This window comes from Mustelus asterias, chromosome 19 (assembly GCF_964213995.1).
Source record: "Mustelus asterias chromosome 19, sMusAst1.hap1.1, whole genome shotgun sequence".
NCBI lineage: Eukaryota > Metazoa > Chordata > Chondrichthyes > Carcharhiniformes > Triakidae > Mustelus > Mustelus asterias.
The window spans coordinates 55,305,811-55,449,989 of NC_135819.1; the positions used below are offsets into that span (position 1 = coordinate 55,305,811).

The 144,179-nt window shown below is 43.7% G+C and overlaps 1 protein-coding gene across 1 annotated transcript; it reads right to left on the reverse strand.

Annotated features, from left to right (window-relative positions):
- Positions 1 to 12,885: 12,885 nt before the first annotated feature.
- LOC144507963 (mitogen-activated protein kinase 11-like) lies at positions 12,886 to 74,618 on the reverse strand. Its single transcript, XM_078235573.1, has 12 exons — positions 74,317 to 74,618; positions 50,626 to 50,755; positions 47,616 to 47,674; positions 43,714 to 43,825; positions 37,555 to 37,584; positions 36,861 to 36,908; positions 36,625 to 36,739; positions 29,180 to 29,251; positions 27,438 to 27,517; positions 20,253 to 20,331; positions 15,587 to 15,760; positions 12,886 to 13,487 (listed from the first exon to the last, which is right to left on the reverse strand). Exons 1-12 carry the CDS (start codon positions 74,478 to 74,480, stop codon positions 13,414 to 13,416), a joined length of 1,137 nt encoding a protein of 378 aa, XP_078091699.1. The 5' UTR covers positions 74,481 to 74,618; the 3' UTR covers positions 12,886 to 13,413.
- Positions 74,619 to 144,179: the final 69,561 nt, after the last annotated feature.

The window sequence follows — 144,179 nt, forward strand, 5'->3', positions numbered from 1 at the left end:
CTCTCGTTTCCCATTTCCCCTTGTGCCCTATCTTATCCATGAGACTCCACTACCTGTTCCCAGTAAAAGTGTAAAGTTGCCAATGACAATAGGCTGCTCTCCCCTTTGGAGGGGAGGGGGGAGGAGAGAGTTGACTGGTGGTGATTTAACCTGAGGATCACCACACCTCAGGTAAGGAGCAAGGTCAAGATGGCAGGCTTTAATGAATAATGTCAGCCGGTACAGGAATTGAACCTGTGGTGCTGGTGTTACTCTGCATCACAAACCAGCTGTCCAGCCAACTGAACTAAACTGCTGATGATAACCCAACTTCCCCTCTTGGCCTTTGTGTTAGTTGATATTGTAAATCGTCTTCTCTCTTCTCTCCTTTTTAAATTTGCCATCATCAGCCCTCCTCAAAAAGAAACATCCTTGACTCCTTGTCCTTGCAAACTCTCATCTCCTCTCCAACCTTCTTTTCCCCTCCAAAATCCTTGAATATGTTGTCATCTTCCAAATCCGTTCCCATCTCTTCCGGAGGTCTGCTTCCTGTTCTTGCCAAGATATGGAAACTGCTCATATCAAAGTCACAAACCAATGTAACTGTGTCGAAGGTAAATGTTCTCCCCTCATCCTTTTAGACGTGTCTGCAGCCTTTGGGACTGCCCTCATGTGGATCCATTCTTGTGTATCTAATTGTAGCCAGAGAATTACTTGCCATGGTTTCTCTTCCTGCTTCCACACCTTTGTCTCTGGTATTTCCCCCTGGAGGATCTATCCTTGGCCCTCTCCTATTTCTCATTTACATGCTGTCCCTTGGTGACGTTATTGAAGGCACAGTGTTTAGTTTCCATGTCAATGCGAATGACACTCAGCTTTACCTTGGCACCAGCTCCTGAAGCTCCTCCACTGTTGCTAAATTATCAGACTGTATTGGATGAGCAAAAATTCCCCCCCCCCCCCCCAACATTTAAATATTAGAAATACTGAAGCCATTGTTTTCCAACCTTTCTCCAAACTCCATTCTCTATCTAGTTCCTTCTACCAGACAACGGTCTGAGATTAAGACTTTGTTGCCACGTTTGATCCCAAGATGAGCTTTCAATCTTCTAATCACACCATCACTGATTTCTTCCAGGCTTCACTATTCCAATGCATTCCTGTCTGGCCTCCCACATCCCACCTGCTGTAAACTTGAGGTCATCCAAACTCTGCTCATTGTCTTATCCCTGTGCTTGCTGGCCTGCTATGGCTCCCAGTCAAGTCAGTTTTGTTTTTAAACTTCTGATCCTTGTTTTCAATCCCCTCCATGACTTTGTCCCTCCCGACCCCGTGATCTGCTCTCACCCCCCCAACCCTCTAAAGTACCCACACTCCTCTAATTCTGGCCTCTTCTGCATTCCCAATTATAATTGCAGTGCCATTAGTGGCCAGGCCTTTGCCTAAGCCCCAAGCTCTTGAATTCCCTTCCCATATCTCTACACTTCTACCTTGCTTTTCACCTTTAAGACACTTCTTTAAAATATACCTCCTTGACCAAGTTTTTGGTCATCTGACCTCATACCTCCTTGTATGGCTTTGTGTCATACTTCATTTTATAATACTCTTGTGTAGTGCCATGGGACATTACATCCATGTAACATAGAGCTGCCTATTACTACTAGGGTAGAGGTGGAGAGATTCTTTCCACTTAGAAAGGAAGCTAGAACTAGAGGGCACAGCCTCAAGATAAAGGGGGGTCAGTTTAGGACAGAGTTGAGGAGGAACAACTTCTCTCAGAGGGTGGTGAATCTCTGGAATTCACTGCCCACTGAAGTGGTGGAGGCTACCTCGTTGAATATGTTTAAATCACGGATAGATGGATTCCTGATCGGTAAGGGAATTAGGGGTTATAGGGATCAGGCGGGTAAATGGAACTGATCCACTTCAGATCAGCCATGATCTTATTGAATGGCGGGGCAGGCTCGAGGGGCTAGATGGCCTACTCCTGCTCCTAGTTCTTATGTACTACAAAAACAGAGCAAAAAAATCTCTCTTCGTCCTTTCTTTGGGACATTTCACAAGGTTATTATTGTTATTTTCAACTTTCCTAACCGGCATGCTTTTCAGCATATTTGCATTTGTTAGTCTAGTCCACTGGTTCTTTTTTTAAAGAAATTCTCCCTTGTTTCAGCAAATCTAATTTTCTTTTATGTTGAAGATTGTAATCAATGGTTTTTGTTCTCTCAGATGGTTAAGGGATATGGGACAAGTGCAGCCACGATTGTATTTAAAGGCAGTGCAAACTTGAAGAGCTGAATGGTCTATATGTTATGCTCCTTTTTTTACCCCCCCTCCCTCCCTCCCCCCCCCCCCCCCCGCATATGACTTTCCTCTAGCCAGTAAAATCCCTGGTGCTATCATCTTCTGTATGAGCCTTTTTATCAGGATAGATAAAAGGATGCTTTGTTGCAGAATTATCAACTGAAAATCCACATTTTAAAATGTGGCTACTTTCCCTAGGGCAGAATTAATAAAGGACATATTTAAACAAAAAGAAAGACTTGCCTTTATATGGCATCTTTCACAATCTCAGGACATTTCAATGTACTTCAAGGGGAGGCGATGGCCCAGTGCTATTATCGTTAGACTATTAGTCCAGAAACTCAGCTAATGTTCTGGGGACCCGGGTTCAAATCCCACCACGGCAGATGGTGGAATTTGAGTTCAATAAAAAATATCTGGAATTGAGAATCTACTGATGATCATGATTGTCGGAAAAATCCATCTGGTTCATAAATGCCCTTGAGGGGAGGAAATTTGCTGTCCTTTCCCGGTCTGGCCTACATGTGACTCCAGAGCCACAGCAATGTGGTTGACTCTCAACTGCCCTCAGGCAACTAGGGATGGGTAATAAATGCTGGCCAGCCAGTGTCCCATGAATGAATTAAAAAAAACTTTACAGTCAGTGAAGTGCTTTTGATGTGTCGTCATTGTTGCAATGTAGGAGCTGTGGCAACTAATTTATATAACTAGTTCCTACATAAAACATGATCATAACCAGTTAATGTTTTTGTGATGAGGATTTTGCGGAATAGTTTTGGCCAGCTAACCAGTGGTAATTCCTTGTTCTTCTTTGAAATAATGCCATGAGATCTTTTACATCCACCCAAGAACGTGCAGAGCAATGGTTTAAGGTCTCAACTGAAGATGGTTTCTCCAACAGCGTGGAACAAACTTGGGACTTAAGTATAAAGGTGTGCCGGCCTTAATTTTTTGTGTGCTCAAGTCCTGGGTTGGGACTTGAATCCACCACCCTTCTGACTCGAGACAAACGTCCTCCCAACTGAACACAAAATGAAACTTGAAAGGTTGAAGAAATGCAATTTATTTTTCTATGGGGAGGGGATGAATAATCAGTTTTGGATTTATGACACTTGGAGGCCTTTTAATTTTCCGTAGCTACTTGTTGCTTGCACAGAATAAAAATCCAATACATGGCTGTGTTTAATATTCAGTTTCTCCTTTTCGTTAAAGCACTTTATTTTTGCAGCTCAGAGTCCAGAGACACTGCCGAGTTGCTCAATCTCCCCAAGATGCTGTCTAGTTGTAACGGTGACCCAGGTTGGTGATGATCTTTGGCCCCATTTTAATTGGACCAATCAGGGTGACATTCAATGGCACCTGCTAACAGTCAGTACCACAGGGTGGGCCTTTAGAGGTATCTGCTAACGTGAATAAAAACCAAACGTGGTCCAATCCACAGTTAAAATAGGTAACAAAGTCCAAACAAATCCAGAGGGAATCTTACTGGTTGAATCATTGTGCTATTATCAGTGTATGAGACATTCTATTCCCTGCTGTGATGAAGTTCTCTATGGATGCTCGCCCCTGGGACTGGTAGTAATCATGTTTCCACCTGTTACAGGATTTTGAGCTAAGTGAAACGCACCTCTTGGCAAAGCAACATTCTCAAAAGATTCTACTTGGGAAGAAGAAATGTGCCAAAATGTAGTTGTGCAAAACAAGTGCTGTTAATTGAATTTTTTTTTTCATGGAATACAATTGAGTTGCTTTCATCCCAGCCTTGCAGGGCTAAAGGCATTGCCCAACCATAAACAGAGTTTCCTATACGGAGCGTTGAATAATTTTTCCACATACAAAGCAGTGGAATGGCCTCTCCCTAAGGTGTATGTGCTCACATTATGGAATCATAGGTTACAACACACAAGGAGGCCATTCAGCCCATTGTATTTATGCTGACTCGCAACTAGAGCGACTTGCCTGGTGTCCACACCTGCCCCTTCCCCATTGTCCTACATTTAGGTTCTCCTCAGAAAATTATCCAATAAGAAAGCCACAATTGATCCTGCCCCTCCACAGTCTCAGGGAGTGCATTCTAGATCCTACCCATTCACTGTGCAAGGACCTTTTCCTGATGCTGCCATTAGTTCTTTTGTCAATTAAATTGATATCCTCTAGTTCTCAACACTTGCATAGAAACATAGAAAATAGGAGTAGGCCTTTTAAAATACTCCACCATTCACTATGTTCATGGCTGATCATCCAACTCAATAGCCCAATCCTGCCTTTCCCCCATATCTTTTGAGCCCCATTTGCCCCAAGAGCTATATTTAACTGCGTCTTGAAAACATACAATGTTTTGGCCCTATCTGCTTTTTGTGGTAGTGAATTCCACAGGCTTAACATTCTCTGGGTGAAGAAATTTCTCCTCATTTCAGTCCTGAAAGGTCTACCCCATATCCTTAGACTGTGACCCCTAGTCTGGACACACCCACCAATGGGAACATCCTTCCTGTATCTACCCTGTCTAGTCCTGTTAGAATTTTATAGGTTTCTATTGGATCCCCCCGGTTGTTCTGAACTCGAGTGAATATAATCCTAACTGACTCATCCTCTCCACGTGCATCAGTTCCGCCATCCCAGGAATCAGTCTGGTAAACCTTCTCCGCACTCCCTCTATACATTATTCCTCAGATAAGGAGACCAAAACTTCACAGGTGTGGCCTCACCAAGGCCTTGTATAATTTCAGCAAGACATTCCTCTCCTGCACTCAAATCCTCTTGGTCAACATATCAATTGCCTTCTTTACTGCCTGCTCCACCTGCATGCTTACCTTCAACAACAGGTGTGCAAAGACACCCAGGTCTTGTTGCACATTCACCACTCTTAATTTATAGCCATTCGGATAATAATCTGCCTTCCTATTTTTGCTACCAAAATGGATAACCTCGCATTTATCCACATTATACTGCACCGGCCATGCGTTTGCCCATTCATTCCACTTGTGCAAATCACACTGAAGCATCTCTGCATCCTCCTCACAGTGCACCCTCTCACCCAGCTTTGTGTCATTCTGCCAATATGAACAGTTTTTCCCGATCTACTCTGCCAGAAGTATACAATGAATTTCTTCCCCCCCCCACCACCGTGATCAGCTGTTGATAGTTAGTTTTCATGTCATGATTGCCTCACCATTGTTAACAGTTCAGCATATTTATGTATCATGTAACACCTGCTAATCTCAAACAAAACTATCCTAAAATCCCCTCCTTGAATTTCATAATATGTTTTGTAAAAGTATATGCTCATGAGGTTTCCAGCCTGTAATCTCGTCTCCAGTTTCAGGTGGCAGTTGTAAGGTACTCTAACTTTGATCTTTGATAAGGAGTCGGACTAAGAAGCCGCACTTCCATTATTCTTCATAAAAGCATTGTGGATTATCTGGTTGCTGAGCTAGATCTATACATCTGAAATCCATCTTGTATATTGTCAAAATGATTAAAAACATCAGTATGTTTCCAGTCCAGCGAGGAAGGAGACATTGCTGGATCAGGTCCTAGGTAGGAAGTGGGTTATATGAATCAGGAGTCAGTAAGGAAACAGTTGGGGGCAGCGATCACAATATCATAAGGTTAGATATGGAAAAGGACAGGGTAAAAATAATTAATTGAGGGAGTGGGCCACCTTTTAATGGGGAGAGAACAGATTTGGTCCATTTAAGTTATTGAATAGTGAGAATGTGCAAGGGTATGGGGGAAAAGGTGGGAGAATGGCACTAAGCCATAATGCTCATTTGGAGAGTTGGTGCAGACACAGTTGGCCAAATGGACTCCTTCTGCGCTGTAACACTTGTGATTGTGTGAAATTGGAATCCGAGATTGGTAGGCAGAACTGCAATGGAACAATGGGCTGCCTTTTAAAGGAGAGAGAGCTCAGATGCAGTCAAAGTACATTCTCACCAGGGGGAGAGGTAGGATGAAAGACTCCAGAACTGCCTGGTTGACAAATGGGATAGAAAGGTGAAACTGGAAATGGATGCATATGACGGATGTCAGTTGGATAACATAAGTGAGAACCAGACTAATGATAAAAGCCTCAGAGGGGGAAGTGAAAAACAAACAAAAGAAGCAAAAAGTGAAAGTATGAGGAGACTGGCAGCTAACATAAAAGGGCATGCAATATCTCTTGAATGGTTCGATTAAGCAGACGCAGCATGGATTCATGAGGGGAAAGTCGTGCTTGACGAACTTGTTGGATTTTTATGAAGATGTGACTAGTGTGGTTGACGGAGGGGAACAGGTGGATGCGGTGTTTTTGGATTTCCAAAAGGTGTTTGATAAGGTGCCTCACAAAATGTTGCTGAAGAAGATTGGGTCACACGGAGTTGGGGGTAGGGTGTTAGCGTGGATTGGGGATTGGCTATCCGACAGGAAGCAGAGAGTCAGAATAAATAGGTGCTTTTCTGGTTGGCAGATGGTAACTAGTGGCGTGCCGCAGGGATTGGTACTGGGGCTTCAACTATTTACCATTTATATAGACGATCTGGAGGAGGGGACTGAGTGTAGGGTAACAAAGTTTGCAGACGACACAAAGATAAGTGGAAAAGTGAATCGTGTGGAGGGCGTAGAAGGTCTGCAGAGAGATTTGGACAGGCTGAGTGAGTGGGCGAGGATCTAGCAGATGGAGTATAACGTTGACAAATGCGAGGTTATTCACTTTGGAGGAAATAATAGCAATTTGGATTATTATCTAAATGGAAAAAAATTACAACATGCTGCTGTGCAAAGGGACCTGGGGGTCCTTGTGCATGAGATGCAAAAATCCAATCTGCAGGTGCAACAGGTGATCAAGAAGGCAAATGGGATGTTGGCCTATATCGCAATATCAATATAAAAGCAGAGATGTCTTGCTGCATCTGTACAGGGCATTGGAGAGGCCGCAGCTGGAATACTGTGTGCAGTATTGGTCCCCTTATTTGCGGAAGGATATATTGGCCTTGGAGGGAGTGCAGAGAAAGTTCACCAGGTTGATACCAGAGATGAGGGGTGTTGGTTATGAGGAGAGACTGAGCAGATTGGGTTTGTATTCGTTGGAATTTAGAAGGCTGAGGGGGGATCTTAGAGAGACCTATAAGATAATGAAGGGGCTGGATAGGGTAGAGGTGGAGAGATTCTTTCCACTTAGAAAGGAAGCTAGAACTAGAGGGCACAGAGTTGAGGAGGAACTTCTTCTCTCAGAGGATGGTGAATCTTTGGAATTCTCTGCCCACTGAAGTGGTGGAGGCTACCTCGTTGAATATGTTTAAATCACAGATAGATGGATTCCTGCTCGGTAAGGGAATTAGGGGTTATAGGGATCAGGCGGGTAAGTGGAACTGATCCACTTCAGATCAGCCATGATCTTATTGAATGGCGGGGCAGGCTCGAGGGGCTAGATGGCCTACTCCTGCTCCTATTTCTTATGTTCTTAAAAGGCTTGCAGTTTCATATAGAAAATGATAAAAGGAGTACGAGGACTGACTAAGGACGTAAAAAGGGACTTTGAGGCCAGGGCGGAGGCACTACATGAATAATTTGCAGCTGTCTTTATCAAAGCAGAAGATCCTGCCCCAGTCATGGTGAAATAGAAGGTAGTTGGGACACTGAATGAACTAAAATTGACAAGAGATACTGAATAGGCTCGCTGTAGAAAGTCACTAGGAAAGGATGAGATGCATCCAAGGACGTGGATGGAAGCAAGGGTGGAAATTGCAGAGGAACTTGCCATAATCTTCCAATCCTCTTTGAGTATGGGTGATGCCAGAGGCCTGGAGAATTGCAAACGTTACACCCTTGTTCAAAAAAGGGATAAGGATAAACCCAGCATCTACAGGCGAGTCAGCTTAACCTTGATAGTGGGAAAACCTCTGGAAGTGATAACTGGGGCAAAATTAATAGTCGCTTGCACAAATGTGGATTAGTTCAGGAAAGCCAACGTGGATTTAAAGGAAAATTAGTTAACTTGCTCAAGTTTTTTAATCAGGGAACAGCGAGGGTTGATTGATTGGTGTACATGGATTTCCAAACAGCATTTGATAAAGTGTCACATAACAGGCTTGTGAGCAAAGTTAGAGCCCGTGGAATAAAAAGGTAAAGCAGCAGCATGGATGTGAAATTGGAGATGAAATGGTGAGTAGTGTGAATGGTTGTTTATTTCTTTGACTGGAGGAAGTTATACAGTGGGGTTTATCAGGGGTCAGTTTAGGACAGTTTGCCTTTTCAGTAGCCTTGTGTCATTGGTCCTAGGTCTTCAGTGATTTAATATATAGTGACACCTGGTACCATTTGGTAGCCTTGAGTACAAGTGTTTTGTGTTGCCCCTTACCCACATGAATAATAGTTAAGTTTATCCATCTTAAATAACATCTATCAGATATGGGCCCATTTCTCTCTAGGTCCCACCTGTCATCTATTTTCCTGTCATCTAAGGTCCTTGCCCCATTTAAATCTTGTGGACAGTTGCTCCGATGCCTTCATCTAGGTCATTGAAGAAGAATGAAGAATAGCAGCCTTCACACCAACCTTTGCAAGAGTCAAACTATCCAGCCCCACAAAGAAGCAGTGCCATCAATAATAACCTTCTCTATGAGAATTCAATCCAATCCAATCTCTACCTGCTAATTCCACAGGAATTGACCTTATTTAAGACTTTTATAATGGGGCACTTGGTGCATCTTGATTTTCGAAAAGTCTTTGGCGAATTCTACCTGGTAGCTTAATGCTAGTAATATCCTCAAAAAATTCAGAGATTGATGGGAGATTCTTCAATTCCAGGATGTCGACATTTCCTAACATTTTTGTCTCAGTGATAGAAATAGAAATAGAAACCCTACAGTGCAGAAGGAGGCCATTCGGCCCATCGAGTCTGCACCGACCACAATTCCACCCAGGCCCTACCCACACATATTTACCCGCTAATCCACGCATCACAGGACTCTAAGGGGCAATTTTTAACCTGGCCAATCAACCTAACCCGCACATCTTTGGACTGTGGGAGGAAACCGGAGCACCCGGAGGAAACCCACGCAGACACGAGGAGAAAGTGCAAACTCCACACAGACAGTGACCCGAGCCGGGAATCGAACCCAGGACCCTGGAGCTGTGAAGCAGCAGTGCTAACCACTGTGCTACCGTGCCGCCCCCATTGGAGAAAGAATCTCCAATGATTCTTTCCACCAACTGCTCTCGAACTGAATTCAAGCTTATAACGTATGTAACCTCAAGTTGGACTTACAATAGGCACCAAATGGGCTTCTCTACAGCCAGAGCCCGGTGAGTTAAATATATGAACAAAGAGCTTGAAGAAAACTGTCCTTAGTTCTATGAATCACCTTATGAGACAGTCATCAGGACCAGCAGCCAATTTTGATGGCTGGAAAATCCCACCCTGAGATTTTTTTTGTTCTTGCTGACTTTGGCCTAAATTTTCCAGTCCTGCTCATCACGGGAATCATAGTGGGTAAGACAGAAAATTTAACACACCAAAGGTCCATTGACTTTGGGTGGGAATATCCTGTCCAGTGGCAGGCAGAACAGGAAAATCCGCCCTTTGTCTCATGCTCAGTGGTGCTCCATTAGTCCAGATAAAGTGTCCTAATTTAGTATCTATTATAATTTGTGCCCAAAGTGTCTCCTCATAATGGTCCCTTAACCTGCAGCTCTATAACAAGTGCCAAAGAGCAATGACCAATTTTGGATAAATCCACCTGAATCCAAAAAACTTAAACTCTATCTTTTGAAACCAAGAAAGCTATCTTTCTGCAACACTGAGGCAATTTTTAACAAATACAGCCACAGCTTCCTTTTTATCTATGTTTAGAATCCCTCTAACCTTTTAGTCGAATTTTTGATCAATTCTTTCTAACTATGTCTATAACTAAGAAACATTTATGATGCGATATTTAAGTTATTGAAGAAACAAATGTTGATTTTTCTCAAAGGCCTTGAGTGTTGGTTTTAATCTTTATGTATCAGCCTTTCAATTAATTTTCATATGTAGCTTAGTTGATGGCTGTTCATCTATTGGGTCTATTTTCTATTTCTGGATCCACTGACAATTCCTGGACTCTGCATACTTTTTGCTTTGTGTTTCTTTTTACCATGTAGATTCTATTGACATTGAGATAGAAATGTGAAAGATGTCTTGACAATTCGAACACAATTCATCATTTTCCGATACATATCATTTAAATGGTTTCCTTCTACAAAACTTTCTTTCCTGCTGTCCATTTTAGTATTAATTTTTTCCATTATAAAATCCAATGTTATATAATTCAATCTCCAAATCGGGTGAACAGTACAAAGGAGTCCGACCTCAGCATCTGATTCTCTGCCCTGGAACTGTTTACAATGTAAGAATGATAGTGTTTTAATTATGTCCATCCCTAAGGCTGCCAAATATACCATATAGAAATACAAATTGTCATGAGGCTATGCCCCTTTAATTTTGAAAATATTATTTTTAAAATCTCAACTGATTGGAGATTTTGCAATTTGAAAGGAGACAGAACAATCTACTTAAAAATGCAAAATCTTCCAAGGTGAAGATGAAAAAACAAGGCACCCTCAGAAGTCCAAAGGGGGAGACATTTCCTATAATTCAGCTACCCATCAAAACTCATCACTGTCTCAGGAAGTGAAACTGAAATGCAAAGTGCTGGATATTGAAATGCTGGTTGCCACAGACAGACCCATCCAAAACCCTTGGAATTACACAATGGATGAAGTATTTCCAGCAGCCACTGCAGAGAAATTGCAAAAAGGTTTTCAGCAGAAGAAAGTGGCTGAAAAATGGGCACTCTCTCTCTTTTGGAACAAGTGTATTATTAGGTTCAGAAGTCAATGTTACTAGAAATCTATCAGTGAATTGAGATCTTGTAATAATTGCAACATCTTCCACATCTGACTACATCCATAAAACAGGCTAGTACAAATCAGCTGCAATATTTAAACATCTACGCCTCAAGGACATTTAACAATATTTTTTAAAAAACTTTTATTTTGGACTCTTATCATCCCTTATTTGTGATACCTATGTGTGACATTGCACTTTTATTTTTTGTTCTCGGTTTAGTGGTTAATAAATTGACTTTTTATTTAACCTTTTTTGATTAGTTCCTGAATATTCACAGTTTAAATACTTAGGTATGTTTGGAGTCGGAAAAGGCATGTCCTCGCAAAGAAACCTCCATTGTGATCAACCAAGGAGCTTGAACATAGGAGACAGTTCACTCCTTCTCATCTGGTCATAACGTAAATAAAGCATAATTCAGAAAATCACTGAGAATGAAATAAAAGGAAACAGCAATTGAAATTTTAAAAAAAAATTCTTGGCAATTATCTCCTTTTTTGTTCTATGACAGGTTACTTTGAGTGTGGATTCTGGTGATCTAAAAGAAATGTTTATCTTACAGAGATGTGTTGTGGTTTTGGATTATTAAAGGCTATGGATTTATTTTTACACTTCTAATCTTCTCACCTTGACAGATGTGGGCTTTATATAAAGGTAAAGTCATCATACTCCCAGTTGACCATAGGCTGCTCTCCCCCTTTTTTTTGATGGGGGGGGAAGGGAGGAAGAGCTAACTAGTGGTGATTGAACCTGAGGATCACCACACTTCAGGTGAGGGGCAAGGTTGAGAAGGCGGGCCTTCATGAATAACCTCAGCCCGTATGGAAATTGAACCTGTGCTATTGGCATCACTCTGCATCAAAAACCAGCTATCCAACCAACTGAGCTATACTCTGCTTGCTAACTAACACAATTGGCGGGATTTTCCATCCACTCTCGCCCCAAGGCCAGAAAATCCTGCTCAAGGTCAACGGATCTTTGCATTGTCCATGTTTTGCCCGCTATGATTCCCGTGGCAGACGGGACAGGAAAATTCCGCCCAATGGGTTGGATTTTCCAACCCTGCCCACCGTTGGGATCTTCTGGTCCTGCCGAAGGTGACCCCTCTACGGCAGGTTCCCCGGTGGGTGAGCTATGCAAAACGCCACAGACAGCAGCGGGACAGGAATATCTTGCCAGCGAGCCGCCATCCCACCCAATGACTTTGAGTATGAACACGCCTAAAGGAAAAAGTCCCACCATGCTATATGTAACAAAATAAATCTATTTGTTCATAAAGAATGTTATTTTTTTAAACAGAGGAATCAACCTCTTTCTGCCAGTTGTTTTATGAGCAATGATATTATACAGTAAAGTGTTCTGAGCAACCATCTCTTTTAAGTTTAGAATCCAAATATAATAGGAATTTCCTGTTTTGCACAGGAGGAGTGCCTTGATAATGGAAGCATTTCAGGTCCTGACTGCTGAGATAACAAAGCTACGAACCTAACAAAAATCAAACATCACACAGTTCTGTAATTTTACAAATAAAGGTATTCAGTGGGATTAGAGTTGATGGCCCTGATGGGATTAGAATTGATAATCTAGACTGAAGAGCTGGTCCGTAAGCACAGGCCCGATTGTCATCTTCTCTGATGTAAATTACATCACGCCACAAATCTTCACAAAAATTAAAATGCCAACGGCAATCTGCTTTACTACTACTGACAAAAACAGAGAAGCAGCAAAGGCTTGTAGGAAACCTTGTTTATGCTTAAAATTAATATGTACAGAGATGAAGACAAATTTAGTTTTATTCAGATTTTGCTTCTGCCTCACGATTTCTTCATCATCCTAAATGTACTTTCTGTAAGCAGGGAGAATGGTCACAGATTGAGTGAATGGTACAGTTACTAATTGATACTTTAAAATAATTTGTGCTCTCTTTAGGACATGTTTTGTATGAGTCATTGGCCAACTTTAGCAATCATAACATCAGGTATTGATATAGACATAAAAAGCCATTGATGTATTTGGCATGATTGCCAGACAGTGTGAGTTTATTAATTGTTAACAGAAGACAGTCATGCAAAACAAAATGGGTCAACCAAATTAAAATAAAAAAACTGTTCTTTTTGGTTTATGTTGTCCATATCCAAAATATCGGTTCTGTTATCCGATGAGCTGTAGGGGTGGTGAAACTATATCCAAAACGTAGCCCTGTGGTACGTCATATACCAGCAGGCAGCTGAAATGCCTTTCATCTCTTACTCGGGCTGCTCCTAGGGTTCCATCTCCATGTTATCCATTGTACATTGTGGCAACTCAAAGCTGTTTACTTCCTCAAATGTAAGTTCTGTGAACATAAAAATGAATTTTATCTACTATTATTCACCATAATAAACTATAATAATACTGCAGCATGCTCCATGGCAGAACGTCCCAGTGCTTTGCATAATGAGTGACTTTTTTTGACGTACAGTGACTCCCGTTATGCAGGAATATTTTAAAAATGCACTTGGTGTTTTAACTCAAGGTTAGTACAAAGGAAGAGTACAAATAATTACTGGTTGTTAAACTGTTGCTTACATTTGTGCATTATGGCATGTTCCTAAAAGCATAGTAAAATGGTACTTTGGTGAATGTCCCAGAATCTTTACTATAATAATGGGGTCCTCCTATTAGAGATAGTGATATTACTGAAGACTTTATAGCGATTAAGATTTACAAAGAAATTTGAATCTGGCAGGATCCACTTTCAAACCCTAATGTTCCTGCAGTTTCCACACATTGCCATTTATTCCAGAGGCTGTTCTCAGTACAAATTGGATGACTAACTGACGCATCCGCTTTATGGGCTTTTCCTTTTCTCGCAGCATCTTACATTCAGGTGCAATTATTTTTTTTTAAGTACCTTAGTTGGCCAGATGTGAATTGTCTGGCTGGAGAATTTTGTATTCAAAATACTTTTTGTTGGTCGACCATAACACACACCCTGCCATTGTTTTCTGAATCCAATTGGTACAGCTAGTGCAGTGGATCAAGTGTTAGGATGGTGTATCTGTTTCCCATACCACCTTCCACAACTATTTCCTTCCTTCTTCTTTATATCTTTTTATGGATGCCAAACACTGGGAAGGTGATCGTGCAGTGGTAGTTTCACTGGACTTGTAATCCAGATACCCAGGATGGGATTTTCTGGCTGCGCTCGCCCCAAGACCTGAAAATCCTGCCCAAGGTCAACGGATCTTTGCATGGTCTGCCCGCCACCTGTTATGATTCCCGTGCCAGGCAGGTGGGAAAATTCCACCCCAAGTATCACTGGGACCTGGGTTCGAATCCCACCATGGCAGATGGTGGAATTTGAATTACATCTGGAATTAAAAGTCGAGATGACCATGAAACCCACCTGGTTCACTAATGTCCTGCCATCCTTACCTGGTCTAGCATACACGTGACTCCAGACCCACAGCAATGTGGTTGACTCTTCAAAAGAAAATGTCCTCTGTAATGGCCCAGCAAGCCTCTCAGTTGAAGGGCGATTTGGGATGGGCAACAAATGCTGGCCTACTCAGTGACACCCACATCCCACGAATGATGAGTGGAAGTGGTAATAAGCGGCGTAATGTACTGGAAAGCGTTGTAAATTCTTTTTCATGCTGATCATTTTCACCCAAGGTGACCTCCCAAACAGCCACAGGAGGAGTGGCAGCATTTCAATCACATCACTTGATTATCCTTGGAGATTGTGGCCTCTAAGAACAACATGATAAGACCCAGGCAATGCAGTGAGTTGTAATACCCTTGTACCGGAACAGAACATGGGATGGTTGAGGCCGCAGAAAATTAGAGATTATTTTGAACATTGAAAACCATGTTTTTTTTCTCTGAATATTTTTGCTTTAAAGTGCCAATATAAATGCTACTGAGGAATGATGACCACTGCCAACCCACTTAGAAACATAGAAGCTGGGGGAGGCCTTTCAGCCCTTCAAGCCTGCTCCGCCATTCATTTCGATCATGGCTGTTCATCAAATTCAATATCCTGATTCTCCTTCCCCCCCCTGCCACCATAGCCCTTGATCCCTTTAATAGAAACTAGGAGAAACTTCACTGCCCCAGCTCAGGCAAGATAATTGTTTAGTAACTTTTCTGCCCTCTTTTTAATCAAGGACATTATGGAAGATGCTTTAACATTGCCAAGTACCTACTGTGGGCAATGGCAGTATGTGTTAAATGGTAATTCAATCACAGACTATTATGAAGGAGTGTCTATATCTGTACATGTGTCAGATCTACTGGCCTGTATGGCTCAACATTACACTATCTGGTGCATGTTCCCACTTAAAATGGTGGAGATGTTTGCTTGTTCTTTCAATTTTTAACATTGTTAACACCTGGAATAGTTCAACCAAACTAGTATAAAAAATTTGAAATTTATCGAGATATACCAACCTTTCCATTCGTCTATAGTCCGTTCCTTGTTCTCTATTGACTCATCGTATGGCTCTGCTTCTGGTTCATCATCAGGGTCATGATACTGAGCAAAGTAAGGGTGAGTCAGAGCATCTGTTGCAGTTATCCGCTTATCAGTGTCAAGTATGAGCATCTTCTGAAGCAGATCTACAGCTATGAGTGGAAGGGACCAAGATAAACTATATAAAAGATTTACATACAAACACCTGGAATATGTTTAGCCCTCATAATGGTCACATTGCAATCTATGCAAGAGCTTCAAATAAATGAATCTTGCATCGACTATCTTGAAGAAGCATTTTGGGGGTGGGGATGAAATAGAGCAACTAAAAGCTGGGCGGAGTTTTACCTTTTTTGGGTCAGGCCCCTGAAGTCAGAGTCAAATGGGGTCATCACACCTCAGTCACCAGACTGATTTTCCCTGAATTGACCAATTAGCAGACAGGGGGGTGATCTCACCATCCCATGAAGGATGTTGGGCCGGCCCTCTTAAGCTGGAGGGTCACTAAGAAGCCTTCCACTATGGAAGGAGCCTGCAGTTCGAGAGAGCAATGAGGGTGGGTGGGGGTTCCTCCATTTTGTGGCATCCTTGGTGCACGTTTTAAAATTCCTAAATTTTAAAAGTGGCCTCACCAGCCCAAGCAACCAGTGTGGAAGAGGGAATCCCATCCGCAGGGTGGCTTGCGGGTGCAGCTGTGGCCAGGCAGGCTGAGGGGGCCTCAGGTCCTGCCTAGAGTGCTGGCCTCCCATCCAAAGCTGCTTCCTGGCAGATGGCCTGACTGTGCTTTTATGTCTTGGGGGAATCGCAGGACAAGCAGACCATTTCAATTGGTCTCTGATGACAGGCCTTAAGGAGCAGACGGTCTTTCGGCTGCTGAATCTGCCCCTGGAAAAATGACCCATGTGCAGGACGATGCCAACAAACTGGAACTCTGACCGTTGCCACAACGTTTCATGCTCACCCGTCTCCATATTCACCAGACATTGAGGTGAAAATCCTGCCCCTGGTCTTTGCCATTCAATCATATCAAGCTGAGATTCCCCACAACAAGAAAACAAATAATTTCTCCATCTTATCCCTTCAGTGTTAACCAGTTCAGAAAGCTAACTCTTCATAACTTGCTCAATCATTAATGTATAGTTAAGCACCAGGTCCACAGATCTAGAGGTTAAATAAGTCAATCTTCTCCTTGTTTTTGAAATGGAAAATACAAGCAAAATGACTATCATCACCGCGCCCCCCCCCCCCTCCCCTCCCAAATGGCAAAGAAAACCACCCAGCTTTTTTATGACAGAGCTTGGTACAATCTGGAAAGAAAGCTGGCCTCTTTCTTTGGAGAGAAACACACCGTTTTTCTCACTAGAACCAACGACTCTGTTGTATCTTGGCAAGATCTTGCCCAGAGAGTTTATATTTTGTTTTAAATTTACTTTCCTCCTGGCTTCCATAGAACATCTGCCAGCCAGGCTCTACAAGTCTCCTACCGCCCAATGTTGCCCTCCAGCACAAACCAGCCCTGGACAAATTATCTCCCCACTGGTCTCGCTGCACAAATGCAACACCTTTTGTTGTTCACCCTGCTACAGAAACATCACCAGCACCCTTAGCTCTGGTAGCAGTGCCACCCTTAGCTCTGGTAGCAGTGCCACCCTTAGCTCTGGTAGCAGTGCCACCCTTAGCTCTGGTAGCAGTGCCACTGCTTCAGGCAGTTTGGAGGTGGGGTTTCCCCATGCCAGCAGAGGGAGTAATGCCACCACAGTGAAGTAAATAATGGTTGTTAAAGAGGGGCAGACAATGGCCAATGTCTGTGTTGCCACTGGTAGTAGGCATCCTGGAATGTAAATGAAACAGACTGCACAGTGCCATAGACAAAGGGCCCGATTTTACCATTGCCTCCCCCCCGTTTTTGGGCACGAAAACGTGATAAAGTTGGGTGAGAGGCCATTATCGCGATCTGCATCCGCACAGATGGCCACTTTACCGAAACCCGGGAATGGCGGCGATTCGATTCGCGCCCAAAACGGGCATGCATTTAAATTGAATTAATGAATTGCCCGCCCAACTTTATCAGCATTTCCCCCTTTACCACCGCGTTTGCCAATCCGGAACCGCGCCGTAATGGACCTGCTAAATAAAAGTCTAAAACGGACACTCCAGCTTCTGAAGAGCGCGTTCAGTGTTTCCAACGGTTCTCTGACTCAGATCAGTGGTGGTGGGGGGGAGGAGGAAGGCGGGTCAGATCATTCTCTGGTTGAGGGGGGGGTGGGGGGTGGAGGAGGGGAGTGAGGCCAGATCGTTGTCTGGTTCGGGGGGCGGAGGAGGAGGAGGCGGGTCAGATGTATCTCTGGGGGGTGGGAGGGCCGACCGTTGTCTGGTGGTAGGGGGGAGGGCTGAGTGTTGTCTGGTGGGGAGGGAGGAGGAGGCGGGTCAGATGTTCCTCTGGAGGGGAGGGGGAGTGAGGCCAGACCATTCTCTGGCGGGGCGGGGGCAGGACGGAGGCGGGTAAGATGTATCTCGGGGGGGGGGGGGAGGCCTGATCACTCACTGGTCGGGGGGGCAGATGGATCTCTGGTGGGGGGGACAGATGGATCTCTGGTGGGGGGGGCAGGGGGGTCCGCTGCCATTCTGCGGGCAATCGGTGGGGAGGGGAGGGGACAGGGGTGGCGATCGGTCTGGGTAGTGGGGAGAGTGGACAAGGGGGACAGTGATGTGTGTGGGTAGTGGGGGGGGGTGGGTAAGGGGGACAGTGATGTGTGTGGGTAGTGGGGGGGGTGGATAAGGGGACAGTGATGTGTGTGGGTAGTGGGGGGGTGGATAAGGGGGACAGTGATGTGTGTGGGTAGTGGGGGGGTGGATAAGGGGACAGTGATGTGTGTGGGTAGTGGGGGGAGTGGTTAAGGGGGGCAGCGATTTGTGTGGGTAGTGAGGGGGTGAATAAGGGGGACAGTGATGTGTGTGGATAGTGGGGGGTGTGGTTAAGGGGGGCAGCAATTTGTGTGGGTAGTGGGGGGGTGGATAAGGGGGGCAGTGATGTGTGTGGGTATTGGGGGAGTGGATAAGGGGGACAGTGATGTGTGTGGGTAGTGGGGGGAGTGGTTAAGGGGGGGCAGTGATTTGTGTGGGTAGTGGGGGGGGTGGATAAGGTGGGCAGTGATGTGTGTGGGTACTGGGGGAGTGGATAAGGGGGACGATGATGTGTGTGGGTAGTGGGGGGGGGGTGGATAAGGGGGACAGTGATGTGTGTGGGTAGTGGGGGGGTGGATAAGGGGGATGGTAATGTGTGTGGGTAGTGGTGGGGTGGATAAGGGGGACAGTGATGTGTGTGGGTAGTGGGGGGGTGGATAAGGGGGACAGCGATGTGTGTGGGTAGTGGGGGGGTGGATAAGGGGGACAGTGATGTGTGTGGGTAGTGGGGGGGTGGATAAGGGGGACAGTGATGTGTGTGGGTAGTGGGGGGGTGGATAAAGGGGACAGTGATGTGTGTGGGTAGTGGGGGGGTGGATAAGGGGGACAGTGATGTGTGTGGGTAGTGGGGGGGTGGATAAGGGGGACAGTGATGTGTGTGGGTAGTGGGGGGGTGGATAAGGGGGACAGTGATGTTTGTGGGTAGTGGGGGGGTGGATAAGGGGGACAGTGATGTGTGTGGGTAGTGGGGGGGTGGATAAGGGGGACAGTGATGTGTGTGGGTAGTGGGGGGGTGGATAAGGGGGACAGTGATGTGTGTGGGTAGTTGGGGGGTGGTGGATAAGGAGGACAGTGATGTGTGTGGGTAGTGGGGGGGGGGGGGGGGGGGGGTGGGTGGATAAGGGGGACAGCGATGTGTGTGTGTGCACCATCGCTCCCCCTTGTCGCCCCTGGGCCGCTTTCTCTGCTTTCTGCGGCCCGGGAGCGATCTGACACAGGCGCGTTTTTTCAAATTTTTTTCAAACTGCGCATGCGCAGTTCAGAGCTCCGATCGTTTCGGCCGTGCTAAGCCCCACCCAGAGCACGAATGGGACTGGAGATGGCTGAGAGCGTATGGGGGCGTCTGAAAGCCGGTTTCTAAGTCGGATCTGCATTACGCCCAGATTCGGCACTTAGAATGAAATTGGTAAAATCAGGCCCAAAGAAAAACATTCCTACTTGGAATAGATTCTGCATAATATAAAATTTGCTCGTAATCCCAATTTGCCCAACAGTAAATTAAAGATGGTCATATGAATCTGAAAGCCATGTATGGCCATTCAACCACAGCTTTGTCAAAAGATTAGCATTTTTCTATATTTGTAGTGTATATAAATATTTACTCCTGGGTTGTTAAACTCAAAATAAAAATAGACCATATCCTAAACATATATTGAATTTCTTTGTACATGTTTAACTGTATATTCTGTTAAGTATTTTTGGAATTGAGTATTAAACGCGTTTCAATTGATAATGACAGCCTTCTTTTGATCCAGTTCATGAAGGTTAATTTTCAACAGTGAAAAGTGGGTGAAGTGCCAAGGCCAAAAGTGCGGGATAATCTACAATGACAGAGTACAAATTTATTCACACATTGATGGCGTTTTGTACTTGTTACAGGAAAGAGACTTTCAGCCCACAAACCACAACAGTTATCCCCAACCAGAACATTTGCAATGAGTTTAAATGCAAAGGCCTTACCTAGAGGATTGTCGCTGTTGAATAGCTCTTTCAAGTCTCTCTGAGGCAAGTACGGTAAAGATTCAATGTATTTTCTAGCCTGCAAAAGGTTAATTGTTTGACAGATTAAAATTTCCTGAAGTTAGTCTGCTATCCAATTTAAAATAATACTACTGAGAAATATCACAAACTTCCTCTCCTCTAAAAGACTGGTTTGAACATGACATTTCATTTGCAGTGCTGGGAATAGAAATATATCACCTTGACTGATTGGAGAATCTGCACGGTTAAAAATACAAAACAAATCTTCAAATTCTAAGAAATAATTTGAAAACAGTATTGGGAGGAGATTTTAACCCAACCCTACTGGTTGTAGCAGGTCAGCCGAGTGGTTAACATTCCCTCCAACATCCCAGTGTGCACCACTGTCCACAGCTGCTTCAATCATCAGTTCTTTTGGTTGCTCGATGTGCCCACTAAAGCAGGCAGATGCCTCATGAATAAACATCCATTAGTGTTCCATAATGTCCCTGACCTCTTTCTAACGTGAGAAATCAGATGTCCTGCCCAACATCAAACTGAGTAAAATCTTATGCATTGGTTTCAAAGGCTGACTGGAAGTGATAGTAGGTTGCTGGTACTTGGATCATGTGGATCTGTGCACTATAGTAGATTCCATACAATCGCTACAGTGCAGAAGAGGCTATTCGGCCCTTCGGGTCTCCACCGACCTCATTGACAGTATCGTACTCAGGCCCTCTCCCCTGCCCTATCTCTGTAGCCCCACGCATTTCCCATGGCTAATCTCTTTAACCTACACATCTTGGGACACTAAGGGGCAATTTAGCATGGCCAATCCACCTAGCCTGCACATTTTTGGACTGTGGGAGGAAACCGGAGCACCCGGAGGAAACCCACGTAGACACAGGGAGTGTTTATATTTTTATTCCCAAGAGATTTCTGAGCTTGGAGATTGTTCATTTTTGGTCTTTTCCTTGCTTACCCTGAATAAGCACTCACAGCTTATCATGTATGTCTTGTTTTTCAATGCATTTTCTAGCCTGCAAAAGGTTAATTGTTTGACAGATTAAAATTTCCTGAAGTTAGTCTGCTATCCAATTTAAAATAATACTACTGAGAAATATCACAAACTTCCTCTCCTATAAAAGACTGGTTTGCACATGACATTTCATTTCAACTTCCTTGTTTTGGAGGGAAGAGGAGAGTTGGAGGAACAATAGCCACCATCAGGAGGCACTTGGTTTTGACTCATCTCCCTGTTTGCAGCTCAAAAAGACATTACTGTCAGTAAAGTGTATGTAACCACCCTTGAAGATGCATAACTGCTTTAAGTAGGGCGAGGCTCAAAATCAGGAGCATTCATTGGTGGAGCATGGCCCAGAAAACACTGGGAACTATTACTTCAAAGGCCAAGTCCATCATTACTGATGGAAAGTCATGGTACAGTCAGCAGAGAGAGCCTGCAGCAGCAGGAAGAAGCGAACATTGGATTCCTTTGTTTCAAACACTGCTTTGTACAATATTTTGGCAAAACCGTATATGGTGTTGTGGAGATGTGTGGCCACACAATTTTCCCGGAACCACAGAAGCAGTGCAAGTGGTATTCTGTGGTCCTTCAACTGAAATTACACTGGATGATTTGCAAGATAGTGATTGATTTTAAAGTATTGCCATGTTTTGGTGACCTCTTCATGGTCTGGGAGGCAAGGCTGACTGTAAATGAACAATAAATCTATACTTGTTTATTGCATATTTCATAGAAACCCTACAGTACAGAGGGAGACCATTCGGCCCATTGAGTCTGTACCGACCACAATCCCACCCAGGCCCTAATCCAATAAACCCTCACATTTACCCTACTAATCCCCCTGACACTAGGGTCAATTTAGCATGGCCAATGCACCTAATTAGCACATCTTTGGACTGTGGGAATAAACCGGAGCACCCGGAAGAAACCCATGCAGACACGGGATGAATATGCAAACTCCACACAGACAGTGACCCGAGGCCAGAATTGAACCCAGGTCCCTGGGGCTGTGAGGCAGCACTGCTAACCACTGTGCCGCCCGTGCATATACTGTTTGTGGGCAGTGATGGGGGTGGGGGGTCTTCTATATAAACAGTCTGTAGTATATTGGGGATTTAGGTTCAAAGGTTTGCAAACAATATTCAAGCATGAAGGGTACACACTTCCAGATATTTTCAAGAGGCAAATTCACAGTGGTTAACAATTGAAGTTTTTCTTTCTCTTTCATGGGATGTGGGCGTCACTGGCAACACCAGCATTTGTTGCTCATCCCTAATTGCCTTGAAAAGAGTGGCTGGCTTAGTCATTTTGGACGGAAGTTAACAGCCAACTACATTGCTCTGGCTCTGGAGTCACATGTAGGCCAGACCAGGTATGAACAGCAGATTTTCTTCCCTAAAGGACATTAGTGAACCAGATAGGATTTTATAACAATTGATGATAGTTTCCTGCAACTAGCTTTCAATTCCAGATTTATTTATTGAATATAAATTCAACTAGTCATGTCCATGGGATTTATAGAGTCATAGAGGTTTACAGCATGGAAACAGGCCTTTCGGCCCAACTTGTCCATGCCGCCCTTTTTTTAAATAAAACCCCTAAGCTAATCCCAATTGCCCGCATTTGGCCCATATCCCTCTATACCCATCGTACCCATGTAACTATCTAAATGCTTTTTAAAAGACAAAATTGTACCCGCCTCTACTACTACCTCTGGCAGCTTGTTCCAGACACTCACCACCCTCTGTGTGAAAAAATTGCCCCTCTGGACACTTTTGTATATCTCCCATCTCACCTTAAACCTATGCCCTCTAGTTTTAGACTCCCCTATCTTTGGGAAAAAATATTGACTATCTAGCTGATCTGTGCCCCTCATTATTTTATAGACCTCTATAAGATCACCCCTTAGCCTCCTACGCTCCAGAGAAAAAAGTCCCAGTCTATCCAGCCTCTCCTTATAACTCAATCTATCAAGTCCCGGTAACATCCTAGTAAACCCTTTTTGAACCCTTATACCCCAGAGAATTAGCCTGGGCCTTCGGATTACTAGTCCACTGACATTCCAGCTATGCCACCATCTCCATTTTACAAGATTGATTCAGCTGGGAAACACTGAAGTGCCCTTGTAGCTATCAGGGACCGACCCAATGATGCACCCTCAGACGACAACCTGGGATGGGGTTTCTGTTTCCCAATGAAGTGGGATTCTGGAATTTTAGGTCCACGGCTTCTAAAAAATTAATTTGTTATTCGAAGATCTTGAAATTTAGATTAAAATTTGAGCTTGAGAAATCTTATATTGTCAAGGTGCCAACATTTGTTTTTCAGTAACCACTATGGCGGGGTGATGGCCCAGTGGTATTATCACGAGACTATTAATCCAGAAACTCAGTAATGTTCTGGGGACCCAGGTTCGAATCCCGCCATGACCGATGGTGGAATTTGAATTCAATTAAAAAATATCTGGAATTAAGAATCTACTGATGACATGAAACGATTGTCGGAAAAACCCATCCGGTTCACTAATGTTCTTTAAGGAAGGAAATCTGCTGTCCTTACCTGGTCTGGCCTACATGAGACTCCAGAGCCACAGCAATGCGGTTGACTCTCAACTGCCCTCCAAGGGCAACTAGGGAAAGGCAATAAATGCTGGCCAGCCAGCGATGCCCATGTCCCACAAATAACTAAAAAAAAAATCAACTTCAGAATTCATTACGTGAACTTGTTGAGAAGTGAAGAATTTGTTGACAAACTCCAGATCAATTTTCTTCTTGGATGTCTCTTTAGAATTTGATACCACACCATATTATTTCCATATAAATAATTAATGTGAAAACTAGTCCCCAAAGTTTGCAACAAAATCCAGGATAAAATTTTAATGGCGTTTAGAATAAACAATGACTACTAATGTTTGTGCAAGTCTTGGGGTCAACATGTTTAGAATAATTAATAAATAAAATTATACGGAAACATAAAAATTGAAGAAAAGCAAATCATAAATAAAATTACATTTATGTGTGCAAGTCTCTAATGAAGTCTGTTTACTGATCCTGTTGGCTCTTTGTGCTTATTTACTTACACTGACTCCTGGTTGAACAATGCCTCGATTTATAAAATTTTCATTCTTGCTTTCAAATTCCTTCATGGCTGGACGCTTCCTATCTCTGTAATTCTCTGAGTTATCTGCCTTCCTCTAATCCTGGCCTCTTGAGCATCTCTGAATTTAATTACTCCTCCATTGGTGGTCGTGCCTTCAGCTGCCTTGGCCTTAATGTCCAGAATTCCCTTCCTAAACCTCTCTTTCCTCCTTTAAGACACTCCTTAAAAATTGCATTTTTACTCAGCTTTTGATCAAAGCCTTGATATCCTCTATGTGTCATATTTTGACTTTGTGAACCACCTTGGGATGTTCTATTATGCTAAAGGTGCTGCACAAAGTGTTATTCATAGTGCAAAAGGAGGCCATTTGGCCCATCAAGCTGGCATCAACAACAAATCCACCAGGCCATATTCCGTAACCCCACGTATTTGCCCTGCTAATGCCCTTGAGACTAAGGGGCAATTTACCATTGCCAATCAACGTAACACGCACATCTTTGGAGTGTAGGAGCAAACTGGAGCACCGTGAAGAAACCCACACAGCCATGAGGGAGAAGGTACGAACTCCATACAGTGACCCGAGACCGGAATTGAACCTGGGTCCCTGGCGCTGTGAGGCAGCAGTGCTAACCACTGTGCCACCCGTGCAACCCTTATTGTGCAGTAAATAGTCTCACAACACCAGGTTAAAGCCCAACAGGTTTATTTGGTAGCATGAGCTTTCGGAGTGCCGATCCTTCATCAGCCTTATTGTGAGATGCATCTTTATTTCCCCATATTTCATTAAGCATCTCTCACGTTTTCCTGCAAAATAGCTCAATTCAATCTCCATTGAATCAATCTCCTTTTCACCAAGTTTCTCATTTGCTCGCTTCAATTTCAATTCTGTCCATTTTTGATTTTTGCTGCTTTGCTCTTTTTGTTCCTTTCTTCCTGCCTCACTCTTGGATTCTCTGTATGTCTTCACCATTACTCTTTCCATTTGTTCACTATTCCTTCTATGCTATTCCTTTGTTGCCCTCGCTCCATCTTTCCCCATCTGCTGTCCCTGTGATCTCTCATTTTTGCTGTAATACAACAAAAAGGTCAGTAGAACAGCCATTGCTTTCTTTCCTGGCTCCCTAACTCAAAATCTCACTGTCCTGGCTGGAGACAATACACATCTCTTTAACCTGTGCTTAACCTTCTCTCCACTCACATTGTCTGTACCTTTAAGACTTGATTACCTGTAAAGACTCGCATTCCAACCATTATTTTGTAAATTGAGTTTGTGTCTTTATATACCCTGTTTGTGAACAAAACTCCCACTTACCTGACGAAGGAGCAGCGCTCCGAAAGCTAGTGGCTTTTGCTACCAAATAAACCTGTTGGACTTTATTAACCTGGTGTTGTGAGACTTCTTACTGTGTTTACCCCAGTCCAACGCCGGCATCCCTAACCACAACCAGTGGCCTTGAGGTTTGCAAAGCAGGAACCAATATGATTGGGAAGCCACCTTTTTCAGTTGCTGATGCCACCAGTGTGACCTTTATTTTAATTAATATAAATTTTAAAACTTTAACTTTACAAATTTTGGACATGAAAGCGAATCTCAAATTAATGCCCAAGTATTATTTTGCACTGCTTACAGCGAGATGTTTTCAAGCCAATTCTTCAGTTCAGGTATTAACTTATTTCAAACTATTGTACAAGATGCAATGGTAATTTTTAGTTTCTATCAGCAGTTTATTTATGGGAGGCAGAGGTTGGGAAAATACAACTAATAATAAAAGGAGTATTGAATGTAATATTATTGCAGAATAAAGTAATAACATAGATCCACAATCATGTGATGTCTGGCTCATTCAATATCTAGCTCATTGTTGTGGAACCATTTTTTAAAAAATTACAAACCTCTGATATTTTACATTAAAGTAACCCTAAACCTAGGATTTTCCTCTGACTTGATAGACAGCGCAGTTCAGACCAGTACTGTATTCAATGCTGCTGTGTGATGAACCAGCAAGCATGAGATGAAACTTGGCCACACGACTTCTGTGGTGTCATGTTCACTGTTCCCCAGAAACAGAATGGACAGATTGCTCCTTAGCAATGTTAGGAATGGGTTAACAGACCTCCTAATTAAGACCCAATTTGATGTCAATTGTTCAATAGAAGTCATTGATCTATAAAGGGGCCACAGGTGGCACTAGCTTGTTGGTGGAGAATTGTGTGTGGCGTTAGATCAAAGAAATAAAGGTATTTCATGAAGAAGCAGAACTCCTGTCTCCTTAACTCTACAGCAGCTGAGAGGCTCAAACAAGAAATGAGTGTGAAAGCTCAGCAAGGAGTGTGGAAGCCTTTATAGCAAAATGCAGGCAACAATTTTCTGTCCATCTAAAAGAAAGGATGAAAACCCATGAACTGCATGAGCCAAAAGGCTGAGTGGCTGTGGGAAGCACTATTGGAGTAAGTGATAAGTGTTCACATGGTCCCTAGTTTAAGTATTTGTTACTTGGGTGATTGTGGGGAAAGTGAGGGGATGGTGTAGAATAAAGAAATTTGGGAATAGGGTGGGCATATGGGCTAGGATAACTGCTGAGTAGATGATAAACAACAGGGCTGATTGAAATTATAATAGCCATTTGACCCAAAGTAATCCTTTATAACATTGACTCCAGGTCTTTGATGGATTAGCAGATTTCAGCCATGCCTGTAGTACAGACAATACAATTGGTTGCAGCAAAGCCTGGTAAGAGAATGAATAACCATTTGAGTCCCTGTGGCTGATTTGCTCCTGACTATATTCCTGAAGGAAGGGCTTATGACCAATGGGGGTTGGTTATAATAGCTCATATACTTAAATAGTTCATTAACACATACTCAGGATCATATGTAAGCATGGACCACTTAGTTTTCATAATGCACCAAAATAGTAAGTAGGCATAAGAAAATGGAAGAAAATCTATTTAATAAAAGCAAAAGGCAGAATCTTATCAGAAACTTTACTTCCTACTCTGACACCTCCTAACTACATGCTTACTGAACATAGGTACTGTGGGAACCAAACATTCACTTACATGTTCTGAAGATATTTTCTTTAGTAATTCAGTACTGGGTGTTCCAACAACTTCCATTATTCGCTTCAGTTGATCAATATCTGTACCATTATAGGAAAATATAGAGGAGAAAAGAGAATCTACTTGTTGAAAAGTCATAATATTACTGAAACTTAATCAATTCTTGGTGAGTTTTGTACAAAAGATTGAAAAAACTTCTTGGCTACAGAAAGCAAGGATGGTCAAATTCACACTCTGTGTTAATTTAAAAAGAAGGAAGATTTTTGCATACATCAAGAATATGGATGCTGGGGAGTGCACCAGTTTGCATCTTTCACACCCAACTTTTGATTAGTGCCAACATAAGGAGGTGAAAAATTAAGTTTGTCCACTCTTGCTCTTGTGGTTTAACTTGAACTTATGTTTTTCAGCTCCATGACCCAGGCCTGGAGTTGCAGAGGGTCAGAGTGTAATGTTGAGAAAATGCCCCTTAAGCGAAACCTCCGTCTAGAAATGACTGTTCCTGCAATTAGCGGAACATCCGTAATGAGTTTGCCTGCCTCTCCTCTCTGTCTGCCATTTTAATGGAAGGTGCAACTCTACTCACGGAGACCACAGCACAGTGAGCTGGGAACAGAGTGGCAACTTCTAAAATGGGAATTTGTTGGGGCTGGGAATTGGATTCAAAGAGGTGCCAAATAAATAAACCAGGAACAGGAGCAAAAAAAAGAGGCAGAATTCAAGAATGGATAAATGTTAATATGGGGAAGAATAATTCTGTGTGCTGTCGAAGTTGGGAGTTTTCCTTTCAGGTCCATATTCTGGAAGGGTTCACCTGGAACAATAGCAAGCTGGTCAATGCACTCAAGGCAGAGTTGGGAAGCCTTACTGAGCGAATGCCTGCACATCAAAATATTAGGGAGAGGTTTTTAAAGAATGATTTTTTAGCACATAGGGAAATCATAGATTCCCTACAGTACAGTATAGGAGGCCATTTGGCTCATCGAGCCTGTACCGACCACAATCCCACCCAGGCTCTATTCCTGTAACCCTCATTTACCTTGCTAATCCCCCTGACATTAGGATTCATTTAGCATAGCCAATCAACCTAACCTGCACAACTTTGGACTGTGGGAGGAAACCGATGCACCCGGAGGAAACCCACACAGACACAGGGAGAACGTGCAAACTCAAGTCACCCAAGGCCAGAATTGAATTTGGGTCCCTGGTGCTGTGAGGCAGCAGTGTTAACCACTGTGCCATCGTGCCATTCAATCATGAACCATACCACACTGTTATAATTTTTTGCAATGACACAACATTCTCAGCACTACAATGTACGACAAAACGTTACTGCTGAAAGCCAGCCAACCAGTGACATTTCAGTAAGGGTGAGCCTGGGTAACTAGCATTAGCACGGTAATTTTCTCATGGTCCACGGAGCCTGATCCTGTCCTGATGCAACTTTCACACAGGTACTTCTGATTTTGCAAGGGAATCAGCACAGTCAGAAGGAGATGAGCCCTGCCTGATGTTGTACAGGAATACTGAGGTCATCTCAAGTGTCCCTGGATGACAGTAGCTGACACAACAGACTGATATCACTTCAGACTGATCTGCATGAATCAGGGGATAAATAGAACGTTGTTGCAATTCCGGGTTAATTTATATCTCATTCTTTCAGGAACCAAGTCATCTTACTTTATATTCACTTCATTTACTAGTCTAAAGACTATAGAGCATGCAAAACTTGTCAAGGATACAATCAGTTCCTGGAAAAAGGGCTTTTCCTTTCAACAACTCTGCCATAATGCATCCAATAGACCAAATATCCACTGGAGGAAAAAGAAGTCAAAAGAATTTAGAAGAACATACAACAAAAACTGAGCCCAAAACAATATTTAGGATATTGGTGTAAGTTTTATCACGACAGGCTCCGTTTCTTTTTCCAGGGCAAGCACTTTACTTGTTTGCAATTTCAGCTGTGTTCTTATACTTATTTCTATAGATTCGAGGATTAGGAAGCATAGTTTACACAATTAGAGCAAGATCTTTCGGAATGAAATTGGGAAACACTTTTACACATCAATGGTAGTACAGGTTTCTGGCTGTGATCTTACCGGCTCATCCCCCCAGTCGATCAGCTCATCCCACTGATAAGATAGGGCGAGAGGTGCAAAATCAGGATCGTGCCCAGTTTCTCACCTCTCACGCACGATCTTACCGACACTGATTTGCTGGTGAAATCGGCTTTGCGCCCAGAAAGGGCGCGAAGATGACTTTAAATATTGATGACATGCTTTAGTGAGTCCCAGACGCTATCGTTCAGGCTCACTTGTACTTATCCCATCACTGATCAAGGTCCGCACCAGTAAGAATCACATTTAGTTCCCACCAACGTGGGCCAGACATCATGGCCTTGCCAGTGGAACTAGAGGCCATTGAAGCCTCCTGGATGGTTGAGGGTAGGGCTGGGCAGTGCCCAAGCTGGCACTGCATGCTGGGCACACTGGCACTGCCTACCAGACACCCAGGCAATGCCAGGGGCAGTGCTAAGGGGGGGGCAGCGCCTTAGTGGGGAGGGAGGGGTGGGCGGGAAGGGGGGGTGGGGACTTTGCAGTGGCAACGAGTGGGCGGGGCGATCTCGGCAGAGGGAGTGATTGGTGATGGGTACCAATATCTGTGGCGGGGAAGGGGAGCGGGCTGGCAGGAAAGCACCTGCGCAATGGCGTCCCTAGAGCTCAGCAGCTGGCTTTACCAGCGAGCTTAGGCTCCACACAGTGGCCCCCCCCTCCCTACCCGCCCCCCCCACAAACACACACACCACACTGGAGAGAATTGCATCCTGGCACTTTTTTTTAACTAAGTGCTGTATAATTGCTGGGAGCTCACCCAAAACATCGGAGCAATTCCCTCCTGTTTTCATGCTCGTTCGGCACTTAGAATTTATTTCATAAGATTCTGCTCTCTAACTCTCGTTCATAAATGGAAATTTATGGGAGCTACATCAATTGCCAATTTTCAAATGAGATTGGTAGGTTGTTTGCCAACCAAAGGTGTTGAGATATATGGGGTAAAGGGAAATATGTGGAGTTAGATCGCAAATCGCCAGATCTCATTGAATGGAGCAACAGGGCTAAGTGGCGCCTGGTATTTGAAAAGTTCAGGAAGGGTGTGAAGAGGCCTAACTACCTGTTGCTGGCAGATGTGTAGCCATCACACCCAGAAGCTGCCTTCCTGGAAACAGGCTGGAGGCGGGAACATGCCAGCAGCCAGGCTTACCGGCTGGTCGTGAGAAATCCTCTGCCCCGAGATGAAAATTTAGCCCAATGTCTTCACATTTGTCTTTTTCACCCCATGGCTTGTGTTAGGGTGTACACCACACTCAGTATTCTGCATGTTGCCCACATTTCCCAATGCAATAATGGCCCATTTTTCTGAAATCTGTTTGTCAAAATACTGCGTATTTCAACAAAAAAAGGGAAGTCCCAATCCTAACTCCACACCCGAATACCAGAAACATATTCTGCACCTTGACAGAGGGCAGAATTCTCACTTGCCCCCTGCTGGCAGGAGCCAAGTTGGTGGGATGCCCAAAAATCAGTTTTATACCTGTGCGAATTTCCCGTGGGATCTTCCACTGGTGCCAGCCATGGCGGATTGGGAAACCTGCTGGAGACTGGTGTGAAACTCATCTGTATGCTGTTAGTGGGATGCAGCTGAAGGTCTAACCACCCGATTCTCCACGGGGCCAGCGGGAAAACATGTTGGTGTGAAACACGTTTGGAACAACGTGGTGTGCAGATGTCGGGGGGTGCGGGGGGTCACCTGAACAATGCCTGGGGCTGCTTCCAGAGTTCAGGATGGCAGCCAACATCGACACAGGAGCCCGGAACACCACAGCAGTGGGTCAGGGGAGCATCTAAAGTTTCACCTTCCAGATTCAGTGCCCAGGAGGGGATCCATCTTCCAGCCTCAAAGTCCCTGGAGATCTATCTACTTTCTCAAGAGGTACATCTTCCGGCCTCAGAGTGCTCCTGGAGGTCCACATTCATTTTCAGGGGGTCCATCTTCTTTCTTCAATAGTGGCTCAGTGATGTTGGGTGCCTTTTCAATATGGCGACCAGAGAGGATGATGGACTATGCGCCATCAGGCCTGCCCCACCTGGGAAAACAGCGCAAAATAACTGGCTGCATAATTCATGAGGATGGGGCTGGAAGGCTTGGCAAGAATTCTGCCCACAAACTCTGGCATGCTCAATTCGAATAAACCTTCAAATTCCAAAGTATTACAAGCCTTTTGTTTGAATGACTTCAGTTGACAGGCGTGACATGCGAGTCTGCCTGTTAGGCCTATAAATTAGCCAGGTTTGAGCACTCATCATAGTTTATTCAGGATGAATAGCAAAGCTGGAATTGAACAGAAACATGACATTGGAATGCTCGGGGGCCACTCGGGGATAAGTGTTGTAAAAACACCTGAGAGCAAAAAATTCCAAGAAAAAAGTCTGCCAAACTTCTGAAAAGAACAGCAGCCTGTATAGTGAGTAGAAATCTGCTCAAGACATAAAGGCCAAACACAATTAGAAACCTACATGTCACAGATTAAAAAATGAAGGCCACAAAATATGAAGATCGACGTCACCTTGGCCAAGAAAATCACGCCCAATATCTTTACTAAGAAGGCCTAGATTTTTGTTGGCCGCCTGAACAAGGAAGATTTCCCCACCAACATCCGAGTGGTTTGTCACTTCAAACCATGTACAAGATAATTGGCAGTGGGGTAAGTCTGCCGCCAGTGTGCAGTCAGGATAAATCTCCATGACAAATGGAAGGTTTGTCTCCACAAGATGCTGCAGGCTTCGAATTTGGATCACATTCACAATGTAGATGGGTCTGCCTCGTTTCGTAAGTGTAATCCAGACAGAAGGACTTCACCGACTGTGTACTGGTGCTAACCAACCTGTTTCAATTCTCACCAGTGCCAACATAACTGGAGCAGACAGCTGCAGCTTTCCGCAATGTTAAAGTCAAAAAACAAGCTAATCTTTAAAAAGATAAGACATCTACAATTTGTGCCCTCGACTCTCGTCATCTCTGTAATCTCCTCCAGCTCCACAACCTTCTAAGATACCTGCACCTCTCTAATTCTGACCTCTTGCACACCCCCAGTCTTAACTGCTCCACCATTGGTGATTTTTCCTTCAGTTGCCTTGGTCCCAAGCTCTGGAATATATCTTTCTGCCTCTTCATCTTGCTTTCCTCTTCTTCAAACTTGCCTCTTTGATCAAGCTTTTAGCCATCTGACCTAATGTCTCCCGTGCGCCTGGGTGTCATACTTTGTTTTACAATGCTCCTGCGAAACACCAAGGACAATTCAATATGTTAAAGGTGCTATATAAACATAAGTTGTTGTTGGTTATAGACCTGAGGCCCAGATGGCCAAAGTTTGCACGATGCTGATTTTGTTTTTAAAACAAATTGGATCCAAAACATTCCATTGAAAACTGCTCACAAGGTATTGTTATTCATTGATAACTGCTCTGTCCACCCTTGTTAATGGCACCCAAGTCATTAAGATCATTTATCTTCATCCAGAGACCATGGTCTTAATTCAATCAATGAATGAAAGAAATTTTTAAAACCTTAAGCACCACAGAAAGCCCTTCCATTATAATAAGTTAGCAGCCTTCGATGGCAAGGAAGGATTTACAGAAAGGTTAAGGATGATACACATTTCTAATAGGTTTTACCAATATAAACTTGTCATCCTGTGCAGCATATTCTGCAACTTCCTCAAAATGCCCTCTGAAAATGTTTCGAATCATATTCTTCTCAGCAACTGAAAGACTTAATGCCTAAAATGAAGCTTTAAACCAAATACTGAAACATACATCACGAGAATGTGTTTAAATCTATCTATTTGATTGTCCTTTTTAATTTCTTCATTTAAAGTTTTTGCTTGAAGACTCCAGTCTCTCTCAAAGGCTTGGACTTAATACTTTTGCTGGAGTTTTGACGCGAGCTGAATTTTGATTGGTTCGATACATTGCACATTCAGCCAGCTATTCCAAAGGAAGAAAACCTTTATCTTCCAGTAGTTTCTATCCAAAAAGTTTTGTTCCAAATTATAATGCAGATTCATAGTCATAGAATCCCGACAGTGAAGATGGAGGCCATTCGGCCCACTGAACCTGCACCGACTCTATGGCAGAGGATCTTACCCAGACCCTCTCTCCCACATTATCCCTGTAACCCTGTCCATTTACCATGGCTAATCCCCCTCACCTGCACATCTTTAGACACTAAGGGGCAACTTAGCATGGCCAATCCACCTAACCTGCACATCTTTAGAGTGTGGGAGGAAACCGGGGCACCCTGAGGAAACCCACACAGACACGAGGAGAACGTGCGAACTCCGTCACCCGAGACCGGAATTGAACCCAGGTCCCTGGCGCTGTGAGGCAGCAGTGCTAACCATTGTGCCACCGTGCTGCCCTCAGAAAGAGTTTGACTCTAAAAAGGAGGAGGTGGTTAAGAAGGCGTATGGTGTGCTGGCCTTTATCAATCGAGGGATTGAGTTTAGGAGTCCGGGGATAATGATGCAGCTATATAAGACCCTCGTCAGACCCCACTTGGAGTACTGTGCTCAGTTCTGGTCGCCTCACTATAGGAAGGATGTGGAAAAGATTGAAAGGTGCAGAGGAGATTTACAAGGATGTTGCCTGGATTGAGTGGCATGCCTTATGAGGATAGGCTGAGGCAGCTCGGTCTTTTCTCCTTGGAGAGACGAAGGATGAGAGGAGACCTAATAGAGGTGTATAAGATGTTGAGAGGCATAGATCGGGTGGACTCTCAGAGGCTTTTTCCCAGGGTGGAAATGGCTGCTACGAGAGGACACAGTTTTAAGGTGCTGGGGGGTAGGTACAGGGGAAATGTTAGGGGGAAGTTTTTCACACAGAGGGTGGTGGGCGAGTGGAATCGGCTGCCGTCAGTGGTGGTGGAGGCAAACTCAATAGGGTCTTTTAAGAGACTCCTGGATGAGTACATGGAGCGTAATAGGATGGAGGGTTATAGGTATGTCTAGAAGGTAGGGATGTGTTCGGCACAACTTGTGGGCCGAAGGGCCTGTTTGTGCTGTAGTTTTTCTATGTTTCAAAAACACATTTGAACTTGCTTGCACGCACACACGCGTGCACACACTGTATTTTCCATCTTAATTTATGTTTTGTTCAGTGCAATGTAAATGCAAAAGTCAGAAGCTTCAGTGTCACCGGCTCTCGTAATATATGTAACTGTTGGCAGCACAGGGACTCAGTGAGAACATGCTGGAAAGGGTCAAAAAATGCAAACAGGGAGGTACTTTATGCTGCAAATGACGTATACCCTACTTTCCTGACTTGCAAAATGATTTGCCCCAGTGATTAAAACATATCAAAAGGGAAAATTCATCCAAATCACTTTTTAAAATTTTCAGCTGGGTTTGTGACATTTATTCACGCCCAATCTTGTGAGCTCCTGGTGGAACACCCAATCTAGGATGGGAGCTTGCATTGAATAGAATTGATCCATGCTTGACAAGCGGCAGGGTGGCACAGCGGTTAGCACTGCTGCCTCACAGCCCCAGGGACCCGGATTTGATTCCCGGCTTGGGTGACTGTGTGGAGTCACCAAGTTCTCCTCGTGTGTGCGTGGGTTCCCCCGGGTGCTCCGATTTCCTCCCACAGTCTGAAAGATGTGGGGGTTAAGTGGATTGGCCATGCTAAATTGTCCCTTAATGTCAGAGGGACTGGCATGGGGTTGTGGGGATAGGGCCTGGGTGGGATTGTGGTCAGTGCAGACTCGATGGGCCGAATGGCCTCCTTCTGCACTGTAGGGATTCTATGAAATGTGTGGCTCCCAGGGCTGGGTGCGGCCCTCGAAGCCCTCCCCCATGGCTCCAAATGTCAGTCATACAGAAAAGTTAAATGGACGATTCTGCTTGGAGCTGCTCCTCCAATCACATGCTGTTTCTGTCCCGTTTGTTTTCAGCCTATCAGCAGCAAATGTGAGAGAGAAAAAAATCTGAGAGTTTGGGGCCCAGAGTGCCAAGGAGCGGGACGTCCGGAGTGAGCCACATGCGGCCCAGAGCGGGACATGAGGCTACCAGTGAACGTGAGAGTGGAGTATGAGGCAGCAGGGAAGAGGCACAGCAGCTCTAAGTGAGTGAGTGACTGGAGATAGCGAGGGGGGGGGGTGGGTGTTGGGGAGAGCACGAGGGGAGAGGGGGTTGGGGGAGAGCACGAGGGGGGGTGTTGGGGAGAGCGCGAGAGGGGAGGGGGTTGGGGAGAGCGTGAGGGGGGGAGGGGGTTGGGGAGAGCGCGAGGGGGGGAGGGGGTTGGGGAGAGCGCGAGGGGGGGAGGGGGTTGGGGAGAGCACGAGGGGGGGATTTGTTGGGGAGAGCGCGAGGGGGGGTTTGTTGGGGAGAGCGCGAGAGGGGGAGGGGGTTGGGGAGAGTGCGAGGGGGGAGGGGGTTGGGGAGAGCGCGAGGGGGGAGGGGGTTGGGGAGAGCGCGAGGGGGGAGGGGGGGAGGGGGATGGGGAGAGCGCGAGGGGGGGAGGGGGTTGGGGAGAGGGCGAGAGGGGGAGGGGGTTGGGGAGAGGGCGAGAGGGAGTTGGGGAGAGCGCGAGGGGGGAGGGGGTTGGGAAGAGCGCGAGGGGGGAGGGGGTTGGGGAGAGCGCGAGGGGGGGAGGGGGTTGGGGAAAGCGCGAGGGGGGAGGGAGTTGGGGAGAGCGCGGGGCGGGGGGGGGGGGTGGATTGAGAGCTGGACGCACACACCCAGATACTATTACACTTTTACCACTCTTTTTTTTATTACTCACTATCCTTCTGCTCAGTACGTTGTTTCTTTTCATACCTCAATTTTCTGTTTTGAAATTCATGTTTAACCTTGTGCCAAACTTGACCGTTCCCAAATTTGCTTATCGGCCCCTTGAGTGTGAAAAATATTGAAGGGTGTGTTCCTACACAGAGGTTGGGCAAGCCTGAATGAGTCCATGCCCAGTAACCCAGCTGGACTGGCCATTTGGAGAATATTAGAATACAAAGTTTGCAGAACACTGGTCCCTTGATATCACATCAAGATTGAAACATTTACTCTGCAGTCGACACCGTGGCAGCTGTTCTGAAAGTTGTACAGCGTTCCTGGAAGGGTAAGCGCCACTTTTACCTGTCTGATTATAATGCATCCAGTTTAACATGATTTCTGGAGCTCGATACCATCTGGTGGCTACGTAACCAGTCATTTCATCGTCAGTCTGCCGTGCCAACCCAAAATCTAGAATCTGTCAAGTTAGATCAACAACAATAAAAGTAACTAAATATTAAGAGCAAGAGGGAGAGTAAAGAAAAAAATGGTGTTCTAAAATATAAATTAAATACCAAGGGATTTTGAATTATACTTACTCGTAGTTCACAGTCCTCGTTCACTGCCAAATTGCTTGGTTTCAGGTCCTGCAGATGGAAAATAATATTATATCGCTAGCCCAAACTGATTTAGAAACATTGAATGCTTTGGGTTACATAAACAGGATATCACATCGGTTCGGCAATTCATTTTCTTTGTAATGGCAGTCATTCTGCACTTTCTTACGCTACTCCTGCCACAATCACTTGATGAAACTTACAGCATGACGTTAACATTGTTCTGTCATTCTGATCAACTCTCTGTGACACTGTTCAATTCTTTGGATTCCGTAAGCAGGAATATTATTAGATTTGGCCTTCGGAAAATTCACCTTCGCCTAGATGAGGGCCATTTTCACAATTTGGCAGCTGTTCACAGCCGGATCTGCCAGCTTTGCTTACAAGTAGCTGGAAAGGCCCACCTTTTGCTGAACCCATCTGGTCTAAGCCGTAACGAAACTGGCAGGGTGCCAGTCACCACTAACCAAGTGGAAACTCTGATGAAGTCAGACATTTAGTTCATTGTGCGATGAAACTACCCATCCTCCATTCACCCGAGGACTTCAACCCATTTGGTTTTTTGTTTATTCTTTACAGATTTGACTTGCCCCTGTCCGATTCCACTAAAGCAGTTCATGCAGAGGACAGGAGCATTTTACACAGGACGCAAGGCGTAATTAAAAACTCAACTTACTCTGTGAATGATACCAGCTGAATGGATATACTGTCAGGAGAAAGAAAAACGATATTGTAAATCAAAGGCTTCATCACCTTTGTACATTCTGAAATGGAACTTAATCTTGTTCATATCGACCATTTTGTTTTCAGGTATGTAGGGAGGAATTTTCCCATCACACCCGCCATGGGAATCGTAGCAGGCGGGACAGGAGCATGCAAAGGTCCCCTGACCTTGGGTGGGACTTTCCGGTCTTGGGGGAAGCACAGCCGGGAAATCCTGACCATAAACTGTCAAAGGCAATAAATAAGTCCATCTTTTGATCAAGTTTGGAAAATTGCTTTTTCCACAAATATTGGCAAAGAGGATGAAAAACAAGAAAGAGAGGGAGGGAAAGGGTTGACCTAAACGAGTAAAACATTTTTCAATGTGATTTATTTGTTAAAGGACACAGGAGCGGCACAGTGGTTAGCATTGGTGCCTCACAGCGTCAGGGACTTGGGTTCGATTGCTAGCTTGGGTCACTGTCTGTGTAGAATTTGCATGTTCTCCCCGTGTCTCTGTGGGTTTCCTCCGGGTGCTTCGGTTTCCTCGCACATTCCAAAGATGTGCAGGTTCATAGAATAGAAACTCTACAGTGCAGAAGGAGGCCATTCGGCCCATCGAGTCTGCACTGACCACAATCCCACCCAGGCCCTACCCCCACATATTTACCCACTAATCCCTCTAACCTACGCATCTCAGGACTCTAAGGGGCAATTTTTAACCTGGCCAATCAACCTAACCTGCACATCTTTGGACTGGTTAGGTTAGGTGGATTGGCCATGCTAAATTGCCCCTTAATATCAGGGGGACTAGCTAGGGTAAATGTATGGGGTGAAGGGGATAGGGAATGGGTGGGATTGTGGTTGGTGCAGACTCAATGGACCGAATGGCCTCCTTCTGCACTGTAGGATTCTATGATGCTTGATGAGGCAATCTGTGTTGCGCCTGCACAGGAGTAGATAGAGGTCTTGGGGAAGGTACTGGAAGCAAGGAGTCAGTTTAGGCCTTGGTCAAGGAGTGAGTGTACATACGACAGGATTCACTTTGCCCTCGTAGGTCGAGGGGACTTGGGCTCGGTCTGCTTCCCCATAAGAGAAGGAATCGCCATGGCTGCTTTATAAATATTCTGGCAGTTTTATTTCAGAGCAGTGTTGCTGGAGCCCTAGCGGTCAAGTGGATTGCCCACGTTAACGGCTAAGATTAGTGTGTGGCACAGTGAAAAGTGACAGAGATGAAGAGAAAATAGAAAGAAAATAATATACCAGTGGAAAATCCTGCCAGGCTTAATGTCTGACATTAACGTCTTAGTCTCTGACGTCTCCCACAGGAGCGTCCCTATTGAATAGCACACTCTCTTCCTGTGTGCTGAGCTTTTGCCCACATGGTGACGCATACGTGAACATTTTAAAGTGCTCTCTGGTACAGCAGCACAGGCATGCTCAGGATTTGGGCAATGAACTTACAGGATTAACAAATCACAGGACCAACATGAGGAGGAGCTAACATTGATATTGAGGATGAGCCAGAATCGTGGTATTGTGTCAATTTTCTAACATGTCGTGTACAGAACAGATACATCATATGTGCAAGATTTCCATTCTCGAGGATCCAAATGCATTCCCTATCCCTTCCAAGAAATGTTGATTTTTGCAGTCAACGGTCAGCTTGTTAAGCTAACACCAGCTTGCCAATTTATGTGTCAGCTTCTCAGCAGAGAAAAATGGTGGGGTGACCAACATAGCCCATCAGGTCACAGGAAAGCCACAACTGGAGATTGTCAGAAAAATCTAATCAGTTGGAGCGAGCACGGCGGTAGTGTACAGGAGGGAGCACGGCCCCTATATACTGCCCATCTACTGTTGGTTGCTCAGAAAACCAAGACAGAAAGGTTTTAAGAGTAACTGACGGTTTCTGTGAATAATAGTTTAACCATAATAATGGAACAACCATTTGGTGTTTGTCTCCAATGGAGTTAGACATCATAAATAAAATCTGGCTTTTAAACGAAGGATCATTGGTCTCAGGCGGGATTTTCCGGTTTCGAGACAAGCGCAGCCGGAAAATCCCGCCGGAGATCAATGGATCTTTGCATGCTCCGTGTCCCACCCGCCAAGATTCCCATGGTGGGCGGGATGGGAAAATTCACCCCAAGTCTTTCTTCAAAGGAATTCTCTGGACATTACTACATGGAGGGTTCTTTACCTCGAGGCATTTTGAAGTAAAGGAGAATGCTACTTGGTGATGTATGTGCTAACGCAGCATTAGTGAAAATTGTTAGGGTCTGGAAGTGGATGGTGAAGAAATGGTCATGACTTCTGCATTATTTAAACAGACAATACCGAGGCTCCCTCAGCTATGACTTTACTACAGCATACTGCCGTGATTTATAATGCCAGTTTGGGTGGGAGCGACAGTGGCTGGTTCTGTCCTGCAGCTTAGCTGCTTTCAATTTATTTTAATGTACTGGCTGAGGGTGTTTTCTCACTATAAAGTAATTGTAAAACACCCATCACCATTTATAGTAGAATAGTCACCATCCACAGGTTTAAAGGAAATGTGCCGTTGGGTACAATGGCCACCCCAGACTGCGGGCCTGTTGTAAAATTCAACTCGCCATGCCCGTTATGCCTTGGGGCACTTTGCTTTCTGGAAAATATTTGCACTATGTGATTACTTCCATCCCCAAAAACAAATCTGACAGGTTCAAAAGGCTATCATGGGTTTTCAATAACTCTACAAAACTTAAAATGTATCAATCTGTTTGTTTTGACTTCTTTAAGATTGACAGCTACTTTTCTCATGCTTAAAATACCTGACATTTCCTGGGGAAATTATTTTGACGTGTAATGTAGAATCACAGTAGGCTCCCTCCAAAATACACCAAATAAAGTGTCAAAAAGCAATCAATGTTATTAAGTCTCTATTCGCAATCAGGTGCGTGCTTATACCAGCTTTTCTGGGGCTTGTCTATTATTTTTAAGTTGCTGTTTGACATTGAGGTCTCTGTCCATGCTATTCTCAGGGGTGGTGATGGGGGAGGGGAGGATGAGAAGGGGGGAATCTTTGACGTGGTGTACATTAAATATGTGACAATTCAGCCAAATTTAACACTTATGGTTTTAAATTCACAGGACAGCGCGGCTTGGTGAAGTATGAAGGTAAAATCACCATAGTCCCAGATACTGCTCTTTTAAAGTTTATTTATTAGTGTCACAAGTAGGCTTACATTAACACTGCAATGAAGTTACTGTGAAAATCCCCTAGTCGCCACACTCTGGCACCTGTTCGGGTACACCGAGGGAGAATTTAGCATGGCCTAACCAGCATGTCTTTTGGACTGAGGGGAAACTCCTGCAGATCCGGGGAAAACGTGCAGACTCCGCACAGACAGTGACCGAAGTCGGGAATTGAACCCGAGTCCCTGGCACTGTGAGGCAGCAGTGCTAACCACTGTGCCACCATGCCGCTCCTCTGAGGGGGAGCACTTACTGGTCGTGATTTAACCTGAGGATCACCACACCTCGGGTGAGGGGATTGCATAGGGCGTCTCAGAAAGTCTGCGTTGGACAATGGAAAGATTGTTTACCATTTTGCCATATACATTACCATATAACCATAAAAGGTTATAATAGAGACCTAACTTCTTTGTACAAATGTTGGCTGACCTACTAATTCCAGTGATTCTTGCTGTGTGTATTTCAGATTTCCAGTAATAGCAGTTTTATTTCCTTTGTGGTTTAAAATTCTAATAATTGTTCAAACTATTGCCGTTGAAACAACTCTTATTATTTTGAACTCAGGAGGGATCATTGCCAAGTTAAACTGGCAAACTCTGTCGAAACTGATAGTGGAGTCCAGTTTATTTAAGACAGGAAGCTCTGAGGAGGCAGGTATTATCATGTGCTGAAAGCGAGGATGCAGAGGTTCAACTTTATATATAAAATAAAGCTTGCATTTATATAGTTCCTTTCACAACTTTCACCAAAATGATTTGCAGCCAATGAAGTACGTTAAGCACACTGACACAGTGGTTAGCACTGCTGCCTCACAGTGCCAGCAACCGGTTCAATTCTGGCCTCAGGTGATTGTGTGTGTGTATGTGGAGTTTGCATGTTCTCCCAGTGTCTGCGTGGGTTCCCCCAGGTGCTCCAGTTTCCTCCCACACTCCAAAAAGTACAGGTTTGATGCATTGGCCATGAAAATCAAAATGCACCTTAATGTCCTAAGATGCATAGGTGAGATGGAATAGCCATGGGCAATCATAGAGGAATCATAGAATCCCTATTGTGCAGAAGGAGGCCATTTGGTTCATTGAGCTTGCACTGACAATACTCCCACCTAGGCCCTATCCCCGTAACCCCAGGTGTTTATCCTGCTAATCCCCCTGACACTAAGGGCCAATTTCACATGGCTAATCCACCTAAACCGCACATATTTGGAGTGTGGGAGGAAACCGGAGCACCCAGAGGAAACCCATGTAGACATGGGGAGAATGTGCAAACTCCACACACACACAGTTACCCAAGGCTGGAATTGAACCTGGCTCTGTGGTGCTGTGAGGCAGCAGTGTTGTTGTGAGGTTTGGGCAGGAGAGAGAGATTGGGTAAGATGCTCTGTCGGAGAGTCAGTGCAGACTCGATGGCCTGAATGGCCTCACTCTGCACTGTAGGGATTCTATGAAGGAAACATGGCTGTCAATTCGTGCATGATGTGGAGATACCGATGTTGGACTGGGGTAAACACCAGGTTAAAGTCCAACAGGTTTATTTGGTAGCAAACGCCACTAGCTTTCGGAGCGTTGCTCCTTCGTCAGGTGAGTGGGAGATCTGCTAACAAACAGCAAACAGGGCATATAAAGACACAAACCCAAGTTACAGAATAATGAATACTGATTGGAATGCGAGTCTTTACAGCTAATCAAGTCTTAAAGGTACAGACAATGTGAGTGGAGAGAGCATTTAGCACAGGTTAAAGAGATGTGTATTGTCTCCAAGGCGGCCTTCACGACACACGACGGTGCTGAGCAGAAACTGATAGCCAGGTTCCGCACACATGAGGACGGCCTCAACCGGGATCTTGGGTTCATGTTACACTATCTGTAACCCCCACAGCTTGCCTGGACTTGCAAAATCTCACTGGCTCTCCTGTCTGGAGACAATACACATCTCTTTAACCTGTGCTAAATGCTCTCTCCACTCACATTGTCTGTACCTTTAAGACTTGAGTAGCTATAAAGACTCGCATTCCAATCAGTATTCATTATTCTGTAACTTGAGTTTGTGTCTTTATATGCCCTGTTTGCTAGCAGATCTCCCACTCACCTGATGAAGGAGCAGCGCTCCGAAAGCTCGTGGCATTTGCTACCAAATAAACCTGTTGGACTTTAATCTGGTGTTGTTAGACTCCTTACTGAATTTGTGCAGGTTAAGTTTTTGTCACAACGTTTGATTTTTTTTTGCCAGTGTTAAGGTTACATATAGGCCTGTGGTTTTCTATTTGACAAATTAGGTTTGGTACACACTGAAACATTTTTATTTCACACTCACATAAGGCTTGCAGCTATCACTCATCGAATACCCACAAAAGAAGATGCAATTAGTGATAATCTAGGTGATATTTTCACCAACTGATTAATGAATAATGATGAATCCCGTTTAGTCTGCCTCACTAAAGGGTTTATATCACGCCTTGTGCAGTGACAATCTGCTCCTTAGTAAGACCTGAAAGAATTAACTTCTAAAGCTTCTAGATTAACAGGAATATTCTCACCAATGAAACAGCTTAAGTAATAATTAAAAATACCTGCACACTGCATCATGGCCCTAGGCATTTGGAATATTTGAAGAACTGTTGTGAATTTGAGAGCAGTGCTTAAATGTTGAAAAAGGGTTGCTGATGGAGCAATGACTTGGGGAGTTATGTGAGCTTTGCGTGGAGTCAGTCATTATGTCTTGGTAGCATAAGATTGGAAGATGAGTGGGGAGAAAATTGCAGAAATGTGCAAACAATATTGAAACCACGCAAAGTATGCATTGGGCAGAGAGAGACAAAAATGAGAATCACACGCCCTTTTTAAAATCATCTATTGTTAGTCTAGTTCTGCCTCTACATATAGTGCATTGGTTACAGTACCTTAAGTCCCCTGAGTAACTGATACACAAGAAACTGCACATGATCGTCTGTCAGCTTCTGACACTTGACTATGTTATTCAAGTCTGCGCCCATGAGGTTTGTCACCAAGTACCTAGAGCAGTAAAAATATAACTGGTTTTAGACATAAAAGAATGAGTTTGATAGGCACATAAGTACTCTTTGGGGCCAAATGCAGGCCATTTTAATCATTGAATCCTTTCCTCAAACATGAAGTAGTGTCTTTAGCGTGCAGTGTTGTGGATTTTCCAGCATCATAATCATTGAGTCTCATTAACAGTTCCTTTCCTACCGCAAAATAGAACCTTAATTTTTTTTAAAATTCGCAAATAAGATGCTGAAGCTAGATTAATTTGAAAATTTCAAAACTCTGATAGATTAGGTGGATTGGCCATTGCCCCTTTTGGTCGGGGAGGCTAGCTAGGATAAAATGCATGGCGTTATGGAGATAGGGCCTAGGTGGGATTGTGATGGGTGCAGACTTGATGGGCCGAATGGCCTCCTTCTGCACTGTAGGATTCTGTATATTTTTATGAGGGAAGGATATTGAAGGACGTGCAACCAGGGCCAGTAAATGGAGTCAAGATCCAGACAACCATGATCTAAATGAATTGCTACGACAGCCCAGAGGGGCCAAATAGCCTGCCTCGCTTCCTAAAGGATATAATTTCTAACACAGATCAAAAACAAACAAAATAGTGGAATAAACTTTTCAAAACTGCATCTTTAGAGATGTCTAGGAAAAAGGGTTCAATTAACAGTCCATTAGTATGCTTCAATATGCTGTCACAAGTTAACAGAGAGTCTGTTCAGCCACATAGTTTCCCCATGTGATACATTTCTATTCCCAACTCTGCAGTTGGCAGATGCTGGAAGTGGTCATCAGCTGCTTCTTCCTGAAGAGACTTGTTATCTTGGACTACTTTTACATTTTTCCCTGCAGCAGTTTGAAGAAAATATCAACAGAAATACTAGCAATAGATTATCAGCTCCCACTTCCTGTGTGTGTGGGGCTCTGATGAAAGCGAGGGGGAACAAACAAACGGTGCTCAAAACTTAGTATTATTTCCTATTACTATTTGTTGAATTGTACATTGGGAGTCATCGCAATAGTCTTCAGGTGAAGTGGAGTAAGCTTACCAGCGATAATTGAACCAGATGCATAGACAACACAATGCGCATTTTAAAATCAGGTATTCTCTCCTTGTACTTATGTTTCTGTTATATATTGCTGTGTCTACATTCAGAATGGAAACTGCATCGAGAAGCACAGCTTTTGTCAGTGGTGTTGTTTCTGTACCTGCACTGGCAAAAGGCGGAGATAGGTTTGCAAGGAAGCCTAAGAAATTCCATCACCCTGCCTGTGTTTTGTAGCTGTAATACAAGTGACGAAGGCCCCAATAAAGCAGTCTGATGTTTGCCCTTTTTCAGCAATGAAAGTGCACTGCCCACCATACTGGGATGTTCTCATCCTGGGCTTACAAGAAAAGTATTAAAACTGCTCAGTATAATAGTCAAGCAAAGGCCACAAAACTCCGTCCTTGTTTGTGGCTGGGATTCTCCAGTGCCGCTGAAAGCGAATGGAGTTTTGGCCGGAGCATTAAATTCTCCGCTCTCACTGGGTACGGACGAGATTGGGGAATCCCGACTTGGAAATATATCGCTGTTCCTTCGCAGTCGCTGGGTCAAAATCCTGGAATTCCCTCCCTAATGGCATTGTAGGTCAACCCACAGCACATGGACTGAGCGATTTAAGAAGGCAGCTCACCACCACCTTCTCAAGGGCAACTATGGATGGGCAATAAATGTTGGCCAGCCAGTGATGCCAATGTCCCACAAATGAATAAAAAAAACATTGAAAGAATGTTGAACACATCATTGAAAGAGGTTATTCAGCCCATTGTGTCCAGTTTAAAAATAACTTTCCATGTTATGTACAATTTATAAAATGATGTATGATATATCACATCCATGGACTGTCAGGCCAGTTTTTATTTTTACAAAAACAAAATACCATGGATGCTGGAAGTTTGAAACAAAAACAGAAAAGGCTGGCAAACTCAGCAGTTCTGGCAGCATCTGTGAAGAGAGAAACAGTTAATGTTTCCAGTCTGTAGGACGCATCTCCAGAGCTCAGGAAAGGGAGAAATGTGATGGATTTTATACTGCTTAAGAGGGGTGGAGCAAAATAGGTGGTCGGGAATAGGTGGGAGCTAGCAGAGATTTGGCAAAGATGTCATGGAATGAAGTGTTAAAAACTAAAGAAAGTGCAGATGGTGGCAGAATGTGTTAGTAGTGCCCTGTCAAACATACCTTCCAAAACTGTTTATGATGTCTTCCCTTTTCCTGAACAGAGAACTCCCCCACACTGTGGCTGAAAGGGCCTCGAGCCATGATTTCTCCCCCCCCCCCCCCCCCCCATCAACTTTATCTTCTTGTTCAACCCACCAACCTCCACATTCAAAAGTCATCCTCCACCATTTCTGCCAAATCTAGCATGATGCTACCACCAAGCACAACTTCCCCTCACCAACCCCTCTTGGTCAGCGTTCTGCAAGGACTGTTCACTCCATGACACCCTGGTCCACTCCTCCATCATCTCCAACTCCTCATCCCTTCCTATGCAACGGCAAAAGGTGTGACACCTGCCTCTTTACCTCCTCCCTCCTCACCGTTCAAAGCCCCAAACACTCCTATCAGGTGAAGCAGTGTTTCATTTGCACCTCCTTCATTTTGGTCTACATTATTCGCTGCTCCCAATGTGGTCTCCTCTACATTGGGAAGACTAAATGCAGAGTGGATGACCATCCTGCAGAACACTTTCGCTCAGTCCTAAAACATGGCACTGACCTTCCTGCTGCTTGCCATTTCAACTGCTCTCACGCCACATGTCTGTCCTTGGCCTGTTGCAAAGTCCACTGAAGTGATATATAAAACTCATCTTATAATTAGGCACTTTACAGTCCCTGGATTTGATATTAAGTTCAACAACTTCAGACCATGAACTCGCTCCTCCATCTTGACCCAAGATTTCTTGACCCAATGCACCCTGATGCTTCCCACAGGATCATCTGTAACTTGTTCTAAGTTTTGCTTTCACAGACTCTTGTTCTGCTATTAACACATTCTGCTATCTTACCTTAATGCCGCTGTTAGCACATACTTTAGTCTTTAGCACTACCACTGACACTCACTGTCTTCTCTTCCATGACATCTTGGTCCTAGCTCACACCTAACACTGACCTTCTATTTTGCTCTACCTTCTCCACCCCTTCTTAAACAGTATAAAATCCATCACATTAGGTCTCTTTAGCTCTGAAGAAGTCACACGGGCTCAAAACATTAACTCTGTTCTCCCTCCACAGATGCCGCCAGACTTACTGATGTTTTCCAGCATTTTCTGTTTGTATGTTTGTAAGTTGCTTATGCTTTCTAAGAAGAAACAGGTTATAATAGCATTTAACCACTAAATCCTGATTGCTCAAATGGACATCAACCAGTCCATTTCTACTCTAGGCAAGAGGCTGGGCTGTTGACCACCTGATATCTGGCAGGAGGAGGAGTGGTTCAAAGAAGGAAACTTAGATATTGTCGGTTCCTCATCCTTAGCTGAACCAATACATCACATAGTACAGGATTTCATCAAGCAACTCTGAGGATTCAATGAACCACAACCAAAAATAGATAGCGAAACAAGGCCAGTGTTTTTTTTACAAATCTGCAATCCTTTGCCACTGTCAACTGCTTAAACTCTCTTGCTCAAAATCACTCGTGGGCCATTCTCCAGCCTCGTCTCGTTCTGAGGCTGCCCCAGAGGCGTGCAGAATCTTTCAAGCAAAAACTGGTGAGCTATGTATTGAACAGAAGGAATCTCTTCAACTTACACTTCTCGAAAATTCTCCAGTGTGACAGCTGGTGTAAAGACATCTAACAATCCAATTACCTGAAAGAAATCAACAGAAATGTTGATGAAATTAACGCACCCATTTGTAAAACAATGGAAAGAATTAAGCAGCCTTGAAAGCTCCAATGAATTCATCATAATTTAATACTTCTGTGACAGTCCTTGTGTAAATTTTGTAAGATTGCGGTATATATTGGTCCTTAATAAAATTATAAAAATTAAAGAAAATCTAGGCATTGAATTGTATTTCTCTCCTTGAAGGTTTTAATAATTTAATCTGTCATAACCAAATAATATATTTCTTTATCATCAGACCATGTAGTCATATGCCTCATTAAGAACTAATTAATTGACTGCAAGAAATCAAGTCAAAAACCTATCAGTGAGGTTTAGGAAATGGGCGGTAAGATAAATCTGTTTCTTCAAATTTAATTAATAAATGTTCTTCATAGATTAGAAATATCTTTCGCTCATTTTCTAACAGAAGCAAATCATGCTGAGATAGAGGTTCATTGCAAAGGCTTTTCAAATGCAAGAACAGCTTCTACCCTGCTCCATCAGACTTTTGAATGGACCTACCTTGCATTAAGTTGATCTTTCTCTACACCCTAGCTATGATTGTAACACTACATTCTGCACTCTCTCTTTTCCTTCTCTATGGATGCTATGCTTTGTCTCTATAGGGCAAGAAACAATACTTTTCACTGTATACTAATACATGTGACAATAATAAATCAAATCAAAATCAAACTTAGAACAAGTTACCCTGTGGGGAGCATCAGGGTGCAGTGGGACAAGAAATCTTGATTTTAAAAATGGGGTCAAGATGGAGGAGCGAGTTCATGGTCTGAAGTTGTTGAACTTAATATCAAGTCCAGAGGCTGTAAAGTGCCTAATTGCAAGATGGGGTGCTGGACCTCCAGTTTGCATCGGGCTTCATTGCTTCAGGTATGTGCCCGGACATTGGAGTCAAGAGCACCTCAGTGTGGGCATGCTGAAGCCAATTGCCACAGTCCCATCATTACTCTGTCTAAGTTCCAGCTACTCCGAGGCGGGATATAAAAACAGAAAATGCTGGAAAATCTTGGCAGGTCTGACAGCATCTGTGTGAGTGGCAGAGCATTCTGATCACTAAATGGACACTTCTAGCAACTTTCTCAGTCTTCTTCATTCTCATTTACATTCCCTTTGTCCAATTAAGAGCCCCCCCCCCGCCCCAACCCTCGTAGTATAAATCTCTTCTGATTTTCTTTGCTCTTAGTTCTGATGAAGGATCATCCAGACTCGAAACGTTGGCTCTATTCTCTCTCCACAGATGCTGTCAAACCTGCTGAGATTTTCCAGCATTTTCTGTTTTTGTTTCAGATTCCAACATCTGCAGTATTTTGCTTATACCAGAGGTGGGATATTCCTGGTTCATACGGCACAGTATGCTATAACACGGTAAATAGTGTTGCGACGCGGAGGTTTCTCCCCTTTTGAGATGTAATGCCGAATCCTCCAAAGAGGAATACCTCGCCTCATAATCTGTTAAAAGTGCGTGGGAAGGTGAACTGTCCTTCAGTAATGTTTAGTAGTTAACTAACAGAAATACCTGACACTCACTTTGATATATTTAACTAACAGGGAACTTCAACTAAACAAGTAACATATCGGATAAGATTCTACTGGAATGCTGTTCAACTAAATACAATGCACATTCATTAACAAAAAATATATAATTTAGACACTCTCAAAAAATATGCAACCAGGTTTTTCGGAACCTTCTGGAGTTTCTCAGTTCATTTCTCTGTCTGTGAGTTCTTTTTGCATTGGGACCTTTCACTGGTTAGATGGTACGTTTTCTTAAGAGATATATAAAGCTGGCAGGGTGGAGAGCTGCGCTGTCCCTCTCGAGTTTTGAGAGGTGGCAGTTGCTAACTCTTGTTTTTCCCTCTTGCACTCTCTTTCATGCCTGTGATGACCTATCAATTTTCCTACCACAGGATTGGTCTGATTTTTTTCAATATCATCGAATTTAAATCTTATCGGTTCTTAGTAGCTGTGTGCCTGCTTTAAATTGATTGAGCAAAATTCAAACATTCAAATGCCTGAAGCCTGTTACCAAGGCAACCCTGTTGTCTGGCCTTGGATAAAAATGTTTCAGCTTGGATCCTGTATGCACTTTGCATTTTAAACCTCTAAGCACTGAAACCAAAACCAGTATTGCCTGCCATAAACACATAAAGCCCATTGTGCTGCAGCATTTTTCATTTCAAAGCTTTTCCATGTTGTTGTCTCTAAGCAGGAACTCACCCAGACTGAACTCAGCCAAGGAGGAAACAACCTCTGGACTTTGGAAATCATGTAAGCTAATATTAGTGTCTGTGGTTCTTTTACTGTTGTTGCCCTTAGTTGTAAATCTTCCTTTTTTCTATCCCGCCTTACTGTATATGTCTGTGCGAGATTGCGAACACTCCCTCCGCCCCACCCTCAGCTTTGATTCTTAATCAACTAATCTTCCGAGTTAATCACAATGTGGGTTTTCTGTGAGTCATTGTTAAACTGGATCACATAAACTGAGAAAGTATGGGGAAACACGCTGCTGGCTATTTTAAAAATAATTTAAAAACATCTCTGTTTAAGGACAGACAGGGAGAGGGTAAAGAAGTTCAACTTTCCTCTCTCTAATCCATAACAATAAGCAATGAACAACCAGGGCCTTAAACCCCGGCTGAGTGCCATTTCCTTTGATAATAGCAAGCTTAATCTCCCCAGGTGTATCTCCACCAACTCTGTGTCTGATCCCTGTGGAGCAACGAAATTGGGAATTCCGACATTAGTAAGATGGATTTGGGTTGGAGCCCCCCACCACCACTACCAAGACCCGACCCAACCAAGGGCATGGTGCACTTAAATTTAAAACTTTCCATGAGGAATGCAATGTTAAAAATTACCCTGAAGATTTCCTACAGGTAGATAACAAACCTTATCGTAAAACATCCACTTACGTTTTCATGTTTCATGTGCTTTAACAATCTCAGCTCCCTGTACGTCCTCCTTGCGTGAATCAGAGACTGAAATGGTCTTGACAGCTTTTTTATAGCTACCTTCTGTCTTGTTCTCGTATCATAGGCAGAGCTAAACAAATAGAAGAGTACAAATCAGCGTCTCACTAAAACTGTTCCAGCATAAAAGAAACCGTGATGTACAAGGTGAAAGCCTTCAAGGCAGCTACGTGAAAAGCTCTCATTTGGATCTCATTTAGCTGATCGTGATTCCATGTGGAATCTGCAGAAGAAAATGAGCATTTGTGTATTTTAAAGAGCTGGTCACATTGTCAGTAACAGCAAACAGCGGCCACAGTAATCTAAAATGCAACATAATGTAGGAGCACACAATAAACCTGCTTTCAGAGAAAACGCATGCCATATTTCTGTTGTGTGATTGAAAGAGCTTCAAATGGATTTGTGTTGGCAATGATATATAGGCTACAAAAAAATGAACAGTGTTCCTTTTTTGTTTGTGGTGCCTTAAATCTACCGATAAACATTTTACACCATTCCCTCTGTGCAGATCCATAATTATTGCAATTAAGCAAACAGAAAATAAGCCCTTAACTAGTTAGGCAACTCCCTCAGTGATTTCTTTTGATTTGATTTGATTTACTATTGTCACATGTATTAGTATACAGTGAAAAATATTGTTTCTTGTGCGCTGTACAGACAAAGTGTATCTTTCATAGGGAAGGAAAGGCGAGGGTGCAGAATATAATGTTAGTCATAGCTCTGGTGTAGAGAAAGATCATATTAATAAGGTCAGTTGTGTATAAAGCCAGTTCTGCTAATCAGAAAATGGTACAACGAATGGGAAGAGAAGCTAAGAAGCCAAAACTTACTCATGCTGGAGGAAGTCTACTTTGGAATTAATGTCAAGGGCTGGGATTTTACAGAGCCTCATGCTGGGAGGCATGACGGCGAGTACAAAGGCAAAGGGTGGCTTGCTGGTTGCCTTCCCTCTGCCACTGGCAGAGTGTGGGTAGCGGAGAAGCTGCTCACCCTTAGGCACATTGAGGCTCAAGGTGGCAATTAATGACTTCTTCCTTCAGATGGGCACTTCTTCATGTAGGGAGACTGCCAGGTAAACTCTGGTGGTCTCCTTGAAGGACCGGGTGTTTGGGACCTTCTTAGACAGGTATCCTGCTGTAGTATAAGAGTGTTCAGCATAGCAAGGGTTAATGTGGGATAGGAGAACAGTCCTGCCCACAGTATGACGTAGAGAGTCACATGATAGTGGACTGACTACAGCAGCAATCTAGCAAAAAACAGTGTGGAGATAGTACCTAGTCAGAGAGATACCTTGGAGATATTTATAGTTCTGAATTGTTAATAAACATTTAGGGTGGAATTTTCCCACCCCGCCCACCACGAGGATGGGAGCGGGCGGGACACTGACCATCCATTGACCTCGGGCGAGATTTTCCGGCCATGGGGCCAGTGCGGCTGGAAAATCCCGCCCTCAGTGTTCAACCACCCAAACCTCCATACCTCTTAGTGAGACACCAAACCCTTGTAACACCTGCAGTCCACAGGAGCCCAACAACAAGGGTTGCACCGGCTGAAAGATCCTCACTCTGCCCTCACAACCAATACCCCAACCTCCACCCTCCCCACCAACCCCACCCCACCCCATTGCCTGGTTAGCTCCAGAGAGCCTGATATGATTTATATGCACCCTGGGGCCTCCTCCAGAATGATTTGTCTGGGACTGACTGCAGTCCCAGACATGGCCACTGCTCTGGTGTCACTGCTAAAACTGGACAGCTGCATTAGAAGGGCAGGAGCCTCAACTGCAGTCAAGTAAGAGCCACATCAATGTTACATTCAGTTGGGGCTTCCATGCTTGGCCAAGGTATGATTGTCTCTGACTTTCCAGCAGTGGAGGGTCCACCACCACCCTGAAAAGTCCACAGCAAGATTTCCAAACTAAGGACCAAGAGGAGAGGACAGTGACAGGAGTGAACCATAGTTGAATGTCATTTCCAGAATTATGCAGAACTGTCACAAGGTCAGTAAAGCATTGTGTGTGTGCGCACATACCGAGATGGTACACTGATTGATGTGCATGTCGCTGCAGCTGCATTCATCCAAATAAATGTGGAGCGTCTGCTGCAATACTCGACTGTGTCATGCAGCTGGTGGACAGGCTTTGGCGAACCAGGTGATGAGCCACTCACTGTGGAATTGCCGACCTCTAACCTGCTTCAGTAACCATGGTATCAATGTGGCTCGTGTTTATGTAGTCCAGTTTCCGGACAATGCCAGTCCCAGGATATTGATGGTGGGAACTGTTTGACGGTAATATCACTGGAAAGACCTTATTCATTGATTAAGCTCTCTTGTTGGAGATGATCTTTGTTCGACTTATCACTTATCGCCCATATGGTCATGTGTCTAGAATCATAGAATCCTACAGTGCAGGAGGCCATTTGGCCCATCGAGTCGCAACAACGTCCACAACCCAGGCCCTATCCCTATAATCTCATGCATTTACCCTAGCTAGTCCCCCTGACACTAAGGGTCAAGTTAGTATGGCCAATCCACCTAACCCACACATCTTTGGACTGTGGGAGGAAACCCTAGCTGCAAACAGGCCTGGAGGACTGCTTCATATCTGAGTAATTGTACATGAAACTGAACACTGTACACTCATCAGCAAACAGCCCATATCTGACCTCATGATGGAGGGAAGGTTATTGATGAAGCAGCTGAATATACGCGGGTCTCAAGACACTATGAGGCACTCCAGCAGAACTGTCCCGGGAACTGAGATGACTGTCGTCTTGACAGGATGAATGTAGAGAGGATGTTACTTCTTGTGGAAGAATCTAAAACTAGGCGTCACTGTTTAAAAATAAGGTGTCACCCATTTAAGACAGATAAGAAGAATTTTGTTCTCTTCGAGTGTTGAGAATCGTTGGCACTCCCTACTCAAAAGGCAGTGGAAATAGAGTCTTTCAATGTTTTCAAGCAGGGATAGATAGATTCTTGATAAGCAAGGAGGCTGCAGTTTGATCAGCCATGCTTTTATTCAATGGAGGAGCAGGCTCGAGGGGCTGGGTGGTCTACTCCTGCTCCTAATTTGTATATAAGCCAAGGTCATCCTTTGTGCCAGCCACCCACTGATCCACATTCACCGGGTCAGCTGGGGTTTCTTGAGGCTGCCCTCAGGTCAATGCTGCTTTAATGCTCCCCTCAGCTCATGTCCATATTTGAACCAAGGCAGAATTGAGATCTGAAGTTGTGACAGTATCCAGGCAAAAAACATCAGTAAGCAGGTGGATCCCACTTTACAGCGTTGTCGATGATTCCCTTCAGAATCTCGCTGCTAATTCAGGGTAGGGTAGTAAATGGCTGGGAGGGATTTGTCCTGCTTTTAGTGGTCAGGCCAAATTTGAGCAATGTCCAAATTTGTGGGTAGATGCCAGAGTTCTAACTTTTGTGGAATAGTTTGGTTCTACAATCCTCCGCACTATATCCAGCGTGTGGTTTTAATAACTTCTGCTGTGTCCAGTGTGCTCAATCTTTTCCTGATGTCACATGGTATGAATCTAATTGGCTGAAGACTGGCATCTGTGTTGGGGTGGGGGAGGAGAAAGAGTAAGCCAAGAAGGATGATCCTCTTGACACTTATTGCTGAAGATGGCAGCAAATGCATCAGCCTTACCTCATGCATGCCTATGCTGTACTCCGCCATGGTTGAGAAAGGAGATGGTTAAGGACCAACCAACTCATCCCATTAGTTTCTTAACCTAAGAACCATCATTCATGATTGGGTGTGGCAGCGCTGTAGAGATTTGATGGGATTCACAGTCAGCCCCTGTCAGGCGAGATGGGCCAGGATGCCAGTCTGTGGGGTGCCCACAACAAGCTGCCACCATTTAAGCAGCAATTGGCCCTAATCTTAGGCTGGCACAGACAGGTGCACACGAGCATTCATTCCTTTGGATTACTGCCTTGTTCGTGCAGAAACCAAATTTCTCCTTCTTGATTCTGGGTGAATTTTGTGAGCTTTTAAAATAAAAGTAATAATCCCAGATGTGAAAGTTTGCAGGCTGCTCGCAAACTTGGCGGGTTTAAAGGTCAGAATTTTTTTTCTGTGCACATTCACTGGGTGCGCCATGTGAAGAGAGCTGATAACCACAAGAACATTCATGAGCTGAAGAACAAAGAGAAAAGGGGGCCGTGCTATAAAAGGAAACCAGATATTCAGCCATCTGGTAACAGAGGTTCCTGTTTAATGAAACTACAAGTTGAGTAAACAAAGCTGCTTTGCCACAAGGGCCAGTATAAAATAACACACTGTGCAGCCTGCAGAGTGAGCTCCAATGTTCTCATGGCCATTCTAGCCATTCATTTGACAGGTTTTTCAGGCTTCCTGTCATTTTGCACAAAACAGCAACCTGTTTTTGTTTTGCTTAAAAACTAGTTATGTAGGCTTGCTGTTGTATACAGGGCACTTTCCAACTCAAACTTCATCATTCATACTGTGCAATCCTGGCTTGGTCTGGTCATGCTTAATCTGTGAGGACGGAAACTCACTGATGTGGAGATGCCAGCATTGGACATTGGATAGCGAAGCTCTGCACGCATGAGGACGGCCTCAACCGGGATCTTGATTTCATGTCACACTACGTGTAACCCCCCACCATTTGGCCTGGGCTTGCAAAATCCTACTAACTGGAAAGTGAGTTGCCTGGAGGAAGCGGAAGGTCTGCAGAGAGATTTGGACAGGCTGAGTGAGTGGGCGAGGATCTGGCAGATGGAGTATAACGTTGGCAAATGCGAGGTTATTCAATTTGGAAGAAATAATAGCAAATTGGATTATTATCTAAATGGAAAAAAATTACAACATGCTACTGTGCAAAGGGACCTGGGGGGTCCTTGTGCATGAATCGCAAAAACTCAGTCTGCAGGTGCAACAGGTGATCAAGAAGGCAAATGGGATGTTGGCATTTATCACGAGGGGGATAGAATATAAAAGCAGAGAAGTCTTGCTGCATCTGTACAAGGCATTGGTGAGGCCGCAGCTGGAATACTGTGTGCAGTTTTGGTCCCCTTACTTGCGAAAGGATATATTGGTCTTGGAGGGAGTGCAGAGAAGCTTCACCAGGTTGATACCAGGTGGGCGGCACGGTAGCACAGTGGTTAGCACTGCTGCTTCACAGCTCCAGGGATCTGGGTTCGATTCCCAGCTTGGGTCACTGTCTGTGTGGAGTTTGCACATTCTCCTCGTGTCTGCGTGGGTTTCCTCCGGGTGCTCCGGTTTCCTCCCACAGTCCAAAGATGTGCGGGTTAGGTTGATTGGCCAAGCTAAATTTCCCTTAGTGTCCTGGGATGCGTAGGTTAGAGGGATTAGTGGGTAAATATGTAGGGATATGGGGGTAGGGCCTGGGTGGGATTGTGGTCGGTGCAGACTCGATGGGCCGAATGGCCTCTTTCTGTGCTGTAGGGTTTCTAAGATTTCTAAGATACCAGAGTTGAGGGGTGTAGATTATGAGGAGAGATTGAGCAGATTAGGTTTGTACTCGTTGAAGTTTAGAAGGCTGAGGGGTGATCTTATAGAGGCATATAAGATAATGAAGGGGCTGGATAGGGTAGAAGTGGAGAGATTCCTTCCACTAAGAAAGGAAACCAGAACTAGAGGGCAAAGCCTCAAAATAAAGGAGGGTCAGTTTAGGACAGAGTTGAGGAGGAACTTCTTCTCTCAGAGGGTGGTGAATCTCTGGAATTCTCGGCCCTCTGAAGTGGTGGAGGCTACCTTGTTGAATATGTTTCAGTCACGGATAGATGGATTTCTGATCGGTAGGGGAATTAGAGGTTATGGGGAGCAGGCGGGTAAGTGGAACTGATTCACTTCAGATCAGCCATGATCTTATTGAATGGCGGGGCAGGCTCGAGGGGCTAGATGGCCTACTCCTCCTATTTCTTATGTTCTTATGTCCTGGCTTGAGACAATTCACACGTCTTTAACCTGTGATTATCCCTCTCTCCATTCGCACTATCTGTTCCTGTACAGACTTGATTACCTGTTAAGACTTGCATTCCAACCATTATCTTGCAGTTGTGCTTTTGTCGATATATGCCCTGTTTGTGAGCCCAACTCTCCACTCACCTGATGAAGGCGCTCCGAAAGCTCGTGATACCAAATAAACCTGTTGGACTTTAACCTGGTGTTGTGAGACTTCTTACTGAAACCGTCTGGACACAGGAAACCACTATTGAGGCCAGGTTTAAATCAAGGCCCCAGAGATGAATTGCCCTTAATGTGCTTCTTCCCATTATCACTGTTATTATTTAAGGAAAATAACAACTATCGTTTTATGAGGGACATGAATGAGACTTTAATTTTGTACTTCGCAGTAGCTAAGTAAAGCGTGGGATTTTCTGGCCCATCCCGCTGACTGGATCTTCCAGTCCCACCCAAGCCAACCCCCACCATGGGTTCTCTGGCAACAGGATGGGTGACTCATGCAAACCGCCACTAACTTCAGCAGGACTGGAAGATCCGGCCAGCAGACAATGGTGAGCCGCCTCCGCTGCAGGAGGGTCTGTCGCTGAAGGAGGGGGAATCCCAGTCACAGTGCATGTAATTAAGTTTATTTATTAATGTCACAAGGAGGCTTACATTAACACTGCAATGAAGTTACTGTGAAAATCTCCTAGTTGCCACACTCCGGTGCCTGTTTGGATACACCGAGGGAAAATTTAGCATGGCCAACACACCTAACCAGCACGTCTTTTGGACTGTGGGAGGAAACGGTAGCACCCGGAGGAAACCCACGCAGAAACAGGGAGAATATGCAGACTCCGCACAGACAGTCACCCAAACCAGGAATCGAACTTAGGTCCCTGGCATTGTGAGGCAGCAGTGCTAACCACAGTGCCATCGTGCTCCCTTGCCAAATATTTTACACTTCCCCTTCTCAAGTCTATGAATTTGAAACCAGTTCCTATAGTCAACTAACCCTTGAACACCTGAGTGTTGTAATCTGAAAACATCCCAGACAGCGATCTGGGGACTTCAGGGATTGCCTCTCACTATGTTACTGACCTTAACAAGATTATGATGTTGGAGCCGAAAATCTGTTAGAAAATATTGAAAACAGATTCGATATTAGCTTCTAGCACCACATGCATTTAAGAAACATGTAGAAATTGATGAACCTTTGCCAAAAGCACATTGTTGAAACAATGAATGATGCCTATTAGCACTCGTTTTGAAGTACTTCAAATAAAGCATCCTGTATCAGCCGGGACTTATTATAGTGATAGACAACAAACTATCTTTTGTTTCTCCTTCATTCTGTACATTAACAGATTGTAAGAATCACTTCACGTGCATTTCTATCCTGAATCTGGAATATGAAAAAAATGTATCTTGTTTTAGGTAAGGTGACTTTTGAATGCATATGAACATTCTTATCATGCATCAGCAAAAATACTGATACAAACTCTTTCATGGTCTAATCATCTAAACTCAATAATGTCTTCATTGTTTATAAATACTCCAAATTTTCCAGAAGTGTGTATTATTTCATTGTTAACCTCGTAATTTGACCACATAAAATAAAGATATATTTAGCAACAAGAAATTGAGAGCTCTGGAGAAGAGTCACACAGCCTCAAAATGTTAACTCTATTTCTCTCTCTACAGATGCTAACAGACCTGCTGAGTTTTTCCAGTAATATAATTTTTTTTTTGTAAAACATTGACTTGTCCTTTTGCGAACCTTCAGTAGATAATAGAATTTTTATTCATTCGTGGGACATGGGCATCACCGGCTAGCCAGCATTTATTGCCCATTCCTAGTTGCCCTTGAGAAGGTGGTGATGTGTGGCTGGTGAGGCCATTTCAGAGGGCAGTTGAGAGTCAATCACGTTGCTGTGTCTCTGGAGTCACATGTAGGCCAGTCCAGGTAAGGATGACAGATTTCCTTCCCTAAAGGACATGAGCAAACCAGATGGGTTTTTCCAACAATTAACAATAGTCATCAGTAGATTCTTAATTCCACATATTTTTTATTGAATTCAAATTCCACCATCTGCTGTGGCGAGATTCGAACTTTAAATCAGGATTAATAGTCCAGACATGACGCCATCGCCTAGTGGTATTTGACAGTTGCCTCTGGCTTCAAATTATCTCAGTAAGAAGTTTAACAACACCAGGTTAAAGTCCAACAGGTTTATTTGGTAGCAAAAGCCACACAAGCTTTCGGAGCCTTAAGCCCCTTCTTCAGGTGAGTGGGAATTCTGTTCACAAACAGAGCATATAAAGACACAAACTCAATTTACAGAATAATGGTTGGAATGCAAATACTTACAGCTAATCAAGTCTTTAAGATATAAACAATGTGAGTGGAGAGAGCATCAAGACAGGCTAAAGAGATACGTATTGTCTAACGCTAGTCCAACGCCGGCATCTCCACATTCAAATTATCTCATCAGTAATGTATTGTTTTTGGAAAGACAGATCCAGGATTTAGGGAGGCAAATATTCAACTCACTAAAGGTGTTACAACAGTTTATATTTTAAACCATCTCCTTTAAAGCAGGGTAAAATGGTAGTTTGGGATGGAGGATGTAACCTCATATAAAATCTGCCTGGAGACAGAAAGAGACGGGAACTCTTAAACACCTTGACGTAAAAGCAGGAAGCAGCTTACCTTGCTCTCAGACATTTCGGGAAGAAGAGGTACAAAAGGTACTGCAATGCCCAGCAGGAAAATAGGACCAGTTTTGGGTTAACCACCAAGTATAGTGAGGATGGATTCCCTGTTTGGAGCAGCAAAGCTTGTGCAGAGTAAAAGAGCAAGGACTTGTCAGAGGGCATCTTGGGCTGCAAGTCCATTCAATTATGCTCAGAAGATTGAATGGAGACACTGTTTAAAAAGAACATTGCAAGATTTACCCGAGTGGGGTAGGGAAAAGAGGTCCTGTTAAAGCCAGGAGGAGCTTAGGGACTTTCAACACAAGACTGCTTTTCAGCTTAGAGTGTGGTATAATATCAATGTGGCATGGAGCATTTGGTTGTGTTAAGAATGAATGAGGATTACCCATAATGTAATTTAATGTATTTAATTACTACTAAGTAACATTTAGTCAATGTTGTTTATTACAGTTGAAATCTTAAAATGTCCAATTTTGTCATACGATCCTATGTTTGGGTCACCGGGAAATTCACATCCTTTTAAAAAGTTATCAGTCTCTATGGGGATCGTAGTCAGGGCTTTTGGACTCTTGCCATCTCTATATTTGGCGCTGTTGCAAATGTGCATGTGAAGATTTCTAGCAAGGTTGCAAATTCATTCTGAAAAGGAGCAATTTAAAATATCCAGTGGAAGGCTTCGCCAATGCGACAACAATCCAGAAATAGAAACTGGAGCAATTCCCAGCTCCAGGTTTCTGAATGGGTGGAGGCTGGCTGTCCCACCCTGCAGTGCTATCACAATCCGGGAGATTATCCATGATGCTGTTGGAAAATTTCACCGAAGAATCTCACAAATAGGGATAGCTCTGTAAACCTTAGCCTTCCTTTGGTGGGAAAAAATGCAGCTACTCTCCAAGTTCAAAATCACACTCTGTAGTTTAAAATGCATCATGTATGTTCACTGATATCACAGTATATTTAAACATATTTCAATGATTGAGGCACTTCAGCATTCATTGAGGATGCAGCAAGATTGACTAGCTAATTCATTGGTGTTGTACGGTGTTGGTCACAGCCCAGTAAGTCTTAAGGTATCTGTAGTCTTAGGTGGTTCAACAATAAGTATTTATTACCCAGTAGAACCCATACACATAGAGTAAAAATCGAGGTTAAGAGCTGTCTCCATGCTTGCTTCTACTCACAGTCTATCCAACACTACCTTGACCTCACGGTGTGGGTCATGTGTTCTCTTACATCACTGTGTGGACGGTACTGTACTCAGTCCCACTTTAACCCTTTATGTGTCGGACTCTTCTACTACAGTTGGCTATGGACCAGAAGGTGATTCTGATGGTGTAAGCGGAAGCAATAGGTACAGAGGTGCACAGGCTAAATGATAATCTGGGAGGAACAAGTGTGCTCCTCCAGCTTCCACAATATAAGTGAAAAATACCCAAAACTTGCGTTTCAATTGGCAGCCTCCATGCAGTCATTTTAAGGCCAGCTGGCTTACTTGCTGAGCCCGTGAAAGAACTGACCACAGTGCATGTCGGGTTTCGCAGTGGCCATTCATTGTTCAACTTCGCAAAAAAGAGCCTGAAACAGATGGTAGACCCCCACCCACATTCCACCCACCTACGCACATGCAACACGGGCCAAATGCCAGTTTCGGAGGAGTTGCAAACAACATGGCAGAACGTGCCGTTCCAGCACAGAAGTGAGTGCATACTACCTGCCACGTTGGCCCCTTAGGCAGCTAATTTACACAATCCATTTACCAGTTTGTTTCTCTCCATTTCCCAATACAGTACACAATGCTACAATAGTCAGTGCCACTGTCCAGTGCTGTTCATGTTCAGTGACAATTTATTATGTGTCTTCCACTCTAGCTCAGATGATGATTAGTACAAGATTGTCACCTCATTAATTTCATATTCCCTATTGAGCTGAAAAAGTTGGAACAAAAGAATATAGAAATTAAGAGCAGAAGTAGACAAATTCAGCCCTTTGAGCCTGCTCTGCCATTCAATCAGATCATGGCTGATCTCCCCCTGGCCTCAAATCCACCTCCCCACCTATTCCCCATATCCCTCTTTCCTTTTTCTATTAGAAATATGTCTATCTCCCTCTTAAAACCATTCAACGATTCAGACTCCATCCCGCTATGGGGCAACGAGTTCCACAAATCCATCATGAAGTAGTTCCTCCTCATCTCAGTTTTGGCCGAATGGCCTCCTTCTGCACTGTAGGGATTCTATGGGCGGCACGGTAGCACAGTGGTTAGCACTGCTGCTTCACAGCTCCAGGGTCCCGGGTTCGATTCCGGGCTCGGGTCACTGTCTGTGTGGAGTTTGCACATTCTCCTCGTGTCTGCATGGGTTTCCTCCGGGTGCTCCGGTTTCCTCCCACAGTCCAAAGATGTGTGGGTTAGGTTGATTGGCCAGGTTAAAAATTGCCCCTTAGAGTCCTGGGATGCATAGGTTAGAGGGATTAGCGGGTAAATATGTGGGGGTAGGGCCTGGGTGGGATTGTGGTCGGTGCAGACCCGTTGGGCCGAATGGCCTCCTTCTGCACGGTAGGGTTTCTATGATTCTATGATGATTTTGAATCTATCTCCTCAAACTATACCTGTGACCTCTTGTTCTCGATTACCCCACAAGAGTAAACATTTGGTCTACATTTACTTTATCAATCCCTTAAAAAATTTTTATATACCTCAATAAGATCCCCTCTCACCCTTCTAAACTCCAGCAAATACAAGCCCAAACTGCTTAATTTCTCATTTGTCAACCCCAGAATCAATCTGGTGAACCTCCTCTGACCTGCCTCCAATGCCACCACGTCCTTCCTCAAATAAGGAGACCAAAACTGGGCTCACCAACACCCTATACAATTGCAACAACACTTCTCTACTTTTATACTTCAGTCCTTTTGCAATAAATGCCAAAATCTGTGGTGCAAGTTATTTAGTACTTTCTGTTTTGAAGTCTTCTGGTGCTACACATTTGTATAAAATTAACATGCTTCTTTACATCTGCTATGGTACTTCATAATAATTAGAAAATATGCAATGTGTTAGTTTGAATCCTCTTTCACTGGGGGCTTTCCTTCAGATAAATGATACACTTGCTGGTTCACTTGATGATGCAGTGCCAAGATAAGCATTAGACAGGCACTGAGAGTCAGATCTAAGCATCTGTGTCACATTCAGCCAATGGTGCAGTGATGACTGGGTTGCAACAAAGCAAATATCTTTGTCCCTCCCATCGCTCCCTCAAAATGCAGTTCAAACACGAGACTGAAGCTATGGTCAAACACAACAGGAGGCTGACTGCTTCCTTCAGGGTACCAGTTATTTCTTAACCGTATGTATTAGGTTATTTTTTGTTAAGTTATTAAGAACCATAATACTGCAGAGCAGCCAAAGGTCAGACTTCAATGTCTTGGTATTTAAGGATTGGTCTGTGGCAATACAGTTGTTGAAGTGGGAGGTGTGCAAAAATAACCCTGGAAGACATGCCCTACATTTTCTCTTGTCTTCACTCGATGTTCACCAGAGACACAGCTGAAACTGAAAGAACTCCCCAAGTGATAACAAACTGATACTGCATCCTTGCATTCTGCAGCACTGAACATTAGTGGCATTTATGTCTGAAATTTTGGTGGGATCTATCAACTTGATTTTTTAAAAATACAAAAGCAAAATGCTGCAGATACTTTTCTTAACGTCTCCTCATTGGATTACATGAAAATCTCAATAAGATCAAACACTGAGCTTATCCCAACAGGGCTGCCTAAGAGAATCTCTGACCCCATTTTAACACACAACATTTTTGTACAACAACTATGCAATGTCACAAACTGCATCACAAAAGCCTCATAAAGCAAAATAGGACACTGAGCCACATAAGGAGCTATTAGGTCAGATGGGGAGATGATGGTCTAGTGGTATTATCACTAGACTATTATTCCAGAAACTCAGCTGATGTTTTGGGGACCCGGGTTCGAATCCCGCCACAGCAGACAGTAGAATTTGAATTTAATAAAAGAAATCTGGAATTATGGGTCTACTGATGACCATGAAACCATTGCCGATTGTCGGAAAATCCATCTGGTTCACCAATGTTCTTTAGGGAAGGAAATCTGCCGTCCTTACCTGGTCTGGCCTACATGTGACTCCAGAGCCACAGCAATGTGGTTGACTCTCAACTGCCCTCAGGCAATAGGGATGGGCAATAAATGTTGACCAGCCAAAGACGCCCATGAATGAATAAAAAAGATGACCAAAAGCTTGGTCAAAACGACTGGTTAGGTTTTGTGGAGTGTCTTAATGGGACACAGCAATGTAGAGGTGTGGGGAAGGAATTCCAGAGATGGGGCCTAGGCAATTATAATTGTGAATGCAGATGAGGCCAGAATTAGAGGGGTGCAGATATCTCAGAGGGTTGTGGGACTTCAGGAGGTTATAGAGAAAGGGAGGGGTCAGGCTATGGAGGGAATTGAAAGTCAAGCTGTTGCATGACTGGGTCATGATGTGGAGATGCCGGCGTTGGACTGGGGTAAACACAGTAAGAAGTTTAACAACACCAGGTTAAAGTCCAACAGGTTTATTTGGTAGCAAAAGCCACACAAGCTTTCGGAGCTCTAAGCCCCTTCTTCAGGTGAGTGGGAATTCTGTTCACAAGCAGAGCTTATAAAGACACAGACTCAATTTACATGAATAATGGTTGGAATGCGAATACTTACAACTAATCAAGTCTTTAAGAAACAAAACAATGTGAATGGAGAGAGCATCAAGACAGGCTAAAAAGATGTGTATTGTCTCCAGACAAGACAGCCAGTGAAACTCTGCAGGTCCTAGGCAATTATGGCATGACTGGGTGCCAATGTAGGCCAGTGGGTAAAGGAGTGATAGGGAACAGGACATACTGCAAGTTAAGACATAGGTAGCAATTTTGGATGACCTCAGATTTACATCGGGTAGAGACAGTCAGCAGTGTGTATACTTCGAACAATATCACAATCTCAAATGACTTTCACTGATCTATTCTGTATCATGTATCCTGCATTCTCAACACGTGACCCCTTTTGTTCCTGCGTCCACGGGACCACTTGATCTATGACTTCCCATTTAAATTGGGACAACTACTAGTACTGAGGTGTAACAGTGTAAGAAAACAAGGTATAAACGATTTATAACATACAGGGCTAACAACACAACTATTTACATTGTGCAAAAGGCTGATCGGGCTGCTGCAGCTGTCTCCTTCCCGCTCCATTTTAAAAAACAAAGTCCATTTGTAGACTAGTTCATCACATAGTCCTTGAACCTTGTATTTGGTTTACTCATGAGCCCTGAGCATGTGTTTGTGTGAGTTGGCTGTTCTGGAGATGCCCCCAGGTTGATGATCTCAGTGTGGATGGCACCAGGCATCCTTGCATTGTACCCAGTGGCTGCAGGGTTTGCTGTGTTGGTCTCTGGAGGAGCCTCCATTTCCATTGGGTTGCAGGCTGGAAGCATGGGGCACTGTGATTGTTGATGGTGCTAGTTCAGATACCTGCAGTAGGTGACGCCAGTTTCGTATGTAACGAGCACTGTCCGAGGCAATGACAGAGGTGTTAGGCTGTGGGGCATGGCTGTGTACCATTGCCAGTTTGTCTTGGCCACGTGTGGTCTGGATCCTGACTGTTTACCAGGTTCTAAAGGGCAGAGTGTGTGAGCATTTCAATGGTAATATCTCTTTCCCCTGCTTCAACCCCTTGATAAGGGCGCCACTCATGTTGGTTTTCTTTAGTTGCAAGAGGGTCTTGGCAATGGGGATTGTATTGGTGCACCTGGAGAACAGTTGCTGTGTTGACGAGGACAGACCCTATCTTGGAACAGTGAACAGAACCTGACTTGGCACAATTCACAGGCTGAGGAGTGCAGCATAGAAATCTGTGTGGTCTTGGGCATATTTCTTAAGTAGATGCTTCGCTGAGTATAGGGACTGTAGATATGAACTAAAGTCACCTCCAAAAGTTAGAGCTGATCTCAAATGGCACAAACCTGTTTTTTGAGCTATTTGAGGGAAACACATATTTAATTAAGGCTGCATTAGCGATCAAAGATTATTTTAACAATGTGCTAATTGTTAATTACAAATGAACCGTGCTGGTGTCAACAAATTATTACATATGTGAAGTCTCCTTCCTTGAGGTTTAGTTGTTGCTGGATATTTTAATAATTTATTGTTTTTCTTTTTCCTCCTTCTGTTGCTTTTTTCTCTTCTTTAATCTAATATTGCTTTCCCTCTCTTTATTTCTTTCTCTGTGTGGGATGTGACGTGGATTTCACTCACCACAATTCACACTTCCTTTTCAATCCTTGCACTTTCATAAACCTTCCATCTGATTAGTTAAGGAGAGAACAAGTTGCATGTCCAATTCGCTCAAGTCCCAGATGTCTGTTTTCTCTCGCTGCGTCATTATCAGTTTAAACAATTTGGAGCGCAATATATCCCTGAGATTAAATAGGCAAGGGCAAGTCTAACAAGACACCTTTAGATTCAGTTCTATAACAAATTAGGACCCATTTATGTTTCTGGAAGTAAACCTTTTTCTCAGCAAAAAGCATTGTAATCAGATTCAATATTTGGTTTAAATTACTCAAGCTATCGTTACTGAAAAAATAAGAAAAGTTCCTCAATTATTCATTTGTGCGTGAAATGTACTTTAACCTCATTGTTCCACTGGAGCAAGCTGAGAGGGAGTGATTGGAGGCAGGAGTGCTGGTGAGAGATTGATTGAATTATTTATTTATTTAATTAGTCAGCTAGTGTGTGGTTTTTTTTGGCCTTTACTTTTGCAGTATTATTTTTCTTAAGTTTAAATTGAAAACTGGAAGTGGGCTGCTAAGGAGTCTGGGAAGGGTTTTTTAAGCGCGCAAAGTATAAAAGGTCGGCTGCAGTACACAGCGGGCAGCGCGGGAGCGGTCAGTGGAGTGTGTGGGAAGCAGAGTGTGAGCTATAAGGCTTTGGCTCACAGGGCTTAGGCAGAAAGGGCGAGCAGGGGTGAGTTTAAATTCATTTTTGCACTTTCTACCTGGTACTGGCAAGGTATCTAGAGAGGATGGGTGTGCAGGCAGTGCTATGTTCCTCTTGCACTATGTTTGAGGTGAGGGACGACGTCAGTGTCCCTGCTGATTACATCTGTGGGAAGTGCACCCATCTGCAGCTCCTCCAAAACCGTGTTAGGGAACTGGAGCTGGAGTTGGATGAACTTAGGATCATTAGGGACGCAGAGGTGGCCATAGACAGAAGCTTTAGGAATACAGTTACTCCGAGGAATGAAAACAGATGGGTGACGGTGAGAGGGGCTGGGAGGGAGCAGTCCGTGCAGGGATCCCCGGTGGTCGTTCCCCTTAGCAACAAGTATTCCGCTTTGGATACGGTTGAGGGGGATGACATACCAGTGGTGAGCCGCAGTGAGAGGATCTCCAGCACTGTGTCCGTCTCTGTGGCTCGGGAGGGTAAGGGGCAGAGCGGGAGGGCAATAGTTATTGGGGACTCGTTAGTTAGAGGGATAGATAGGAGGTTCTGTGGCAGCAAAAGAGACTCGCGGATGGTATGTTGCCTACCAGATGCCAAGGTCCGTGACGTCTCGGACCGTGTTTTCTGGATTCTGAAGGGGGAGGGGAAACAGTCACAAGTCGTGAATCACATTGGTACCAACGACATAGGTAAGAGAAGGGACGGGGATTTAAAGCAGGAATTTCTGGAGCTGGGCTGGAAGCTGAGAGCCAAGACAAAACATGTGGTCATCTCTGGTACGTTGCCGGTGCCACGTGATAGCGAGTTGAGGAACAGGGAGAGAGTGCAGTTAAACATGTGGTTGCAGGGATGGTGTAGGAGGGAGGGTTTCAGATACGTGGATAATTGGAACACATTCTGGGGAAGGTGGGACCTGTACAAACAGGACGGGGTGCAGCTGAACCAGAGGGGCACCAATATCCTAGGGGGGAAATTTGATACGGCTCTTCAGGGGGGTTTAAACTAATTTGTCAGGGGAGTGGGAAAAGGAGTTGTAGTCTGGAAGTCAGTGAGGGTGGTGAGGTATTGGGGAAGGTATCAGGGTCAAGGGTGGGTACCGGTAGACAGGAAGGTGGGTTGAAGTGTGTCTACTTCAATGCAAGGAGCATCCGGAACAAGGTAGATGAACTTGGGGCGTGGATTGGTACTTGGAACTACGATGTTGTGGCTATTACAGAGACGTGGGTAGAACAAGGACAGGAATGGTTGTTGGACGTACAGGGGTATAGATGTTTCAGTAAGTGTAGGGAAGCTGGTCAAAGAGGTGGAGGAGTGGCATTGTTAATCAAGGATAGTTTAACGGCTGCGGAAAGGCAGTTCGAGGGGGATCTGTACACTGAGGTAATATGGGCTGAGGTTAGAAATAGGAAAGGAACGGTCACGTTGTTAGGAGTTTACTATAGGCCCCCAAATAGTAATAGAGATGTGGAGGAAGAAATTGCTAAGCAGATTATGGATATGTGTGGGGGTCACAGGGTAGTTGTCATGGGGGACTTTAACTTTCCAAATATTGATTGGAACCTTTGTAGGTCAAATAGTTCGGATGGGGCAGTTTTTGTGCAGTGTATGCAGGAGGGTTTCCTGACACAATATGTGGATAGGCCGACAAGAGGTGAGGCCACATTGGATTTGGTACTGGGAAATGAACCGGGCCAAGTGTTAGATTTGGTTGTGGGAGAGCACTTTGGAGATAGTGACCACAATTCGGTGTCTTTTGTTATTGCATTGGAGAGGGATAGGGCCGTACGGCAGGGCAAGGTTTACAATTGGGGGAGAGGTAATTATGATGCGATTAGGCAAGAATTAGGGGGCATAAGTTGGGAACAGAAACTGTCAGGGAAAGGAACTAATGAAAAGTGGAACTTTTTCAAGGAACAAATACTGGGTGTCCTTGATAGGTATGTCCCTGTCAGGCAGGGAGGAAATGGCCGAGTGAGGGAACCATGGTTCACGAAAGAGGTGAAATGTCTTGTGAAAAGGAAGAGGGAAGCTTATGTAGGGATGGGGAAACAAGGTTCAGATGGCTCGATTGAGGGTTACAAGTCACCAAGGAATGAGCTGAAAAAGGGGCTTAGGAGAGCTAGGAGGGGACATGAGAAGTCCTTGGCGGGTCGGATCAAGGAAAACCCCAAGGCTTTTTACTCTTACGTGAGGAATAAAAGAATGACCAGGGTGAGGTTGGGGCCGGTCAAGGACAGTAGTGGGAACTTGTGTATGGAGTCAGTAGAGATAGGCGAGGTGATGAATGAATACTTTTCTTCAGTGTTCACCAAGGAGAGGCTCTGACCATGTTTTTGAGGAAGAGAAGGTGTTACAGGCTAATAGGCTGGAGGAAATAGATGTTCGGATGGAGGATGTCCTGGCAGTTTTGAATAAACTGAAGGTTGATAAGTCCCCTGGGCCTGATGAAATGTATCCTAGGATTCTTTGGGAGGCAAGGGATGAGATTGCAGAGCCTTTGGCTTTGATCTTTGGGTCCTCGCTGTCCACGGGGAAAGTGCCAGAGGACTGGAGAATGGCGAATGTTGTTCCTCTGTTTAAGAAAGGGAATAGAAATGACCCTGGTAATTATAGACCGGTTAGTCTTACTTCGGTGGTTGGTAAATTGATGGAAAAGGTCCTTAGGGATGGGATTTACGACCATTTAGAAAGATGCGGATTAATCCGGGATAGTCAGCACGGATTCGTGAAGGGTAAGTCGTGCCTCACAAATTTGATAGAATTTTTTGAGGAGGTAACTAAGTGTGTTGATGAAGGTAGGGCAGTTGATGTCATATACATGGATTTTAGTAAGGCGTTTGATAAGGTCCCCCATGGTCGGCTTATGATGAAAGTGAGGAGGTGTGGGATAGAGGGAAAGTTGGCCGATTGGCTGGCTGTCTGATCGAAGACAGAGGGTGGTGGTGGATGGAAAATTTTTGGATTGGAGGCAGGTTGCTAGCGGAGTGCCACAGGGATCAGTGCTTGGTCCTCTGCTCTTTGTGATTTTTATCAATGACTTAGAGGAGGGGGCTGAAGGGTGGATCAGTAAATTTGCTGATGACACCAAGATTGGTGGAGTAGTGGATGAGGTGGAGGACTGTTGTAGGCTGCAAAGAGACATAGATAGGACGCAAAGCTGGGCTGAAAAATGGCAAATGGAGTTTAACCCTGATAAATGTGAGGTGATTCATTTTGGTAGGACTAATTTAAATGTGGATTACAGGGTCAAAGGTAGGGTTCTGAAGACTGTGGAGGAACAGAGAGATCTTGGGGTCCATATCCACAGATCTCTAAAGGTTGCCACTCAAGTGGATAGAGCTGTGAAGAAGACCTATAGTGTGTTAGCTTTTATTAACAGGGGGTTGGAGTTTAAGAGCTGTGGGGTTTTGCTGCAACTGTATAGGACCTTGGTGAGACCACATTTGGAATATTGTGTGCAGTTCTGGTCACCTCACTATAAGAAGGATGTGGAAGCGCTGGAAAGAGTGCAGAGGAGATTTACCAGTATGCTGCCTGGTTTGGAGGGTAGGTCTTATGAGGAAAGGTTGAGGGAGCCAGGAATGTTCTCTCTGGAGCGGAGGAGGCTGAGGGGAGACTTAATAGAGGTTTATAAAATGATGAAGGGGATAGATAGAGTGAACGTTCAAAGACTATTTCCTCGGGTGGATGGAGCTATTACAAGGGGGCATAACTATAGGGTTCATAGTGGGAGATATAGGAAGGATATCAGAGGTAGGTTCTTTACGCAGAGAGTGGTTGGGGTGTGGAATGGACTGCCTGCAGTGATAGTGGAGTCAGACACTTTAGGAACATTTAAGCGGTTATTGGATAGGCACATGGAGCACACCAGGATGATAGGGAGTGGGATAGCTTGATCTTGGTTTCAGATAAAGCTCGGCACAACATCGTGGGCCGAAGGGCCTGTTCTGTGCTGTACTGTTCTATGTTCTATGTTCTAACCATAGAGTCCCTACAGTGCAGAAGAAGGCCATTTGGCCCATCAAGTCTGCACTGACCACAATCCAAACCAGAACCTATCCACGTAACCTCAGGTATTTAGCCTGCTTGTCCCCTGACACTAAGGGGCAATTTGGCATAGCCAATCAAATGAACCCGCACATCTTTGCAGTGTGGGAGGTAACCGGAGCACCCGGAGGAAACCCACACAGACACGGGGAGAACGTGCAAACTCCGCACAGACAGCGACCCGAGACTGGAATTGAACCTGGGTCCCTGGTACTGTGAGGCAGCAGTGCTGACCACTGTGCAACCCGTGCAGCGCTCCCTCAGTGCTGACCACTGTGCCACCGTGCAGTGCTCCCTCAGTGCTAACCCTCTGACAGCGCAGTGCTCCTTCAGTGCTGACCCTCTGACAATGCAGTGCTCCTTCAGTGCTGACCCTCTGACAATGCAGTGCTCCTTCAGCGCTGACCCTCTGACCATGTTACAGGTAAAGCATTTGACAAAGGACACATAATATTAATTTTATTTTACTGTGCCCAGTGCAAAGGTATAATATAGTGGAGCATTAGAAGGTAAAACAGTGGTATTCCAGCACACATTGAAAAATTAGAAAATTAAATTCAATGTTTGAAAGTTTATACTATTGCATTTGCAGCAGAGCAGACATGAAGCACAATTCTAAATGCTGTGACACCCAGTTCTATTAAATTCAGTGGCACTAAGTCATGTTACTGAATTAATATAAATTACCTAATTAAAATGAATTGCTGGCACACACGCATGCTACAAGAATTACAACCGGGAACTAAAACAGCCTCTCACAAGATATGGTACCAGAAAGTTAAAGGATGAAAGAGACTAGAAAAAAAAATCAAAAAATAACCCAAAGCTATTAGTGAAGCCTCAGGCCTATCCGTTTCAGAGATATATTTGTGAATTATATTAGAACACTGGCACGTGGTCATCACAACATTATATTCCAACTGGGGACACCAGTAGTGCAAACACACTACTGTAAAGTCAATAAGCACACAGTAATGCTTTTATATCTATTATTGCATTAATATACACTGGTTATTGGACAAGTATTCAAGAGGCCTGGTTTCAAAACTAGAGAATGCAAGTTTAAGTTCCACCATGCCATTGTTAAAAACTACATGGTGGCACAGTGGTTAGTATTGCTGCCTCACAGCGCCAGGGACCCGGGTTTGATTCTTGGCATGGGTCGCTGTCTGTGTGGAGTTTGCACATTCTCCCCGTGTCTGCATGGGTTTCCTCCGGGTGCTCTGGTTTCCTCCCACAATCCAAAGATATGCAGGTTATGTGGATTGCCTGTGCTAAATTGCCCCTAATTGCCAGGGGGATTAGCAGGGTAAATGTGTGGTGTTGCGGGGATAGGGTGGGATTTGTGGTCGGTGCAGACACGATGGGCCAAATGGCCTCATTCTGCACTGAAGGGATTCTATGATTGAAAAAGCTGGTATTGTTTAAAGTGGTCATGTTCATGTTGGATTTTCATACAAGCCCAGCGGGTTCATTAATGACCTTCTGGGACGGAAGCCTGCTATCCTCACCCAGTCTGACATGTATGTGGCTCCAGAATAACATCCATGTGACTGCCCTCTGAAGTGACCTGGCAAGCCACTCAGTTGTGTCAAACATCCATTGAAATAAAAGAGGGCCCATCACCAGCTATGTAGAGCAGCCAGGTATGAACAGCAAGTCTCACTAGAAATACCCACATCCTGGGAACTAATAATAAAACCGAATACCGTTCTCTGCCACTCAAAATGAGCCACTGTAAAACCGTTAGTGCCACTGTGTGAGAATGTAATAAAACTATCCAAAATTGTTTCTTTTGATGATAATTTGAACCAAAACTTTGTTTCATCAACAAAGACAGACAGGACGAACAAGTTATCTGAGCAACCAAAGTGTGATTCGATATGTCAAAACCACCGGAAACAGTTATAATGAGCAAATGCTCAAAACTTGCAGATGACCCAAAACTTGGAAATGTAGTAAACAGCGAAGAGGATAGGGAGGCACAGACTGGTAACATGGATAGACAGGGCGGATAGGATTTAATGTAGGGAAGCCTGAATTGATACATTTTAAAGTTAAAAGTTTAAAGTTTATTTATTAGTGTCACAAGTACGCTTACATTAACACTGCAATGAAGTTACTGTGAAAATTCCCTAGTCGCCACACTCCGGCTCCTGTTCAGGTACACTGAGGGAGAATTTAGCACGGCCAATGCACCTAACCAGCATGTCTTTTGGACAGTGGGAGGAAACCCACACAGACAGGGGGAGAACGTGCAGACTCTGCACAGGCAGTGACCCAAGCCGGGAATCAAACACAGGTCCTTGGCACTGTGAGGCAGCAGTGCAAATCACATTTTAATAGGAGGAATAAGGAGAGGTGACACAAACAAAATTATACAGTTTTACAGGGCACAGGAACAGAGAAACCTTGCGGTAAGTATGTACACAAATCTTCGATGGTTGCTGGACAAGTTGAGAAGTCTGTTAAAAAGCATAAATGATCATTGTGCCTCAATTGAGGCACAGAGTACGAAAGAAAGGAGGTTATGCTAAACCTTTACAAAACACTAGGCCTCGCTGGAGTGTTCCATTCTGGGCATCACACTTCAGGAAGAACGTCAAGGCCTCCAGATAAAAATGTATTGAAGAGAATTACGAGAATTTACTAACAATGAGAGGCTTATGTTAGAAGATTAGAGAGACTGAAAGTTAAGAGGAAATTTGATAAAGGTATTGAAGATCATGAAGGATTCTGATAAAGAGTAAACCAAGGGAAACTGTTTCCGGTGGCAGACGGTAACTAAAGGATATAGTTTAAAAAGTAATGAGCAAAAAATCAGACAGGATAAGGAGAATGTTTCTATGTAGCAAGTTGGTTTGACCTGGAAGGGAGGTGGAAGCAGATTCAATAATGACTTTCAAAAGGGGATTGACGATATATACTCGAAGGGGAAAATATTGCACGGCAATAACTAACAGGCAGGGGTGTGGGATGAATTTGCTAGTTCGGTCAGCCCTGCTCGATCATTCTGACTCTGTAGAATGATTATAAACAGACATATTTTAGGTGTGCTGAAGTCTCACCAGCTAATAGGAAAATCAAATAACTAATGCAATATCTGTTTGCAGTCATTAAGCCTACTGAAACAATACTTCCATGATTTCAGGTCTATGTTTAAATATATATTTTAAATATAAAAATATATTTAAGGATAACATTGGCTAATAAGCCATTGCATTGACCTGAACACCATTTGGGTTGCTTGAGGGAATTAAAGCTAAACTGAAAGACAAATCATTACAAAAGACGCAGTGGTCCATGATATGATGTTGCCATGTTATCAAAGGGTTTTGTGAATGGAGGGGCAGAGTACAGTCACCTGTATTAGATGCTGCCACGGTTAATGCCACCATCCACCTTCCAGCCAGAGGGTGCCAGATGAAGGCTGGTGCAGATATGTCTGAGTGTACCACCGGGAGCGGCTGCGGTTTAATAGCCTTACGGTTCAATGAGAGAAAAAAGGCACACATTCAAACCCCTTTATTTCAGAACGGCACCGGTACTGCGCTTCTGAGCAGTTCACATCGAGAAGCTGGCTTGCCCCAAACCCCGCCCCATACAGCCCATTCCAACATGGTTACCTCTTCATTTATCCGGGGAAAGTGCTCATTGCGAACCTTAAGAAGCGGCAGTCACACTGAAATTGCACTCGTTCTGAAATTGCGCTCAATGTTCTTTCCTGTGACACATTTCAATAGCCACATTCAGCAGCGTTAGTTACAGGCAACGCTCAAAATCCCAGCTATGTCACAGCACAATGTTGAAAGGATGTTGAGCAGGCTACAGGATAATGGATACAAATCAGCATTAAAAACTCAGAAATTCCTCCTTTGGGTGCATTCATTGCAGCTCAGGATGGATCTCACCTACCAGACTGATCCGTAAGCCCCGGATCCAACGGGAGTCAGATTCTGGTATCTCTCCGGCACTTCCCATATCGTTTTGTTTAATTCTTGCTTGTAAAAGCCAGTCCTAACTGACATCCTTACTCCATCAAACGCTGCAATCCGGCGGCTGCTGCTGCTGCTGGACATCCACTCAGCCCTCCCCCTCCCTCCCGTCAGCAGCGTCGAATCGAAACCGATTACAAATCGCAGCCACACGCTCGCATTTTATTCCATTCAGATGGCAGGCAGCGCGCACTCTGCACAAGCGGGTACATGATCCACACTGCGCGCTGCAACATGGACCAGGCGCTGAAGCCACACAACCACTACCAGTCTTTGCAATTGAAGTTGTCACATTGGGACATTGCAATTGCTTTTCAATTTGTGCAGAATATGTGGCCTCACACTTAAAACCATAAACCATCAGGGGGAAACTCCGCTTTGCTGACTTACATGCCTCACATATATTCCACAGAATGGAATCCCTGCAGTGCAGAAGGAGGCCATTTGGCCCATCGATTGTGCACCCAGTCTCCTAAAGAGCATCCCACCGAGGCTCTCCCCTCCATCCTATCTATCCCCGTAACCCCCCCAGCATTTATCATGGCTAATCCACGCATCCCGAGACACTAATGGGGGCAATTTATCGTGGCTAACCTACCTAACCTACACATCTTGGGTCACTAAAGGGCAATTTAGCATGGCCAAACCACCTAGCCTGCACATCCTTGGACAGCGGGAGGAAACTGGAGCACCCGGAGGAAACCCACGCAGACACAGGGATAACGTGCAGACTCCACATAAACAGTCACCCGAGGCCAGAATCGAACCAGGGTCCCTGGCGCTGTGAGGCAGCAGTGCTAACCACTGTGCCACCGTGCCACCCCCTCCTTGTGATCCTCTCTTGTTAAAGATGTGCTAGTCCCACTCTTACCTATCAGAATTCAGCCTATCTTCAGTGTCACCAGCAGAAATGTTGTGCTAATTACTGTGATCAGCAAGTCTTGTACAGAAAGTAGTTTTCCTACTCTTGGATTGTGCATTCCAATTCATGGAAAGTTTGAGTGTTTTTATTTAACAAGAATTAAGGAACAGTTCATAAACATTGTCTGTTCATAACACATTGTGCACGGTGGCACAGTGGTTAGCACTGCTGTCGCATAGCGCCAGAGACCCGGGTTCAATTCCGGCATTGAGTCACTGTCTGTGTGGGGTTCTCTCCGTGTCTGCATGGGTTTCCCATGGGTGCTCTGGTTTCCTCCCACAGTCCAAGATGTGCAGGTTAGGTAGATTGGCCATGCTAAATTGCCCCTTAGTGCCCCAAGACGTGTAGGTTAGATGGGTTAGCCTTGATAAATTGCCTCCATTAGTGTCTAGGGATGTGTCGGTTGGATGGATTATCCATGATAAATGTGTGGGATTACAGGGATAGGGTGGGGGAGGGACTTTGGGTAAAATATTCTGCCAGAGAGTGGGTGCAAACTCAATGGATCGAATGGCCTCCTTCTGCACTGTAGAGATTCTATGAATCTATGATAACGTGCAGAATTGTCAGTGGGCAACAAGGAATAAAACTTGTAGGCTTTCGCCTTCAAGTAACCTTGCATCAGGAGTGTCCAGACTTCTCTTGGCCACTTCTGTTGATCTGCCATATTTCTCAAAGGCTGTGAAGAAGGTTTCCACATCCTCCTCTTCAAGCTCAGGGGCACCAGTTGGAAATACTGGAAGATATCAAAACTTGTTTCAGAGTTCAGGGTATTTGAATTACCAATGATCCCCCCCCCTCCCCCTCCATCCACCACCATCCTGGGGTAGAGTGAAGTTCCCCCTCTGCTTCCATCTATCTTTGTTCCTTACCACTTTGTGTCTATAATTGCTGCTGTAATTGGAAGGCCCATATATTATCCCGCTCTCTCTTTTCCCAGAATTCACTCTTCCTCTCAGAATTCTCTCTCATCCTTCTCTTTTCGTACCTGGAATTCTCACTCTAGCCTCCGCTCTTCCAGATGGATTTTGACTCAGGAAACCTGATCTGTTTCGGTTCCGAATCCTCTACCTGTTTTGAATCTGGAGTGAGGCTATGATGCTCAGCCAGCATCTTTGGTACCCTGGGTTTCCATATTTTATGACATATAGAATGTCCTGCCTGGCGTTTAGCTGTTCTATGGTTAGGGGTGATATTTCAGTCCAAGCTAAGTCTTCCTGTTGCAGGAATGCTTTTATGTCAGAGTCAGCCATCTTCCTTCCTATTGTTAGTATTCACAAAGCTTGCTGCTTTCATTCATTTTGCATTTGTTTAACAATTTTCCGTTCTACTTCAAATTTTTATTTAAAGTCAGATTTGGTTCCTTTGTTCCAGTGGATTTAATCCTCGGATGCAGCCCCCAATTCTGTCACGGACAGAAATCATGTTTAAATAATTTGCTAAAATTCCTTGAGGAGGTAACAGAAAGGGTTGATAAGGGTAATGCTGTTAGTGTGGTGCATGTGGACTTTCAAAAGGCATTCAATACAGTGCCACACAACAGACTTGTGAGAAAGGCTATAGCTCATAGAATAAAAGGGGCAGTAGCACAAATGGATACACAAATGGTTGAATAACAGGATGTGGAGATGCCGGCGTTGGACTGGGGTAAGCACAGTAAGAAGTCTCACAACACCAGGTTAAAGTCCAACAGGTTTATTTGGCAGCACTAGCTTTTGGAGCCCCAAGCCCCTTCTTCAGGTGAGTGAGGACTCGTGTTCACAAACAGGGCATATAAAGACACAAACTCAATTTACAAGATAATGGTTGGAATGCGAGTCTTTACAGGTAATCAAGTCCTAAAGGTTCAGACAATGTGAGTGGAGAGAGGGTTAAGCACAGGTTAAAGAGATGTGTATTGTCTCCAGACAGGACAGTTAGTGAGACTTTGCAAGCTCAGGCAAGTCGTGGGGGTTACAGGTAGTGTGACATGAACCCAAGATCCCGGTTGAGGCCGTCCTCATGTGTGTGGAACTTGGCTATCAGTCTCTGCTCAGCGATTCTGCATTGTCGTGTGTCGTGAAGGCCGCCTTGGAGAATGCTTACCCAAAGATCAGAGGCTGAATGCCCGTGACTGCTGAAGTGTTCCCCGATTGGAAGGGAACACTCCTGCCTGGTGATTGTTGAGCGGTGTTCATTTCATTCGTTGTCGTAGCGTCTGCATGGTCTCACCAATGTACCATGCCTCGGGACATCCTTTCCTGTAGCGTATCAGGTAGACAACGCATTCCACCCATTATCTTGTCAATTGAGTTTGTGTCTTTATATGCCCTGTTTGTGAACACGAGTCCTCACTCACCTGAAGAAGGGGCTTGGGGCTCCGAAAGCTAGTGCTGCCAAATAAACCTGTTGGACTTTAACCTGGTGTTGTGAGACTTCTTACTGTGAATAACAGGAAGCAGAGAGTAATGGTCAGTAGATATTTTTCAGGCTGGAGAAAGATTTGTAGTGATGTTTCCCCAGGAGTTGTATTGGGACCCTTGCTTTTCCTCAGATGTATTAATGATCTAGATCTTGGTGTGCAGGGGACAATTTCAAGGTTTGCAGATTACGAAACCTGGAAGTATTGTAAAGTGTGAAGAGGACAGTGTCGTATTTCAAAAGGACATAAACAAGTTGATGGAGTGGGCAGATCAGTGGCAGATGAAGTGCAATGTAGAGAAGTGTGAGGTGATGCAGTTTGGTAGGAAGAACATGGAGAGACAATCTAAAATAAGGGGTAAAATTATTCAAGGTGCAGGAGCAAAGGGGCCTGGATATATATGTGCACAGATCATTGAAGGTGACAGGGCAGGTGGAGAGGGCAGTTAATAAAGCAGGTAGTATTCTGAGCTTTATTAATAGGAGCAAGGAGGTTATGCTGAACTTGTACAAGACACAAGTTAGACTTCAGCTGGAATATTGTGTACCGTTCTGGGTGCCACGCTATAGGAATGATGTGAACGTATTGGAGAGAGTGCAGAGGAGGTTTACAAGAATGGTTCCAGGGATAAGAAACTTCAGTCATGAGGATAGATTGGAGAGGTTATAGAATTTAAAACAGCTTAAAGTTTATTTATTAGTGTCACAAGTAGGCTTACATTAACACTGCAATGAAGTTACTGTGAAAATCCCCTAGTTGCCACACTGATATGCCTTTTTGGGTACACTGAGGGAGAATTTAGCATGGCCAATGCACCTAACCAGCACATCTTTCGCACTGTGGGAGAAAACCCACGCACCTGGAAGAAGCCCACATAGACACGGGGAGAACTTGAAGACTCCGCACAGACAGTGACCCCAAGCTGGGAATCTAATATGGGTCCCTGGTGCTCTGTGGCAGCACTGCTAACCACTGTGCCACTCTCAGAGTCATACAGTGCAGAGCAGCCCCTTTGGCCCATCGAGTCTGCACTGACAATAACTACCACTGGTCCCATTTTCCAGCAGTTTTCCCATATCCCCGAATGTTGTGATATTTCAAGTGCTCATCCAAATACCTTTCAAAGGTTGTAAGATTTCCAGCCTGCACTACCTTCCCAGGCAGTGCATTCCAGATTCCCACCACCCTCTGAGCGAATTTTCTTTTCTCAAATTCCCTCTGAATTTCCTCACCCTAGAACTATACCCCCTCATGATTAACCCCTCAACCAAGGAGAACAGATGCTTCCTATTCAGGTTGGGACTGTTCTCCTTGGAAAGAAGGCATCTAAGAGGAGATTTGATAGAGATGTTCAAAATCATGAGGGGGCTGGACAGAGTCGGCAGGGAGAAACTGTTACCACTTGTAAAAGGATCAAGAATGAGACGGCACAGATTTAAAGTAATTTGGAAAAGAAGCAAATGTGAGGTGAGAAAAAACTTTTTCAAACAGTGAGTGGTTCGGATCTGGAAAGCATTGCCTGAAAGTGTGGTGGAAGCAAGTTCAATCAAGGCATTCAAGAAGGCATTAGATCATTACTCGAATAGAAACAATGGCAGCATAGTTGTTAGCACTGCTGCCTCACAGCGCTAGGGACCAGGGTTCTAATCCAGCCTGAATTGGCTGTCTGTATGGAGTTTGCACATTCTTCCGGTGTCTGTGTGGGTTTCCTCCGGTTTCCTCCCACACTCCAAAGATGTGGTTAGGTTGATTGGCCATCATAAATTGACTCTTAGTGTCAGGGGGATTCGCAGGGTAAATACGTGGGATTACGGGAATAGGGCTTGGGGGGAATTGTGTTTGGTGCAGACTCGTTGGGCTGAATGTCCACTTTCTGCACTGTAGGAATTCTATGAATGTGCAGGTGTATGGGGAAAAGGCAGGAGAATGACACTAAGTCATGATGCTTCTTTGGAGAGCTGCTGCAGACACGATGGGCCAAATGGCCTCCTTCTACGCTGTAACAATTCTATGGTTCTGTGTTCCAGAATTGTGCACAAATGGGCATCATTCATATAAGAACACAGACAGAAAATGCTAAAAGGTTCTTTGTCCACAGGAGAGAAAACGCTGGAAAATCTCAGTAGGTCTGGCAGCATCTGAAAGGAGAAAAAAGAGCTGATGTTTTGAGTCCAGATGACCCTTTGTCAAAGCTCTGACAAGGGGTCATCTGGACTCGAAACGTCAGTTCTTTTCTTTTCTCTCCTTACAGATGCTGCCAGACCTGCTGAGATTTTCCAACGTTTTCTCTTTTGGTTTCAGATTCCAGCATCCGCAGTAATTTGCTTTTATCTTTGTCCACGGGGTTTGGAGTGGTGGCGGTGGATGGGGTCGGGGGGGAGGTGGTGGCGGTGGGTGGTGGGAGGGAGAGGGTAGTGGGGGTGAGGCCTGGCATGACAGCTGAATCCGACCCTCAACCAATGTCTATAGGTGTGCAATTCCTGCAGGTGTCACCTGACAGCATGAGGAACAGGATCCCTGAGCAATGCTCACTAAGTCCAATCAGAATGCCTTACAGCTCTCCTGAATAAGAGTAGCTAACTCAGTGCATTCCTTTTACCGAATGGAAAATGTGAGCTGTGCGTGTGCAGCCTCACAAACAGTGCTCCCTGTGGGTGTTGGGTGTGCAGACGTGTAAAATTTACCATGTTGTGAATTTTGACAGCGTCATTTACAGAACCCGTGTAACTACCTGTCAAAATTATTCTCAAGTCGTCAGTTTCTTTTTGTCAATTTTGTCTAATTTCTTAGGTTAGTATCAACGAACGTTGTGATCATGAACCATCTGTTGGAGAGAGAATAAAAGCAGCGATTGAAAGTGCCACGTATAAGGTTTTTGTTGAAGCCAGAAGTTAATTGCATCTGACCTGGAGCTCATTCATTACAACCCTGCCTTTCTGGTTGAATAAGCATGTGATTAATCACCATACGATTTGGGGCTCATCTAACAAAAGAAAGCCCTGAGAGACCAATTGCCTACAGCGATTGCAATTATGAACAGATAGGCGAGAGAGTCTGGGGGGTTGTGTGCGTGTGCGTCTGTCCATGGGTGAGGAGGCAAGGGAGAGATGCGTATGAAGATGAAAAGATTATGTATTCCAGTGATTAACATTCCCAACATTTCCAAACAGTTAAATGTTACCCCCATTTTCTCCCTCTTAACCTGCATCCCACCACCACTAATTATAATAGCGTTTCGTCCACTATTCTGGCTGTACTGTTTTTCTTGCTGACACTCAATGTGAGGGCCACTTAGGTGAGACACAGAGGACTGTAACTGCCCTCAGAACTATAACAAAGCGGGCAATTAGTACCTTCAAGGTACAGGGGCAAAACCAGAAAAGACAGAAAAAAACTCGGAGGCAGTCAATGCAAGTGTTTGGGGTTTCATAATTTCTGGCATAAACCTAAAGGAATCAAATGCTGCAAAAGGATATAAAACATCCCAAAATATCATAGACATGAAGAAACACAAACTCAACTTTGTACTCTCAGAATAAATGGGAAAGAAAAGGTCGGAGCTATGGATACAACCAGGTGCTTACTGGCCCAATCAAATGATCATATTACAATTCCTGCGGGATATCTACAGGATTTCATCAAAAGCAGCAAACAATTTTAAAGCTTCTAAAATAATACTTTCTTCAAAGCATAATCTCGCATATGTTTGAAAATTAATTTTCTAATTTGAATCACCCCTAATTGGTTCACTCATATAGGTCACTAGAAAGCAACTGGATACAATTAGTAACTTACAATCACCTGTGCAATTAAGACTGGAGTTAAAGAGCTTCATGCCATATTTCATTCCAAAATGCATCTCAAAATCTATCCACCTGTGACAAGCAACTTTTACATTTCATGCCTCAGTTATGGCACTCTTATTTCTAAGGCAGATGACTGTGGGTTCATGTCCCATTCTCTGCTGACACGTCCGTGCAATACAGTGGCTATGCTGCATTGTTTGGAGGTGTCGCATTAAACAGCTCCATCTAGCTGTCCTGGCAGATGCAAAATAATATAGGGAAGGTGTGAAATTCCTTGTCCCATCAAAAAAATACACCAGTGATTTGCTTAAGGCATCAATGCATATCTGATCAGCAATTGTTAATGTCGGCAGTGGCAGCCTAGAATGGTGACAGAGTGATAACAGAACGTACCAGTAGTATATTCAAGGTGCTTACACTCATATAGATGTATCTTGCTATACAGTCTGATTAGGATCTCAAAGTTGAAGGTGGCCATTAGCAGTGCCTGTGGTAGGGTAGGCTGTTGGGCATGTTGCATCGTGTGGTAATAGTCCTCAAGAAAGCAAAGTCTCTGAAGGCCTGATTCTTCTGACCAATGCAGACATTGGTGCCACTGCTTGTGCTCTGTAACCTGGTGCTTGGGTGATGTTTTCTTTCACTGCTCTCTGGTCAGCCTCATCATTTCCATCTATTTCTCCTTATAATAACTCCAGGACTCAGCTGTAAATGAATGGTGCTTTATTGCACAAAATAAAGTGAAGCAAAGCCACAAGCCTGTGATGAACACAACCGGTCCCAATTGGGGCACTGATTTTTATGCGCATCTTCAAACACAATTTTATTTTCCCCCTTTGGGGAATATTGGAAGGATTCCTGAGCTGATTATTAGCTCATTGAGCCACATTATGCACACTCCTTCTGTGGCCAACAAGCCCTTGTGTTGGACTTGAACCTGGAGCCTTATGGTCTGGAGATAGGGATGCTACCACTGGGCCACAAGACTTCCCCCCAGCTAGGACACTACAATAATGGACCCACTCAGGGGCTTGCTTTATACAGGGCTTGGTATACGAGTTCCACGTGGTGAGTTAATTATCAATCCCTCAGGAGCTTGTACTCAATGAGTCCTACAGGGAAGTCAATCTGTGATTCCCCATGCACGTCCTGGAGGTTATCACACTCCTATTCTGAAAAGCAATTAGCAAAGGTAAAAGTGACTTCCCAACAAAGAACTTGTGAAATGGTGATGGAAAAATAGGAGGCCACAGCAACTGACGCAAGTCACTTATAGACAGTAATTCGCAAGAAAAAAGGGAAATAAGCTATATTCTGGCAATTTTGATTCTGAGCTTCTTAAAATCTCTTCCTCCTCCCCCCACACCAGTATTTTGAACAGATGCGAGGAGGTCGTTGCAGAAGTTGTTGGGTTGTATAGACTGACGTCAAGGCACTAACAAGCAGAAGGGTTTGTTCAACAATCTTAGCAGTTCTTACATGTTGTGTGTCCGCTCAAGCTTGGGGAGAATTTCCACGTTACTGACACATCACTTCCTGTGGCTGCATCATCCCAATGTACATATGACCACCCAGTCTACAGTCACGATGATACTTCTTATCTAACTTGCTTATCCCCACCCAAAATTGGACAGGTACTTTGTGCAGCTTTAGAAGTGGCAGCAGACAATAGTGCAATAAAGTGGGAGGTAGTGGAATGCCTCCCAATTTTCCACGAGGTTCTATCCTGGTTATGCTTGATTGGAAAATCGAGGTTTCACTGTCAGTCACCATCTTGGACAATTATCAGATGGAGGTCAGCGTTTGTGAAACCATTGCCCAACAAATAAGAAATGGGAAAGCATAATTGCACGGAATGGATCTGTCATTTCTGATGCAATAATGTTATATTCCTTTAAATCCCCTACCTGTGGCACCTTAATCATTGCGTTATAGAATGGCTACAATCTACAGGAAATATTGCATTATTGCAATACTAATGCAGGAAGGAACAGTTATGAGTTATTCTCCAGAATGGAGATGATACCTCTTTAGAAACATATTGAAATACACACATTTGCTTAGATTCTGTGCAATGACGGCCAGTGGTTAGAATCAAACACTGAAGGTATTTCAGAATTGAAGGTTGTTACAGTGTCACCAAGTGACAATGATCTCATACTGCAACAAAGTCGGAAAATATACAAGACAACCCAAGCTGTAAGGGTTCAAAAGCATGAATAGATTTAAATAAAATAGAGAAAAAAAGGTAACCTCACACAAATCATTTTTAAGCATCGCCTTATTCTCTCTGTCTTGATCTTTATAAAAAAACACACTGTGCTTAAATTACTGTGAAAGTTTTCCCAATTGTCCACTGTAACTTTGGGAGAAGATCTGTCAAAATCCCGAGAAACAGTGCAAACACAGTTCATGAGGATCTTTCACCAGGTTAAGTGTGTGGATGTAGTTTATATGGATTTTAGCAACGCTTTTGACAAGGTCCCACATGGGAGATTGATTGAGAAAGTTAAAGCACATGAAATTCAGGGAAACTTGGCGAGATAATCAGAAACTTGCTTAATAATAGGATAAAATGGATAATGGCAGAAGGCTGTTCCAGTGACTGGAGGCTGATGTCCAGTGGTGTACCACAAGCATCAGTATTGGGACCTTTGTTGTTTGTTATATACATAAATGATATCCATGGAAAAGTGAGGGGACTGTGAAGCAAGTTTGCTGATGACACCAAGATTCGTAGGGTGGTTAAGAGTGAAGCTTTAAGTTTATTTATTATTGTCACAATTAGATTAGCACTGCAATGAAGTTATTGTGAAAACCCCCTAGTCGCCACACTCCAATGCCTGTTCGGGTACACTGAGGGAGAATTTAGCATGGTCAATGCATCTAACTCGCACATCTTTCGGACTGTGGGAGGAAACTGGAGCACCCGGAGGAAACCCATGCAGACACAGGGAGAACATGCAGACTCCACACAGACAGTGACCCAAGCTCATTGAGTCACATTATGAACGCTCCTTCTGTGGCCAACAAGCCCTAGCTTTGGACTTGAACCTGGAGCCTTCTGGTCTAGAGGCAGGGATGCTACCACTGGGCCACAAGACTCCCCCCCCCCCCCCCCCACTCCCCAAACCCCATATCTGGGACACTACAATAATGGACTCACTCAGGGGCTTGCTTTAAACAGGGCTCGGTATATGAGTTCCACCTGATGAGTTAATTACCAATCCCTCGGGAGCTTGTATTCAATGAGTCCTACAGGGAATCGAACCCAGATCCCCGACGCTGTGAGGCAGCAGTGCTAACCACTCTGCCACCATGCTGCCCCAATAAATTTGTTTTCCCAGACTGGGAATCAAAGCCGGACCGCGGCGGTAAGAGTGCCCAACCCTAACCACCAGACCACCAGGGAAGAAAATGTTGTAGATTACAGGAAGATACAGATGTGTTGGTCAGATTAGCAGAGCAGAGATAGATGGTATTTAACCCTGATAAGTGTGAGGTGATGCACTTTGGAAGAAGAAACAAGATGAAGGAGATTTAATGAATGGCAAGACACTGGGAAGCTCAGAGGAACAGATGGATCTTGGGCATTTATTCACAAGTCCCTGAAGTCGGCAGAGCATATGAATAGAATAGTTAAGAAGGCATATGGGACATTTGCTTTTGTCAGTCATGGCATAGAGCATAAGAGCAAGGAAGTAATGTTTGAGTTAGACAGAGTATTGGTTAGGCCACAGTTGGAGTACTATGTGCAGTTCTGGTCACCTCACTATAGGAAGGATATGATAGCACAAGGTGGGGTACAGAGGAGGTTCGCCAGGATGTGGCCTGGGATGGAGCATTTGAGCTACAAGGAGAGACTAGATAGGCATGGGGGGTGACATGATTGAGGTGTATAAGATTATGAGGGGTATGGACAGGGTGAGTGGGGAGCAGCTGTTCCCCTTGGTTGAGGAGTCAACCACGAGTGGGCATACTTTTAGGGTAAGGGGCAGGAGATTCAGAGGGGATTTGAGAAAAGCATTTTTCACTCAGAGGGTGGTGGGAATCTGGAATGCTCTGCCTGGGAAGGTATTGGAGACCGGAATCCTGAAAACCTTTAAAAAATATTTGGATGAGCACTTGAAACATCATAACATTCAAGGATATGGATCAAGTGCTGGAAGATGGAATTAGTGGGCCTTTCGTGTTAGTTTTGTTGGTGCACACTCAATGGGCTGAAGGGCCTTTTCTGCATTGTATCATTCTATGGGTGGGATTTCCCAAGGCCAGAAAATCCCACCCGAGGTCAACGGAGCTTTGCATCGTCCATGTCCCACCCACTATAGGCGGTACAGAAAATTCTGCCCTTTGACTCTATGACACTAGGTTCTGATAGGCGCTATCCAGAAATATAACTTCTCAGGGAAAATATATCTTGCTATAAGTGCAAAATTTTGTGTTTCACCTAATCCCGTGAAGGACTCAGGGCAAGCTTCTGAGACAAAATGTTTTCTCATGGGTGGCCTTCAGATGCCACATACTATTTATTAATTAAGCAAGGTGGCACGATAGACTATATTCTGTCTAAATTGACTAATAAGCGGTATGCAAAAGTGGGCCAGATTTACTTGCCTTTCGAACTTTCACTTACTCCTGTGAGGAAGCACAGCTTTGTTCCCTTTCAATGGTGACAGGAGAAGAATGGGGAATTACGCACCATGCCACAGGTTGCCTGGAACACTAACACTCTGCATCACTGTGAATATCGCCACTGCTCACAAGCTCACAAAATAAAAATCAAAACACAATTTTGATTGTGGGATTAGCCATGCTAAATTGCCCTTCAGTGTCCCAAGATGTGTAGGTTAGATGGATTAGCCATGACAAATGTATGGGGTTACATGGATAGGGCAAGGGAGAGGACCTGGGTAAGATCCTCTATCAGAGAGTCGGTGCACATCCAATGGGCCAAATGGCCTCTTCTGCACCGTAGGGATTCAATGATTCTAGGAATTTGTCCTGAAATTCCATTCTCCCATCAGATGTCTGGCAGCAAATCAGTGGAAATCTCTATGGGAATGGAGTAAACTAACGGAAACCAGCTGTGCATACAGTTTCTCTGCATAGACTTCTAATCTTCTATCATTTGCAACAGGAAATTAGAAGAAAATATATGGAAATTTATTATCAATGTGAGAGGTCAAAGACTTCAAAGAAACATCCTGCATTGATATAGCATCTTTCTTGAATTCCCAGAGCACCTCATGACCAATACACACTTTTGAAGTGTAGTAACTGCTATAATGTGGGAAAAGTGGCATTAAATCTGCACACACAAAACCCTTACAAATAGCAATGACATAATAATCTGATCATCTGTTTTATCACAAATGTTGGTTGAGGCATAAATATTGACCACGATACCAAGACAACTCATCTGTTCTTTTTTTGAATTATACAACTCCATCATGACCTCTCTGTTTTTGTAATCTATACCCCGATTGATAAAGTGTGCCATATGCCTTTTTCGCCATTCTATTAATCTGCCTTTCCGCCACATTATAAGAAGGATGTGATCGCACTGGAAGGGGTGCAGAGAAGATTCACCAGGATGTTGCCTGGGATGGAACATTTAAGTTATATAGAGAGGTTGGATAGGCTTGGATTGTTTTCTCTGGAGCAGAGAAGACTAAGGGGCGACCTGACTGAGGTGTTCAGGATTATGAGGAGCATGGGCAGGGAGCAGCTGTTCCCCTTAGTTGAAGGGTCAGTTACGAGGGGACACAAGTTTAAAGTGAGGGGTGGGAGGTTTAGGGGGGATTTGAGGAAAAACATTTTTACCCAGAGGGTCTGGAATGCACTGCTTGGAAGGGTGGTGGAGGCAGGATGCCTCACTTCCTTTAAAAAGTACCTGAATGAGTACTTGGCACACCATAACTTTCAAGGCTATGGGCCAAGTGCTGGCAAGTGGGATTAGGTGGGCAGGTCAGGACCTTTCATGTATTGGTGCAGACTGGATGGGCCGAAGGGCCTCTTCTGTTCTGTAATATTCCATGATTCTGTGATTCTGCGAATTGTGCCACAGGATCTTTTACATTTCCCCAACCTTTATTAAAAATCTCATCTGGATGACGGCACCTTCAAAGATGCAGCACATCATCAGTACTCCGTTGAGATGTCAGCTTGGGCCAGATCTTGTGATAAGGATAATGATGAGGCTGACAGCACTTATTGTTACAATGGGATAGGTTGGACAGCAACTTAAGCATGTGCACATGTTCAGTTAAACACAGAAGTTCCGAGGTCGTTGATAGAGATACCTTGCACCTTCACGGGGTACATTGTATAGTCCTTTTCTATAGACTCAGCACTGAAACAAAAGCAAAGGCAGGAGCTTGCTATATTTGTTGACAAATTCCATACCAAAAATAGCAGAAAAAGCTATAGACCATGGGCCATGTCTCAATAAATGTCAAATAAATCTCAAAAAATTGTCCCACTACTTCAAATTTACAGCATTATTCATTTAGATGCCACATCACAAAAAGCGACTCAATTCTTCTGATGATACTGTGCCTTTAAGAAATGTATTTTATATCATGTTTCTGGTGAAGGGTCTGTTTATACTTCAACTCTAATTATGATGTCGATTGTCTACAGCCAGCAGCTCACATGCTGAGCATGCAGAAGATTAATTGCTCCTAATTGTTGGAGTGTTTGTTTTAATCTGGGCTAATGCAGTATTGCTATTCTTAGAGTTGTTTCCTGGAGTTTCAGAGTAGGGTTTGATTAAGTTGATTGACAAGAAAATCGTGTAAGTAGGTGGAGCTAGGCTTACAGAGAGGGAAAGCAGGCCCACCTCTGCCCTATCTCTGTAACCCCCACCCTTTATCCCGCTAATCCCCCTAGCCTACATATCTTTAGACACTAAGGGACAAGTTAGCATGACCAATCCAACTAGCCTGCACATCTTTGGACTGATTTTCCTTTGGAGGCTGCTGTCTAAGAGTCAGAAGACAGGTGTCTCTGTATCGCTGTCCAGATGGGTTAAAAAGCCAGAGGACTGGGAATTCACGTAAGCCTGTGTGTCTTGCTAACTGATTCTGAAGAGGAGTTTATGTCTGTGGGGATATTGCTTAAATTGGAACTAATACAAATAGCAGTTAAGAATTATACCTTGTCATGTTTGATTGGTAAAAGTTATGTTAATTCTTTTTGTTATATTTTAATTGTGTTATTAAATAAAGTTTGTTTTAATAAAAACTTCTTAGTAGGTCAATAGAATCACACTTGGAGTGAAACACCTTATGCTCACCCTAATGCCAAAATCAAATATAGTTGGAGGTCTAGGTTAACTTCATAATATATCTTGGGGTTTCTCATCTGGTCCCTAAAAGTCTTCAAAAAATGAGCATTTTGGAGCAAACATTGTTATAAAAATATTCTGAAATCGCATGAAAACCCAGAGTGATGGCTACCTCTCAGTCATCGATGTCAGCCTTGCTGAGCTCAGTACAGTGAACAAAACCTTGCAATGAAGTGTTGATACTGCAGACAAACTCAGATAGGATAAGATTGTCATAGTAATAGACCAGACAATTTAAGCAAAGGCCCAGAATATTTGTTGGAGGAAAACCATTTTCCAGTGGAGATTTATTCATCCCACGAGGGAGTTTCACTCTGCAATGGCATTTATAATTTAGCACCAGGAGAAGATTTGCAGATACTGATCTTCTGGACACCATCATTGAATCTGAATCGGTCATGGCAGGGTCTGGCAATGGTGTGATAAGGAGCCTTCATTTCAATGGGAATAGAATTCACAGGATTGTGTTTGAAGCTTTATAAGGATTCAGATGGCTGGTGTACATCAACACTCTGCCAGATGATGAGCAAAACCTAACTTACAATCTGACAGTGAAACTTGCCTTTCCCAATGGTGATTTCAATGACATCCTCAATTCAGAGAGATTCCAAACACTCATTAATTACTGTAACAATTTTGTTAATAATAGCAAAAACAGCATGACTTTTTGGTTCTTTAGCAGCTACATCAATATGGTAGAAGAATTGCTACTATTTATCATAGAATCCCTGCAGTGCAGAAGGAGGCCATCAGGCCGTATTCCTGTAAGCCCACATATTTACCCTGCTAGTAATCAGGGAAGCCACCTGGGATCTTCATCTTTCACATGTTCTTTCCAAGATGTTTTTGAACAGGTATGGCCAACCGTGACTCCAGCACAATTGATCCCCCCAGGTGATAACTGTTTTTGGAGATTTAAGAGATATTTTAAAAAACTGTTTCCATCTGTCTCTCTTATATTTCTTTCTTAGTCCCATCTGTAATTGAAACAAGGCTGGACAGACTGGACGTTGTTTTCCCTGGCCGGGGTGGGGGAGGGGGTGGTGGCTAGAAGTAGGGGCCACAGTCTCAGGATATGGATAGACCATTTAGATTTGAGATGAGGAGAAACGTCTTCACTCACAGGGTGGTGACCTGTGAAATTGTTTACCACAGAAGGCTATGGGAGTTAAGTCAGTTAAAAGAAATAAATAGGCTTCTAGACTCTAAAGATGTCAAGGGGTAAGGGGAGAGCCCAAGACTATGGTGTTGAGATAGAGAATCAGCCATTATCATGTTGAATTGCGGAGCAGGCATGAAGGGCCGAATGGCCTAAGCTGAATGCCTCAAGACCCATTACTCTTAGATACACATGGCAAATAATTCCCCTTGGGCTGAGCAGGTAGACAAGCAAGAACAATGGAGAAATAGCCTGCTCCTACTTTCTATGTTTATATGTATCAGAACTAGGATAATTATTGAGAGATGTGTGTGTCGTACACAAGGCTTATGAAATGCTTAAAATATTAAAATTAAGATGAAATTTAAAAATTTCTGGAACATCAGAACAACATTCCAGAAGTGCCTTCATTCATGTTGGCTCTTGGCTCTTAAAGGAACCTTATTGTTTAGCATTGTTGACAATATCCGCTGTTTAGCTTAGATCCAGATTTTTGAATGTGCTCCTATTTAGCTTCTCTGTTGCATAGTTTTCTTTTAAGTCGCTATTTAGGATCACTGCAATGATATCTTCTTAAAGCTGCACTTCATTTGCTGTGCTTGCTTCTCTCCAGATGTTCTATTTCAGGATGACTACATGGGTATCCCTCTAAGCATCCTGCTGTACTTAGGCTTTAGAAGAAGAGATTCAGGGGAGAAGATAGGTATATTTGCAATTTAAACACTCATTTAGGACCTATAGTTACATTGCCACTTGTGTGTACACATCTACACAATTTTACCCAGACTTGTCCAAATGACATTACATGCAGAGATTGCGAGGCCTGAAGGAGAATGTCACAAAACCGTGGTCCCTCCTCCAGCTCACCAGCTGCTCCCTCTGGAGTATGTGGAGAAACTCTTGACTTTGTACAATAGGTTGGCTATAAGTTGACAACCCATTTTACGTCACTCCCAGTTTTTATTTCCATCAAAATCCCTTTCACTCTATTGCAGAAAGTCTGCATTGAGTGATGAAGGGTGCTGGGCGGTGGGTTATAACAACACTTCCATTCATGGAGTAGATGATCTTTAGTGACGGAATAAGAGTAATAGGATGTGATTATAATGCAGTCATATGAGGTTAATAGAGTTATTTTCTGTAAATTCACAAAGTATTAATACTTTTTAACAAAGTCAAAAATAGTTTCCAAACTGTTATAAAGCAGAGGTTGACCCCCCACCCACCCGCCCCGAGAACTAACACCGAAATGCTCAAAGAGGAGTACCTCACCTTATAATCTGTAAAATGTCTGTGTGAAGTGGTGTGACCTGCTCTTCAGCAATTTCTAGTGGTTAAATACAAAATAAATCCCTGACACTCACCTCTAAAATCAACACGTAACAATTTATTTATCTAACTACCAGTGAAAAAATTAATGAAACTATTAACAAACTGAATAAATCCCTTCTAACTATTAACTATTCTGGAATAAAACTAGATTCTAATGATATGCTGCTCAAATAAATACAATTTCCACTCATTAACAAAATAAAATTTAGTCACTGTCTAAATTACAACCAGGTTTTTGTGTCTTCTGGAATATTCTGGGCCTTCTCTGTTGATTCTTCTGTCTGGAACTTCTTTCTTCTTTGCTATCGAGATGATGCTTTCTCTAAGACGCAGGTGAAGCTATGAAATCCAACGATTCTCTCTCTCTCTCTCTCGCGAGCTAAGAGCTGTTAGCTCTGGCAGGTGGCAGTGGCTCTCCCCTCTTTGTCCCACTGCTCCCTTCTTTTATACCCGTGAGGACATATCAATACTTCCCACAATAGGATTTGTCCTAGATTGTCAAAACCACCAGATTTACATCTGATAGGTTTTTGGTTTCTAAGTGCCTAATTCAAACTGATTTGCTAAATTCAAAAGCCTGCTGTCTTGGTAAAAACTGCTGCTTGGCCTTTCAATACTAATGTTTCAGTTTGGGCTCTCTATGTACTTGCATCTTAAATCTCTAAGCACAGGAAAAGCACCACCTTTTAATGGGACCATGCAATGCTTTGCCCCCAGAATTTTACAATTTTATCATTCTTACAAACACCAAATTCTAACTCCCTACCTCCCAATCCATAATTACTCTACCCAACTTCGCAACACAAAGACATGCTGAGACTTTGCTCTCCTCACAGCAATGTAAATCCACTGATAGGAGTAAGCACTAAAAATAGTGGCACCGTGTATTCTTTCTCCGACACGGTTACATAACATATACAATGCAGGCACTCATAGCTGAAACCACAAGTAGATAAAAGAACTTTAGGTTCCAAGTCACGTTATTCCACATGAAAGTATCTTATGCCTAAGGGAAAGCACTGACCAGAATGACTGTTAAGTAGAACTTGTCTTCCAAACACAGACCAGGCAATGAATTCATGGAAGTAAACGGTGGCACAGTGGTTAGCACTGCTGCCTTGCAGCGTCAGGGACACGGGTTCAATTCCGGCCTCGGCCACTGTCTGTGTGGAGTCTGCACATTCTCCCCGTGTCTGCGTGGGTTTCCTCCGGATGCTCCAGTTTCCTCCCACACTCCAAAGGTGTGCGGGGTAGGTTGATTGGCCATGACAAATTGCCCCTTAGCGTCAGGGGACTAGCAGGGTAAATACGTGGGGTTATGGGGATAGGGCCTGGGTGGGATTGTTGTTGGTGTAAGCTTGATGGGCCAAATGGTCTCTTTCTGCACTGTAGGGATTCTATGAACAATTGTGAGAGGTGGTCTTTTTTACCAAATAAGGGAAATTAATAGGAATGGCCTCATTATAAACAAAGAAAAACCTCTCTCTATAAGAAATTAATTCGAGCTATTCTCACTTACTCAGGGATAAAGGTAACCTTACTTGAATGTTTGATGCATATCCTTCTTAATTATTTCTGTAACAACTAAAGCTTAAACTTGGATTCTCTATTCGAAATAGGACCTAATTATTTCTGTTGCTTGAGAAGATCTACCTAGTGTTGCAATTTATATTTTCCACTTAAACATGTTTCTATATGTTTTAAAATTTATATTGTCTCACATAGTTTTCTGTATCAATAACTCAAAGACCCGAATTCCATACCCCTTTCCAGTGGAGGAGCGCATAAGTGAGGAAGTTTCTTCCGGACCTATGTAACATATGGAAAAATTGCAATCTGTCTATAACATATTTTTAAAAAGCGATTCAGAAGAAGGTAATACTCTCGACTGTCTCAGTTCCTTCAGAGAGGGAATGATTCGATCCGGCAGACCCAGTTAAGTGTCTTCAGATTCTGGCTTTCCCGACATGAGGTTGAAAGGTGTTAATTGAATTGTGTCTGGAAGATTGTAAACTATCCTATCAATAGATGAGATGCTGTTCCTCCAGTGACCACTGAGTTTCATTAGAACAAAACAGGAGACCAAATGGCAGAGCGATCAGAGTTAGGTTGAGGTGGAGAATTAAAATGGCAAGCAATAGGAAACTCAGAGTCACACAAACCGGGAATAATCATTTAGATTCCACATGTCTTATTCATGGCTTTTAAGGGGATTTCAATTCAGTTCACAATATCAAGCTATAATTTTAATATCTGATATGTGAAATACACCCACTGATTAAAATAACTGGTCAAATGACAATATCCTTGAGGTTACCATTGTCTAGAAACTTGACTTGACCAGCCATATAAATACTATAGCTACAAGAGCAGGTCAGAGGCTAGGAATCCTAGGGCGAGTAACTGATCTCCTGACTCCTCAAAGCCTGTCCACAAGCTACAAGGCACAAATACCCTTCCCTTGTTTGGATAAGTGCTGCTCCAACAGCACTGAGGAAGAAGGACACCACCCAGGACAAGGCAGCCCACTTGACTGGCATCCCATCTACAATCATTCACTCCTTCCACCACCGATGCTCAGTAGCAGCAGTGTGTACTGTCTGCAAGATACACTGTAGGAACTCAACAAGGCTCCTTAGACAGCACCTTCTAAACCCAGGACCACTACCATCTAGAAGGACTGGGGCAGCTGATACCTGGGAACACCACCACCTGGAAATTGCCCCCCAAGCCACTCAGCATACTAACTTGGCAATATATCACTGTTCCTTCACTGTTGTTGGATCAAAACCTTCAAACTCCATCCTTAACAGCACTGTGGGTGTACCTACAGCTGGCTGTCCTGTCTGGAGACAATACACATCTCTTTAACCTGTGCTTAATGCTCCCTCCACTCACATTGTCTGTATCTTTAAGAACTGGTTGGCTGTAGAGATTTGCATTCTAATCAGTATTCTGTAACTTGATTTTGTGTGTCTGTGCCCTGTTTGAGAGCAGATTTCCACTCCATCTGATGAAGGAGCAGCGCTCCGAAAGCTAATGGTATTTGCTACCAAATAAACCTGTTGGATTTTAACCTGGTGTTGTTAAAACTGTTACTGGGTGTACCTACGACACAGGGGCTGCAGAGATTCAAGAAGGTTGCTCACTACCACCTTCTCAAGGGCAATTAGAGATGGACAATGGATACTGGCATAGCCAGAGAACCCCACATCGCTTGAATGAATAAAAAAAAGTCTGTAGGTGCTTCTTTTTTGCTTTTGTTAAAAGAAATATTTACACATGTGTGGAACACCTCCCAATTTGCACCAGAATTCAGATATTGTCAGGACTTGAACAAATATTTGAAAGAAAACCGGTGGCACCGTGATTAGCACGGCTGCCTCACAGCGCCAGGGAGCCGGGTTCAATTCCAGACTTGCGTGACATGGGTGTGGAGTTTGCACATTCTCCCCGTGTCTGCATGGGTTTCCTCCGGGTATTCCAGTTTCCTCCCACAGTGCAAAGATGTGCAGGTTAGGCTGATTGGCCATGTCAAATTGCCCCTCAATGTCAGGGGGATTAGCAGGATAAATACATGGGGTTACGGAGATACAGTCTGGGTGGCATTGTTGTTGGTGCAGACTCGATGGGCTGAACGGCCTCTTTCTGTACTGTAGGGATTCTATGAAAAGAATAATTAATAGACGCTACAGACACTGCAAAAGCTTAAGAATAACAGCAAGTTTTGTATCAAACATTTACATCAAAAAAATGCCTTCCTTATCTCATTACATTTGGAAGCGGGGCAGATGGCTGTTTTATTATACCAGCCCAGAGCTGCTTTTCAACATCAGAATTCTGAAGCAATGAAATCTGAAGCAAACATAGTAAATGAAGGACAATAATTCATGCTTATATGGCTGAGAATATTTATTATTCCATGCATACCTATAGGGATCTCTGCTTGCAGATGTAATAACAGTTCTGTGACTCATTGTGAGAGGAACTTCAATCTCATCAATTGCTCCTGTGTTGTAACTGTGTTCATCCATTTCAATATGACATTTCCTGCAGTCTCAATCTCTGCTCACTCTCCCTGGTGAATTAGTTGAATATTGCAAACCATCACTGAGGAAAAAATGTAGAACCACAGAACATTTCTTCATTAGTGAGTGCATATTAGATCACATAAAAGATGAGAATACATTTGTGTGCAGTTTAGTATGGTTAATGCTTGACTCAATGTTCAAATCTTCTATTTGATTGTCTATTGCAAATCACAATGAGTTCCAGAATTGCTGTTGAATGTGACCATTGCTTTTAGCAGTATAAAAAGGGAGCTTGCATAGTCACCATTTCCATTCCACTATCTAGTTATACATTTATGTTCCCATTATGTTAAATTGAGCAAGAGCAGTTGTGATTGTGCTCCATCACCTTGCGCAAATATTGCTGATTTATTTTCCCGGTTGCCTTGTGATATTTAGTAAAGCCTGGAAGAGCAGTAAGTTCTTTGATGCTTTTAGTTGCATTGTAGGAAATGCGGTTTTGGCAATTTTTCAATGCTAATTAACAAAAGGTGAGCTGCTAGGCAAAGCTGTACTCTCACCACAACTGCACCTCACACCACTATGTCTCTCACTCCTGTACCTCACACCATTGCACCTCTCACCACTGTACCTCACATCACTGTACCTCACACCACTGTACCTCACACCACTGTACCTCACACCACTGTACCTCACACCACTGTACCTCACACCACTGTACCTCACACCACTGTACCTCACATCACTGTACCTCACATCACTGTACCTCACACCACTGTACCTCACATCTCTGTACCTCACATTACTGTACCTCACATTACTGTACCTCACATCACTACCTCACACCACTGTACCTCACATCACTGTACCTCACATCAGTGTACCTCACATCTCTGTATTTCACACCTCTGTACCTCACATTACTGTACCTCACACCACTGTACCTCACACCATTGCACCTCACACCACTGTACCTCACACTAGTGTACCTCACAACCTCACACCACTGTACCTCACACCACTGCTCCTCACACTATTGTACCTCTCACAACTGCACCTCACACTACTGTGAGAGGATGCCAGAGGACAATAGGACTCTGGACCTCACTCCAGCTGCCCCTCTATCCCATGGAAGAGAACAGGGCCCATCAGGCACCTGAAGGGATGAAGATTGTCTGGTGCACAGCCTGGGATCTTCCACCCAGGAGGCCCTGGGGGCGTCCAGCACATCTGAGTCCCCCCTGCCTGTGAACAACACACCTCCAGCCCCACACATGGATGAGGGCAGCACTGCAATGCCAATGCTGCCCAAAGCAGGCCAGGGCCCTCAAAGTTCAATGCCCTCAGGGGATGCCCGCCAAGGTCATCTCAGACAAAAGTGCGTGGAAGTCAGCAGACCGCCTCAGCCTCAGCTGGATCTGAACTAGAGCAGCTCACTTTTGCATCTCTTCACCTGAGCGGGAGAGGCCAAGGCGGTTGTCAAGGTGTTTATTGGCTGCCCACCTCGGGTGTAAGATGAAAGTGAAAACCTGGCCACTGCAGTGCGTGGGACTATTTATTGCAGCTTTGATGAACCCCGTGATGCGTCCATTCATTGGCAGGGCACACGCAGCTCTCTGTTAGGTAGGAGTCAGACATATCACTGAGGATGAGAGCAGCATTGCTTTGTCCTCACTGCAAGTCATCATCATTTTCCTGCAGTCAAGCCAATGGCTTCATCCCCCTGCCATTCGAAATGTGCAACCAAACAGTTGGGTAATACTGGCACAACATCATTAGCTTGACCTTACACCCATTGTGGGAGACCTCACCAGCTGCCACTCCCTGAAACAAGAGATGATCAGGGCATCTCTTGCTCATTGGGCAATTCGGTTCCTGTCCACTGCCCAGTATTCTTCCTCTTCCGCCTCGGCATTATCGGGCCCACCACCCTCCTCAACATGCTCCTCATCCGAGGAGATCTGACGCTCACCCATCTCCTCTGGGTCTAGATTGTTTCCCCTCTGCAGCACTAGGTTGCGGAGAGCGCATCAGACCAGAATAATGTGGGAGACCGTCTGGGGTCTGTACTGCGGGGCACACCCTGACTGGTCCAGGCTCCAGAACCACATCTTCAATAGCTCAATCACCCGCTCCACCAACACACACCGTTGAACCGTGAGCCTCATGATATCGAATCTCTGCTGGTGTTTGTGGTCTCCACACTGGCATCATCAGCCACCTCGTTAGTGAGTAACCCTTGTCCCCGAGGAACCAATACTCCAGCCACCGCTCTCCCTCAAAGACAGCTGGGATTTGTGAGCAACCCAAGACATAACTGTCATGGGCACTTCCTGGGAACACTGGCATGATGGGCATTGTGTGGCCGAAGAAGAGTTGGATGTTGAGGGAATGGAATCCCTTGCACTTCCTGAATAGCACCACCTTCCGCCATGGTAACATAAAAGCCATGATGATGTAGTCTATCGGAGCTTGCATCTGGGGCATCCCTGCTAAGCAGGAGAAGCCCATGACCCTTCGCTGGTCCTGGTCAAAGTTGATAAACTTATCATCCCTGGCATAAAGAACATCTGTAACCTCCCTAATATGTTTTGAGTGACAGATTGGGAGTTTCCACTGATGCTGCCCTGGAATGTGACATTACACCAACTTGAAATATGCAATATGCTGAGATAATCTCAAAGGACAATATTATCTTTTCTCCGTCACATTGTTCCCAAAATGGAGTCTGTCTCCCTGAAATGACATCAGTGACTTAGAATCATCACAGAGTCCCTAGAGAGTGGAGAAGGAGGCCATTTGGCCCATCACATCTGCACCAACAACAATCCCACCCAGGCCCTATTCCCATAGCCCCACATATTTACCCTGCTAATCCCCTGACACTAGGGTCAATTTTAGCATGGCCAATCAATGTAACCTGCACATCTTTGGAGTGTGGGAGGAAACCGGAGCACCCGGAGGACGCAGACACGGGGAGAACGTGCAAACTCCACACAGACAGTGCCCCAAGGCCGGAATTGAACCCTGATCCCTGGCGCTGTGAGGCAGCAGTGCTAACCACTGTGCTACCGTGCCGCCCTCCACTTCTTAAACATGTTCTGAAAAAGTCTGTGTTAAAAGAGATTTAACACCCTTTAGCACAGTGTAAATCTATAAGATAGCTGCCACATTGGTACAGAATGAGACTAACTATAGTTCCATTTTATTTATACCCTGTATGTACTTTTGATTCCCCTCCATCCTGGACAAGGACACATTACATTGATGCTAAAATAGAAAATAGATTGCGTTGCATTTCAGAATTCGCTTCTTCCCTTACACAGGAAAATCTAACTTCACCGCAAGCTGATTTGTTTTCTTTGTCCGAGGCCAGAATTCTCCGACCTTGCCCGCGGTTGGGACTTTCCAGCCTTGCTGCGATGAGTGGAGTTTTGGCTGAGCGCCAAAATTCTCCATTCTCGCTGGCAGCGGTGGCAGCAGGGCGAACGAGACCGGAGAATCCCGACCCTAGTCTAGACTAACCTATGGCGCGGTCACAAGCAAATACTTGCCATCGTGTGTATTAATACCCCTGGATCACTAGAGGGCAGGAGCTCACAACTTTCATTCGGAGATGCAGGCACACAGCATTACATCTTCCCAGTGAAATACAATTCTGTAAGTACAAAGAAACACAAGGTGCTCCTGCAGGATTTATCCTGAAAAGAATAATACTTCATTTTTGATACATTGGCTCACAATTCATGGAGACTGGGGCTTTTGGAATGGTTCATCCATGGCATAGGGTTTGTTTTCTAGTGCTCAATTCTCAGGATATTCTGGGATGTGGGATTTATGCAAGCTTTCGTGCTGCTCCATAATTTCCCGGGAGGTTTCTGTGACTGCGTCAATTCCAAAGCTGTGAAAAGTTGATTTTCATAGTCCCCACAGTCCTCAGCCCAGCCAATGCCAACGACGGGCGGCTTCCTTTGATTTGTGTTAGTTTTCTCACTGCAGCCACAGACTGATAAACAATGGGCCCGGGCTTTGTGGTGCTAATGACGGTCAAAGTGTCACGTTCGCTGCTATCGCTGCGCCGTAACTGACATCTGGAAGTCTGCACACGGGCAGAATGAAGCAGGAACCCAGAAACTGCTGTCAGTCATTCTAAGCTTCTCCAGAGGGTGCACAGTTGAGATACCCCTAGATGGCAATCAATGGGAATGCTACAAAATGATCAAAACTTCCACTCTTGTTCTTTTCCCGCTGTAATAACTTCAGAAAAAAGTTACACCTTGTTGAATGAGGCACAACTGTGATTTTAATGGTGTTGCAAACTTCATAATTGTTGCTCACCAACCTCACTGGCCCTGGTGAGTTAATGTATTTGTAAAAAGTCAAAGTTCTCAATTGTGATAAAAAAATTCTACATTTTGAAAAAGGTCTGTTTATCTTTATTTCAACTCTTGTCTTAATCCAATCCTTCACGATCTGAAGTTTTCAATTAAGGTAATTTAAATTCAAGAATCTGAAGGAAGTCACATATGATTAAAGCATCCACCATTATTTCAAATTTTGGCTGGTTTGCTGTCTATGAGAATACTTCAATGTGATTGGCTGCTTACCCTGATTGCTGTAATTACTGCTGTTGGGTGCCTGGGGATCTCCTTTACTTGGGAACAAGTCTGGTGAGTCTTTATTGCTCTCCCTCTATGGCAATAATATCCTGCCTAAGAAAAAATTAAAGTTTATTGATTAATGTCACAAGTCGGCTTACATTAACACTGCAATGAAGTTACAGTGGAAATCTCCTAGTTGCCACACTCCAGCGCCTGTTTGGGTACACTGAGGGAGAATTTAGCATGGCCAATGCAGCTAAGTAGCATGTCTTTTGGACTGTGGGAGGGAACCGGAGGAAACCCATACAGACACGAGCAGGATATGCAGACTCCGCAGACCCAAGCTGGGAATCAAACCCGGGTTCCTGGCACTGTGAGGCAGCAGTGCTAACTGCTGTGCCAGCGTGCCGCCCTAAGGGGACCAAAACTGCACACAGTACTCCAGATGTTGTCTAACCAAAGTTCTATACAATTGAAGCAAGACTTTACTACTCCTGTACTCCATCGCTCTTGTGATAAAGGACAACATACCATTAGCCTTCCAAATTGCTTGCTGCACCTGCATGTTAACCAGGTTCAAACTGCCAATAGGAAATGAGAAAACCCAGGGATCACTAGATCTTTGTGAGCAACTTTCTTCCAGTGTGATCTTCCTTCGCGCTGACCACAAAATTCAGGCAAATGATATTTGATCAACCTCAGAGTTTGCAAGTGTTTGTGATGCTCCTGTAGCAACTTGCTTCATAATCCCCTGAGGTCCTGTAGCCAAGCCTTCTCGTCACTAAATCAGAAAGCCACTGATACAGATGATACTTGGCTAACTTTAACCCATCACAGCCTCCTCCAATTGCACTATCAAACTCAGTTGCCTATACAGAAACACTCTGAAGATTTTTTCGAGGAAAGCCTCATCAGTACTTGAGCCTCAGAACATCTCTGACACCTGTGCAGACAAATTAATATCTAGTCGTTGAGTAAATAGTTCCATAAAGGAACTCGGAACTCACTGCAACATTATTACAAAGTAACACAAACAATTTAAGCAACAGAGACATCAGGAGGAACCTTTTCATGCAGTGAGTGGTTAGGATCTAGAATGGGTGGCCTGAAAGTGCAGTGGAGGCAGGTTCAATCAAGAAGGAATTGGATTATTATCTGAAAACGAGGAATGTGCAGGGTCACAGGGAGAAGGCAGGAGAAAGGCACTCAGTGCTTTGCTCATTTGGAAAGTCAGTGCAGATAACGATGGACCAAATGGCCTCCTGCGCTTTAACCCTTCTGGGATTCTATTTGCAGAAAGCAGACAGATTATTTGATCCAACAAGGCCACTCTAGTGTAACAGTGAACAAATATAGGCACTAAAGGCGAATTGACAATAAGTTGGTGACAATATGACATCAAAAATGGATGTGAGTGGAAGTGGCGAGCTGGAAATATTAGGACAAGAGTGAAGAGAAGCGATGCAAAAAATAAAACAGATGACAGAGAGGGTGGAATTTTATGTGTCCAGGGTGGACATATTTCACATAGGGTGGCACATAAAATAGCACAGGTGCCAACCCCATCTCCGAGCTCACCTCCATTTTAAAATGAATAATTAAGGATCAATTAGGCCTGTCATCAAGTCATTGGTTCGTGCTTTTACACCGTCCACACCATAAACCGCTTGGCGTGTGCAACTGGGCAGGAGTAGGCAGCCCGTCTTTTCCCCCTGAAATGGTTAAAGAGTGGGAAGGAAGGAAGGTGAGGGGGTCATTCTTCGGGAGCTGCCTTTTGTCCTTTGGTCACAGGATGCACCCCCGTCACTAATATTGAACACATCCCCTCTTCCTTCTTACTCGCTCCGTTCCTTAAAGCCATCCCCCTCTAGCCCTCTGCCGAACCTGCCCAAACCCTCCCAGCCCAAGACCCCAGACTTACCTGCTCCGAGCACCCATGGATCTTGGTCTCCTTCTATAGCCCCAGCAGCAGCCAATGACGCCTCCCTGGCTCTGCTGGAACTGATGGGGCTGCCAGGCATTCTGAATGGCGAGCAGCTCTGGAGGGCGGGTCTTCCTCCCCAGTGAGGGGCAGAAGCTCCAGGGACCTGAGTTCGATTCCTGGCTTGGGTCACTGTCTGTGTGGAGTTTACACATTCTCCTCGTGTCTGCCTGGGTTTCCTCCGGGTGCTCCGGTTTCCTCCCACAGTCCAAAGATGTGCAGGTTAGGTTGATCGGCCATGTTAAAAAAATTGCCCTTAGTGTCCTGAGATGCGGAGGTTAGAGGGATTAGTGGGTAAATATGTAGGGATATGGAGGTAGGGCCTGGGTGGGATTGTGGTCGGTGCAGACTCGATGGGCCGAATGGCCTCTTTCTGTACTGTAGGGTTTCTATGATTTCTAAGTCCCACTCAACTGTCGTTAATCCGACCCACAATGCTTTCTGTCTGTGGGGTTGGTTGGACTGGAGCTTGCTGGCTTCACACCAACATTGTTTCTGGGGTGGTGGGTGGGAGGGCACGGCCTCAGAGTAAAGGGATGATCCTTTAGAACCAAGATGAGGAGGAATTTCTTCAGCCAGAGGGTGGTGAATCTGTGGAATTCAATGCTACAGAAAGCTGCGGAGGCCAGGTCATTGAGTGTATTTAAGACAGAGATAGATAGAATCTTAATTGGTAAGGGAATCTAAGGTTGTGGGGAAAAAGTGGGAGAATGGTGTTGAGAAATTTATCAGCCATGATTGAATGGCAGAGCAGACTCAATGGGTCGAATGGCTTAATTCTGCTTCCATATCTATGGGTTCATGGTCTTATTTGGTGTCTTCCCCCCCTTTCCCCTCTAATATTCCACCCAGAAATTGTGGCTTTCATCAGAATTCAGAACTCACATTTTTCTCTGGCTATACAGTTCATAATTTGTGATATTTTTCCCATTTGATATCAAGACTTGACCCGCCTAATATACTATAGTGCTCAACACACAACCTCATCCATCAAAATGTACAGGTACAGATATCTCTTTTCTAAGGATATTCTGATGGCCTGAATATGAACTGCAGGCTATCAAAATGTGCCAAGGAAGTAAAGCTGTGGATCCTCTGTAATCCACTGTTTATGTTAGCAGCAGTCATATGATTAAAGTTTAATGGACATCAGTATATTTGGTGGTTACAACTTATTCTCTGGAAGATGCATTGTGTGAAACATAGTCATTACTGGCACCTACTGTTATGAATAAAGCTGTGCTCGTAAGAAAGGCTGCACTTTCATTCAAAGGCACCAAACCTTAAATTAACACATATCAACTAGTTTAAAGACAACTTAAGCATTGAAAGAAACCTGGCAGGATTTGAAATTGGAAGTAATTCACAGGGTTGCAATCTTTATTGTTCCGTTAATTACACACAACAAATGGCCCGAGGTAAGCTGCTGAAATAACAATGAGGCTAATAGTGTCTCTGTTATTTATGTACATGTGCCACAGCAGCTTCAGGCAAGGGCAGATGTATGATTAAATGTGGTAATCAAAAGGTTGCTTTCAGAGGTTGTGTCATTTCACCATTCATGAAAGCAGCATCCTGTTGCGTTTCACCGTTGACATGCATCGAGTGATGTGAAGTTCCTGTTCATTGCACAGTATATACCAAGTAAACACACCACAGAAAGTTCAGCCAACTCATTTCCAGTCTAATTATCCTTGTAACTGTGCGATAAGTGTTAAATACTGCCAATCAGCCTCTCAGGCACTGAAAATCAGCTAGTCGCTAATTCTCCTCTACATGCTCCCCCTCAGTGACAGCATCCATAAACGCAGTGTTAGATTTAAAATTATAGTTCATTTATTAGTGTCACAAGTAGGCTTACATGAACACTGCAATGAAGTTACTGTGAAAATCCCTTAGTCAACACACTCCGGCGCCTGTTCGTGTACACTGAGGGAGAATTTAGCATGGCCAATGCATCCTTTGGACTGTGGGAGGAAACTGAAGCACCCGGAGGAAACCCACGCAGACACGGGGAGAAAGTGCAGATTCCGCACAGACAGTGACCCAAGCCGGGAATTGAACTGACGCTGTGAGGGAGCAAGTATACTGGTGGCACCCAGTTCTGCTTCACCACCATCTTTCTTGACTCCTCTCCCCCGTTGCTAAATCATCAGATTGCTCATCTGGCATCCAGTTCTGCATAGAATCATAGAGTCATAGAAGGTTACAACATGAAAACAGGCCAACTTGTCCATGCCGTCCCTTTATTTAACCACTAAGCTAGTCGCAATTGCCCCCGTTTGGCCTATATCCCTCTATACCCATCTTACCCATGTAACTGTCTAAATGCTTTTTAAAGGATAAAATTGTACCCCCTCTACCACTACCTCTGGCAGCTTGTTCCAGACACTCACCATCATCTGTGTGAAAAAATTGCCCCTCTGGACCCTTTTGTATCTCTCCTCTCTCACCTTAAACCTATGCCCTCTGGTTTTAGACTCCCTCACCTTTGGGAAAATATATTGACTGTCTAGCTGATCAATGCCCCTCATTATTTTATAGACCTCTATAAGCTCATCCTTAAGTCTCCTACGCTCCAGAGAATGAAGCCCAGTCTATCCAGCCTCTCCTTAGAACACAAACCAGCAAGTCCCAGTAACGTCCTAGTAAATCTTTTCTGCACTCTTTCTAGTTTAATAATATCCTTTCAATAATAGGGTGACCAGAATTGTACACAATATTCCAAATGAGGCTTTACCTATGTCTTCTACAACTTCATAAGAGTTTTAACAACACCAAGAAGTTCTACAACTTCAACAGGACATCCCAACACCTGTATTCCATATTCTGACCAATGAAACCAAGCATGCCAAATGCCTTTTTCACCACTCTGTCCACCTGTGACTCCACTTTCAATGAGCTATGAACATGTACCACTCTCTTTGTTCTATAACTCTCCCCAGCACCCTACCATTAACTGAGTAAGTCCTGCCCTGCTTCAATCTACCAAAATGTATCAGCTTGCATTTATCTAAATTAAACTCCATTTGCCATTCGTCAGCCCACTGGCCCAATTGATCAAGATCCTGTTACAATCCTAGATAACCTACTTTACTGTCCATCATGCCACCAATCTTGGTGTCATTTGCAAACTTACTAACCATGCCTACTAAATTCTTATCCAAATAATTAATGTAAATGACAAATAACAGTGGGCCTAGCACCGATCCCTGAGGTACACCACTGGTCACAGGCCTCCAGTTTGAAAAACAACCCTCTACAACCACCCTCTGTCTTCTGTCATCAAGCCAATTTTGTATCCATTTCGCTACCTTACCCTGGATCCCGTGAGATTTAATCTCATGCAACAACCTACCATGCGGTACCTTGTCAAACGTCTTGCTAATGTCCATGTAGACAACATCAACTGCACTGCCCTTATCTACCTTCTTGGTTACCCCTTCAAAAGACTCAATCAAATTTGTGAGACATGATTTTCCACTCACAAAGCCACGCAGACTGTCCCTCATCAGTCCTTGCATCTCTAAATGCCTGTAGATCCTGTCTCTCAGAATACCTTTTAGCCACTTATCCACTGCAGATGTGAGGCTCACTGGCCTATAATTCCCAGGCTTTTCCCTGCAGCCCTTTTTAAACAAAAGCACAACATTTGCCACCCTCCAATCTTCAGGCACCTCACCTGTGACTGTCAATGATTCAAATATCTCTGCTAGGGGACCTGCAATTTCCTCCCTAGCCTCCCATAACATCCTGGAATGCACTTCATCAGGTCCCGGGGATTTATCTACCTTGATGCACTTTAAGACTTCCAGCACCTCCTTCTCTGTTATGTGTACACTCCTGGATGAGCTGAAATTTCTTCCAATTAAATATTGGGAAGACTGAAGCCATTGTTTATGGTCTGTATTCCAAACTCTGTTCCCTAACTACTAACTCCATCATCTCTCTGGCAACAGTCTAAGATTAAATCTATCTGCTCATAACCTTAGTGCCATATTTGGGTGACATGGTATCACAGTGGTTAGCGCTGCTGCCTCACAGCACCAGGGAGCCAGGTTCAATTCCCGTCTCGGGTGTCTGTCTGTGTGGAGTTTGCACATTCTCCCCGTGTCTGCGTGGGTTTCCTCCGGGTGCTCTGGTTTCCTCCCACAGTCCAAAGATGTGTGGATTAAGTTGATTGGCCATGCTAAATTCTCCCTTAGTGTCAGGGGGATTAGTAGAGTAAATATATGGGGTTACAGGGATAGGGGCCTGGGTAGGATTTTGTCAGTGCAGGCTCGATGGGCTGAATGGCCTCCTTCTGCACTGTACGGATTCTATGATTCAATGATTCTATTTGACTTTGAGATGAGTTTCCAATCTCATATTCATGTCCTTATTAAGACTACCTATTTCCAACTCCATAACATTGCCCGGCTTCATCCCTATCTTAGCTCATTTACTGCTGAAACCCTCATTCATTCTTTGTTCCCTCAAGGCTCGCCTATTCCAACACACTCCTGGCTCCTATAAACTGGTCTGTAAACTTGAAATCCTCCAAAGCTCCGCTGTCCGCACCAAGTTCTGTTCACCCATCACCCCTCTGCTCATTGACTGACTTTGGTTCCTGGTCAAGCAATATTTTGATCTAAAAATTTTCATCCTTATTTTCAAACCCTTCCATGGTCTCACCCCTCCTTACCTCTGTAATCTCCTCTAATCCTGCAGCCTTCCAAGATATCTGCGCTCTTTTAATCCTGGCCTCTGGAGGATTTTAATTGCTCCAGCATTGGTAACCATGCTTTCAGTTGACCAGGCCCTAAGCTCTGGAATTCCCTCCCTTACACCTCTCTACCATGCATTTACCATTTAGGACACTTCTTAAAACCTACCAGTTTGACCAAATAATTGATAATCTGCCCTAATATCTCTTTATGTGACTCATATTTTCTTTTATAATGCTCCTGTGAAACACCTTGGGACATTTCATTCAATTTTAATTACCATATAAGCATAAGTTGTTCTTACTGTTGTTAACAAATATGGAGTCTCATTCCTTTAGGTTTTAATTTGTGTTGGAGATTTGAAAAAGTACATTTTCTTTCTGTTGCTTTTTCATAGATTCATAGAAACCCTACAGTGCAGAAGGAGGCCATTCGGCCCATCGAGTCTGCACCGACCACAATCCCACCCAGGCCCTACCCCCACATATTTACCCGCTAATCCCTCTAACCTACGCATCTCAGGACTCTAAGGGGCAATTTTTAACCTGGCCAATCAACCTAACCCGCACATCTTTGGACTGTGGGAGGAAACCGGAGCACCCGGAGGAAACCCACGCAAACACGAGGAGAATGTGCAAACTCCACACAAACCTATGTTCGTAGGTGTCTCTCATTCTCTCTTAATCCAATGTTTTCCTTTTCTTTATTTCTCTTTCTCATCCTTGTTATCAAAGCCCTCCGTGGCCTTTTCCTTCCCTATCTCTGGAATTTTCTTCTGACCCGCAACCTTCCAAGATATCTGTACTTATTGATTTCTGAGCCTCTTGTGATATCCCCAGTTTTAAGCATTCCAATTTTGATAGCCAGGTTTTCAGCTGCCATTGTCCTAAGATCTGGAATTCCCTTCCGACACCTCTCTGCCTCTCTATCTCTTTTTCCACCATTAAGGACACTCTCAGCTTCATACTATGATCGTGGGCATCAGATTTAACTTGATTATCCTGGGCCTGAAAGTTCTCTATGGTTCTGAGGACATCAACCACATCTCTGATGGCATCCAGAAAGTAGCAGAGACCCAACATGCTGCATTTTTGGGAGCATTGCGAGAACTAGGGGAGGGATGGAATGTTGGGCCTCAGCAATCACTTCCAATGATGCACAGACATGGAAGCAGATGGGTCTGACAGAGGGGCCTGTAATGTCATGGGAACCTGTTAGCCCTATATAAATGAACTGTCCTGCCACTGACTCCAAATTCACTTGGCTGAACACATCTGCCGGGACGTTTTATTCCTGCTATATAAATACAAATCGTATTTGTTGTTCTTTCTGCTACTGACTTGACCCTGATTTCACCCACCCAAATTTAGATTTCCTTCTCAGCTGCACTGCTAATTTCACATGCCTACACTTGAATGATTCAAGTATGCTTTCTACCCCAGCTTCATACTCTGATCTTGGGCATCAGATTTAACTTGATTATTCTGGGCCTGAAAATTCTCAATGGTTCTGAGGACATCAACCACATCTCTGATTGGGCCCACATTCTTGGGGCCATTGGCATTGCAAAAACCAGGTACAGCTGAGAAATTGTGATGCACTTAAATTGCTATTGCATTTACGATCGTCCAAATCCTGCTGATTGATAACCATCTAGTTTAATCATTAATGTTGTTGAATAAAGTTGCATTCTGGGTTCAGTAATTGACGTTTCTGCTAAGTCAGAGCCAAGATATTCTTCACTGAGTGCCATGCTGTTCTCTGCTGTTGACTAATTGACCTTGTTTGGTGAACAATTAGTAGTTTTGGTCTATGGTATATGGAAGTCAGAAGCAAATTAATTTAGGCAGCCAAATATGAAATCCTAGACACTGCATCAAACCACTGGTGTGTATATTATAGAATCCCTACAGTACAGAAAGAGGTCATTCGGCCCATCGAGTCTATACCGACCACAATCCCACCCAGACCCCACTCCTGCAACCTATGTTCGTAGACAATTTCTCAGACACCCTTCAAATGGTACAGATAAATATTGGAATTTCTACTGCAACGTACCTTCTGGATTATATTCTGCTATCCCATGGAATTGATTCAAAATCTTCAAACCAGGCAAATTTGACGTCACTTTCATGCTCAGCATTTCAAACTACCTGCACAATGAAAGGATGCAAACCTCTGTGTTTGTTGTAGGTCACAGAATGATGCATAGGTTACTTACTTCAAAGAGACTACTGTTCTCTCCCCCAGGGACATGGAAGAAACATCGAAATCTCATAAACACAGTCCTTGGGCAAGCTCTGGTGAATTAGGAAAGCAGATGAATTTCTCTCCCCGTTCCCTCCGCAGACCATCTGCGCCTTCCTTTATTCGATTAGGTGTAGCAAATTGTGGTGCATCACAGGGATCTTTTGTCGATGCTTGGAAGGATCCAATCATTCATTACAGCAGCTTCAATGTGACTGATCGTTCTGCTTCAATTCTGGATGAGGGCTGTAGATCATCATTTAACTAGAGACAGATTTAGTAAGCGAACAGCCAATTATCCTATTTGTCCTTGGCTGAGATATCTTTTGTAGAAGGCTCTCTTTATACTTTAATTTGATTCCTCTGTTGTTTTGTTCATAAAATGGAATGGATCCCAAAAATGCCAAGAAGCCATTTGCCCCTGGCCAAATTGACGCCACCGATCCACTCTGGCACTCACGCCATCGCCAAAAGTGTGTCATTTTCAAAAGCAATGGCAATGACAACTCTTACATAACAATGGATTACTGCAGGGGGACAGGTGTAAACTTCAGGTGCAGCTAAGAATAGCTTGGTGGGCAGAGGGTGGGGGCAGAACAAAGAACAATACAGCACAGGAACAGGCCCTTCAGCCCTCCAAGCCCATGCCAATCATGATGGAGATGGTTAGATTGTCAATGGCAATGGTCATCTTGTGGCATTTGTGTGGTGTGAATGTTACTTGCTCCTTATCAGCCCAAGCCTGACAGTTGTCCAAGTCTTGCCGCATGCAGTTCTGGACCCTGAAGGAGAAATTTTAAATTTGCGCACCATAGGGAAGCAAGATGGAACAGAGTGTAGATTCTTGCTTCATCAACATCGACCTGCTGGAAGCTGTGAGGGAGAGGAGAGGTCCTCTTCCTAGAGGATTGCAGAAGGAGGTCACCTGATTGTTCACCAGGGGCACCTTGTTGCGTCGTTTCCCTCTGCCTCCCATTCTTCATGTTCTCTTATCTCAGTATCTAAGGAGTTGCGAATGGAACTGAACAGAAGATCGCAAGAATTGTAAACAGGAGTAGACCATTTGGCCCCTCAAGCATGCTCTGCCATCCGATAAGAAGATCGTGGTTGATCTGATTGTGACCTCAACTCCACTTTCCTATTTACCCTTAACTTGCTTGTTGATCAAAAATATAACTCAGCCTTGACTAAGTTCAATGATCTGGCATTCACTGCTCTCTGGGCAAGAGATTTCCACAGACTAATAACTCTCTGGGAGAAAACAAATCTCTTTGTCTCAGTCTTAAATAGGAGATGCCTAATTTTTAAACTGTGTCGCCTTGCTGATGACTCACCCCACAAGGGAGAAAGTCCTCTTAACATCCACCATATCAAGTTCCCTCAGGATCTTATATGTTTCATTAAGATCATCTCTCATCCTTCTAAATTCTAATGGGAATGGGCCTAACCTGCTCAAACTTTCTTCACAACCCCTTCATCCCAGGAATTAGTGGAATCAACCTTCTCTGAACAATTTCTTGTGCAATGATGTCCTTTCTGAAGTAAGGAAAACAAAACTGTACACAGTGCTCCAGATGCAGCCACACTAAGGCCCTGTACATCTGTAACAATAGCTTCCTACCTTTATACTCAATTCAATAAACAGCAACATCCAATCTGCCTTCCTAATTAACGGCACACTGACTTTTGGTGATTCATCTACCAGGACACCCCATCGGCCAGTAAATTAGGGAACCATGGAATGTTCATTGGGAATCCCGTTGTTACTCTGAAACCTCTTTCTGTGGCTGAGGGAGAAGATTGTCTTACAGTTCCTCAAATGGTCTGAGACAAGGTCAGCTCTGTTCACGTACAACTCAAAAATTAAAAATCTTTGCTACAAAATCTTTCTTTTAACTCGAGCAATTTCTCTTCGAAGATTCAAAAAAGAGCAAGAGAGTATTCCTGGCATTTTAGTCCAATGTGACCAAAACAGATAGATAACCTGATCGTTAACCCATTGCTGCTTGCGGGACTCCGCTATGCAAGTATTGGCTGTTGTGTTTCCTACATTGCAACAGTGACTATACTTCAAATATACTTCATTGGCTGCTTTGGTTATGTGCCTGAGGTAATGAAAACTGCTTTATAAATGTGAGTTTTTCCTTCTGCATGCCCAAGCCGCAAAGCCAAGCCCTTCCGCCAGTAGTAGCTGATACCTGGCCAAATGTTCACCTTTTAAATTAGTTTCAAGTTATCCTTAGTGCACAGATGGCCGGAGTAATGGTTCTTGGCTCACTCCAATACTGCTCACCCTCACTTACCTCTCTCAGTATCGAGAGCCTGAAAGGTGGAAGTGAAAATTCTTTAGCTGTTGGGGTGCATTTCTTTTCCTGTTCAATGAAAACATCGATAGCTACGTGATTTTCACAGTAACATCATTGTAGTGTTAATGTAAGCCTACTTGTGACACGAATAAATGAACCTCTAAACTTTAAACTTTTAAACTTTAAGATTGTCAATGGCATCCATGGCAGCATTGTTGATAATTAGAAAATGGTAAACTTGAAAGCATTACTTTTTTCCTTTTTTTTATACCGTTGAGATTATGAGAGAAACTGATTTAAAAGTCGTAATCTGTGGGGAAAATTAAATTGCACAAATTTACATTTACAAAATATATTATTGCCATGTCTAAGTACAACAGTGAAGATGGTGGAGGCATGGATGGGAAGAGGTAGAATCCAATTACCACCTAATATATTCCATCAATATAAGTATCATTACAGCTCCACTATATGCAGCATGCTTCTAATGAGCTTTAACTCTTAAGCCCTTTTGGAATTAACTTAAAAAATACCTTGCCACTTCTTGCAAGAGTATTAGAAATATCTAATACAAAATTTATGTCAAGAATTATAGCCCCTGTGAATTCCACAATTGACCCAAATATTTTGCATATTAGAAAATTATGCCCTCCGGTTTGAAAGCTGGGTTTTGAGGATTCAGGGATGACATCGGGAGCTTTCACAAGTGAAGGAATGTTCTATTGTTTACTTTTTAAAATTTATCCAGATGAATTTTCCATTAAAACTCCACAGAGCTTTCAACGCAAGACTGATTTTCTTCATTTTAACATGGCTGAATGTTTAAAGGCCTCATCACATAAAAGCTTGCATAGCCTTAGAACATTCCATTTAGCAAATTGATTTCTCTATATGTTTGAAAGATAAATGAACAAATGTGCATGGTTGAAAAAAATCCCTAGATTTATATGTTAATTATTATAAATGCTGCACTTGCCTCTTTTTACTATTAAGTTCCCTTTGGTGATATTGCTCGACATCCCGCAGCCCCAAATTCTCCACTATAGGAGGCAGCGGTTATGAGTTATTATGGCTTATCCTCTGGAATTTCTTCCACAAATCTCTTTCTTTAACATTTCTTTGCTTCTAGAAACCTTTTAAAAAGACTCTTCAATTGTGCTTTCAGCTTCACATTTTGTGTTCTCTTCAACATCCATTTTTCCTTTCAATCTGAAGCTTTTCAAGATATCTATGTGTTGTGCTATAGTATGATATACGTTGCCGATAAGTGGATGCAGTTGTATTACATGTCGTTTAATTCTTTTATGAATTTTAACTTTTCTAGAAGGACGGTGCAGTACGAATGGTAACTTTTTTTTTGGAGAAGATCATCAGCATCAAAAATGCCAAATATCGTTGAAATAATAGCAAAACGTGAGGGGACTGCCATCTTTTTCACAATGTTGTTGGTAACATCACTTGTTCTGGAGCTGTTGCATTTGAGGGCAATGGGCTATGGATCCTTCTGAGAATTCTGTTGGCAATCAGATGATGTATCGGGGGGGGGGGGGGGGTTGGCTGATTTGGTTTGTGATGTTGCCATGTGATAGGATTCAGTGTCCAAACTTGTACCCTACAGTGTTGGATTTTTGCTACCTTAGGGCTTTGATGCAATTTGATCAATGTAAAACTTGGGAGGGCTAACCTGAGAAGGGGAATAAGCTGGTAATTCAAAATGGCTGATGATTGAGGTACTAGGGTCCAAAACCATCTAAAAGGGCAGCACGGTAGCACAGTGGTTAGCACTGCTGCTTCACAGCACTAGGGATCCAGGTTCAACTCCAGCCTTGGGTCAATGTCTATGTGGGAGTTTGCACATTCTCCCCGTGTCTGCATGGGTTTCCACCGGGTGCTCCGGTTTCCCCCCACACTCCAAAGTTGTGCAGGTTAGGTGGACTGCCCATGCTACATTGCCCTTTGGTATCAGGGGGACAAGCAGGGTAAATATGGGGGGGGGGTTACAGGTATAGGCCTTGGGTGGGATTGTTGTCAGTGCAGGCTCGATGGGCCGAATGGCCTTCTTCTGCACTGTAGCGATTCTTTGATTCTATTCTATTCTAAGAAACCAAGGTCTGTGAGGATAGGCATTAAAAAAAAACCTATCCTGTAATATATCTGAAATATTCAAAAGGATCAGTCAGTGTATTGTTCTGGTAAATTTAACATAGTGCAGAACACATATTCTGATATCATTACATACTTCCATGTTTTGCAGATAGAACTATCCATTTAACTTTGGCATTGCATTTTACAACATTTTACATAACTTTTGTAAGCATTCCAATAAAAAATAAATATCTGACACAGACAACAAATCAACTGTAAATCGGGAATCTGGTTAACGGGATGATGTGGACACAAATGTTGGAAAATGGATCGAAACTGCTTTTAGCGAGAGAGAACCTTTATCTCATCAGCCTAGTTCCACAAACAGGTGGGAAGACTTGAAAACATTGTGCCATTTTATGTTCTTTTGAAAAAAAAATATCTATTTGTAATGGTTTGGAATTGCAGTCTAAGAAGGCATATTTTGTTTCTCTATAGGAGATAAATTTAGTATCTTAAATTCTACTTTCTCAGAGGATTAACTACTATTTTATATGAAATGAAAATTACTCTAATTAAATTCTTCCAACCTAATGTTATTGAAAAGATAATGACAGACTCACATTCCATTTGCAACTCAGATCTTACTTTGTTCACTGTTAGAGGTGCCTGTTCTACAAATGCTAACAGCTCTGCAGTTTTATTTCTTTGGTGTGAAGAGATGCAAAGTTCTCAGATGCGTACATCCTACTTCACTGAAATTTTGTGAGTGAACCATTTTTCTACCTTGTCAACATCTCACAAAGACGTCCTAAACAGCAGCAGGGTTTTGGCACAGTGTTGGTTCACACTGCTGCTTCACCGTGTCAGGGACCTGGGTTCAATTCCCGGCTTGGGTCACTGTCTGTGGGGAGTCTGCGCGCTTTCCACGTGTCTGTTTCCTCTGGGTGCTCCAGTTTCCACCCAAAGATGTGCTGATTAGGTACATTGGCTATGCTAAATTCTCCCTCAGTGTACTTGAACAGGTGCCAGAGTGTGGCGACTAGGGGATTTTCACAGTAACCTCATTGCAGTGTTAATGTAAGCCTTACTTGTGGCACTAATAAATAATAAAAAAGGATTCACTGCACCCTCAATAATGTTCTAGAGATCTTTGCTTCTGTTGAATGCATCCAAACTGAGCGCAGCAGTAACTGACAACAACATGCCTGGAAAGCCAAAGATTCTGTGTCAAATATGCTACGCAAATATCGGTATGTGACAGTAGTCAACTAAAATATAAATATGTTCGCAACGATTGTGAATAAATTCTAGTAAAGAGACTATTCATTTGCAACAAATGGTCTATTCTTTTAAATGCAGTGCACCTCTCTTCAATGTATAATTAATATCCCAATTTTTGTGCTGTAATCTGAGATGTGCATTTAAGATGAGTGCATATCGAATATGCTATAGTGTGAGGACCATCAGGAAATGATGTGTGAATGGTTAAAGCAATTTTGTTGATTGATCCTTGTTGCTGTTTTGATATCTAACACTTACTATTGTATTATTTTCAAGGATAAATTAATCATTATGTTTAAGCTGTAATATTATTGCCAATTACTAAATGGTGCTATTATGGGGTAGGTGCATGAATCCTGCCAGCATCCATCATGAATTGGCCTTGTATTATTTATTCTGCACAAAAATGACAGGGAAATCATTACACTAAGAAGTGTCTAAATTGTAGCCATTTGGGCAGTGTGGAACTTGAGTGTTGCTGAAAAAGAGGGACATGCTGTCGAAGCTTTTCATTTTGCATTCATCGGGACAGATGCAAAAATGCCAAATTTCAAAGGAACAACAGTTTATACTATACAAGAAAATGGGTTCTGATTGGTCGGCAAGTTGGCTTTGCTCGGTGAAGACATTGTCATGGTGAATACGTCAGGGAACTATTGTCCCCATGTTTTTGTTTATTCAAAAAAGGTGGAATGTCTGCTCATATTCCATTTGCCTGAAGCAGATGGATCCCTGCATATGAATTGTTAAGTCTGAGACTACTGGGGAGGTAGCTCAAAAAAAGTCACATGGAAAGCAAACCCAAAAGGGTTTATTGAAGAACTGTACTTCTTGCACTGCAGCCCTTGAGTGGCTATATGGGCGGTTTCCCGGGCTGATCACCCCACGCCTTGGGCTACACCCCACAGACATAACATGAATGTACATAGCTCTGAGCAGGTGTAAATGAGCTACATTCTGAGCCTGACTAATAACTAATGTGGTTGATGAATTTCAGTTCTGGTGTAATGATAGTATGTAGACCATATATTCCAATGACTGGCAGATTACATCAAACTCTATGTTCCTTCAGCTGTTCATAATTAGCCAAGCATTGACCCTATTCACTTAACCCAAGCTTGCAAAACTCGGAATGAAATGTCTATGTGATTGGGCAGCATTTGTTGAACAATTTTGAGCATGCTAAGAATCACACTGACAACAATCTTAAGGTTATTAGCCAGGCTCATAATGTAGCTTACCTACACTTGCTCGAAGCTACATATAATCATTTGCAGGGACCTGTCCTTGGCAAGCTAAAGGAATATATCCAGACTTTGCGCTCTTTTTGAATAAACTTTCCCTGGTGCATTGGCCATGGCAACATTTTGACCCATCAGACCTAACGCACCAACAAATTAGCACCCCATTTTCTTATGCACTATAAATTGTTGTTCCCTTTGACATTTGATATTCTTGCTTCTGTCCTGATGAGTGAAAGATGAAAAGCTTTGACAGCATGTTCCTTTTGTCAGCAACATTTAACTTGCCTTATAGATTTACTTATTCAAATATACATACCTTTTCTTGTTGAAATACATTTTACACATTTTTTTCTCCAAGTCAAATATAGTTATTTTCTAGAACTGGCCTTTAGGAAGCTGTAACCCTCCTGTTTCTGGAAGAATAAATTTGATTTGCCATCATTTTCCCTTGGGGGTTTCTGAATACATCACCATTCATGTACGGCACGGGGCAAGTACCAATGCAAATTGTTGTATTTCACAATAATAGAAAGTGGGCTAATTGTTTATATTAATGTCTTGATACTGTTGCATGCTGCAATGTCTCGTGTTCACTCTTTTTCATAGAATCATAGAATCCCTACAGTATAGAAGGAGGCCATTTGGCCCATCGAGTCTGTACTCACCACAATCCCACTCAGGCCCTATTTCCGTAACCCTCATTTACCCTGCTAATCCTCCTGATATTAGGGTCAATTTTGCATGGCCAATCAATCTAACCTGCACATCTTTGGATTGTGGAGGGAAACGTGAGCACCCGGAGGAAACCCACACAGAGACAGCGAGAGTGTGCAAAATTCACACAGACAGTGACCCGAGGCTGGAATTGAACCCGGGTTCCTGGCGCTGTGAAGTAGCAGTGCTAACCGCTGTGCCACCATGATAGAGCTGAATAATTTATACCTGAAAAGAAAGGTAATGAACTAATCAACCTGATGATAAGATGGTTACTGGCATAACAGGTACTAGGGTGGCATGGTGGTATAGTGGTTAGCACTGCTGTTTCATAGTGCCAGGGATCCAGGTTTGATTCCCAGCTTGGGTGACTGTCTGTGCAGAGTCTACACATTCTCCCTGTGCCTGTGTGGGTTTCCCCTGGGTGCTCCGTTTCCTCCCACAGTCCAAAGATGTGTAGATTAGGTGGAATGGCCATGCTAGATTGCCCCTTAGTGTCCCAAGATGTGTGGGTTAGAGGGATTAGTGGGGTAAATACATGGGGTTACGGGGATAGAGCCTGGGTAGGATGCAGATGTGATGGGCCAAATGACATCCTTCTGCGCTGTAGGGGTTCTACAATTCTATGAACGATGGCTTTGGTCTTTCCAATATTTAGTCTTCTCATCTGGTACCGGATGTCAGACAAGCAGTGTAACAATTCAGAGAAAGTGGAGGGGTTGAACAAGACAGTGACAAGATAGAACTGAGTGTCGTCAGCAAATATCTGGCAGTGTATCATCAACAGAAGCAACATCTGTAATTTCCTTAACTCTGTAAAAAGGTCAATTCTATTTAAAGATCCATTAACGCACATGATGGAAGGTTTTTCTTGGCCTGTTAGGTTGATGAAAAGTGGAAAGAAAATGTAGTATATTTCAGTTTCTATAGAAAAGAAAGACTCATCAAAATCCCCAATCACTACTGCCATAAATCTAATTTCCATTCTATAAATGTTGAATACTGCCATATTTCTGGACTCTTTAGATTGAAAGTAAACCGGCAGAATATTAATAACCAGATTATACATTTTGTAAATGTTTCACCTCTGTATTAAAAAGGAAGACTTGCATTTGTGTAGCACCTTTCATGACCACTGAACATCCCAAAGTGCTTTCCAGCCACTGAAATGCTCTTGAAATGTTGCAATGTAGGAAATGTGGCAGCCAAATTGCCACAGCAAACTCCCACAAATAGTAAACTGATAAAGGCCAGATAATGTGTTTTTATGATGTTGATCGAGGGCTAAATGTTGGCCAGGAGGCCAGAGATAACACCCACAAACAGAACCACGTGTTCTTTTCCATGTGTCTGTGAAGGCAGGCATGGCCTGGATTTAATGTCTCGTATGGAAGTCAGCACCCCAACAGCGCAGCATTCCCTTAAATGGGCATCCATTAGACAAGGATGGCTGAAGAAGGAAAAGAAGGCAGTCTGAAGGAGAAGTGACAAGATGGCCAAATGGAAAGACATGATAGTGAGGGGTTTAGAAGCGCTGGATTGGATGAGGAATGGGTGATTGACAGGAGCCGGAGAAGGGTGATTGACCAACACTGTGGTGACACCAAGTTAAATGTGAGAAGCTGAAAGAAGATGATTAAAAGAGTAGCATATTGTTCAACTTATTAAAACATTTATGATTTTAATGAGTATTTAAAAAATCTTCTGCTGCTGTCTGTTGTAGGGTGTGAGATGCCATTTGGTAGGTCTTAATTAAGTTTTTAAAATTCATTTACAAGATGTGGGCATCGCTGGCTAGGCCAGCACTCCTTGTCCATCGCTGATCGCCCTTGAGAAGGTGACAGTGAGCTGCCTTTTTGAACTGGTCCACTCCACGTGGTCTCGGTACACTCAGTGCTGTTAGGGAGGAAGTTCCAGGATTTTGACCCAGCAACGGTGAAGGAACAGCAATGTATTTCCAAGTCAGGATGGTGAGTGACTTGGAGGGAAACTTCCAGATGGTGGTGTTCCCATATGCCTGCTGTCCTTGTCCATCTAGATGGAAGTGGTCGTAGATTTGGAAGGTGCTGCCTAAGGAGCCTTGGTGAGTTGCTGCAGTCTTGTAAATGGTACACACTGCTGGCACCATGTGTCAGTAGTGGTGGGTGCGATTATTTGTGCATGGGGTGCCAATCAAGCGGGCTGGTTTGTCCTGAATGGTGTTGGGCTTCTTGAACGTTGTTGGAGCTGCACTCATCAGGCATGTGGAAATTATTTCATCATATTATTAACTTCTGCCTTGTAGATGTTGGGCAGGCTTTGGGAAGCGTCAAAGTCTTTGCAGTCTTAAGTAGGTTAGCAATTTGTATTTATAAACAACAAGAACTATTTACATATATATAGTAAAGGATTCAAGCTAGGAACCGTCTCCAGGCTTGCTTGTGCACACATCTCTGTCCAACACCAGACTGACTTATAGATGCAGGTCATGTGTTCTCTTACATCACTGTGTGGGCGATACTGTTCTCAGTCCCACGTTAATACTATGTGTGTCAGCCCCTAATACTATACAGCACCCCAAGTTTTTATCCAATATATTTCAAGTTATTCTAGGTTACCTCTTGTATTTGCATCATTATTACTACCCCGTCTCCCCCTTCAGGTCTCTGAGTTCATAGATTCAGGCAGTTTGGAGGCCTTCTAACCTCCCATATCCCATTCAGACTACTGTCAGAGGATCAGTAGCCTCTGTCATCACAAGGTAAACTCTGTTGATTTGAAGGTTGTGTGATGACTTCAACGAGGAGTATGAACTCTCAGATTGAGGCTATAATTGTCTGCCCAATCAGGGAGCCTCACTTGTGTATAAATATGGGAGACGGCGGATGCTGACTTTGTACCTGAAGCATGCTTTGAAGTGTAATTGAGTTTGTAAATAAAGGGAATCTGGTGAAAGGACACCGGCCTCCCTGGGGTTATTTCAGGTTGTTCTGGCATCTGGATAACTTTTCATCCATTTTTCCCGATCCTTGGTATCGAGCCACTCTTTGTCGGTCAGTAGTTATGGTGCTGGGTGGGTGTTGTTCCAGCACTTTTCTTGCAGGGTGGATGAACATTGTGCTCATGTCCATGAAGTATTTCCTCTTCTCCCTTCATTGTGTGCGTCATCATGACATCCTCTGTGCCAGAAAATGGCCGTTCCTGTTTTGAGGATGTGTTTTGTTTAGTAAGCTCACCTTAGCATTTTGCTGCTTGGTGTGCTGTTGGCAATGGACGGCTGCTGTTTGGTTCCAACATCATCTGATGTATCATTGTGGCTGGGAGTTGCAGTGTTTGCCCTGCGGTCACAGTGTTAACCTCATCAACAGTCATCAGATTCTGAGACTTTACAGGTTGCTGGTTGCTCTCCTAAGAACATAAGAACATAAGAAATAGGAGCAGGAGTAGGCCATCTAGCCCCTCGAGCCTGCCCCGCCATTCAATAAGATCATGGCTGATCTGAAGTGGATCAGTTCCACTTACCCGCCTGATCCCTATAACCCCTAATTCCCTTACCGATCAGGAATCCATCTATCCGTGATTTAAACATATACAACTAGGTAGCCTCCACCACTTCAGTGGGCAGAGAATTCCAGAGATTCACCACCCTCTGAGAGAAGAAGTTCCTCCTCAACTCTGTCCTAAACTGACCCCCCCTTATTTTGAGACTGTGCCCTCTAGTTCTAGCTCCTGTTTGACTCTTCACTGGTAACCATCTGAATGGTTGGCAGGTCTGACCAATAAGGGATTTCCAGCATCTGTAATGAAAATGGAAAGCTGCTTTGCAAAGAGAAGAGACCACTCCAGTCAGGGTACTCCTTGTTTGAGCTCTCGGGAACTTGTAGTTATGTATAATTTATGATAGTGGTTGTCTTGACATCTTCTGCTGTTTTGAGGAGATTCAGGGCTATGCAAGCATCTCTGCTCAAGAGACAGAAATACTAGTTATGGATGATGTACAAAGATTTGCTTGCCGCCGTACCTTGGTGGTTCCAGAATCATGCCTGTGACTGGAAGTTAGATTCCTCAGGGCCCATAGAGTCGTGTGTCTGTTATTCATAGCCAGGGATCTCTCATCCATGGTGCTTTGTCCAAGTCACCCAAGACAGGAATTGAACTTGGCTCCCTGCAGCTGTGAGGCAGAAGTGCTAACCACTGTGCCATTGTGCCGCCCTTTTTGGCGTTTTGGACCCCAGTGCCTCAATCATCTATCATCTTGAATTACCATGTCTGGGCCCAGCCATGACCCCCCCTCCCCCCACCCCCTCCTCCCCCTCCCCCCCGGCAGTGGTTAGCACAGCTGCCTCACAGCGCCAGGGACCCAGGTTCAATTCTGGCCTCCTGTCACTGTCTATGTGGAGTCTGCACATTCTCCCCGTGTCTGTGTGGGTTTCCTCCGGGCGCTCCGGTTTCCTCCCAAAATCCAAAGATGTACGGGTTAGGATAATTGGCCATGCTAAATTGCCCCATAGTGTCAGGGAAACTAGCAGGGTAAATAAGTGGAGTTACGGAGATAGGGTCTGGGTGGAATTGTGGTCGTTGCAGAACCAATGAGCCAAATGGCCTCCTTCTGCAGTATAAGGATTCTGTGATTTGTTTTGTAGTTCCCTCGATAACCCCGATGTATCTTTAACATTGATATTTCCACTGCTGCCATCATGTTCTGAGGTGGCGCCCTCTTAGCTGTGGACTTTAGGTGTGGAGCTTAGTTATTGGACAGACTGTACTCTGGTACTTGCTTAATACTTATTTATCAGTGCTGCATCTAAATAGGTTACAGAGTAGGCATGTTGCTCCTGGGCATGTGGTTCTAACCTTTCTCTCCCTCACTCTAAAGAGAGAGTCTAACACATAGCTTACTGATCTCAGTGGTCCATCATCATCTATGTCGTACATTAGTAAATCTCATCTGTTAATCCTTTATACTACATGAGGCACTATACAGTGTAGAAGATTAAGAAATGTATGCAATCCTTTACAGAATAGAAGGAATGGAGGATTTGAGAGTGAGTTGCACAGAATCAGTTGCATTACCCAACTGATCCACAGATTGATATTGTCAAGGGTAATCAGGTTTGTTGATTTTGTGCATTATATCATTCATCTAGGCACAATGTCATAGCTAATATTGAAACTGTCTTGGTTTAACAATACCTATTCATTCTAGTCGCTATGGTTCCAGTGTCCATTTGTATATCTAAAATCAAATGTGGCCTACTCTCTGTAATGTTCTGCTGAGAGAAAGCTGGTATTACAATAACTTTTACTGACGTCAAAAAATATAAATAATGGTATTTGTTCACCTTGAACACTAAACAACATGAATAAATAGTATCTACTTGTGCAATTTTGGGGGATTGAAAGCAGCTTGTTGCTTTATATAAAAAGCAGTAAATGTTCCCATTCTACCAAGGTGCTATTTACTTGAGTTATGCTTCTGCAGTTTCATATCAATGCAAACAATTCCAACCTGGAAAAGCTTCTAACCAGTTGTTACCGTCTAACAGCAGTTAGTTCCTACTTTTCTCATCAGTTGAATGACCCATTCAGTTCAAACTCCACAAATAGTCTCGAAGTAAGGTATGACTTTTGCACTAAGTGCTCCCAGATGCAAGTTCCATACAAGCTGAACAGAGCGCTCTGCTTTCCTTTTGGATGGGATTTGTTTCATCTCAAATTTTATACCTTTAGTTTTGTTTTCAATAAATGGAGAGTGTCCACAGCTTACGGTGTTGCATTTCAAAAATCAGAATCATGTTTTGCAGTAAAATTTCATCGTACCTACTTTCCATGAAACATAAATTGGGCAATTCCTCTAGTTTTTGACATGGCTACAGACTTGTAATGCATAGAAAGTTCCTGACCTCTGGTGGTATTCGTGGAACACTCTCAGCCAAGTAAGTGAATGATCTGTTTTAGATTATGACTTGATGTTGTAACCTTTTCAAGAAAAGCTTAAATGACTCAGTTTTTAGAAACTATTTGCAAATATTGGCAAAGGGTGCTAATCTATTGCAATACTCCTTTGCCAATTATTTTCAAAACCCATCAAGACAGATGTAGTCAGTGATAACATTGTGTCTCTGCCAGCACAACCTTAATAGTAAGTTAAATTTTCATGGGTACCAGCAAACAATATAGGTTTCGGAAGATAGAGTGAATCCTGAAACTGCTAGCTGGCAGTTAACTTTTTATTTATTTGTTCATGGGATGTTGGGTGTCACTGGCTGGGCCAGCATTTATTGCCCATCTCTGAGGCAGTTAAGAGTCAACCACATTGCTGTGGCTCTGGAGTCACATGTAGGCCAGACCAGATAAGGACAACAGATTTCCTTCTCTAAAGGACATTAGTGAACCAGATGGGTGTTTACGCCAATGGTTTCACAGTCATCGTTAGACTTCTAATTCCAGATTTTTATCATTGAATTCAAATTTCACCATCTGCCGTGGTGAGATTCGAACCCGAGTCCCCACAGCATTACCCTGGGTCTTTGGATTACTAGTCCACAAAAATGCCACTACGCCACCGCCTCCCCTCTGCTATCAAAACACTTGCCTCTTCAGGGAACCAGAGGTAAATTTCATAAAATTACATAATAATTTAAAATAATTTATGATTTAACAATATATGATCATTGTTAGTAATTGTTTCAAAATTAGAGTGTTAAAAATGCAACGCAAACAAATTGTTTACCTTAGAGTTTTGAATTGATCTTTTTCAACGGGGTCATGTCTTTTTGTTATTCAACATATCACAAAGATTCATACCTGTTCTGACCTTATGAGTTTTAAAGACTCTTGTTCTATTATTTATGATTTTTTTCCTGTGCTGGTGAATGGAATAGATTTAATCTTTTATAATCTTTCTGAGCTTCAGAGGTGGGTGATAACCCTTGGAGAAGTGTACAGATTGAAATATGCAAATGCGATACAACCATCAAACCCGTGTGGAGTTCTGTGAGGTTTAATCCTTCAATATGCAATCCAATTATCTTGCATGATCACAAATTCTGATCACCCGTTTCTGCAATAAATGAGTAAAAACACGCTTCTGCAGTGGTCCCAATATGTGCATATTCTGCACACCAGATTCACTGACTGAATTCAATGACATTACTGAGGCGACAAGACCATGTAACGACCAAACTGTAGACTCAGCTACAAGCAGGGGAATGCATTCGACTTGTCTTCTGGAAATATTTCCATGGCTCCTTTGTACTGTTAGATTTTAGCCCGCGCACACACTTGAAAACTTCAGTGAGAAGATTATTAAATAGTTCTTGCAAAATGTGTATATCAACTGAGTCTATTAGTCATGTCAGCCAAAAGATAGGCCTGTTTAGAACTTATCTACAAAAGGATGCACTCTTTTTTCATCACCCTTTAACTTTGTATTTTTTTATTTAATTTTTTTCTGTTAATTTCTTTTGTAAAATGGCAAGGTGTGGTAAGGTAGTAAAGACCTTTGAACCAATCCCCCATGTTCATTGCCACTCGGAGGAACCTTTCCCTTCCAAAGCTGGTTTAATAGTCAGAAGTGAAAGTTGGTAAAGTGAATGAACTTGCCAAATTGGAAAGTGGGTGTTTCAATCCAGGTCAGACCTGGCATTAGTGAGTTTGATGTGGAGATGCCGGTGTTGGACTGGGGTAAGCATAGTAGGAAGTCTCACAACACCAGGTTAAAGTCCAACAGGTTTATTTGGTAGCACGAGCTTTCGGAGTGTTCTTCAGGTGAGTGAAGAGCTGTGTGAACTCTTCACTCACCTGAAGAAGGAGCAACACTGCGAAAGCTTGAGCTACCAAATAAACCGGTTGGACTTTAACCTGATGTTGTGAGACTTCTTATTAGTGAGTTTATCAGGAGTTACAGAAGTGAATGGAAAACAAGACCACGGACCTGGAATTTCCTCCATTGGGGTAGCCTGAAAATGAGAAACCCTTGCTGTGCCCGTTTTCCTGACGTCAAGTTAAACTCAAATTTACTGTGAGCCTCGTTAAGATACGCTTGACTGTTCATGGAGTCTCAAGAAAGGTGTGGAACACATACCACATTTATCTTCCTCAGTTAATAAAATATGAGATTCAGTTAATTTAATCATCATTCATGCACATCAGGCACAACAAGTGGCTGGGAAGTTTTCACTTCTTAACATGTCTAACCTACACCAATGCCAAAAAAAATCAATTCAGACAAATGGAAAGCGTGGTGCTATTTGGCCTCTTTTTCCATAATACCGATACATTGCCAGCTTATCCTTGTCATTATCTTCTGAAACCCAAATCATTTCAGTCAAAACACACATTTGTTTGATGTTGCACAGCCTGTAACTTCGGATCATCATTTTACAGCCAAGAGCTGTAATGGTGATATTTTCCACAAGAGGTTGCCAATGTATCAAGCATTAGACAGTTCAATCCATTCTGCACAAGAGCCCATTGTAAGAGAATCATTCACTTTAACAAGGATTACCAAAGCTGACATCTGCATTACCAACATGGCCCTTAAGCTATTGAGCGTTTCTGCTTTCTGTCCGTCTGAAAACCTGTAATCCTCAATCGTCCGTAGGAAGTAAAAATGTTGGCTTTTCTTGTAACTAACCGTTAAGATATTCAGAATTTGTTGGTTAGGCACAGGAAACTCAGTGGTCTCATTAGCCCAAGAGCTATATCCTAGCTTTATTTAAATACAGTGCTTTATATTTAAAAAAAATGTTCTGCTTATATGCTCCTATAATCCAATTCAATGGCATAGAGATTTTAAACAGCACGATGTTACAGTTGTTAGCAGTGATGCCTCACAGCGCCAGGGACCTGGGTTTGAATCCAGCCTCGGGTCACTGTCTGTGTGGAGTTTGCACATTCTCCGTGTCTGCACGAGTTTCCTTCGGGTGCTCCGGTTTCCTCCCACAGTACAAAGATTTGCGGGTTAGGCTGAGTGGCCATGCTAAATTGCCCCTTAGTGTCAGGGGGATTAGCAGGGTAAATGTGTAGGGTTACAGTAGGCCCTGGGTGGGATTGTTGTCGATGCAGGCTGTGGTGAACCATCGTTGGTTCCCACTGGATATTACTGAGCCAGGGTCTGGCCAGTACTACAAGGATGTACATATGTTACTGTTGGGTTGTGCTACTTGTTGCTGTTGGGGTTAGGGTGGGGTTGTTACACCTTTGTACTGTAGTGTTGTGGTACATCCCAGTCGGGCTCCGCCTCCTGGGAGAGGTATAAAAGTCCCTGCTCTGGCTGGGACCCCTTCAGTCTGGGATAGTGTATATAATTATTGGCTGCTTCATTACAGTAAATAAAAGCCTTTTATTTCCCGAGCATCTGGCCTCGTGTTTGAGAAGCGCATCACAGGCTCAATGGGCTGAATGGCTTTCTTCTGTATGGTAAAGTTAAAGTTTATTTATTTATTAGCCACAATTAAGCTTAAATTCACACTGCATTGAAGTCACTGTGAAAATCCCCTAGTCACCACACTCCGGCACCTGTTTGGGTAGACTGATGGAGAATTTAGCATGGCCAATGCATCCGGCCTGCAGATCTTTGGACTGTGGGAGGACACCGGAGCACCCAGAGGAAACCCACACAGACACGAGGAGAATGTGCAAACTCCACATAGACAGTGACCCAAACTAGGAATCGAACCCGGGTCCCTGGCGCTGAGGCAGCAGTGCTAACCACGGTGCCACCGTGCCATAGGGATTCATGATTCTAAACTTTCAACGTCACAGGAGAAATGTCTGATCATGGGAGTAGATCGAGTAGGCAGCCTGGGTCATCCAGGCACTCCCCCATCCATATTCCCATGTCCCACCTCCTCATCCCACCCCCACCACCCCATTTCTCTGATCCAGAGGTGCTTGTGGAGCAAATGAGGGTGGGGGAGGAGATGCTTGTGCTCGTGGTGACAGGTTCTCTGAAGACAGGTTCTCAGCAGAAACAGAACAAGTGAATGACTGGGAAGTTTGATATTAGGATCAGAGTTCCAAAGACCTGATTGCAGTGCAGAAACCTGATGATCTTACTAAGATTGCCGAGGTAAGCGTCTTTTTCATTGCAACGTTTTCCTTTAGCTTCAGCGTGAGTTATCAGATCCTCCCTAGTTTTCCATCACAAATTACTTCACCACACTTTCTGTTTGTAGTCACATACAGAGCACCTGCTTACTGCCCTCACAACGATTTGTTCTTGCTCTCAACTTGTATATTATCCATACGTTCAAAATCCTTAGGAGACTCAGACTAACCCATTCCCATTTTTCTTGCATGCAGAACCTTCACACAATTGAAGGAAAACTTTAAATGCAAAAGCAGGAGCTCCCACTGTGAGCCTCCTCCCAACCCTATACCTGTAATTGCTTTTCTACTTAATTCACACCCACATGCATTCGCAGACACCGTGTCTACTGTTTACCCTTGGCATTATACATAAACCTTGTTGATCTGCCCTTTTTCTGGGTCTTTCTGTAATTGATGTGGATCTCAGAGCATTATTTCTTTAAGATGTCCATGGGGAAAGCAATGAAAACTAATATGGCACCAGTCACCTGCGCATTTGCAAGATTAACCGCAGACTGACTGACGTTACTGATATCTCCTGTGGCAGCCTGGAAGCTGCCTGAGGTAATGTCGTGTTGTCCGTGGCAGGTGGTAAAAGGCCTTGGCACAGGAAGTGATGCAATTCTGTGACAGCCTCCCTAGAGAAAAAAAAAACAGTTCAGACCAGAATTCTTATTTCCCCATTTTATTGTTTTCTTTTCCTTCTGGATATGTACTGCTTCTCCAGAGATCTGCAGGTTTAAAGTTTATTTATTAGTGTCACAAATAGGCTTACATTAACACTGCAGTGAAGTTACTGTGAAAATCCCCTATTTGCCACACTGAGGGAGAATTTAGCATGGCCAATACACCTAATCAGCAAGTCTTTTGAACTGTGGAGAAAATCGGATCACCCTGAAGAAACCCATGCAGACACAAGGAGAACGTGCAGACCCCTCAGAGACAGTGATCCAAGCAGGGAATCGAACCCAGGACCCTGGCGCTCTGAGGCAGCAGTGCTAACCACTGTGCCACTGTGTCGCCCACCATTGTCCTGTGTGTGCATACTTTGTTGAGAGGATAAGGACTTCCACAAACATACCTTCTTCTATTTGTCCTCCGAGTAGTTGCTGCTCTGTTTGCTTCTTCCTCCAATTGCTGCTCCTTCATTTCCTTTAGATCTTCCAACAGGGCCACAATAACACTTTACTCTATTTATTTGTTTTTATCCTCAACCAGATGACCCATTTTCATATCTATTTATTTTTAACTTGTCCAATTACCTCAATGTCTTCAAAGTAAGTTATTGGTTCACACAATTCACAGCGACTGTGTTACTGGGATGAATTTGCACTATCTAATAGAAAAATAAAAGAAGATTGCCTTAGTTACAAGTGTGGCAAAGGAACTTTGTATCATGCATGCTTGTATTTATTATCAACACCATATATCACCGTTTCAACAGTATTGTTATAATTGTGACAGCAAAAATGTCCATATATCTGTCCATACGTGTTTGCCTTTGCTATGCACACCACCCATTTGGATATCTTGAATTAAAGCTTCCATAATGGGAACATGTTCTATTTGATTTGCAGCAAGTACCCACTGACAAGCAATTCAAAACAAAATAGCAGCAGTGGACTGGCATTCTTACACGCTGTAGCAAAGAACAATAGAATGTGCAGCCTTGTTTTACTGCATAATGAGTTTTGGATTCTGGTTTTGTCAGTTGAACAGGCACCATGGCAAATGTTTTCCCACGAGGAAAGAGAATAAAGACCCTTTCACAATGAAGGAGTGCCAGCAATGTACTCAACACCATTAACAGAACACTTCTAATTCAGAAGATCCAACCTCCAGAGAGCCAACACCATTGGAGACATATATTTCTATTGGGTTATTGAGCTACCATCAGGAATCTACATTCAACTAAATATGTGGAGCCAGATGCTTTCTCTGTCTTTTAGCTCAAGAAATTATGAGCATCTGGCCTCCATGGACCATGATCAGAATAGCAATTAAAAGTAAGGTAATAGGCTAAGTACAACAAAGGTGTTGTGGTCTTTGAATTATTGCTAATGCTCTAAAAATAAAGCCCACATTGCAATTAAACAAATACATTGAACAGTTCGCAAATCACTAGGCTGTTCCCATGCATTTACTAGTAGGTTCTGGACACATATCAAGGGCTGTTTAAGCACTGAAGAAGAATTTGTAGTATGAAGAAGTTTCTAAAATGAGGGAAAAACAATTCCAAAGGAGGAAACTATTAAGGAACTAATTTTAACTCCTCTCACTCCCACTGATCACTCCTGGGCTGATAGATGGTGGGGACTGGTGGGCAGCTAAAATGGAACAGAGAATTTCTCCAATCCTTTTCTGAAAATCTGGTCACCTGCGCTTAAGGTCACCTATTGGAAGGGGGAGGCCCTCTTTAAATATGCAGATTGAACTGTCATCATAGAATCCCTACAGCGCAGAAGGAGGCCATTCAGCCCATCGAGTCTGCAACAACTCTCCAACAGAGAATGCCACCCAGGCCCTATCCCCGCATTTATCCACTAATCCCCTAACCTACACATCTTGGGACACTAAGGGGCAATTTAGCATGGCCAATCTATCTAACCTGTACATCTTTGGACTGTGGGAGGAAACCGGATCATTGGGAGGAAACCCACACAGACACGGGGAGAACGTGCAAATCCCACACAGACAGTGACCCAAGGCCGGAATTGAACCCAGGTCCCTGGTGCAGTGAGGCAGAAGTGCTAACTGTGCCACTCTATATATATCTCAAGGTCTGACCAGGAGAGCAGTGGTATCATCCCCATTACTGGAGCGAGGTAGAGAGCCAAAAGATATGTTTATGTGATGTTTAACTAACATATGGATCAGTGGAAGCATGACAGAAAAGGTTGCAGTGGACTGGGAACACTTGCTGCAGGTTTCCAGGAGGAGGCCCCGGCGCTTGATTTTATCAGTCGGGGAGCCACTTCTTGACAACTTCCAGATCCTGTTGGACAGAAGGTTGACAAATAGTGTGTCAATGAGGCCTTGCCTGATAACCAGCCAAGCCTGCCTGCTACACTTCCGGGCCGAGCATGCAGTTCACTTTGTTGTATTCCTGTCCATGCATTAAAATGTAAGACCGGCTGCTGTAAGGCCATCTTCAAACGTTCCTGGTTGGTTAGACATTTTCCAGCACCCTTCAGCTCAAAAATGTTCTGCCCGATAACGTGCTGGAAGTGTGAGTTGATAATGGACTGGAGAGGGCAACAGAGCATCTGGAAACTTGGTGATTGATGGGCCTGCATTACAATATTTACAGCATCATTTATATTTTCACAATGGCCTTCTCTGATGCTGTCAGCCTAAGAACAGGAATTGTCAGACAGACTGTCACTGAAATACTGTCACAACATAGGACAAGAAAGGATCCAAATGAATTACCAACATTAGCCTTACAGAATATTAACTTTGTACTGTTATCTTAATTTTAAACTTGCTGCATTGTTATTTATAGTTTGAGCTGGATATCATGCAGGCAATGATGTACATGACTGCACATCGCAACAACTGAACAGAAATTGACAGCTGAAGGCAATAATGTAACAGGAATAAATAGTTGGCATGTTCAATCTCTAGTTACTGAAGAAAAGTACTTACTTATCAAGAAATGGAACTGGCTGAAATATATGTGATTTGGAATAATAAGTTTACAATTGGACAGACAGAAGTTGCTCATCAAAAGCACCATATTAAACCCCTTCTCTCACAAGCCATCACAAACAGGGTACCTCCACTACATACCTGCCAGTCATTGTGATAATTACAGCTGACTATGTTGTCAGTTTATCTAACAGCTATTGTAGCTATTCCCGTTTTCTCCCCACTAAGCTTAAGATCTCGGCCGGGATTCTGCGACCTCGTCCGCGGCTGGGATTCTCCAGTCCCGCTGAATGGAGATTTGACTGTGTGCCAAATTCTCCATTCTCGCTGGCAGCGGTGGCAGGGCGTATGACATTGGAGAATTCCAATCCTCATTTAAGCAGTACAGAGAACAGCATTGTTCCTTATTAAAATATCTTCACTGCATTTAATAGATTTCCTTCCAAGTAGAGTTAGAATCTCTCAGGTACTTTTAGTGCCCTTCTTAGAATATTTTTAACTACACCTTGTAATAACCTCGACAGGAAATTGGTGATAATTATATTAGCTAGTTAACAGCAGCAATCAATTAATGTCATTTTTTTACTTGACCGGTGACCAATATGAGGCATCTTGCACCATAGAGGAAATAGAATGTTTCCCCAAAGCATACTTAATAACATTCAATTAAAATCTAACTTAAAGTAACAAGGTTTGCAAACCTCAACCATACCACTGGGTTCAACATTGTTGAGTTGATAGTAAAGTATTACTCACTGAGGGTCCAATTAAAAAAATTAAAATAAAAGGTTTCAGAGAGCCGAGATATTTCACAGGTCCTGTACTTCCAAAAAAAGATCTTACAATATTTGTGTAGCCACATTTCTGCAATTAATGAATATGCAGAGAGATGTGCCTTAAGCAATTTGACTGCCACTGAAGCTCAGTATCTGCAGCAGACAATTCATAAAACTCGTGGTTGAGGGGAGGAATAGAAAGACAAAGCATAAGGAAATTATGCATTGTTATGATCACTATGGGGGAACCATAAACCAAAATGACCAAATTTACTGAATGACCCCCCAAATGAAGAAATTACTAAAAGATTCTACTCTTTTTTACTTTAACCTGAATCAGAACCGATGTAAATTATATATGAATTAACAGGTAAATTATATTTCAAATGAAAAGGTAAATTTCACATTGAAGAGTTGATATAATAAAGATACATCTTGCACAACTACAAGTATTCCCCTTCAGCAGGTATGGCCTCACTCAGCTACACAATTGACGAAAGCTCAGCCTTCAACACCATTTTCCAACAAAACTCATCTCCAAACTCCATAGCTTAGGGCTCGGCCCCTCTCTCTGCGATTGGGTCCTAGACTTCCGAACCCACAGACTGCAATCAGTGGGGATAGGCAAGAACACCTCCTCCACCATCATCCTCAACACCGGTGGCCCAAAAGGCTGTGTTCTCAGCTCCCTACTATACTCCTTATACACCTTTGACTGTGTGGCCAAATTCTTCTCCAACTCAATTTTCAAGTTTGCTGATGACGCCACTGTAGTGGGTCAGATTTCAAACAAATGATGAGGCAGAGTACAAGAAAGAGATAGAGAATGTGGTGAACTGGTGCGATGACAATAATCTCTCCCTCAATGTCAACAAAATGAAGGAAATAGTCATCTACTTCAGGAAGCGAAGTGGAGGACATGCCCCTGTCTACATCAATGGGGATGATGTGGAAATCGTCGAGAGCTTCAAGTTTCTAGGTGTCCAGATCACCAACAACGGGCGGCACGGTAGCACAGTGGTTAGCACTGCTGTTTCACAGCTCCAGGGACCTGGGTTCAATTCCCGGCTCGGGTCACTGTATGTGTGGAGTTTGCGCATTCTCCTCGTGTCTGCGTGGGTTTCCTCTGGGTGCTCCGGTTTCCTCCCACAGTCCAAAGATGTGCGGATTAGGTTGATTGGCCATGCTAAAAAATTGCCCCTTAGTATCCTGAGATGTGTAGGTTAGATGGATTAGCAGGTAAAATATGTAGGGATATGGGGATAGGGCCCGGGTGGGATTCTGGTCAGTGCAGACTCAATGGGCTGAATGGCCTCTTTCTACACTGTAGGGTTTCTATGATTCTATGATTCTATGAACCTGTCCTGGCCCCTCCATGCCGACACTATAATTAAGAAAGCCCACTAACTCTACTTTCTCAGGAGGCTAAGGAAATTTGGCATATCCACTACGACTCTCACCAACGTTTACAGATGCACCATAGAAAGCATTCTTTCTGGGTGTATCACAGGTTGGTATGGCTCCTACTCTGTCCAAAGCTGCAATAAACTACCCCGGACATACTCTCTTCCACCTTCTTCCTTCAGGAAAAAGATACAAAAGTCTGAGGTCATGTACCAACCGACTCAAGAAAGCTTCTTCCCTGCTGCCACCAGACTTTTGAATGGACCTACCTCGTATTAAGTTAATCTTTCTCAACAACCTAGCTATAACTGTAACACTACATTCTGCACCCTCTCATTTCCTTCTCTATGAACGGTATGCTTTGCCTGTATAGCGCGAGAAACAATACTTTCCACTGTATACTAATACATGTGACAATAATAAATCAAACCAAATCAATTCCACAAAATGCTGTTCTTTTTCTTGGAAGGTAGATCAGGAGTCCTACCCAACATCAGGTTTTGTCTCCAAGTTTCACGGATATGATTATCATCAGCAAAACACATTTATATGAATGTTCTCTTCCTTGAGTCAAGACAGCCCTGGTGGCATAGCTTTCCAGAGTTCCATTTCAACTGAACAACCATTAACACAACAGTTTATCAGTGCCTGAAAAGCATTCAGCTCTTTAGCACTCCAAGCTATTCATACAGCTTTCTAGGTTTTGGACCTTTTTAGCCAGCTCACACATTGCCATCAAGAGCTCCTGTCTCTTTCTCTGTCAAACAGAAAAAGACCTAACCTCTTCCTTGGAGTGATTTGCTGCTCCTCCTCATGAGAATTTCTCTCCGTCTTTGTCTGCTCTCTCATGTCCGCATCTGGGCCTTTATCCTCTATCTCCTCTGCTCATAGATCTCCTTTATTTGCAGCCCTCCTTTGTATCTGGTCAGGTACCTTCCATCTTAACTTTCATCCAGCTGGTTTTGTTCCTTGATCAAGGGTCGCCAGGTCATGTAGACCAGTTTCTTTTTTGTTGTCCATGGAATATACAATTGATCCTGTAACAATTTTCACTCGGCGTGGAGCGGATGCTTCCACTGGTGGGACATTCTAGGACGGGAGGTCATAGTCTTAGGATAAGGGGTAGCAAATTTAAAACAGAGTTGAGGAGAAACTACTTGTCCCAAAGAGTTGTGAACCTGTGGAATTCGCTATCCCAAAGAGCGGTGGATGCTGGGACAATGAGCATATTTAAGGAGGAGTTAGACAGATTTTTAATTGGTAATGGGTTGAAGGGTTACGGGGAGAAGGCAGGAAAATGGGGATGAGGAGCATATCAGCCATGATCGAATGGCAGAGCAGACCCGATGGGCCGAATGGCCTAATTCTGCTTCTATATCTTATGAACTAATGAATTGATACAAACTCTGAAAAGTCCCTTTCAAACACTATTGAAAACTATTTCAGATTTCACAGACATGTTCATGAAGTTAAGAAATTTCCTTCAGGTCAAATATTGTCACAGCATGGAATTCAAACATTGAAGACGGTAACAATTTCAAATAACTTTTCCATCCTACCAGCTATGTACCTGGATCTACAAAATGAGTCCCTAGGTAATAACTTGAACAATTCAGGAGTGGCCTGTTTGGATTTAATTACTTTATTCTCTTACTAACAACTTTTCAACAGATCAATAGAAAATTCACTAAGAGATCTGAAAATAGTCTTGGTTCCAGTACATAACATATATACTCGACATTTACAAATACGGTGGGACAAAAAATATTTCGAAGTAATAGAAAACAAGTTAAAATATGAATGGCCATTGCAATATTGCAGAAGTCATAGAGTCATAGAGGTTTACAGCATGGAAACAGGCCCTTCGGCCCAACTTGTCCATGCCACTCAGTTTTTACCACTAAGCTAGTCCCAATTGCCTGCATTTGGCCCATATATCTCTATACCCATCTTATTCATGTAACTGTCTAAATGCTTTTTAAAATACAAAATTGTACCCTCCTCTACTACTGCCTCTAGCAGCTTGTTCCAGACACTCACCATCCTCTGAGTGAAAAAATTGCCCCTCTGGACTCTTCTGTATCTCTCCCCACTCACCTTAAACCTATGCCCTCTAGTTTTAGATTCCCCTACCTTTGGGAAAAGATGTTGACTATTTACCTGATCTATGTCCCTCATTATTTTATAGACCACTATAAGATCATCCCTAAGCCTCCTACGCTCCAGGGAAAAGAAGTTTTGAAAATTAATCCTTAACTTTTCTTCAAATTGATGTCAGCTACTTTGCTTCCAATGACAGAATGGCAGGGTAATTTTGTTACATAAAATAGATCAAGACAGACTTAAGTTCCTGAATGTAGAAGTGAATATAATATGCAAAGCTATCTGACTGTGTCTGCCAGATGAAAGCTTGGACTATGATGCGCTATCAATAAGGCGAAAGACTACCGATATGCCAATATAAGTGTAGGCTTTTATTCACAACAGAATCAGGAGCAGATCCCAACAATTAACCGACCTGGACTGAACAAGGGGGAGGAGACAGCCACCTTTATAATAGGTGCTGAGGGGAGGAACCAAACTGGAAGGGGATGTGTCCAGGTATGACAAACACACACAACGGTGGTCCATATAGGACAAAGGCACAACTGAGGTCCACCACAGACTAGATACAAACTTTCCCAGAAATGTGTTTGTATCAAATTTACATGTAAGTATATTTGTCCATTCTTACGAGCATCATTCCCCCATAATGGAAGCTGAACAGGGAGGAACCTGGTCATACAAACATGAGAACAGAGAAAATACAGAACCATCAAATAAAGAGAAAATATATATATATTATAATTAAAGAAACATGATTTAAGATCTTAAATGTAAGACCCCATTTGCTACCTTGGTGCATTTTCTAAAAGTGTGTCAATTTAATCATAAGTAATACATTGCAAGATGAGGTCAGGACTTCTAGGGTTATGATGAAGGGGCATAACCATGAAACATCAACACTACCAGCCTTTGTCCTAAGATGCTATCTAATCTGCTAAGCCTTTGCAGCATTTTCTGTCTTTCTTTCATCTCGGGATTCCTATTTCCTGCCTCCATTCTTAACTGTGATTATAAGAGCACACAATCTGTTTAGCTCTTTAGACATTTAGATTCAATTTGGCTATTTGTCAATAGTATAGCTGAACAAATGTTTCAGATTGTGACTAGAATAAATGCCATCCGTTGCTACAGTGATAGGATGGAAAATTGAATGTTATAAATGGATATACACAGCAAATACATTCATCTGATGCACTAATGCTCAAGACTTTAACATAATTTCTCTTGATTTTGGCCTGGAGGGTACTCCGAACGTCTGCATTTTCTTTTAGTTAATTAGGGTTGATTTTAAGCTGGGGTAGTGTCACCATGCACTGGCTAAATGTCAGAGGCCAGCTCACTATGCGGCTATGTAACAGCCACTGAGTTGTGACTTGGTTCAAGGCAGGACATTTACCCACACTGGGGGAAGAGGTCCTAGCAAATCAAATGGCCAGCTGTTCTCTGGTCTGAGCTGTGCCACTGGGAGCAAAGGCCATTCTGGGACTGTATCCAGTCCTCAATGGTGATGGAGCCCGTTGTGAAGGTAAGTGGGAAAGGGAGGGGGGGGGTGTTATATCCAGGGCCAGAGCAAAGAGGTTGGGGTCCGTTCAGGACAGGATGGAGAAGAGGAGAAACGTGGGAGTAGGAAGTCCTTGGGATGGCTCCAGCAGCTAACAGAGGGCATTAATTGACGATGTAAGGCTTCACTTGGACCACAGGTGTTCTGGCTCCTGAAATCTCCCTCAGCACTGGTTAAATTGGGGTAAACACAGTAAGATGTTTAACAACACCAGGTTAGAGTCCAACAGGTTTATTTGGTAGCAAAAGTCACACAAGCTTTCGGAGCCCCAAGCCCCTTCTTCAGGTGAGTGGGAATTCTGTTCACAGAGCATATAAAGACACAAACCCAGTTTATATGAATAATGGTTGGAATGCGACTTCGCATTCCAACCATTATTCATGTAAACTGAGTTTGTGTCTTTATATGCTCTGTTTGTGAACAGAATTCCCACTCACCTGAAGAAGGGGCTTGCAGCTCCGAAAGCTTGTGTGGCTTTTGCTACCAAATAAACCTGTTGGACTTTAACCTGGTGTTGTTAAACTTCTTACTGTGTTTACCCCAGTCCAACGCCGGCATCTCCACATCATAAATTGGGGTAGGCAGTCTGTGAGGGACTGGGAACAGTGCCCATGGCATGGCATTCAACATTGCAGTAACCTCAAATCTACCAACCTACCTATAGGTCATAAAATCCAGCCCATTACTCCAACATTGCTGAAATAAGATAATGGGGCAATTCTCCCAGCGCAACATGCCAGGAGACTCAAGTGGAGGCCATTTATTGGACCCCTCCCCGCTGGCTGGCCTCTGCGTGTCTCTAGCAGCCGATTTTCAAAGCTTTCAGCTCCACACCAGAAATTGGTGCGGAACTGCATAAATTATTTAAATACTCATTTTAATAAGTTTTACATATGATTAGCATGCCCGGGACTCCAGGCCCGCTAGCATCCCCTCCCCCCGCCCACCCCCCACCACCAAGAGTGTTTCCCTTCAGCGGGGTTTACAATAGCTCCCCACCTGTGGGGAGCTGGTGGCCCGACTTCGCTGGAGTGAAAGGGGGGCATTCAAGGCCATCCAGGAGGTCGGGGGTAAGGGGGGGGGCTCCCCCTGGGCATTGGCAGCTTGGCATGCCAGCCTGACCCCTTGGCACTGCCCAAGGAACAAAGCGGCAATGCCCATGGGGCACCTTGGCACTGCCCACTGGTTATCAGGCAATGCCAAGGGGACAGGGCCTAATGGGACAGGGCCTAATGGGGTGGGGCCTCTGGGGGCACGACTGGTGGGAGCCCCACTGCCATTCTGCCCTTGGGCTGGGTGACAGAGGGAGGGAGGCCAGCACCTGGGGCTGGTCATCAGGATGGGAGGGAGGGGCGGGGGGGGGGGGGCGCCCTGCCAAGGGGTCAGGGCTACGGATGGGGGTCAGGGCTGAGGGGAGGGTTGTGGCTGCCGGGTATGGGGGTGGGGACGGGGCTGCTGGTGGGGATGTGGGGAGGGATCAGGAGATTGGGGCTGCTGGTTGGGAGAGGGACAAGAGATCGAGGTGGGCGTGAGCTGTGTGTGGGCAAGGCTGGCCCAGACACCAGTGATCGGGCCATGGGAGGATCGGAGGGGCAGCAATGATGGGTTCCTGTGCTGGCCAGCGATGGGGAGGCTGGCAGTGCGGGGCCACTGCGCATGCGCTGATCTCGGCACTGACAGATCGGCACATGCGCAGTGGCCCACTCAGCGCTATGCTGCCGGCTTCTCCAGCGGGGATAGGCCCCACCCACTGATTTTTAGCAGGATTCACACTGAGGCACTCTGCAGTGCACAGAGTGTGGGAGATTCATTTTGAAAATCCCACTGAAAAAACCAGCAGGATTTACTCCAGTTTTTACACAAATTCGACACTTAGAATTTTTTTGGGAGAATCACCCCCAATATCTCTTCATGTTTATGCTTTTTATGAGTATTGGAAAATTAACCACCAACCGTTATCATTTTAAGAAGGCTTTCATTTCTTCCCACCACACAAAAATATTTATTGTTCCAAATTATATTAAAGGATTACTTAAACTCAAGATTGGGTTATTGCTCTTTACAGAATATTAACCACAATTACCTAAGGAATTGGCTTTTGTGAACTCCACATCAAAACTTGACTCCATAATGATCAATGGTCGATATCCCTTATGTGCATTCATTGCCATTAATGGATCAGGCTGCTCCACAGATAACCCTGTTTATCTCTGCCTCCTAAACAGTTACTGCAGTCATAGGTGACCGGGTAGTGCTTCCTTATGGGATGAGATGGTGAGGGGAGCAACAAGGACAATGGGAGAGAGCTGGGGCAGCTCATGAAAGAGGGAAGAGGAGGACACTTGAGAGGAAGCTATGCCCACAGTCATCAGAGAGCATTCCTCCGACAAGAATGTCACTGGGAAGAAATGCCTCACGTATCACCTCTTCACAAAGGGGGCTGGCACCAAGCTATGCCACCTGTTGCAGCCACCATTGGAGTCTTGAATCAGGGCATGGGCAGCACTGCCTATGGCTGTCAAGGTCACTGTGGCCATTACTTCTTGTGCCACTATGCTGAAGCATGTGATATCAGTGACATCTCTCAGTCTGCAGTTATAATCAGGTGAGGAAGGGTCAAATAGCTCCCCTCTTTTCCCTTCCCTCATTTGACTACAACGGGGCTTTCTGTTTCAGATAAGATTCTTTAGTGTAAGCTTTTATATGCTGTGATCATAAAGAATTAGTTATACAAGGTTTTCTTGAGTTTAACAAAGAAAGGCTTAGTTATGCCTTATTATGCCTAAACTGACCTAAATAAAATAAGAAAATACTCGCCAACTTTTCTGCACACACCTGCACACACGCACGCACCGCATGCGCGCACACACACACACAGACTGTTGGTGCACGCAAATACAGGTTAAAAAAAGGGAAGATAGAGTTGCCAAATTATAGGCCATGAGAATAGTCCAAAGATGTGCGGGTTAGGTGGATTAGCCATGCTAAATTGCCCCTTAGTGTCAAGGGGACTAGCTAGGGTAAATGTGTGGAGTTGTGGGGATAGGGCCTGGGTGGGATTGTGGTTGGTGCAGACTTGATGGGCCGAATGGCCTCCTTTTGTCAAATTAGTAAACAGGTTCCAAGCTTGTTAGAGAGTGGGAGGCAGGAGGATCACTTCGTTCAACTGCTCGTTCTGCACTGCTGAGAAACCCACGTGCTTCAAGCAGCCATGTGATCACTCTCCAACTTCCAGTAATTCAAACGTAATTGTATATTCCAATTATAGCACAATTAGCTCATCTGGAGAGCTATCTGTAACAAAAAAGGTCTTTTGTCCAGAAAATTAACCTTTGAATGGCTTGCCTGCAGCCTTTGAATGCTATAGTTGGTTTTCATCAATATCTTGTTAATAGGGCAGAAAAGAAGGTTGTTCACAATTCCCGGGGGGAAGTGGGGAGTGGGGGGAAGTGGGGAGTGGGGGGAAGTGGGGAGTGTGGGGAAGTGGGGGGAGGGGGTGGGGATATGAAGAGTGGGGGACAGGGTAGGTTGTGTCTTTATCTTTGTTGAGTTTTGTAGACTTGCTGACTTACCGTGTCTTCCTCCATAGGGTTGAATATTTATGGTAATATATATTAGTGTCAGTCACCATGATGGAAGCTGAGATCACTTTAGTCTGTTTCAAAAAAAATCTGTCTTCTTAAAAGTTTCCAGCCAATGAATTAAAAATCAATATGTGATATAAGCGCATTTTCATAACATGATATCATTGCATCAGGGAGGTCACTGAGATTCTTTCTATCGAGAGAAATATCTCCATCTCTTTCCCCAGTGAGTAGCACTGGCTATACACCCAAATTGTTTCAATGAGGTGCCAGCACAAATTTAGTGTCTTGCCTATGAGCAAAGGAACAAGCATATGCAGCCCTCTGCGCATCCCTTTTAGGATGCGATTGAACTTCTGGATAAATGTTTTGTTACTCTTTCATGGGATGTGGGTACCAGCATTTGTTGTTTATCCCTGAAACTACTATGCCCTGATATAACACACACAGAGTAATATTATAATAGGGAACAGTGACCATAACATGACTGAATTCTTCATTAGGTTAGAAAATGAAGAAGTCCGACCCAAAACCAGGGTCCTAAATCTAAATAAAAGGAACTGTGAAGGTTTGAGGCATGAGGTGGCTAAAATAGATTAGGGAACTTCATTGAAAGGCATGATGATGGATAGGAAATGGCAAATATTTAAGGAAAGGTTTCCTCCAGGTGCTCTGGTTTCCTCCCACAGTCTGAAAGATATGCTGGTGAGATGCATTGGCCGTGCTAAAAATTCTCCCTCAGTGTGCTCGAATGGGCACCGGAGTGTGGCGACTAGGAGATTTTCACAGTAACTTCATGGCAGTGTTAATGCAAACTTGTGACACGAAGAAATAATCTTTAAAACTTTAGAACTTTAAAAAGGATGGCACAAAAACACAAGAAAAGTGGCCCAGCTATGGCTAACAAAGGGAATTAAGGGTAGTATTCGATCCAATGGGGAATCATATAAGGTTACTAGAAAAAGTTTTAAGTTTAAGTATTACTGTCACAAGTAGGCTTACATTAACACCACAATGAAACCACTGTGAAAATCCAAACACATTCCGATGCCTTTTTGGGTACACTGAGGGAGAATTTAACATGGCCAATTCATCTAACCAGCACATCATTTGGACTGTGAGAGGAAACCCACGCAGATGCAGGGAGAACATGCAGACTCTGCACAGGCAGTGACCTGAGTCGAGTATTGAACCTGGCGCTGTGAGGTAGCCGTGCTAACCACTGTGCCACTGTGCTGCCTGCAAGTGGACAGGCCTGAGGATTGGGAACAGTTTAGAATTCAACAAATGAGGACAAAGAAATTAATTAAGCGGGGAAAATGGTGTGTGAGAGTAACTGGCAGGTAACATAAAAGCAGACTGTAAAAGCTTCTATAAGTATATAAAAAGAAAAAGATTAATGAAGACAAATGTAAGTCTCTTACAGGATGAAACAAGAGAATTTATAAGGAAATTTACAAGGGAATGGCAGATCAACTAAACAACTACTTTGGGTGGGGTTTTCTAGCCCTTCCCATCAGGAAGACTTTCCAGTCCTGCTGAAGGCAACCCTTGTGATGGGTTCTGTGGCAGCAGGACAGGTGAGCCATGCAAAACACCATAGACATTGACGGGAATGGAAGATCCCACCAGCAGCCTATTTGTGAGCCGCCTCTGCCACCGGAAAACATGCTGGGGCTGTCTGGAAAATCCCACCCTTTAGTTCTGCCTTCACAGAGGAAGACACAAATAACTTCCCAGAAATGCGAAGAAACCAAGGGTCTAGTGAGGAGGAGGAATTGAAGGAAATTGGCATTACCAAAAGAATCGTGCTGAAGTAATTAATGGGACTGAAAGCCAATAAATCCCCAGAACGTGATAATTGACATCCCAGGATATTAAAGGCTGTGGAAATAATGGGTACAGTGTTTGTCCAATATTCCATATATTCAGGAACAGTCATGGCAGATTGGTGGGTGGAAAATATAAGCACATTATTGAAAAAAGGAGGGAGGGAGACAACTGGGAATTCAGACCTGTTAGCTTGATATCAGTAACAGGGAAAATGCTAGAATCTATTATAAAGGATGTAATAATAGGACACTTAGAAAATATCAAAAGGGTTAGACAAAGTCAACATGGGTTTATGAAAGGGAAATCATGTCTGACAAACTTGTGTCCTCTTTTGAGGAAATAAATAGCAGAATAAATAAGGGAGAACTAGTGGATGTGACATATTTGGATTTTCAGAAAGCTTTTGATAAAATCCCATATAAGTGTTTAGTGTGCAAAAGTACAGCACATGGCATTGGAGGTAATATATTGGCATGGATTGAGAATTAGTTAGCAGACAGGAAACAGAGAGTGGGAATAAATGCATCTTTTTCAGAGTGGCAGGCAGTGACTAGTGGTATCCTGCAGGGAGCAATACTTGGATCCCAGCTATTCACGATATACATTAATAATTTGATGAGGGAACCAAATGTAATATTTCCAAGTTTGCTGATGACACGGAATTTGGTAGAAATGTGAGTGGTGAGGAGGATGTTAAGAGGCTTCAAGGTGAAATAGACACGTTGTGTGAGTGGGCAAATACATGGCAGATGCACCACCACCTACATCAAGTTGGCTAACATCAATCTACTTAAAGGCAAAATACTGAACATACTAGAATCTGAAACAAAAACAGAAAATGCTGGAGAAACTCAGCAGGCCTAAAAGCATCTGTGACGAGGGAATAGAGCCAATGTTTCAAGTCTGGATGACCCTTAGTTACTAATTTACATACTCTGTCCCCCCTATCCCCCACCCCACCTCCCCGAGGGATTGTGACAGACCTTCTTTCCTGCCCTATTAACTTTGGTAGGAAAAACAGAAAGGCAGAATATTACTTAAATGGTGATAGATTGGGAAACATTGATGTACAAAGAGACCTGGGTGTCTTTACATACCAATCACTGAATGCAAGCGTGCAGGTGCAGCAAGTAGTTAAGCAGGCAAATGGCATGATGGCTGTCATTGCAAGAAGATTTAAGTACAGGAGCAAGGATGTCTTACTGTGGCTGTACAGGGACTTGGTGAGGCCACACCTGGAGTATTATGTGCGGTTTTGGTCTCCTTACCTAAGAAAGGATATACTTTCCATAGAGGGAGTGCAGCAAAGTTTTGCTAGACTGATTCCTGGGATGGCAGGATTGTCGCATAAGGAGAGATTGGGTCGACTAGGCCTGTATTCACTGAAGTTTAGAAGAATGATACAATAAAGAAGAATGAAACAATAAAATTCCGCCAGGGCCAGACAGACATGATGTAGGAATATTGTTTCCTCTGGCTGGGGCATTGAGAACAAGTGGCCACAGTCTCAGGATATAGCATATGTCACTTAGCACAGAGATGAGGAGAAACTCAGAGGGTGATGAACCTCTGGAATTCTATACCACATAGGGCTGTAGAGGCCAAGTCACTGAATATATTCCTGAAGGAAATAGATAGATTTCTAGACTCTAGGCGTCAAGATGTATGGGGGAGTGGGGAAGTATGGAGTTGAGATCGAGGATCAGCCATGATCATATTGAATGACAGAGTAGGCTTGAAGGGCTGAATGGCCTACTCCTGCTCCGAGTTTCTATGTTTCTATAATCTGCAGCTCTTTGTTAAATATTAAAGCTTTAGGATATATTAGTGATTTGACACATCAAGCCTCCTGCTCCAAATGAACCATGAAGTTATGAATTTTCTCAATTGATATGACTTCTTGATGTAAGTTAACCACAGGCAAAAGCTGCAAGAGAAAGTTATAGTTCTCTCTTCTAAAGTAATTGTGTGAAAATAACAAGATATTGATCTCGCATTGCGATCTCTTATTTTTCAAAAAAAAAAATTCCCATTGTGCTGCTGTAATGGGATGAGGCTTTCATTGAGCATTTGATTATTTCTGCCCAGACCAACTCTTCTCACTTTCAATACTTTTCTGATGGATAAATGGATTCCATCGCATTTCAGATAATAAAATCAATGGTCCTGAAATTTCCGGGGGCCAGTTTCACTAGCATAAGGCCGGGACAGCAGAATCCTACCCTGTAGGATCAATTACCATATCCTGGGAAATGTTAGCAAGCAATATGCTCCTTGACATTACATCGAAAAAGGTTGGTGAAGGCCTAAGATTGTCGCCTCATGTAGGTTGTCTAAAGTTGCACAAAGTTTCTCGCTATAAATAGTTACAGAAAAACAATCTAATCTTGAATGAAGAAAATGACCTGATTGAATCAAGAAACATCCAATGGCTTAAAAATTCAAAGTAAGAAGTCTCACAACACCAGGTTAAAGTCCAACAGGTTTATTTGGTAGCAAAAGCCACTAGCTTTCGGAGCGCTTCTCCTTCATCAGGTGAGTGGGATTTCAGTTCACAAACAGGGCATATAAAGACACAAACTCAATTTACAAAATAATGGTTGGAATGCGAGTCTTTACAGGTAATC

Excerpts from the sequence above, each read along its gene's own strand:
- LOC144507963 (XM_078235573.1), bottom strand. The coding sequence starts at position 74,480 with ATGTCCAGCAGCAGCAGCAGCCGCCGGATTGCAGCGTTTGATGGAGTA. Across the intron at positions 15,761-20,252 it reads CAACAGCGACAATCCTCTAG|CTGTAGATCTGCTTCAGAAG; the intron begins GTAAGGCCTTTG and ends TTCCACTCATAG. Across the intron at positions 13,488-15,586 it reads GACTATAGACGAATGGAAAG|AACTTACATTTGAGGAAGTA; the intron begins GTTGGTATATCT and ends TTATGTTCACAG.